General features: G+C 38.7%; 1 protein-coding gene across 3 annotated transcripts; it reads left to right on the forward strand.

Moving 5' to 3' along the window:
• Nucleotides 1-5,328: 5,328 nt before the first annotated feature.
• KITLG (KIT ligand) lies at nucleotides 5,329-93,410 on the forward strand. 3 transcript variants are annotated; one of them, XM_065888252.1, is made up of 10 exons: nucleotides 5,329-5,535; nucleotides 42,519-42,632; nucleotides 53,775-53,837; nucleotides 68,589-68,759; nucleotides 70,034-70,193; nucleotides 70,631-70,714; nucleotides 79,381-79,490; nucleotides 79,871-79,938; nucleotides 81,210-81,285; nucleotides 89,051-93,410. In XM_065888252.1, the coding sequence occupies exons 1-9, from the start codon at nucleotides 5,521-5,523 to the stop codon at nucleotides 81,247-81,249; spliced, it is 825 nt and encodes a 274-aa protein (XP_065744324.1). In that variant the 5' UTR covers nucleotides 5,329-5,520; the 3' UTR covers nucleotides 81,250-81,285; nucleotides 89,051-93,410. The 3 variants fall into 3 exon arrangements, with proteins under 3 accessions (XP_065744324.1, XP_065744326.1, XP_065744325.1); XM_065888254.1 differs by lacking the exon at nucleotides 70,631-70,714 and having other exon boundaries at nucleotides 5,459-5,535; nucleotides 89,051-89,091; XM_065888253.1 differs by lacking the exons at nucleotides 5,329-5,535; nucleotides 70,631-70,714; nucleotides 89,051-93,410 and adding an exon at nucleotides 38,793-38,807 and having other exon boundaries at nucleotides 81,210-81,249.
• Nucleotides 93,411-144,179: the final 50,769 nt, after the last annotated feature.

Below are 144,179 nucleotides of genomic sequence, written 5' to 3' on the forward strand. Positions count from 1 at the left end.
TATTTATTAACAACACTAAATTGAACATTCTGAGTTAATATTGTAAACATCTCTAGATTTCATAAAAGAGTTAAAAAATATCTCTGATTTGATATCATACAGGCTCAACTTTTTTTCAGGAATGTAATTATTTACTGTTGTTTTTAAATTGGACCTGTGATTAGTTTTTAAGCACAGTGTAAAGGGAAAAGAAGGCCAACTATCAATAATTTAAGTATTTACTATCCTTGGTGATATTTTCTAACCTTTATTCTATAATCAAGAAAAAACTAAACAAATGAGCTTGATGGTATTCCCTGAATATAAGAAATTTGGGGTTTTTCAAAGAATAGTCTGTGAACGGATATCTTTCATCATTTTTAAGGCTGGTCAAACCAGACACCAACAGGACAAAGGAAACTTCACATTTTTGTAGCTTGTGGCAACTCCATAGGAAGAAGGTAATCTTTCCAATTGACTTTAGCAGGAAAATACCTCAGTGGATTCTGATTAGCCCACCTCAGGTGATATACCCATACCTCACCAATCAGGGGATTGGCCAGACCTGGATCCTAAACCAACCCCTACAGTGAAGGGGGAAGGGGAGGCAAAGCCTTGTGAATGACAATCCCTTCTGAGAGACATGGGATCATCTTGCGTGATTTCTACAAAAGAAAGTGGGATGCTAGTAGCAGAGGAAGAAGAATAGGAGAGGTGTAGAGCAGATAAAAAATCCTAACCGTTGTCCACATGCCTGGATTAGATCATGCCTTTCTACCTACCAACCGAGGGATCTTGAATAAATTACTTAACCTTATTGGTCCTTAGTTTTCTTATTTATCAAACAGAAAAATTATCTCCCTTACATGATTGTTGTGAGAAATTGTTGATGTCGTACAAGCTCTGGGCCTTATCCGATTCCTGCCTCCTGCCTGGCATCAGTAAACTAATTGGAAGAGTATTTAAGAGATTCACTGTGTTCTGCTTACTGTACTAAACACTGAAGATAAACTAATGAGTGAGGACAGTCATAGTCAGTGACTTTAATCAAATAATCACACAAACAAATGTTTCATAAATGCTACGAAAGAGGGAATTCATACTTGAGTTTATAATAAGAGGGGAGTTGATCAAATCAGAGGTTAGGGAAAACCTGCCTGAGGAAGAGAATATAGGGAATATTGAGCTGAGATCTAAAGAATAAGAAAATATCTACTGGGTAAAGAGGAGATTTGAGCAAAGTGTTCTCTGCAGAAGCAGAAGGAAGAGTATAACCAAAGGCTCTGAAATGGGAGGGAACTCTGAGGAACAGAAAATGTTTCTTGCCTCTGGAGCAGGGAGCACGGCACAAATTGACTTTGGAGAGGCAGGAGGGGGCCAGACCTGGGAAGCCTTAAATTCTTTGCTTTTCTTTATTCCAAGAGCAATGGCAAGCCATCAGAGTTCTCAGCAGAGGAAGTTTTGTGATCAAAGAGTGATGTGTCTAACAGAGGCCAGCCAGAATGGGTGAACAAACAAGAGATGTTTCATACGCACAAGACTTACTAGATTTCCTTACTAAATTAAACCTATCTCTTAACATAAACAACAACAAATGTTAAAGCTCAAAAGAGAAAAATCTTTCCAATAATTAGATTAATCAAAAACAGCATGGTGGACCAACTAGCACTGAAAGTATGCAAGTAAAGACTAGATAATCATGGATAGACTTTCTTCCCAATGTATCAAATGTTGAACTCCCTGCACCCTATAACAGGAGCCTACTTTTCTACGAGAAAAAATTCCTGATGCTTCCTATCCATTTGGGGCCTAGCCCTACCTCTTGTTCACTTTTAAGTAGCTCCTGGTTTTCTTCTGCTAAGGGACTAAGAGGCTGGCCTTTGTCTCCTCTCAAAGGCCTACACCGAAGGAAGATCTTTGTCTTTCTGACCCACTTCTGACCTCCTGAGGAGCTTGCCCACAGTCTGTGATTTGCATGCTACCTCTTCTAACCTCTTTGGTATCTGCTTTCATATTCTCTTCATTTTGATTTCAAGTATCATGATTATACAGCATAACTGTAGTGCATCAGTATGGAGGAAACAACAGATACAGAGTTATGGATGAGAAAGTCAGTGATGATATTAGTGTAGCTAGAAAGCCATTGAGCTGTGGAGGTGGGAGGAGGAGAAAGAACTGAGAGGGAGAAGAAGGGAAGCAGGGAGGAAGGGAAGCGAAGAGAGCGAGTCACTCTAGGAGATTAGTATATGGAGTCCTGAGATGAATCATCCAGTTGATTGAAAAGAAATTGGGTTGACTTTCTGCTAGGTCTACTCCCCGGTTTCCTTAAACCTGTTCTAACCTATTAGGCCATTCCTTCTTATTGGTTTCATAAAATTAGTACAGTTAGATTGATGTTTGCCAAGCTTCAGTAATTCTACCAATGTCATGATTTTTGTCATTATACACCTTCCTTTACTACCAGTTATATTTATTTAATGTTATACATTAAACTGCTTTTAAATTGACCCTTCAAATTTCTTTTTTTCTAAGCAATAATCAACTTGGAATCATCTGTTTGATATATGTGTGTTATACATGTATATATTATATACATTTTAAAAATACACATTTTAATTTATACTCATTTGGTAAGATAAAGATGTTCATCAGTGCAGCACCTACAGTCACCTGGGGAGCCTTTGCAGTTATGCATGCCACACTGCTAAACCCCTGATTGGTGGCAAGGTCATAGAGCCTGCAACAGAGTCTGAAATAGAATCAACCTTTCTCAAACTCGTTTCCCTTTCCATTAGACCATAATGATACATTTCAGGAGTGTAACTCCTTTGTGCATAATATATATGCAACTCTTTGGAAGATTCTGGCAGACCAAAATTACTCCTAAAGGCTGGCTGTGTTAAGATTGGGATTGGCAGAGAGGAGTCATTAGTTAAATGATTTTCCTATACCGTCGCATTTGCTTCTGTTTACAGACTTCTTTTCACTTCTGCTTAAAATGGTTTGTAGCACTGTTTTGATTGAAAGTAAAAGTAATTATTTAATACTCTGAACTTTTGGTTTTTTCAAACATTTATTTTCGTAACCATGGAGGGGGAGGTAGTCTCCTAGTCAGAGCTCTGTAGCCACTTGGAGTGAAGCACTCGATGAAGGATGCATAGTGACATAACAAGCCCACATTTCCACTCCATGTTCTCCCTGAATTTGTTCGCTGTTGAGTGTGGTGGAGAGAATAATGCACCCCTGCCACGCCCAAAGATGTCAGTGTCCTAATCCCCAGAACCTGTCAATAGGCTATCCTTAATAGCAGAGGGGAATTAAGATTGCAGATGGCATTAATGATGCTAATCAGCTGATTTAGGGAGTATAGCCTGGATTATCCAGGTGGGCCCAAGGTAATCACAAGGCCCTTAGAAGTGGAAGGAGGCAGAAGGGCAGGGCAGAGTGGGTGATGTGAGGACTCAATTCACCATAACTGACTTTAAAGAGGAATGATCCAAAAAATCTGGATAGCTTCTAGAAGCCTGGAAAGGCAAGAAAAGGAACTCTCTAGAGCTTCTATAGGGAACACAGCCCTGCCAACACTTAGCCCAGGGAGATCCATTTTGGACTCCTCACCTCCAAACCGTTAAGATAATGAATTTGTGTTGTTTAAAGCAATTAAGTTTTGGTTATTTGTTACAGCAGTGATAGAAAATTAACACAGTGAGTTTCAAATTTTACCTAGTTTCTTGTTTCTCATGGTTATAGGTTTGGCATATTCATTTTAAAAAAAGGCACACTGAACTAATTAAGGCAAATTTGGAATCCTACTCTCTTATTAAAATACCTAATTCCTAAATTTACACATTATTCTTATTTCATAGACTATTGATGTTAATGTCTAGTAAATATTTTCTTTTAAAAAATTAATAAAATGCTTTTTAGTGTTCTCCAGTTATAAGAACAAATATAAAAGGGTTTTGGGGCCCGCCTGCGGCAATGAAGACACAGCACAGACTAAAAAAAAAGCGGGGGGTGGCAGGGGCGGGGTTTGGAGAGTTAATATTTGTTTTAAGTATTTTTTAAAAGCTCTATAGGGGACTTCCCTGGTGGCACAGTGGCTAAGAATCCGCCTGCCAATGCGGGGGACATGGGTTTGATCTCTGGTCCGGGAAGATCTCACATGGCTCGCTGAGCCTGCGCTCTAGAGCCCCCAAGGCACAACTGTTGAAGCCAGGCCTAGAGCCCATGCTGCGCAACAAGAGAAGCCACCTCAATGTGAAGCCCGAGCACCGCAACCAAGAGTAGCCCCCCGATCGGGCAACTAGAGAAAGCCCACACGCAGCAGCAAAGACTCAACAAAGAAACAAACAAAAAGCTGTATAGCCAGGGCTCTGGATTCAAATTAAGTTCAGTTATTTCCTAGCTGTGGTTTGGGAAAATTGACCTAAGACTGTTTCATCAACTATAAACTGGGAATAAAAATGACAGGGCCTATACAATAGATTTATGGAAAAGATTTGACGAGATAATCTCTGTAAAGTACTTAGCACGGCGCCTGGTATGTAATTAAGTGCATCATATAATGGTTTTATCTACTATTATTGTTGCATTATCTTTCTGACTCCAAAACCTTCTCCAGCAAAAAAGTACAGTTTTCAAAACTCTGGCTGGGTTGGTGATCTCCACGTTTAATAACCTATCGCTTCTCTTTCAATCTTAAATTTCTAAAGAAGCAGCAGTAAACCATTCTGGAAACAGCATCTCCCTTAGCAGTATTCAATCCTGAGTCAACTGTTATTTCAATGATTAAATATTCATTCACTAAAGTAATTGTTTAAAAAAAACAAGGGTAAGACAATGGCCTAACTATATAGATCCTAATTAAGCTTTAAAAACATTTCCATAAAGCAGGACGGGGCGAATTGTTTGCTAGGCCCCCAGTGACCTCTCCCACACCGCCTCTACTGAAAAGAGGGAGCTCCGGGCCCTCGCCAGCGCGCGAGGTATTTCTTCCGTCCCCCGGCGGTGCCAGGTGAGCCCCGGCGGATCTTAACGGGCCGAGCAGGGACTCTCGACTACCCGCGTGCAGCGCAAGCGGCGGCTGCATGGTGTCCAGCTTCACCCTCGGCGCCCCCGCGCCCTGGTGGCCTCCCGGCCGTGCGCACACGGGCCCCCCGGCGTGGGGACGCGCTTGGCTTGGTTTGTCCAACTCTGGTGTATTCGCGGGGCTCCGGCCGCCCTCCCGGGTCTCCCTCCCGTGCCCCAGCCCAGCCTTGCTTCCCCGGAGCTCCGGAAGGGAAGGAGGCGTGTCCGGAGTAGGCGGGAGGGATCTGTATAAAAGTGCTGGCGGCTCCCCTACCGGGGCTTCACTCGCCGCCTCTCGCCGGGACCGGGAGCGCTCCGCGAAGCACGGGCAGTGGAGAGGGCGCTGCGCTCGGGCTACCCAATGCGTGGACTATCTGCAGCCGCTGCTCATGCAATATGCTGGAGCTCCAGAACAGCTAAACGGAGTTGCCACACCGCTGCCTGGGCTGGATCACAGCGCTGCCTTTCCTTATGAAGAAGACACAAGTGAGTAGGGCGCGCCCGGGAGCTCGCTGGCTCTCCAAGAAAATCGCGCCTGGAGGCCGGTGCGTCCCGGCTCCAAGTGCCGGGGCGTTCGGGGCTGTGCCTGCCGGAAGAGCCTGGAGGGCGCTGGGGAGGCGGGCGTGGCGTGCAAGCCCCAGCCGCCCGACCCGGGTGAGCCTGGGAAAGGAGGAGTGGGAGTGATGAGAGGGAGCCCGTGTCAAGTTTGGAGCTGTAGCCCTTAAGTTGGGAGCTGTCAGTCGGGAGCCGCAGTTCCTGTAAGATGGAAGGATCTGTTCTTTGGCCGGAGAGTTTAAGTGATTACTGAAAGACATGTCTTTGCACCGCAGACATTTTCCCGTGGATTTCTGGGACATTACAACAGCTCCCCACGCGCCACGCTCGCTCTCGCACCCAGATTTTTGTGCAGCCCCTGGGTGGGTACCTGGCTCGTGCGGACGCGGGTGCAGCCGCTGGAACTTAGCCAACCCAGAGTTCCTTAGTGGCCGCGTTCCGCTGGGCGGAGAACCTGCCCGGCCAGCCCCGGGAAACTTGACTCCCGCGGCGTCTGCCCGGTTTGCGGCTCTAGGCAAGAGAGCTCTAAAGGGGGTAATACCTCCACATTGCACCCACTTTCTTCCATTACAGAAGAGAAAAAGTTGTTTGTGTGTGTGTTAATGGGCACCTCTGATGGTAGCTATTGAGGTAATTCCCAGTGCTGCAAAATTGTGCATTATATAGAAGAACAGTGGTGAAGCACCGTCCAGGGGTACAATTAGTTTAGTTTGTTTGTTTTCTTGCAGCAGATATCTGGATTTAGAAAGGGCCGCCACCGTACTCCCATGCACAGTTCTTTCTGCCGCTGCAGGTCTTACCTCTACTTACTTCTCCCCTTAGGAATTTTTCTGTTATCTGCCGCGGGTTGGGTAAGGCCGCCCTTTCACCCCCCAGAGGTGCTGTCGGAGATTGCAGTTCCTGAAGTGTGTCGAAGGGGTGGAATTGGTGGGGGAAAGGTTGGTACAGATCTTCAGTTTAGAATGTGCTGAAAATGCTTTATTTAATGACATACTTAGTGTCATATTTTAAATAGGTGTCTAGACCTGGGAAGGGTACATATTCAGAGGGGAGTAGGAAGACTCGAGCCCATTGCACCCGTGTGGAAAAGGGCAGGAGGGAGGGACGTGGCCTGGAAGAAATTTTTGTGTAGTCTCTAGGGCAGCTGCCCAAGACCTAGGAGAGGAGCGGAGCGCAAGTTCCTCTCCTGCAAGCAGGTTAGTTTATAGGCAAAGCACCTGGGATCACCACAGTGGGCTGTTGAAATGCAAATGTTAAAGACTGGCAACAGAAGAGAAGTTTTAATCTAATTACTTGATTCGTACATGCTTTCTGCTTTGTGGAATAATAAGCATGGGCGGACGGGGAACCAATTCTTTGTTATAGTAGCATCTGCTCACGTGAATGGTAGTGGTGAGATGTGGGTGTAGAAACCGCTACCTTCTAGTTCAGGAAAAGAGCCTAAACCTTCCTATTTAAACAAGATCACTGGAGACAGATCAGGTTAATGACCAACAATCCAAAGGGGGGCGATGTACTATCAAGTCACTTTGAGAGTCAGTAGGATTGATGATCCTTGCACCCTTGCTTTGCAAAACAAAAGTGAGCTCTGTAATCTCCTTTCTCACTTTGATTAAATGGCTGTGTAAATTGGATTACATGGGATAATTCCATTGAAAACTAGAAAGAGGTCAAACTAGCCTGAAACTCCTTGGTGTTAGTGACTCGGTACTGCTGACCAGAGACACTGCAGGCAGCTAAGTATTTTAGAAATGTGACCTGCTCAGGCCGAGTAAAAGTGCAAGCCCTTTGGGGGAACTTGCTGCTGTTAAAGGACTGAAGGCAAAGGAGGGCAGTGCCCTTGGTGAATGAAGGCATTCATTGCCTGGGATCTAATGACCTTCAAGGTTTCCTTTAAAGATACGTCTAGCAATTCCATATTCTTGCCACAGGAAAAGGGGACCCTGGAAATAGCATGAAATCAATGAAATAATCAGTGGAAATGGGGGAGGGTGCTTAGATCCTCATTCATATTGTTAAATTTTCTAATCCAAAAGTTACAAAGAAATTTCCTGTGCACCTCTATGGATGGAGAGTAGCATAAGGAAATCTGACATTAAGTCGTAAGATGGTTCTACTGAATCTAATGTTATACTTGCCAGGGAGGAATATCTATTAACATTCAATAGTTTAAATAATCATTTGTAAAGATGGCATCAATTCCAGAGTTCTGTTATAAAACAAACAGTTGTGTACCCTTCCATTACCCAGGATATAAAATGAGAATTTAATGATAATTTAAAAAAATACACTTGAATTGTGCATCTCTCCAAGAATCACAGGGACACCAGGCATTCTGGACTTTCAGTCAAGCTGAATAAATGTGGAAATTCACCAACGACCACTTGAGGTTTGATAAATGATTCTTTAATTTATTTAGCACGTGTGATGAACTTTTAGCATATGGGAAATAATTACATGGGCAGTGGTCTTGAGGAGCAATTTTAACAATAAGTTTAGTCACAAGTCTACAGAAATGAAAGCATTTTGTGTTTTTCAGATTTCTGAATGTATTTTATCCATATTGTGTGGTTTTACGTTTTCTGAAGGGAATCGTGTCTCTGGCTTAGAAAGAACATCTATTTCAATATATAATCTTTTTTTCAATGTAATACTCTGATAAACTGGTATATTAAATAACAATTGGACATTAATTTGCAAGACCAATTAGAAAAGTGCTGGGCTTCCCTGGTGGCGCAGTGGTTGAGAGTCCGCCTGCCGATGCAGGGGACACGGATTCGTGCCCGGTCCGTGGAGATCCCACATGCCGCGGGGCCGCTGGGCCCGTGAGCCATGGCCGCTGAGCCTGCGCGTCCGGAGTCTGTGCTCCGCAACGGGAGAGGCCGCAACAGTGAGAAGCCCGCATAAAAAAGAAAAGTGCTATCAGTTTAACAGGGCTGGCGCCATGTTTATTGATGTTGTACTTAGTTTTGAGATGGTCTGGTCTGTGAGAGTTTTCACGACTGCTGTCAGTTTTAGAAATATGAAGATAGGAAAAATTCATCTGGCAAACGGTGTAGAAAAGGCCATTTTAGGCACACATTAGTTCTCAGAAGAAGCAAATAGAATGTTTATTAGCTTTTGTTTTTCCAGAGAAAAGATCCCTCTTTTGTCTGTATGAAGTTTGTCATCTGGGTGATGATGCAAGTTTACAGAAAAATTTAACATTTATGAAAAGAGCATTTTAAAATTTTGTCCTTAAAATCACTTCATTTGGAATGTGTGCTTTGAACAATCCTAATTTTTGTAGCTTTTAATTGATAGATTCTGCCAAGACTTTAAAACTCAAGTGCTAAGTCGATTACATGCAACATAAAACAAGGAAAATAACCATATGGAAGTCTGAAGGCCCGGCCCGAGCCAAACCAATTAAAATCGCCAAATTTTATTTATATCTAACTGCTGATTTGGAGATCGCAAGTTATGAATCACATTTATGCTATAATGATAGGGTTATTGAAATCTTTCCATCACCATCAATAACATTAAAAAAAAAATTCTCCCCAAATAGCTAGTCTGAAACTGAGGTTTCTTGCATGCTCCGGCGAGCCCCACTGAGTGTGCCCTTCCCCAACCATGTCTAGGGAACACCTGAGATATAGTGGAGAGATCTTAGGTTCTAGCTTTTCAAGACTTTGATTCTAATTCCTGTCTTACCACTGGTAAGACAAATGACTTTAGGCACATGGTTTAACTTCTTGGGATTTCCATTTTGCAATCTGTACAATGATTATAAAATAAAAAGATCTGTAATGATTAAGTGATCTGTATTAATTAATTAAGGATTATAAAGATCTGTAAGGATTAAATGAGATTTTATATATGTCTGTATCCCAGCACAGTGGCTTACTGTAGTTACAGTCTGAATTTATTATCCCCGAGAAGAGAATTGCCTGCCGACTAACTTAAAAGCCAGAAAAAAACTAGCTTTTGCAGGTAAATGTTGCTTAACCATCAAAGCACAGAGACCAAATTTTCATAAATCTGGATCTCTGCCTTCAGCCTTATAAACTGATGCCTGTTTGTACTATCAAATTAGGAATGTATGAAAAGAAAGGTTATCGGTGGCAGGAGAGATGATAAATGCTTTAAAGTTTTTCTTTTTTTTTTTTTAGATGTTGGGGGTAGGATTTTATTAATTAATTTATTTTTGGCTGTGTTGGGTCCTCGTCTCTGTGCGAGGGCTTTCTCTAGTTGTGGCAAGCGGGGGCCACTCCTCATTGCGGTGCATGGGCCTCTCACTATGGCGGCTCCCTTGCTGCGGAGCACAGGCTCCAGACGCGCAGGCTCAGTAGCTGTGGCTCATGGGCCTAGCTGCTCCGCGGCATGTGGGATCCTCCCAGACCAGGGCTCGAACCCGTGTCCCCTGCATTAGCAGGCAGACTCCCAACCACTGTGCCACCAGGGAAGCCCTAAAGTTTTTCTTAAAAAGTGAAAATAAGAGTTAAAATTGAAAATAGGAATCGAAAATGGGAATATAATCACCATCTCTGATTCACTTTCATATTTCCATACTTTTGCTTTCTAAGTTCCTCTTGTCTGATTCCGAGGGTTTATTTTATTTCATTTTAGACTAAAGAGACTGGGTCAGTTTCCTGTCCTTGGTGTTCGTGAACTTGCTCTTCAGAGTGAGGACAAGCGTTCATGTCTGCGGGGTGTCTTTATTGTCTTTACCAGGCAACATGTGGTGACATTTTAATTTTTTTCATTATGCAAGTTTGGGAGATTTTTTTTTCTTTTCTCAGTTTCCTTAATGTTCCCTTTTGTAAATTAGGGTAAGGCATTTGGATATAAATCTCTCAGGAGTGATCTTTCATCTTTGTTTTCTAGTACATGAATCACAAGCACCTGCAGGAGACTCTCTTTGGTGTTCATCACCTGTGTAGTCAGAACAATTTATAAATCATTGAAGGGACACCAGGATGCTTTTATAATATATGCTGTTTTCAGGGTTATTTTATGTAGACTTTGTCTCATAGAAACCATTGACTATAGCCTTATTGATTTATAGATGCAGTGAGATGTTTTTGCCTTTTCACTTAATTATGGGCTTGATAAAAACTGTTTACAGGGGCTGGGAGTTGGAGAGAATTGTCATTATCCCATCTCTACCTATTTCCTTCTGTCCAGAAAAATGGAGGTGATAGGGGGTGATTTTCTTATAATTAGGCCTCATGGATCTTTTTCTAAAATTGCAGTGTGTGTCATCTAAAGGAAGACTGTTACGTAACTCTCTTTGTCTTTTGACTACATTTTACTATTTTTTTTCTAGGCTGCCACATTGACTTGGTTATTAGGGGATGGAGTTCATTTATTAGCGCAGATACTATGTTGTATGACTTCGGGAAGACATTTGAATCTCTCTGGACCTCAGTTTCCTCCACTGTAAAATGAGAGAGTAGGACTAGGTGATTTCTAAGTGCCTTCCAGTTCTAGACTTCTCTATGTCTAAGGTAGTAGTAAAATAGATGTTTGAACCAGATGGCATTTTAGCTTCCTTTGGTTCCGAGATTCATGTAGTCATTGCTTTGGTGTGAATAGAAATTTTAACCAAGCAGCCAATGGGGAGAAATGAAGGAGATTTCAACTTAGACTTTTCTACTTTTAGCCTTTTCACCTGCTACTTGATATTCCTCTATAACAAGAATGGTATTTGCACTTGCTATTTTGGCAATATCCATAGTTGAAGGGGATCTTTACTTTCTCTCTCCCGATCTTTAAATCCTCTAAGTGAAGAAGAATCATAAGGCAAAGTCGGACAGCCAGAGGATGTCATCTTACATAACTAATGAATGTCTGCCTCCCCGTATTTGCTCATTGTTTCTACCCCTGCGGTCTCCAATATCTGTGTGCGTGGAGAAGAAATGGAGAGAATTTGATCCTGTAGTGGAAAGAACTTTCGTGCAGGGAATCAGAGGTACGGACCCTGCGCTTGGTTCTGGCTCCAGGGCCAGTCATTGGATCTTCAAAGTCTTGGGCAAGTCACTGAGCCTCAGTAATATTGTGCCCTAGAGTTAATCCTGAGAAGAAGAGTGAAGGGGAGAGGTCTGCAGCTGGAGACACAGAGGCTGAAAAAGGAGGGAGCAGCCCTTCTGCCTCCGGGAAAGAGTTTCTGTGGATGGCACGTTGCCGAGTCTCAGTCTCTCCTTGCCCTGACTTTTTGCAGGTCTGGACCCCCTCCTCCAGGCAAGGGACCACGGATTCCGCAGAAAATAGAGCTGTGACAATGATGATAATGCTCTAAGCACCAGCAAAATCTAGTGAACTTCCTGCTAAAACCATGTTCAGAATTGAGGCAATGATCCAGACACTTAAAAAAAAAAAAGTAGCAGTAGCTATCTTTCATTTATCTGGATGAAGGAATTCAGCACTTGACTTCGCAGGTGTAGCTGTTGCCTTGGGGCTTGGAGGGCTGCTGATTAGAATGTGGTCTCTAAGGGGGCAGTTAGGGTGCCTTTTCTGTGTTCCTGGTGCACAGACAGCAGCTCAAAAATCTGACGGTGGCCTTGCAAAGAATGCCTTTGCTCTCTAGGGTGACCAAGCAAAAGGGCGCACAAGACGAGAGAGCGAGAGCAAAGCCATCGTCAGTGCTCACTGGAAAAAGTAAGCCGCAGCCTCCTTCACCTTTGCAGAAAGGGCATCCCCACTGTATAATGTACCCTGACCGCATACTGTGCCCCCACTGGAGACCAGGGAGGACAGAGCACAGCCTAAAGGGGGCCGTTGTTTGTCTTGCATACACATACTCTGTTGCCCTTTCGGGAGCAGAAGTTCATCTTTTGTTTAAAAGCCCTGTGGGTGCTTAGCACTTTTGCCTCTTTTTCCTCTTGACTTGAAATCTCTGAAGCCAAGGACCTTTCCATTTAAGTGCCTTTACTAAAGTCCAGGGCTGAATCACATCTTGTAACTGGCCTGTTTCTTCTAAATACCAGTGTTTGAGTGGTAGTAAACCAGGTTGCCTCTAAAAATTACAGCTTAATAGTGGTTGTCTATTGTGAGGAACCCCGTTGTGCTGAGTTTTCCACTGTTTACTTGGGGTCCCTTTCGCAAAGCCTTCCTAGACAGCTACCTTGTGAAAAAACAGATTCCTTGATTTCCAAGAAGAGTGTTGCAAAGAAAGTAGGTTGTGTTTATAAAGGCCTTGCACCCTTCCTGGTATGGGTTGTCCATATGGATGGCTGTTAAAATTTACATTCACTGACGAACTTTAGATGGGAGGAGGGAGGCAGGGTAGAGGTGCTTCATATAAAATGGTTTCTAATGTGATCTAGAAAACCCAAGGATTACAAAACAAACCCCGGCAGTCACACATCGTTATTTATGGTTCTGTGTTAAACCTACAGTTTAACACTTCTGAAATAGTCAACACATTAGGGATTTCCATTTTTGATGACCGACTAAAACCTCTGTGATTACTTTAGTTTGGATCTCTGGCGATTTTAGAAAGCTGCTATCTTCAGCTGGCCCTACCCAGAGATCTCTGATGTGTTCTGTTAGGTGGAGAACTAACACAGGTCATTCTACTGTTTGTTAGAAAGATAAATTATCACAGTAAAAGGAGCTGGGCTGGTGCTTTCTGCTTCCAGGTGGTGCACAGGGGTTGCTAAAATGCAGGGATAATAAAGTAGTTAGAAAACATTCATGAAGAATCAAAAGGACGACATTAGTATAATGTTTTTAGTGCTGGATGAAATTAATTCTGTGTAGAAAAGCATCAAACGACAAAATAGGGTTTATATAATCCTTCCATTGTTATGCAACAAATTGTAACAGTTTTGTTTTTTCTAATTCTTAACCCCTGCCCAGGAAAATACTTTAAAAGTTTAGGACACGTTTGTTTATAATGTACTATGGCCATAATGGTACTCTACATCTTAACAGTACTAGAAAATAGTGGACTATAAAAAATAGTTCCCCGTTTGAAATTTGGATCTTTCTTATTCTTAAACAATTCCATAGACTTTTATCGATTTGACCATTTATTGTTTGCATTTCTGTATAAATGTCACACATAAATGATTCAGCTTGAAGGAATGAAATTTACTACAGTCTATGTCAAGCATTTGACATTTCAATGTGTATCCATTTTAAATACTTTCATGATTGTTTTGTAAAATCAAATCACCCTGATAATAAGATCATGCCAAAATGGCATTTAGTAGAAAACAGTTCCAAGATGAATTCAAAGAACTTTTCTTCTGGGAGGTAGGTACTGTTTCTTTAAACCCCAATTCACAGATGAGGAAAAGGTCTTTAAATTGCCAACTCCAAGTGTTTTATGGTCATGATTCACACCCAAAGAGATTTAGGTGGCACTGCCACAGTGTATTAGTGCAGCCTATTCAGAACCTCAAAGATACACGTTCTGCTTATAGGAACATTAAATCAAAAACAAACACAATTCAGGTATTAAAAACAGTTGCCTGTAATTGGCAACAAAAATTTTGTGATTCCAGTTACCTAGCAGAGTGGCTCATACTAGAGGTTCAGTGAACACAGATGGAATGTTGTTGAATAAATAAATGCCTGATTTCAGGTTGTTAAGTGCCAACAACCTTTTTTAGAAGCCTTTTTCTTTTTTCTTTTTTTAACAGAAGGCAAATCTTAACTACTGTCCTGGCTCTGTTATACACAGATGTGTCTGGTTGATGATTAGAAAGGCTACTTTGTTCCCCATTTACAGTATTAATTTTCAGTGAATGTGCACTATTATTTACTAAGTGAAACTGGTGGGCACGTGAGAATACAGAAAACACTGGACTGAATCAAATGTAGTAGTGGTTCGGCCTCTTACTAGCAGTGTGCCCTTCAGTAAGTGTATCTCTCTGAAATTTTCCTTCCCAATCTTTAAAATGGGTGCAGAAATAACTTATCTATTCGTAGTACTGATGTTGTGATTAAGTGAGATAGGCTGTGTAAGGGCACAGGTCCTTGCTCTTAGTAAATAATCAGTTCCTTCTCTGCAAGAGGAGGGAATCATGGAAGCTTTCAGCAAATCCACATGCTGTAAGACAAATTCATTGTTCACAGTTCCTGCCTTTGGCTATAGGGCTTGCATGAATAAATGAATTAAAATAATAGAGCTTAATACCTTAACTGCTTTATTTATACACAATCTACCTTCTTTAACACTCACAAGCACTCTTAGCAAATTAAACAAAATTTTCCTCCAATTTTACCCCCTTTATCTTTCTCCCCTTTCTACGAAAGGCAACAATTATACAAAATAGGCCAAAAGACAAGCTGCTTAAGAAGAGAAAGGATAGGGGACTTCCCTGGCAGTCCAGTGGCTAAGACTCTGCACTTCCAATGCCTGGGGCATGGGTTTGATCCCTGGTCCGGGAACTAAGATCCCACATGCCACGGGGCACGGCCAAAAAAAAACAACAGAAAGAATGAAGTAATAAGACTAGTTAATAAGTTAATATCCATTGATTACTCACTATAGATGAGGCACCAGGCCACAAACTGCACAGGAATATCTCATTTGATTCTAGCAAAAAAAAAAAAGTTATGAAACAGGTATTATTATTGATCTCACTTTTTTAAACAAGGAAACTAAAGTTCAGAAAGGTTAAGAACACTTGCCCAAGATTAAAAGGGAAAAAAATTGCAAGTAAGTGGAAGAGCTTGGATTTGGAGCCAAGTCTGTTTAATTCTTTTTTTTTTCCGGGCCCCTCACTGTCGTGGCCTCTTCTGTTGCGGAAAACAGGCTCAGCGGCCATGGCTCACGTGCCCAGCCGCTCCACGGCACGTGGGATCCTCCCCGACCGGGGCACGAACCCGTGTCCCCTGCATCGGCAGGCGGACTCTCAACCACTGCGCCACCAGGGAAGCCCAAGCCTCTTTAATTCTAAAAACTAGATTCCATTGAACCACGTCAATGGAATGAACCCATATTTAAATATACATATACATACGATCTGTAAGACTCAGGCTTTTTAAAAAAAAATTTGCGTGTGAAGATGATGGTTTTTTAATCTTATAAGGGGAAGTTTGAGAGCAAGCGAAGCAGGGTTCCCGGGAGAGGGAGGGGTTGCTTCTGATGCAGCTTGTCAGGACCACGCAGGAGGGTAAACGGCTGTGAAGAGCAGCAGCACCCCGACAAGTCGGGGATCCAGGGTTTGGTCCCCAGCCTCTCCCACCTCAGTCTCCTTAGCCATCGAATGCCTGCGTCAGCTGACCTGTTGTGTGCGAGGTCCTTATAAACTGGAAAAATGCCATTTTAATTTATGGAATTAAGAATTACTGCCGAAAGCTTGGTGTCTTTCAAATAAAATGGTACTTTTCTTGGCAGAGGGGAGGTTTTTAAATATTTGAAAATTGTGTTGCAAAATAACTTCTTGGGGGATAAAAGATGCTCCAGGATTACTTTAATCAGTTTGCTCTATTTTCATGCTGTTTCCAAACACAATTTTAAGTGGTGGTGATCATTTTTAGAAAACTACTTAATAATGTCTTTATGCTTATGTCTGTTTGTTAAAGCTACCAGCCATTAAAGTTGTGACCTTTGCTTTGTAATTCCTTGTCAGTCCAACCGCATGAATAGTAAAAATTCATTTTCTGCATTGATGTTAGATTTTTTGAAACAATTGACTGTTGGAGCACCCTTAGGGGCAGCATCGCTATGTAATTTATCAGTTTAGTGGAAATGAAGTTGTTTAAAAGGTTGCTAAAAGGTCCTGGAATCATTCGAACTGAGGTGAAGGAAACAACAGAACAGAGGTGTGATGAACCAAATAGACTGCAGTTAGATGACCCACTTTGGTTGGCTAATCCTCTGAGCCTCGGTTTCCCTATCTGCCAGAGAGGGCAGGAGTACATTTCTCGAAGGTGGCTGTGAAGATTAAATGAAATAATCCACAAAAAGCCCTTAGTCCAGTGCCAGGCACATAGGAAATCCTAAATAAATATTCACTCTGATCTTCAGCATTAAACAAATGGTAAGCTTATCAACAGTGGTGACTCCTTTCTTAAGAAAGTGACTTTAATTACAAAGTCTCCATTGTCAGAATGAAAGGGAAAGTTCAAGCAATTTATCCAAATACCTCAGGCTTGGAATTCACTTTAGCCCTGAATAATTGTTTTCATTCTCTACTTTAACCAAAAACTGAAAAAGAGCTCAATGTGTATAATTATAATCGCAAGATAGTTTACCTAGAGCAAAGTTACTTCTTTCTATCCTGTGCCCAAGGTCACAGAGCTAATACGTGGTGGAGCTGACTTATGAACCAGGCGGTCTGGAACTAGAGCCTACATTCCTAAACGCTATGCTATGCTTGGAATTGGGGGGACAGAACATGAGTCCTTCCCATGAATTGGTGAGTGATCTATTTCTCCCTATCTGGGAGAAGTCATTTTCTGCATCAACAGAAATATAGCCACTTGTCAAGGGAGAAAGGAAAGAGCATGGCTTTTGTGTCAAAAGCACGAAGGTTTTACGTCTGGCTCTAGTTTGCCAAGGGATCTTAAGCAAATTATTTAACTTTGCTTAACCTTCTCTTAAACTGAATTTCCTCTTCTGTAAAATGGAATAATAATACTTTGTAGCTTTTTAACCTGGAAATAGGATGTTGCATACCTGCTTTGTGATTGTCACTCACAGAATTGTACTATTATAAAGAAAGTACTTATCAGACTTAACACGTTTTCCTGCTATACTATTAAGAACTAAGTTGTGTTTGTACAAATGTTTGACTCATTGGCCTCATGTAGACACTCAAAGGAGCATGGACTTTGGAGTTAGAATGAGGCTTAAGTCCTTAGCTCTGTTATTCACCAAGACCCACGTGCATGTTATTTACTTTCTTTCTCAATGTCCTCATATGTATAATGGGGTGGTAAGGATAATATTACATGGTTGGAAGAATACAAAGATTAAATGAGATAATATATGGCAATTGGCTGACCCAGAACTGATGTTCAGTAAGTAGTATCTCTAATCTTTAGGGACTGGATTATGCCAGCTAACAGATCAGTATGGATCAGTCTACTCTGTCCGTTTGCTCCACTTGTGTGATGGCTATAATTTATTTAAACCTGTTGTCATTGAAAAGCAGAGAGAGATTATGGGTGATTATGTGAAATTGGATTGTGTGACCTGAACTGAGATTAGTAAGGGTCTGGATCTGGGTCAGCATCCCCCTTTGTAACCAAGAATGCTGATACATGACTTGGCTATGTCACCAGTTATTGTGTGTGTTGTTCCATTCAGAGGCCTACGGTCATACTTATTATTCTAAGCCTTGAGTAATGAAAAATTCAAACTTTCTAAATACATGAAAGCTTTGAGTTTATTAATGTCTTCCAAAATGAGCCGCACACTACTTTATACAGTATGTATTAATAGCTTTGGAGACGCATAGATCTGGCGTCACCTCTTCAAATTGGATGACTTTGAATCATTCTTCTAACATTCTGATTTTCTCATTTCTAAAATGACATTTATAATAGTGTTTAACTTCTCACGTGGTTTTGAGGATTAAATGAGCCAGTACATGAGAAGGGTTATTTCATGCCGGGTACCCAGAAAACCTAGGTAAATGCTAGCTGCTTTCAAGAAAAATTCATTTTTGCATTCAAAGTAGGTTGTGGTTTTTTTTTTTTTTTTTTTGCTCTTGTTTTTGTTTTTTTTTTCTTTGCATGTGTTGAATTTAGTTAAGGGTGTAGGATCAACAGTTTGGGAATGTTTGCATTATGAATCCAGGTTTTTCTTGTGGGTGATGGTATTTAGAGTTTAAGGGCTTGATTGTCCAGGTTAATCTTCAAGTAAGTTTTGTATCAGTCAAGACAGATGCACGTTACTTTTATCTGTCCATTACTTCAGGTAAACAAGCATTCCATTTTTGTACAGAACATTAAACTGTTAAGTTCCTTTTGATGGACTTGTTCAAAGTACTTGTGAAAGACAGAAAACAGCTCCTGTTTTCTGACATTGTATAATCTGAACGCTCTTTCTAGAGGTTTCTTGACTGAATCTTTGACTATCACTACCTCAAAAATTAAGTTATCAACCCAGACAAGTGTGAAGTAACTTTGGGTTCAGTTTAGAGTAGGATCTAACACAACAATTTGAGCCAAGACTCAAGTGAAACCAAAAAGCAAAAATCTTTTAAACGTTGAAAAAGGAAAAAGTCTACATCCATTCTTTTAAGGCCCAAAGGAGAATGGGACAGAATGATTGGTTTTTATAAGTCACTTAAGAGGAGGGCTGGATTATAAAGGGACTTAGTTTTGCATATTTCCTTGAAATGTGTGTCCTGGCACTTGGTGGGGCAAGGCAGGAAAGTCAGAACAAGCACTTGCTGACTGTATAGGAGATCCACATCCTAAATTCAACTATGTGGTGTTGATATGGGGTTCATCCCTCCGAGGGCATCCATTTTGTTATCCAACAAAATGAAGAGTAAATTCTGTAATTTTAAAGATTCTCTCTAATGCACACAATCTTGATTATTAATGGAATGCTGACCATGTGACTACCCTGGTTAAAATCCTCCATTGACTTTACATTACCTGCAGGATAAAGTCCAAACCCTCAACACACTGTACAAGGTTCTCTGTGATTGGCTGTTGCTTATCTCTACTGCTCCCTGAGTGGTAAATTTCATGCTGGCGTCACTTAACGAAGTACAGTGAAATAGTGACATATTCCACAACTGCATTTGGTCTTGAAAGCCCTGGTAGCCCCTTTTCATCCTCCAGCTGGTCTAGCTGAGATGGTTCCTCCTCTTGGAAGTCCTCCCTGAAGTCTGTTTGCCCTTCCTCCCTGCCCTCACTTTCCTTGTGTTTAGTGAGCTTACCCCGTGCTTCTATAGCATTAAAAAAAAAATCATATAGGGCTTCCCTGGTGGTGCAGTGGTTGAGAGTCTGCCTGCCGATGCAGGGGACACGGGTTCGTGCCCCGGTCTGGGAAGATCCCACATGCCGCGGAGTGACTGGGCCCGTGAGCCATGGCCGCTGAGCCTGCGCGTCTGGAGCCTGTGCTCCACAACAAGAGAGGCCACAACAGTGAGAGGCCCGCGTACCACAAAAAAAAAAAAAAAAAAAAAAAAAAATCATATATTGAAAACAGTATAATGAAATTATATTCTTACTTACCTGTCTGCCTGGCTAAATTGCCTCATGCTGGTATCCCCAGCTAGTGGTACAATACCAAAATCTTAGTAAAGGTTTTTGGAACCAAACTATGAGTTAATGAATCACATGAGATATATCTTTGACTGAATCTTTGACTATAGCATTCTAAGCATGGATCTGAGTACTTATCGGTTTTATGCCTGCTGACCTCAACTGACACATGGGTTGGCACCAAGGAGGGTGATTCGGAAGGTAGGAGGAACATTACTATCACGCATTGATGTCATACATAGGAAACGCATATAACTGTACTCAGTACCACCTGGCACAAACATATGTTGTTCAAACATAATTCTGTTTGGAGAGAGAAGTGGGCCACTTGGGGTTGTAGAAGAGGGTAGAGACCATGGATTAATAAAAGAGGAAGGTGGGGGGCAAGTTGCTGGCCATTTTTAAGGAAATAACACAATAGGTTGAATAGCAGGTGCCAGATGGTGCTTGCTAATTCAAGATTACAGAGGGTATGAGAGCCAGAAAGGATTTTAGTCCATAATCAGCTGCTGATGAAGAAAATGCTGATTGTGACGCTTATCCCATGTGCCAGGTCCTGAGCTAAGTGTGTTACATACTTTCATCTCCCCTGATTCTCTCCACCTATGAGGGTGGTTATAGCCTTCCGTTTCCAGAAGAGGAATGTGGGCTTAGGAAGGTTGTGCAAGTCGCTCAGCATCTTACAACTAGTTAGTCTTAAACCCAGTCTGTTTGCTTAGTATTAGTATTGCTGACATCTTCTCTTTTTGCCTAGGTAAGATGTTTTTCTTGATACATAATAATGAATAAGACTGTTATAAATACAGTGAATGAATTCTTCTTCCCAGCTCACCCACATTCAAAAAGCTTCCTTTCATATTTTCTTTCCACAGTTTGTGTTGGTTAATGGTTAGCCAGTGCAATAGACAAGGAAAGGATGTTGTGTAGTTTTAGATTCTGATGTGTATAATCTCTAGCATGAAACTGATGAAATAAATATGAGACAATAGACAATATGAGAATTTTAGATGGTTCGTTTTAAATGATACTTGTGGATTTAAGACATGTAGTTAAGGAATTTAGCAAAAACGATGTTTCATTACTCAAGATCAAAGACATATTTAAGTGTGGAGGAAGAAAGTTGAGAAGGATTTAATAAGTGATGTTTTCAAATTTCATCTGTGATTAGAAGCCACCATCTTAGTGACCCAAGGCAATGATACAACTGCTTTACAATTCAGTGCTCTAAAGTTAACCGTTTTTAGATTTGTGTACTTTAAAAAATTCACAAAACTATTGGGTTGGCCAAAAAGTTCGTTTGGGTTTTTTCATAACATCTTACGGAAAAACCCCAATGAACTTTTTGGCCAACCCAATGTTTTGATGCCAAGTTTTCAAAAGTTCTGAAGTTGTTAAAGTTATGCAACCTTACAGCATGGCCTGTTTTACCTTTTCTCTTTTTCTGTTTCTTAAATCAGGTAAGCTGCTTGGTTTTGTGTGTAAACTGAAAGGTTATCATCTCTGAAAGCCGTAAAACTTTTTCTAGTTTTGGATAATAATCACATAACAAGGAGCAAAATCTACCTCCTGTCTCAATTTACAAACAAAATTTCCAAAAAGGACCATAAATGAGAAGAGGAGATGACACACAAAAATTAAACAATGAAGTGGATGTGCAAAATGGCTTGTGCAGATTTGGCACTTGAATCATACAGCAGCTGAAGCATATCTTTTAAATTTCATTTAGCTGGATACACGGCCCTGTCTTCATTTCCTGAGATTCCCATTCTCTCCTATATGGCGAGAGAATCTCTTTGCTTTCCAAGCAGTCTTCCTGTTTACATATATTCCTCCAGCCACTTTTGATTCCGCAGCAAAGCAGCTGCTTTGAAAAAAGCCCAAAGGATAATCTTGCAATGGATACTCACTCATCTTCTTTCCTGACCCAAGGAGAAAGTTCCTTTTTATTTTCCCCTAGCATTATTTAGAGTTAGGACTTGAGCAGGGTTTAAAGTACATTTTCCATATTCTTCTTTTGTTTTATTAAACAAGAAAGCTTAATTGATAATCTTCCCAGGTTGTCTTTGAGGAAGAATTTCATAACACAAAATAGTTGACATTTACTTTGAAGATTGTTAACTCAGAACCTTTTAAAAAATAGTAATAATAAACTGTGTGATGCCACTACTCACATCCTGATACATTGTAAAAAGTCGTCTTTTTTATTTCTGTCCTACATCTTCCTTTCTCTGCTGAATTTGGAGTCTCTTCCTACATAGTGATATTATGGAGATTGCTCAGCACAACTCCATGATGTCATGGTGAAAAATCGGAATAAAAGAGTTGCCACTTAATCATGCTTATTAGCATGAAAATGCAATAATAAAGCCTATTTTGGAGGGGGGTGGTGAGGGGGAGTGTCATTTGAGTCCACTCCTGAGTAGTCTGGCATGCAACTTTCTGTTTCTTGCAAACAAGTCTTGTCAGAGGGGAACAGTGATATTATGCCTGTGTTACTCTGAAGAAAAGGTAGTTGGTTTTATTCTTTAGTCAAACTAGGAATGGGTCTGGATGACGTAAAAAAAAAATAATTTAGTTCTGTGAGTGTGAGCTTTTTTTTTTTCTTTTGCCTTCTCTGGTAGGGATGACAGATAAGTCATCCAGTGCTTTGAGAAGAGGTAAGATTAGCATTTAAAAGCTTAACCTATGTCATCACTTCTGAACACGCCTGCTCCCAAGTGAAATCATATTCCTTGCATGTGTTTCCCAGTGCAGAATCACCATGAATAATTTCTTATACATGGCTGCTTTAGAAATTTTGATGGATTGCAGCTCATTGGGAGAGAGGAAGAAATTTATAGATGCATCTTATATTGAATTCTAAATAAAGTGCAGAATTGTAGACCTCTCAGAGACTTCCACTGAACTTACTGTGGGAAAGTGTCTGCATTCCAGGTCTGTGGGGTTTTTGTTTTGTTTTGTTTTGTTTTGCCCTCGTTGAGTCAGTAAAGGAAAGTAACTACACGTGATACTCATCTAGTTCCTTTAGAAAGGGAATCTGGGGATTTTACAGGCGGGTCTGCACTTTGGGTCATTATCACATTTTGGCCACATCTGCCAGTGAAGGCATTTTCCACTGGTTGTTCATTAAAAATAATTTAAAAACATGTAGTTTTTTTTAGCATTTACTACAATCAGAGCACTGTGCTAGAGGCTAAAGCTACAGCAGTGAACAAAACACATTATTCCTGCTCTTCATGGGGCTTACAGTCTATCCCTGGTTTTATATCCTAATTTTCCATTTTCATGGGGCTAGAGAAGTATTGAAAGGTGCAAAGAAAAAGTTTAAAAGTTCAAACTGAGAAGCATTTATCTAATGTCACATTTTGGATAATTAAGAGAATGTTGCAACATTACTCACCCTTGTTATCATTAAGGTTTAGCAGTTGTTGGACCCAAGAGTAGGAAGGAGGATAATCGTTTATGCCTAATGGATGAGCAAAACTCTTCTGTTTATCCTTCCTTCATTCATTCAACAAATATTTATGAAAGACTTGTCTGTACTCAGCACTGCTCTACCCACTTTGGATGAAAACAGTGAGGGACAGAAAGTACTTGCCTTATGGGACTCAAACTCGAGCAGGAGACAGGTAACAAGCACAACTGGTGGATAATGTTGCAATTCCATTGTGTGATAGGGCCACCATCTGCTAAGGAGTGAATCACACACTGTCCTGACTTCATTTGTGCCCCATTTCACATACCTGAATTTATTCTCTATTCAGACAGTTTAGAGAGTGCTACCACAATGGTCCGTACTATATGAAAGAGAATTTGATGGTAGGAGTATTTGAGCAATTCAAGGTGCTAAAGATAAGAATGATGAACAAGAATAGTGTAATTCTCGTCCTCAGCCCATTTGCACACTTGTCAGAAGGAACAGGTGATGAGAGTAAACGAATTGGGTTATCATCAGTTTCTTATTTCTGATGAAAAGTGCTTCGGTGGAAATAAAACTGATCTGAGAGTGCTGGATCTGCTTAAGGCAGATCACCTGAGAAGGCTTTTCCTAGAAGGTGATATCTGAACTGAAGCCTGAAGGATCAGAACGACTTGCCTCTTTCAGAGCCCAGGAGGGAGAAAGCTTGTAACTAAGTGCAAAGGGCTTAAGGCAGGAATACATTCCCGGTGTTTCAGGAACAGAAAGGAGGCCAGTGTAGCTGGAGTATGGTGTGGGAAGAGGGCATGGTGCGAATGAGCGTGGAGGTGGGCAAGTCTACGTTAAATAGGGCCTTGTATACCTTGAGCAGGGGTTTGTATGTTATCGTAAATGTAATGGAAAAGCATTCAGAGGCTGTAAGCAGGTGGTGATGTTTTGCATTCCCTGAAGACCACAGTCTTGTGAGTAGCAAGCATGGACGCAAAGAAGGCTATTTAGAGGGTCCTTGCAGTCTTCCAGGCAGGAGTAGGGAAGCTCGGCACAAGCTGTAGTGGTACAAGATGAGACGGAGGGAAGTGAATGTTTCAGGATTTATTTTGCTGGTAGAACTAATAGCACTTGACAGAGTGGATATGGAACTAGGGAAATGGGAAGGATCAAGGATGGTGCTCAGAGTTGTGGCTTGTACCACCAGGCTTCAATTTTGGGAATGACATTACTGGGGATGCTTGTTCTAGGTGTGGTTGAAAAGACAGCAGTGATAATAACCATCATGGACATTTATGAGGGTGAACTGGCTGTCAGATGCTATATACCAAGTGTCTATATAACTTTGTGCAAAGTTTGTGAAGTAAGTTCTATTATTAGGCCCATAATACAGGTGAGGAAGCTGAAGCACAGAAAGATGAATAACTTTCCAAAGGCCACAAGGTTAGTCAGTGGCAGAGTAGAGATTAAAGCTAGGGCAGCCTGATTCTAGAATCACCGCCTCCCAGCCCCCCATTCTATACCGTTCTCTGTGCTTGAGTAAACACACTTTGTTTTCTTAAGCCATCTTGGATTATTACTGAAGCTAAAGTTGACTTTTGAAACTCTACTATTCAGGTTAACATTCACCCATTGCCCAAACAATTCAGTCTCACTTTTGCTCCAGGTAGAGATGAGCCTGCCCGCTTTGGGAGAGCTGATCCCAAATCCAAGCCCAAGGGTCAGTTTCACAACCTCTTTTTATCACCTTGCTGTGCTGATCTTTAATCTATGGGGGAAGCAGAACATAAATGGGATTGTGACATCCACTGTTAGCATAGCTTTTAATTTAAAAGTCAACATTTAAAAAATTAGTAGTAGTGATAAAATAATAACTACAGGCCTACCTTGTTTTACAGCGCTTCACTTTATTGCGCTTCCCAGATATTACGGGGTTTTTTTGTTTGTTTTTTAACAAATTGAAGGTTTGTGGCAACCCTGCCTGGACCAAGTCTATCAGCGCCACTTTTCCAACAGCATTTGCTCACTTTGTGTCTCTGTATCACAAATTTTCACAGTATTTCAAACTTTTTCATTATTATAATATGGTGATTTGTGATCAGTGATGCTTGATGTGACTACTATGACTTGCTGAAGCTCAGATGATGGTCAGCATTTTTGCACACTTAATAGATGATGGCATAGTGTAAATACAACTTTTATACGCAATGGGAAACCAAAAAATTAGTGTGACTTGTTTGCTTTATTGCAATATTCTCTTTATTGCGGTGGTCTAGAACTGAACCCTCAATATCTCCAGGGTATACCAGTATAGCATTAACAGTCATGTCATGGTCTACTATAACATTGTCTTATTTATTAATCTTTTCAAAAATCCAAAGAAATGTTATCACCATGAGAAAACCGAGGCTCAGAGAGGTTGCATAATTTGTTGACGGTTGCAGCTTGTAAGTGACAGAATCAGGATTTGAATCTACATCTTACTTTGCTGATGTTCTTCTTTTCTAAACATCATCCCGTCTCTTTCATAAGCAATGAACCTGCAGTTGAAGTGTATTGTTATCAGAGAACCATGTCCTGAGCACATCAAAGGCAGACGCTTTGCTGGGCTTCAGGTGGTAGAATTACCAGAGGAACATGTTTTGGGCATGTCAAAGGTACATTATTGCTGGGCTTCAGGTGGTAGAATTGCATTAACATTCTCATGGATTGCCAATCAAAAACTGCCTTTTTAGGACTTCCCCAGTGGCGCAGTGGTTAAGAATCCACCAGCTAATGCGGGGGACATGGGTTTGAGCCCTGGTCCAGGGAGATCCCACAGGCCGCAGAGCAACTAAGCCCGTGCGCCACAACTACTGAGCCTGCCCTCTAGAGCCCACGAGCCACAACTACTGAAGCCCACGCACCTAGAGCCCACGCTCCGCAACAAGAGAAGCCACCCCAATGAGAAGCCCACGTACCACAATGAAGAGTAGCCCCTGCTCGCCTCAACTAGAGAAAGCCCACGTGCAGCAACAAAGACCCAATGCAGCCATAAATAAATAATTTTTTTAAACTGCCTTTTAAAGATAAAATTTAAATGATTGTTATTTTACAATTTGAATTTTGAAATACTAATGGAAAATTCCTAAGGAAAGTTTAGACTGACCTGTATGAGAAATAAATGCTCAGTAACTTGGATTTTTCTCTCCTAGTGCTTAGGGTTTAGTTGCAGATAATATAATCTACTCTAGCTAGTTTAAACATAAAGGGATATATTGAAGTTTATTTGATGGGTTATAAAACCACTGGAAGGGCTAGAAGAACAGGTTGAGATTTCAGAACACTCCCATCACCCAGAACACGGTTAAGTCCAAGGCCATCTGTAAAGCAGCTACATAACAGCAAGTGCTGTACAACCAGGACTGCTGCTGACGGCAGGGTCTTGCTGCCTCACTACCACCCAGCAAAATGCCTGCCCGGCGTCCATCCAGCTTCTCTTCTCCAGGACTTTCTTTCCATATCGAATCTTGCAGAGTTGTGCCTAACTGCTGAAACCTAAGTACCTGCAACTTTAGCTAACTGCAATGGAGTCCAAGATATGGAGATTTTAATTTTGCAGCCACTACAGTATAGAAGAATATGCTCAGAGAGCGGGAATGGGAATTGAGTCAACTCACAGTATCCTCTACACTCACTACTTAACTTTTCGTTTTCCAAGTTCCTCTAAATCAGGAGTATCTAATATGTAGCCCTTGAACCAAATGCAACCTCATTTACCTTTTCAGACATTTTTATTTTCTCTAATGATATAGCACCCATGAGCTAGTACAGCCTAAAATAGTATGTCTAAGACTTCAGAGAGTACCGAAGAATCTTGTTAAAAGTACACATTCCTGGGCTTCCCTGGTGGTGCAGTGGTTGAGAGTCCGCCTGCCGATGCAGGGGACACGGGTTCGTGCCCCGGTCCAGGAGGATCCCACAGGCCGCAGAGCAGCTGGGCCCGTGAGCCATGGCCGCTGAGCCTGCGCGTCCGGAGCCTGTGCTCCCCAATGGAAGAGGCCACAACAGTGAGAGGCCTGCGTACCGCAAAAAAACACAAAAGAAACACATTCCTGAGATGGACCTTCAGAATTTTGGATTCCACATGATGCCCAGGGATCTGCATTCTAAATAAGTACCCCTAGATGATTACACTTTGATCTAAACATAAGGCAGCAACTCCCCTTGTTTCAGTTGGAGCACCTTCCATGAAGGGGTACATTTCAGCAGTTTTTTCAATTCAACCAGAGGTACTTGGTATGTCCAGCACACATCGCATAGTCAGGGAAACTCATACAGTGACCTTTGCAAATCTGGCTTGTCATCTGATGTGATGGAGAAAATGATCAAGATTGTGAGTGTTCTTTGAGCTCAGGCCTTAGACACCCTCGTTTTGATGCTACTTGGAACAGTTCCAGCAGAGTATAAAGATTTAGTTTATTTGTAGTCCAAAAACCCAGGTGGGAAACAAACAAAAACTTTTGTGGGAGATTTCCTGAGCTGCTTCCTCAGATTGAGTCTTCTTAAAAATTAAAAGGGCCTGTGAGACCAAACTTGTCAGACTCCCAGTAGCTGATCTGACAAAACATCTGAGCACATTTAATTACAGCCATAGGGGAAAAAAACACAAGAAGTTCTAGGAATTTTAGGCATTCAGTCCGAATTCAGTGCATGGAATCAGATAGCAAGTGGAGCCCACACTCATTTTCCATCTCTCAGTTGTTTGGAGTTCAAAAGATTGTACAGATTTTGCAGAACTTTTGATTTACAGGGGATCACAATTTCAGAAATGAGTCACATAGTTGGAAGAATACAAATTGTGATTTAGGTTTTTGTAGCTGTTTTTGGAAAGCTACAACCCTTGGATTGCATGTCATCGCGGTTCAATTTTAAGAGCAACTAATTGACATAATAGTGAACAATGCCATCCCCAAAGAATCAGTGCCCACGAAGTGCTGAATTTGGGTATGTGGATTTCAGAACTGTCATTTTTTTCTTCTTGTGATATTCCTGTACTTGCCAATGTTGAGGGCCTGTCGCTCTTATTGTTTTTGAAAATAAACACTTATAGCAAAAAGAATTAGCAACAGATATGTAAATCTAGGTTCAATGGTGAACTCGCACCCACCAGTTTTCTAGACCAGTTTGGTTTGTTACATGTCGTCTTCCTCATAATATTGATTAGAATTAGTCATCAACTATCATCTCTGTAAAATACGTCCTTTCCCTCTGCATTTATAAAACTGCTGAAGACCTATATTTATGACTAGCTAATGACCTATGTATTACCATTGTTTCTGATGAAATCTATACTGCTGGCACAAATACTTATTCTCTCACGTAAGTCTCTATTAAAAATAATAAAACTTGTATACCTAGACCCTAGATTCTAGCCTGAGGTGGAAGTCCTTTGTAGGTATTTTCACACAGGGCCAAAGTCTCTGAGCTAACCTGGTTCTCCTTAACCACAGGTGAGTTCCCCCATGCACAGGCTATTTAAGGAGGAAGAAGGCTTGGTTTATCATTTTAGCCCCATTCTTTCAGAGATGTCTCTTCTTATCTACCAAGACTGAACTGAACTTTCTAGCCCTTCCAGACATTACCACTCTGTTGTAGTATGCCCTTGAAATTCCCTCACTCTCACTGACCCCTATGGTTCATCCTCCATGGTCTCACTCCATGGAAACTGTCCTCACCAAGGTCAGCTCCATTACGTCCTCTTCAACAACCAACAGGTTGACATCTTTTTAGTGCTTATTTTATTGATTATACTCTCCCTTTGGTACTTTATTTTCCTATTGGCCACAGTACCCCCAAATCAACTGATTTGCCTCTCATATATTTGGCTTCTCATCCTCTTGTCTCCTATGCAGATAATTCTTTCTTCTTCTTATATAATGGTATTCTCCAGGGTTTTGGGTGATAACTTCCAATCCCCAGCTGCCACTTCTGCTGCATATCCTGGCTTAGGGAATAGCACCACTTCTGCCTCAGTCACCCAAACTGGAGCATGGAAGTCATTTGTGATTCCCCCCCCCCGCCGATACCCTACACGCTTTCTGTCAGTCACCCAAGTTCTTCCTTTTTACTTCTACATCCTCTTAAACTTGTCTCTCTCCATTCCCACTGCCATTTGCTAGTTAAGGCCCTCCTCATGTGGCCTCTGGATAACTTCACTGACCTCCTAAGTGACCTCCTGCCCCCAGGCTTTTTGGCTGCCCCCCTCCACCCCATGTATCCTTCATTCTGATGACTGATAAACTTTTCAAAAATAAATCAGATCTTGATACTCCTCTACTTAAAGTCTGCTAGGAGCTCCCCAGTGCCTTTAAGATAAAATCCAAATCAATTAGCAAAATTGGGAGGACCTCTGCATATCTTTTTAGCCTCATCTATTGTTGCTTATTCCTTGAAACTAATTTTTCATTTTTGTCTCCTTCCCTCACTTCTGTGAGCACCAGCTTCTTTACTTTCTCTGTCAGGGGTCTTTGCCCCAGCTCCCGTTGACCTGGCTACCTTCCACTCACCTTTGGAAAAGATGTCTCCTTCCAGAAGCTATCTCTGAGCCCCTCCCTCAGTCTCCCTCCCCCACCCCAAAGTCAGGTTTAGCTGTCCCCCTGGGCCCTTCCCTTCTTAGATACTCTACCTGCTGTGTTCGCCAAGAGCTTGGGCTTCCTGAGGCCGTGACCATATCTTCTGTATCTTTACCTTCTGTAATTATCAGGTACTCCATATGTGTCTGTTGAATGAATAAATAGCATAAATAGCTCTTCTTAGAAGTCTGAAAGCACTCAATTTTGTTTTTACCAGAAAGAACAACTTATCACTTTTTTTGAGCTCTCCTCTCCCTCTAGCTATGCAATTTTTTTAAGCTACCGCAAGTATAACCTGATTTACATGCACTACTTGTTTATACAGCCTAGTCATAATTTGACATGGTTGTTTCAATTAGAAACTGATGCAGTTAAAGAGACCTATATGCTGTCCACAGCATAGGCATTGTAAATGAAACTTAACTGTTTATTAGATATAAATGAAGTCAGTTTTATTATCTGATTGGCCCAGTGTTTTTCTTTCTAGTCTTGATTTAAACTTGGTCCAGGCATACAGATGGCCAATGGGCACATGAAAAGATGCTCCACATCGCTAATCATTAGAGAAATGCAAATGAAAACTACTATGAGGTATCACCTCACACCAGTCAGAATGGCCATCATCAAAAAGTCAACAAATAATAAATGCTGGAGAGGGTGTGGAGAAAAGGGAACCCTCCTACACTCTTGGTGGGAATGTAAATTGGTACAGCCACTATGGAGAACAGTATGTAGGTTCCTTAAAAAACCAAAGATAGAGTTGCCATGTGATCCTGCAATCCCACTCCTCGGCATATATCCAGAGAAAACTGTAATTCAAAAAGATACATGCACCCCAATGTTCATTATAGATGTTCATTATAGCACTATTTACAAGAGCCCAGACAAGGAAACAACCTAAATGTCCATCAACAGATGAATGGATAAAGAAGATGTGATACATATACACAATGCAATGTCACTCAGCCATAAAAAAAATGAAATAATGCCATTTGCAGCAACATGGATGGACTTAAAGATTATCATACTAAGTGAAGTAAGTCAGACAGAGAAAGACAAATATCATATGAGATCACTGATACGTGGAATCTTAAAAAAAAAAAGTAACAAGGGAACTTATTTACAAAACAGAAATAGACTCACAGACATAGAAAACAAACTTATGGTTACCAAAGGGGAAAGGGAAGGAGGGATAAATTAGGAATTTGGGATTAACAGATGTACATTACTATATATAAAATAGATAAACTACAAGGACCTACTGTATAGCACAGGGAACTATATTGAATATCTTGTAATAACTTAAGAATGGACAAGAATATATATATTCAACTGAATTACTTTGCTGTACACCTAAAACACTGTAGATCAACTATACTTCAATAAAATTAAAAGAATAAACTTGGTCCAGGGATTTACTAGCAGAGTGGCCATAAACAAGTTACTTAATCTCATTGAATCATGTGTTACTCACCTACAAAATGGGATAAAAATAACCTACCTTGTTGATGGGAAGATCATACGAAATAATGTCTGCAAACTGCTATGTGTGGCCCTTAGTAGGAGTCAATATATGTGAGTCATTTCTCCCTTTAAGTAGCATTTAAATATAGAGTAAGGATGAACTGTCACAGGGTGATTCCCTCCGTCTCCCCATTTCTTCCTATAGATTGAATACCTTGAAATCCTTAAGTTCTCCTTTTACCTTAAAGCCATCGTCTGCCTTTTTCTATTAAGCAATTCACTTCTAGGATGTTCAGATTTTGTTATAAGAGCATACTTACCCATATTACCAAATATTCTACTTCACAAAAAGATCTGCATTGAGAGAGGCAGAAGAGTGAGTAACTTTACAGGATTTTAGTGGACCAACTTGGACTTCAGCTGGTTTGAGTTTCACTTAACTGGCCTGTTAATGTCTCCTTTCCTCATAGCGCTAAAAACATCCAATCTGCGGTTTCCTTTGACCCTTCGAAATTACCGGACAATCAGTAGAGAAGAATTTGAGTCAGTGTAGGTTGCTTAGGTGTTTCCTTCATAATGTTAAATGGTAAAATCTTGTTGAGCAATAAACAATCTTAAGGAAGAAGTCATATAGAATTAAACCGTTATTCACTGACCGACAGTCTGTTGTTGCTTTAGGTTAAGATTATTTGGGGAGGGTATGGTTCCTATGACCGCAGAAAATCTGAACTCAGGACTAATCCCTATACCTTTACCTTGGTAACTTGCTTTCCTGGCTCTGGGTGGCTGAGCCAGTTGGCTCTCTTCCAAAGCACATTTGGGCTGCAAGGGAACTGCCTGCTTGGCTAGCCGGCAGGCAAGATTGAAGAAGAGATGAATGTTGTTTCTGGCAGCAGCTGCTGTTCTGTTCGGGGCAGTCCTAATACTATTTTGTAGTTCTTTGCATAAAGAAAGCGAGCTACACAGATGCCCCACTTACCTTTTCGACTTTGAAAAGTCTGTAACGTGGATCCTGGCAATGAATATTTTAAAACCAATTCTCATGGTCATAGAAAAGTTTGGTTTTTTTTTCCCCAAGTTTAGAAGATTGGAATCTTCTGGTTTCCTGAACAGCATATGTTGCCCTGATGTTCTTGGGCTGCATGCATGTTAGTTTCTACTAAAGGAAAGGAGTCTGCAACCTGACTTCTGTGTAATAACACATGTTCAGATCAAGTAAATAGTTTGCTTTAGGGGGGCTTTGCAGTTCCTTTCTCTGGAATGTGGCATTTTATTGTACGGAAGGCTGTTACGCTCAGGAAGAATTGATGGATGGGTGAATATTCCACTGGGGTCTTTTGAGATTGGTTCTCAACAAAAATGACATTTAAGTAAGACCTTTGCCTTCAGAGTCTCCAGCCTTGTCTTCCTGTAAATTTTCCCTTTTAAAGTTCCTTTTCAGTACCATCTGCTACTGTTAAAACCTGCTCCCAGAAAGAGACCTGCTATATCTGTCATTCACAATTGTGTATTTTAGTCACTATTACTTCCCTCCACCACGACTGTTTCTACTGCATATTTTAGTTCTAACAGTGCATAAGGATTTCTCATTAGTTTTTTCATCATGTAAATAAATTGAAGGCAACTTTTAGCAAAGAAAGTGTTATTGGAATTTTATGTCTTGTGCAGAGTACATAGGGGACACTTCTGACGCATGCCTCTAAATTTAAAAAAATCTAGAACTGCCGACAATAAGATTAGTTTAATGTGACCGTGCAGTGAGAGGTTATCGTGAAATGAGAGGTTATCACACAACAAGCGTGACCTAGAGAGAAGAGTTGTACGATGCTAAAAACAAAGTAGCCAAAGAAAAATGTCATATGCAGAAGCAGAGAGTGTTACAGTAAAAACAGCAAGAGATGATTACCCAAATGGAAACAATACATTTTAGAGCAGAAGTCACAAACGCAGGGACATTTTGCTTCAGCTTTCTATCTAATAGGGTGTGTGTGTGCGCACCTGCCCACACGTTCAGGCACCCGAATACCCTTCTTGGAGTCTCCAGAAGTTAGAGAAAGAGGAAGAGAGAGAAAACTCCATTGGAAGTCAATTGTCTATTAACCGAAGCTACTCTCAACTCAGTTGAGAACTAAGAAATAAATTGAAAAATGCATCTGACCCCCAAATCAACATCAACATACCCGTGTACTAAAGGTCAGACTCTTTGTTCATGCAAGATTGATTATATAAAGTCCTTTCCCGGACTCTTGTTTGTATGGCTTTTAAGCACTTGTTTTCCTGATTTCCTAGACAATCCAAAACCTATAATCCACACAGCAAATCATTGCACAACACCTGTGGTTTGAAAAGATTCTCACCACCACTCCATGAACGGGTAAGGCAAAAACGATTCTCATTTTAGAGACTGATAAACAGATACTCAGAAGGATTCACTGGCTTGTTTGAGGTCACATGGTGGGGCTCAGAGGTTTTCTGGATCCATCTTCTATACCCTGCCATCACACTACCGGTTTTCGTAAGCGTGAACTTCTTTTCTTTTTTGCCCTTGGAAACCTTTGTTTGAACAAAATTTTACCCAGAAGCATGAAAAAATAGAACAGAAAAAAACTGAGCTACTTTGCTTAAAGTAGGCGTTGGGGGCCCAGAATACTGGCGGGGCAGTGTGTTTTCCTTACCAGGAACAGCTTGAACATCGCACACTGCTCCATTCATTCAGTAATTCACCCAGAAAGTAAGTTTATTGAGCTCTGATCTATTTTTCTATTGCTGTTGGAATAAATCACCAATTTAGTGACCTAAAACAATACAGATTTATGATATTATAGTTTTGGAGATTCAGAAGTCCAAAATGGGGCTTACTGGGCTAAAAGCAAGGTGTCGATGACACTGTGCCTTCCTGAAGGCTCTAAGGGAGACTGTTTCCTTGCTTATTTCAGCTTCTAGAAGGCACTTGCATTTCTTGGCTCCTGGGCCCTTTCCTCCATCTTCAGTGCCAGCAATGGCAAGTCAGGTCCTTATCGTGTCACATCTTTCTGACCCTTCTCCCATCACTGCATCTCTCTGACCAGAGCTGGAAACGCTCTCAGTTTGTAAGGACCTGTGTGATTAGATGGGACTCAGAGAATCCAGGATAATCTCTCTACGTCAAGGTCCTTCGCTTAATCACATCTGCAAAGTCCATTTTGCCATATAAGTCAATATAGTCACAAATTCCAAGAAAATTAACACGTGGCCGTCTTTTTGCTATTATTCTGCCTACTATAAGCACCACCCATGGGCCATGTGTTGTGTTTGCCTCCGGGACTACAGGAGGCTAGAGATGGGCATGTTAACAGTAAAAATATGTTGCAAATAATGACCTGACAGTATGGGAGAAATAGGTAAACTAAGAAACAAACCAACAAAAATGAAAATAAAATTGTAAAAACAGTCATTCAAACAAGTACAGTGATTTGGAGGTGGGCAGTCACAACTACATAACCAAAATGCTTTTTCCCCCCAGCTTTATTGAGGTGTGACTGACAAAATTGTATATGTTTAAGGTGCACAATGGGATGTTTTGATATATGGATACATTGTGAAATGATGACCACAGTCAAACTATCCTGTTACCCTTTATTCTGTGTGTGGTGAAAACACTTGAGATCTACTCTCTTAGGAAATTTCAAGTAAACAATATAGTATTATAAGCTGTAGTCAAAATGCTGTACATTAGGTCTTCAGAACTTACTCATCTTATAACTGAAAGTTTGTACCCTTTAATCAATATCTCCCCATTTTCCTCTACTCCCTAGCCTCTGGCACCCACCTTTCTGTTCTACTCTTTGTTACTATGAGTTCGACTTTTCTTTTTTTTGGATTCCACATATAAGTGAGATCATATGATATTTGTCTTTCTGTGTCTGGCTTATTTCATTTAGTCTTCCCTTTATTTGATGAAAATGAATCATCAAAGAGAAGCAAAGTTTAGTATTTCTAGCCACTGTTTAGGAAATCAGGGAAATGTGTGTACTATATATTAGAAAAATTTCTGCATAGAATAATATGGAAAAAATACTTTTCCATTTAAAGAAGTAAGCTCCTCATTTCGTCACTCTCCCAAGAATACTGATAGGGAGGTATTACTACTGCTGTGCAGAATTCTCAGTACATTTCTGCCTTGACTGCTCCTGCATCCTAACGTTTAGTTATGCCTGAGTGAATGATTGAATTTTATGAAAGGTGAATACTCATCAGTAGCAAAGTACTTGATCCTTGAACAACATGCATTTGAAACTGCATGGGTCCACTTATATGTGGATATTTTTCAATAGTAAATACTTGCAGTACTACATGGTCCCAGGTTGGTTGAATCCCCAGATGCTGAGGAACCAGGGATAGGGAAGGCTGACTATAAATTACACACGGATGACTCCTGCATTGCTCAAGGGTCAACTGTATATACTAAGTTAAAATATCAGTTTACTTAATAGCTTTAAAATAAAATGACTCATGAAATATAAGTTTCTCAGGGATATTTGTTTTTTATTTTTAATTTATTTTTAATTTATTTTATTGAAGTATAGTTGATTTACAATGTGTTAATTTCAGGTGTACAGCAAAGTGATTCAGTTATACATACATATATATATATATGTATATACATACACACATACACATTCTTTTTCATATTCTTTCCCATTATGGTTTATCACAGGATATTGAATATAATTCTCTGTGCTCTACAGTAGGACCTTGTTGTTTAACCATTCTATATATAGCAGTTTGCGTCTGCTAATCCCAAACTCCCACTCCATCCCACCCCCGCCTCCCTCCCCCTTGGCAACCACAAGTCTGTTCTCTATGTCTGTGAGTCTGTTTCTGTTTCATTGATAAGTTCATGTGTCATATTTTAGATACCAGATATAAGTGATATCATATTGTGTTTGTCTTTCTCTGTCTGACTTACTTCACTTAATATGGTAATCTCTACGTCTATCTGTGTTGCTGCAAATGGCATTATTCTATTTTATGGCTAAGTAGTATTCCATTGTATATATGTGTCACATCTTTATCCATTCATCTGTTGATGGACATTTAGGTTGTTTTCATGTCTTGGCTATTGTAAATAGTGCTGCAGTGAACATTGGGGTGCGTGTGTCTTTTTGAATTACAGTTTTCTCCTGATATATGTCCAAGGGTGGGATTGCAGGATCATATGGTAACTCTATCTTTAGTTTTTTGAGGAACCTCCGTACTGTTTTCCATAGTGACTGCACCAATTTACAGTCTCTCAGGGATATTTGAATGTATTAACACATTTAAGTTTAGTCCTAACCAAATAGACTCCAATAAATTGAGCAAAATCATCTGTACAGATGTTTGTGTATAACTGATCCAAAAAAAATGCTGCCCTGGTGAAATTATTTTGCAATTATTATAGAAGTCTGTATTAATATATATTTTTAAACTATCAAAGAACATATATAAAAATTATAAAGTTAAAAGTTCTGAAAAATGTACAATATTCAGCTTTAGCTTGGAATAGGGAACAAACTTATCTCCATATGCGTGATATTTGAAAAATTATTAAAGTCTTGGAGAGATGGCGTCAGAGTCCTCACCAGTGATGTAACAGCTTTCTTGGAGTGCTGTGACAGTATGAGGTGGTGAAGAGGACAGGATTTCGAATTGGACAGACCTGAGTTTTCGTCCTGATCTCACCACTTAGAAGTCACTGAATCTCTCTCTATCTCAGTTTCTTCATCTTCAGAGTTAGGATATATGAAACTTAAATTTTGTTTGTGGTAAGCTAGACAAAATGTTTGGTACATAGTAAATGTGCAGTAAGTGGAAGCTGTTATTCACTCTGTTGTTCAGAAAGCACAGCATTTGCATACACATTCAGACACCCTGCCTGATGGTACTGATGAACTACAGTAGGTACTCTATTTAAAGCCAGGCCCTCTGCTTGAGACAGGATCTCACCCCTTCCTGTCTTCTCAAGGACATCTGATGTCTCTCTGTTCTGACCCACAGTGCCAATTGCACCTCCTACTGGATCATCCCCATAGGCGTACAGACATCCTGGTATTTTTACCATCTTATAAAATAAGACTCTCGCCTCCCCCCAACCTAATTCCTCACCAACTCCCGTCTCACTTTGTTTTTACTTATTTCTTTGTTCATTTATTTATTTGCTCTCCTTTGAAGCACACCTCTTTAAAAGAGCTGTCTCTATGCACTGGTTTTAATCACTCACCTCTCATGCTCTATTAAATCCGCTCCTGCCTGGCCTTTCCCAAACTGCTTCAATAAAAAGGCTCTTGTTAATGTCACCAGTGACTATGCTGCTAAATCCAATGATCAGTTCTCAGTCCTCATCTTACTTGACCTCTTGCGAGTATTTGACGTAGTTTCATAGTTTAACCTTCTCCTTAAAGTACTTTTACTTTTTCTTTTTTTCTTTTTTTTTTAACTTGTGTTCTTCCTCCTCTCTGGCTCCTCTCTCGGGCTCCTTTGCGTGTTCTAAATCTTTTGCCAGACCTCTTAAGGTTAGAGCACCATAGGACCCAGTTCTTTGTTCTTTTTTCTGTTTGTACTCACTCCCTTGATGGTCTCATCTACTCTTTTGCTTAAAATTCCATTTATATATCAAAAGCTGTCATATTTATATATCCAGCCCAAACTTCCCTCCTCAATCCAGATTGAAATATCCTGACCTAGTTTCATCACTAGGATGTCTCAAAACACATCTCAAACTGAGCACACTTAAATCTTAACTCCAGATCTGCCCCCCAAACCTTCTCTACCCCTCAGCCTTCCCCATATCATTTGATGGCAACACCATCCTTCCAGTTGCTCAGACCAGAATCCTTGGAGTTGTCTTTGACTCTCTCTCAAAGCACTCTCCAACTGTCAGGAAATCCTATCGGCTCAATCTTCAGGAGGCATCCAGAATCTAACCACCTCTGGGCCATGCGCTGCTACGACCCTTTCTTGCTTGGATTATAGCAATAGCCCCAAATTGGTCACTCTGTTTCTACCTATTGTTAGCCTAAAGTCACAGCAATTAAAGTGATCTCTTTTTTTTTGGAAATAATTTATATTTTTAGAGCAGTTCATAGCAAAATTGAGAGGAAAGTACAGAGATTTCCCCAGTGTCCCCTGCCCCCCCCCCCACATGCATGGCCTCCTCCGTTATCAACATCCCCACCAGAGCGGTGCATTTGTTGCAACTGAGGAACCTACCCTGACACATCTTAATCACCCAGAGCCCATAGTCTACACTAGGGTTTACTCTTGGTGTTGAACATTCTGTGAGTTTAGACAAATGTATAATTACGTGTATTCAGAATTATAGTATCATATAGAGTACTTTCACTGCCCTAAAAATCCTCTGTGCTCTATTCATCCCTTCCCCTCCAACCCCTGGCAACCACTGATCTTTTTACTGTTTCCATAGTTTTGCCTATTATAGAATGTCATAGTAGTTGGAATCAAAACAGTGTATGGGGGCTTCCCTGGTGGCGCAGTGGTTGAGAGTAAGCCTGCCGATGCAGGGGACACAGGTTCGTGCCCTGGTCTGGGAAGATCCCGCATGCCGCGAAGCGGCTGGGCCCATGAGCCATGGCCGCCGAGCCTGCGCGTCCGGAGCCTGTGCTCCCGCAACGGGAGAGGCCACAACAGTGACAGGCCCGCGTACTGCAAAAACAAACAAACAAAACAAAAAAAAAAACAGTGTATAGCTTTTTCAGATTGGCTTCTTCAGTTAGTAATATGCATTTTTTCCCTCTATGTCTTTTTATGGCTTCATAGCTCATTTCTTTTTAGTGCTGAGTAAAAGTCCATTCCCCAGATATACCACAGTTTATTTAACTATTCACCTGCTGAAGGACATCCTGGTTGCTTCCAAATTTTGGCAATTTTGAATAAGCTGCTATAAAAATCAGTGTGCAGGTCTTTGTATAGACACACATTTCCGGCTCTTTGGGATAGAACCAAGGAGCATGATTGCTGGATCATATGGTAAGAATATGTTCCGTTTTGTAAGAAACTTCCAAACAGTGTCTTTAAAAAAAAGTTTTAAATATGTCGTATCTCTCCTATGCTCAAAATCCTGCAATGAATCCCTTTTCATTCACAGTAAAAGTCAAAAGTCCAGATGGGTATACAAGACCCTACATGATCTGGCCTCTCCATTCTCTCTGACATCGTCAACTTCACTGCCCCCCTGGTTTATTCTTGCTGTTCCTTAAAGCAGATTCCTTAAATCAATGAGTATGCATTTATTTTATAATAATGGGGAAAAAAGATGTACTTTCTAAGTTGTCAGGGTAGTGACATTCCAACTAAGTTCTTTTTCTTCTCCAAATGTTTGAAAATGATAATATATTACTTTTATAATAAAATATCTTGAAAGATTCAATTGAAAACAACAACAACACAAGATAGACCTTAGGGCCTTTGCACTAGCTTCTCTGTCTATAATACTCTCCCATAGACATCTGCTTGGATAACTCCCTTAGCTCCATCTCATCTTTGATAAAGCATTGCCTTCCCAATGAGGCCCCATCAGATATCAGCTCAGTGGTACACTTGGTGCTGCGTGAAGCCTCTGATGCCTCATGAGGTGACTGTCACCTTGAACCTAGGACCATGCTGCTAGTAGAGCAGAGTAGGCATTATAGTTCTGATCCCCTTTAGTGTGATCTAATTTTTCTTTTTTCACAGCACACCTTTGACCTATATAATCTGGTTATTTATTATGTTTATTGTTTATGGTCTGCTTTCCCTCACTAGAAGCTAAGTTTATGATGGCAGGAATTTTTGCTTTTTTTTTTTGTTGTTGTTAACTAATATATCCCCAGCATCTAGAACAGTGCCTGGCACACAGTAGCACTAGGTACTTAATAAATATTTGCTGAATGAATGAATGAGTGAACAAATGTTTGTGTAGTTTCTTCAGTGTCAGGCATAAGACATGGCAAAGAGAAGTCAACAGAATTTCTGCCCTTATATTTCTTTTCTTTCGTCTAGTCTTATTGAGATATAATTGACATATACACTGTATAAGTTTAAGGTGTACAGCATAATTATTTGACTTGCATACATCATTCAGTGACTACCATATTAAGATTACCATATTAAGAACATCTGCCATCTCATAGATACAAAATCTATATAAATCCAAAAGAAATAGAAATGTTTTTCCTTGTGATGAGAACTCTTAGGATATACTCTCTTAACTTTCTTACATAACGTACAGCAGTGTGAATTATATTGATCATGTTGTACATTACGTCCCTAATACTTATTTATCTTATGACTGGAAGTTTGTACCTTTTGACCACCTTCCTCCAGTTCCCCCTCCCCCACCCCATGCCTTTATATTTCTTAGAGCCTAGAATATGAATATGGTTATTAGTGAGATTGGCCATTTACAGAGGTCCTTAGGGAGGATTCCAAAATCATATCATGGAAGAGGATCTTGGAGAAATATATTTCAAGGGAGGGTTAGGTCTTAGCAATGACAGTATGAAAGAAAGCTTGAGTTTAAGCAATTAACATACATGAAGGGATATTAGAGGATATTTTATGTGTTGGGATAGTCCAAAAAGAAGAATCCCCCAAACAAATCATTTACACAATTCAGTCTTCATTTTGGTCCAAGGGAGATGATGCTATGAAGAGTGGGACCCCACCATGCTCAAAATTAAGCAGGATTACTGCTAAAATACATAGATTACAGTGGTAAAACAATAAAAGGGTTTTAGTTTTGTTTCAAAGCCACTATTATCTATGTGGGTAGCATTGTAGTCTTAGAAATTTTAGTAAATGATAATTATAATTTGGTCCAGTGTAATATCTATTTAGCTTTCAGATATTAATTGAAAATAATAATCCAGTTTCATATAATACATGGCTGGTTACATAATAAGTAGGAAAGATTTCTAGCCATGTGCAGATGGGCCTTTGTGTAATTTTAAGATGCCATAGATGAATGTTAACTCTTAAAAGAACTCTCATATTTTAAAATATCTTCACATCTCCATGTTTTGCTCATGCTGTTTATTTTTCCTGGAATACTTGTCCCTTCCCTGTCAACTCTTGCAAACTCTTCTTTTGTCCTCTAAAATCCAGCCAGAGTCACATTTTCTCTCTGGCTTTTCTTGGCATTGTCTTTCTGCCACGAGTTCTCTCCCTTAAGGTCAACTGATTAAGTTTTTCCTCCTCTGAATTCCCAAAGCATTTATCACTGGGGTGTGGGTGTCACTTACTTACCTGCATCTGCATTTCAAGGGTGTCTTATCACCTTTGTTTCTCTAGTGACTGGCTCAGTCCCTGTCTCATAATACAGGCTCAATAAACCGGTATCAAATTTGAAGCATTACACTCTTTTTTTTTTTTTTACCTTGGTCACTGATTCTTCCAGCAAATATTTATTAAGAGTTTTTTATATTCAAGGTTCTGCTATGTGTTGTAAAGATACTGAAGAAAAAAATAGATGCCCAGATTTTTAAAAACATAAAATATAGTGTAATAAGAAAAAATAAGCCATGCACAAAGGTAACTATTTTGCATATTTGGAAGAGTTATTTTCAAAGAGAGGTGTCTTGGGGGGCGTGTGAGTGTGGGTTCATGCTAGGATTCAAGAATGTCTTCCCATTGACTAGAAAATATTTTTCCTTATTAAATGGCTAAAAAGCTGTGATTCAAAACAATGATTCTTTTGATGTCTCACAAGTTAGGTTAAATTCTGTCCTATATCTAAATCTCTGTCTCTCCCCCTCACTTTAACTGGCTGTACTATTAGATTATCGGATTGAAGCACTGCTCAGGGTTTTGCTGCTACTTGCCAAACAGTCTACATTTAAAGTAGAGAAAGTTTCTTTTGGTGCCTTCAGGTATGAATTTTATGCATTCCCTAGTTTTTAGAAAACACCTTAAGTGATAAATCCTTCACATGTTGCTACAAGTTCATTCCTAATCGCCATTGGGGAATTGCCTGTAGAAAGCTTTTGACAAAAGTTAACAATACTGTCATTGAAATGAAAAATCCAAACCATATTTTAACAGAAACTTTTAAAAAATTTGGTCAGCAAAGTTTGAATGCTCAGCATCTAATTGCATCTAATTGTATTTAAGCCAGTAGCGTTAAAAAAAGAAAAAAAAGGTAGATTCCCTTTTCCACATTAAGGCAGAAGATGTTAATTGTTAATAGTTTTAGTGACTACGGATTTTCACGGATGATCACCAGCATTTTTTCTGTTTTCATTTAGACTTGGATTATCACTTGCATTTATCTTCAACTGCTCCTATTTAATCCTCTCGTCAAAACTCAAGGGATCTGCAGGAACCGTGTGACTGATGATGTGAAAGACGTTACAAAATTGGTAAGTAAGGAATGCTTTCAATTGCTGTGACTTTTTTTCTGGTACTTTTGGAAAAATATTTCCTTTTTCCTTGCCCCAAATTAGTATTTTTCGAAGACCAGGAGAGAAGTCACTGAGTTATTCTAAAGAGTTTGTAGAGAGCAGCTAGGGAGATATTTAAGGTCATGGAGCATCTTGTTGGTAAAGTTGGCCTGTTGCACCCCACGGAAGTGGTTTTGTTTCTTTGCTGGTCTTTTCATCTCCTTCACAGGCAGTGAAGGATACTGGCGAGTTCTCTGTGTGCTGATGTGCCAGCACTAGCTTGTTCCCCATTATCTCTTAAAAGTGTTTTATTTCCCTTCCACATGCCTTCCTACTCTTCTCTAACGAGCCTAACAAAAGATCTGAGATGGTCTTTCTCCCCTTTCCAACAGCTTGAAGACCCTGTCACATGCGGGTGGGTGTTTGCTCCCTCAGTAAACACAGTTGGAGTCATTTGTTGCCCAAATGTTGACCAGATTCATTTCCCACATCCATCACATTGGAACTCTTCCCTCAGGAAAAGCCGTTTTACACTGGTGCCCCTTGGTCACTGCCGGCTTCGTGCCATGCTTCTCTTAAGATGCAAACCACAGAGATGGAGAGCATGACACAGCATCTGAAATGCCTTCCTCCCAACTCTCACGATCTAGCGGTGATTGTACATGCTCACTTGAGCTACAGTGTGTGCTTTCAGGATGAACAAAGTTTGAGAAGCAGTTTTCTAAGTTCCTGGTTCAAAAGAGCCAAATGGCACTCAGTTATTTGAATATTGTCTAGGGAACAGACATGATGTGAGAATAGGAAAGAAATGAGGATTGTAGTATGTAGAAAGAAAGAAAAGTATATTTTTTGAGATATTTATCTTCCCTATTTTGATATGCATTTCTTGGTTTATATGTTTTATTTTGGGTTCATAGCCAAACTCCAAAACAGAAGTTTAATGTTACGATCTGAGTCTTGCTGGCTTAGTCTCAATGCAGAATTAAGAATACACACACACACACACACACACACCCCATGCAGATTTCTTTAGATACTTACAAAGTCCACGTTTAAAAAAATTCTCTGGTGCAGTGCCTGAAGGTATATCACCATGTTTTATTTGAGAAGATGGTGACCAAAGCAATGCAACATTTGCCTACTATATGCCCAGCTAGGTATAAGGATGGGGGTGGGGTGATGAAGAACTTTTCTAAAAACATGTATCGTGATCCTTTCCCTCAAGCTCCACGTTAGTTTGTGAACCAAGAAACTATATTAAAAAGAAAAGGTTTATATTCAAAATTTGGTATCAATAGAAGGCACTCATGAAATGTTTGTTCAATGAAGTAAGGATGTGTACCACTGCAGCATCATAATCACCTGTGGCACTTACGAAAACCTTAGGTGTCTGGGCCCCACTGATTCAGCAGGTCTGAAGGCATCTACATGTAAAGACATTCCTTAAAGGAGGTTTAAGAACCAGTGCTCTAGTGCTCAGTTTAGAGACCAAAGTATTGTGACCTTGATTTAATCTCATTTCTTATTATGAGTAGTTTTATCTATGTTGTATGGATTTATATAAATGTTAGATTAATACGAGTCTCCAAAATATGCTTAAAGTAGGCCACAACTGGGAAATTACAGCTCTCATGGGGCTGCTGGTAGAACCATGGAGCTAAGATGAGCAGGGGAGGTCTGAAGTGGTCCTAGGTGTCCAGTTTCAAATATGTGGGCAAGGAGTCATAGAGGGAAGGTGATGGTGTATCTGACCACACGCTGAGCATGTCCAGAATTAAAATGGTATTTAAGAAAAATTACTTATAGTCATTATTTTTTGCTGTGTGAGGAACACTACTTAATGAGCACCACTTCCTGTGAAATGTCAAACCGATATTTTCAAGTGGCATAAGTAGGTATTATAAGCACCTTCCAAGATTTTCCACGCTTGTCTTTGACCATCTGCTTATTTTCAGTCTGTTACCTATCAGTTGATACAGTGAAAAATGGCAGGAAGCATGGAGAAAGAAGTGCCTGGAAAGAGATACTTATTAACACTAAAATATAATTCCTTCCCCCAAGGGCAAATGTAAAAAATCATTAAACTGAAAAAAGTCTTTCTGTCACCCCTTGAGCACCTGACTCAGAGGGGAACTTTTTAATTTCAAGAGTTGATCTAAATGAAATTAGTGTGTTTACTTTGGATTATCGGGGGGGAAAAATCAAGTTAGTAACGAAAAAGGACTTAGAAGGTCACTTCTAACTGAATAAAGACCTACTTAATGCCCAGCCAATATTTCATAGAGTAGGACATTGAAAGATATAAAATAATCCCCGGTCTCAGAGTGTTTATAATCTAGTTTGGGAGCTAACCCATCTCTATGAATATATGAGTGCATATCACTCAGTCTGCAATAACCACACGTAAATGGATACCATTTGAAAGATTTTCTGGTATAGCGTGGGAACCAACCTATGCTAATTTATTGGTTCAAAGAATGGATTTTAGAATCTGGCACACCTGCTCTTTGACCTTAGTAAGTAACTACGTTTCTAAATCTCAGTTCTTACTTACCATTTTGTAGTATAGATTAAATAAGAGAATGTATATATAAATTTTTTACCACAGTTATTATCACATAACCTCTCTGTGCCTCAGTTTCCTCATCAGTGTAATAGATTAACAGTACAATTGACCTTTGAACAACACAGGGGTTAGCAGTGGAACATCCTTCTCACGGCTTGTAGTTGGCCCTCTGTGTACAAGCTTCCTCCCTAGCTGTGGTTCTGCATCCGCTGATTCAACCGACCATGGATCATATAGTACTGCCGTACTTAACTGTTAAAAAAAAAAAAAAAAAAAAAATGGGTATGAGTAGACCCATGTAGTTCAAACCCATGTTGTTCAAGAGTCAACTGTACTTAACCTCACAGAGTAACTTTAAAGATTAAATAAGTGAGTAGAACAGTGCTAGGAACATAGCAAGTGCCTGCTAAATACTGTCTGTCAGTAATGGTAGTAGTGGCATTTGTGGGGTCATAGGATACTGGAGTCGGAAGGGAATTTAGAAACAATCTAGACAAAGTACTTCCAAAATAGGAAAACTGAGACCCAAGAGTGGTGAAGCCCAGCTCCTGGTCCCATTACCTGTGCTGTATCTTCTAGGACAGTGGTTTTCAAACTGGCTTCAAGAGTCCACCTAGCCTCTCTGCTTTTATTATTTATGTGTCTGGGTTTCTAAATAAGACTTGGCTTGAAAAAACAATTGAGCTTATGAAAAAATGTTTGCAAGCCACTGCTTTAAATCAGCATTTGTGGGATATCATTTGAGAACCATCCAGTCACAATCTCTTAGGGTACATGTTAAAAGTATAGCTATCAGGGCCCTGCCTCAGAAATACGGAATCACAGCTTGTGGAGATGAGATGTAGGAACGTTAATGTTTCTGACTAATATGCCAGGTGATAGTTATTTGCATAGAAGTGGCAGGACCGCTTAGGCCATAATACTTACAATATTGGGTTGTTTCCATGTCTGAAAAGAAGCTGTGTTCCCATCCTTAGCCTAAAACTCATAATTTCACTAATTCAAGCAACAACATGAGTGACTTTTGAGTTTTATGGATATAGATAATCACAGCCTCTCTCTAGAGAACAGTGGGGCAAAAAAGCGTCTTCAAGTAGGTCAGGCTTACCGGGGTGTTTGAATACCAGCTCTGCTATTACCCAGCTGTGTGACCTTGGACAAAATAAGTCCCTAGACCTTTCTGGGATTCAACTTCTGGTTTTGAAAATGAGGAACTAGGACATGATCAATACTTAGTTCTTAATCTAGGATTCATAAACTTTGAAATTCTTGCAAATGGAACTCTAAATTATGCCTACGTGTGCCTTATGTGTGTTTCTAAGAAGAGCATGTATAACTTTCATCTGCTTCCCAGAGACGTCTGTGACACCCAAAAAGATAAGAACTACTAAATCCGATAACTTGGGAGACGCTTTTTAGCTCTGAGATTCTTTTATTCCATGGAGATACTTTTTTTAGCTTGTACCTTTTGGAAAGATTCAGTTATGCCTTGACAAAAGGAGGTTATATCGAACAAGAGGATCTGGTTTCTTTGCAGACATAACTTTGGTACATTTTATTTGAGAAAAAGAAAGTGGGTTGAGAGTACCTTTTTGCCTTGCTTTTCATAGTAATTTCTTCAGCTGAAATCATTCCTTTGCCCATTCTGCCAGTTCCTCCTTTGCTTTAGGTGGCACCTTGCACTGTGCCCACAAACATTAAGTTTGTTTGCTTGGGGGTGATTCTCATGTCACAGAAGCACACGATTTATGACTTTACTGTCATTTTCTTTTAAATTTCTTATTGGACACTTTTTACTGCCCCTGCAATCCCCATGGTTTTCATCTGAAATCCTTCTGGCATGTTTACTCAGCATAATAGTTCATCTATTTACAGAACATTTTGCTTTGTTTCCAAAAAATGTTGCAGGACTTGTTTTAAATGGCAAACTCAGACCTACCTAAAGAAAGGGTCAAGTATCTGGGAAAGGGATGAATGAAACTTTAAAAACTTGTATCTGTGGGATGGTTCAGCTGTAGCTTTTAATGATTGTTAAGTGTTAATATAAGGAGGAATCCAAATATTGAAATAGTTCAAATTAATTTTTCCTTTTGTTCTTCCTGCTGTTCCTTTCATTTGTGATATTTTTTTCCTTCATTTGGGGGAATTTAATTGAATATGACTTTGTTGCTTTTTTAAAAACCTTTTTATCTTTAACTATCTGTTGAGTAATTATTTGTCTTCCTCAAAATGTTTAAGGCAGGTTGCTGTCCCAGCCCCATCTTGTAAAGGTGAAATTACTCTGTCTTTTCAAGGTCAGTCTACAAATCAGTAGAGTAGAATTAAAAGTCAAGAATTCGTGGTTTTCCCGGTCTTGAAGTAGGCACTTATTTTAAGTAGATTATATTAATACATGACTCTTAGAGTTTAAAATAATGGAAGATTATAAAAATATACTTAGATAACAAATTTCACACTTTGAATGGACAGTTTTGAATGATGCGGAATTTTTATTCTTCAAGTACGATGTTCTTTGGATATGATTACCACTGCCTTAAAACGGAAGATTGGAGTCTGAGACTTCCCATTTCTAGGTGAACTCTGAACTTTATTAAGCATATCTTCTCTTTAAAAGCAGAGGTCTCACATAATTTTGTTTGACCCTTGCAGAACAATGGTTTGATAGCTGGAGAGTTTTTAAAGTTTATTTTGATTAGTTTGCAGTATTTAGCATTTAAATTTCTGCTCCTGTGGTCAGTAGAAAATTCTTTTCTCTGTTTTAAGCTAAATTTAGGACTTACAGTATGCAAAGAAACGACAGAAGCATATTAGAAATAATAGTCGTAAAAACTGACAAGTAGCAGGCTATGTTACCAAGCATGTCAATCTTATCATAAAGAAAAAATTGTTCTTCCATTATAAGATAAACCACTGAGGTACAAAATCTCCTGCTCCTTGACTTTTTAAAGTAATCATTATTGTGTGAGTATCCAGGTACCATGCAAAGCACTTTGTATGGATTTTCTCTTTTAGTCATCACAACCCTAGGAGGTAATTATTTTTACCAACAGCTTATTGATTAGGAAGCTGAGGCCTGGTGATGTTTAGTTACCTGACAATCCTCACCTGGAAATAGGGAGCTGAATAGAGGTTTGAACCCCTAACTGCCCATCTCTAGAGCATAAGAACCCAGTTCATAATTTATGATGTTTTAACCTAAGATGTCAATATCAACTGCAATTTAAGAATTGGCATTCCATCCTCTTGAATTTTATTTCCTAGGTAGTAGTCATCTTATCTTATGATTAGGAAGCAGTCGTATTATAGAAGTTCAATTAGTACTACTTAATTGGAATCCACATTATAAAGTGTGTCTATGAAATAAACCAAAAATGTTTTTAATCTCTTCTATCTGAAAGGAGAATGAGGGTCATCTAACTTCATTTAGATATTCTTCACTGAGAAAATATGACCCAGAAAAGTCTTTGAGTTGTCATGTTAATTTTTTCTAAATCACTAATTGAGTTGTTATTAAAGGAAAAAAAAGGGTAATTAACTTGGTTAGTTAGATTTTTAGTCAACATTAACAAGGAATGGCTTATAAGGAGAAATAAAAAGACAAAAAGCTGGGAGTTCCCTGGTGGTGCAGTGGTTAAGAACCCGCCTGCCAATGCAGGGGACACGGGTTTGAGACCTGGTCCAGGAAGATCCCACACGCCGCGGAGCAACTAAGCCCGTGCGCCACAACTACTGAGCCTGTGCTCTAGAGCCCATGAGCCACAACTACTGAAGCCCGCGTGCCTCGAGCCCATGCTCCACAGCAAGAGAAGCCACCGCAATGAGAAGCCCCCACACCGCAATGAAGAATAGCCCCTGCTCGCCGCAACTAGAGAAAGCACGCGTGGAGCAATGAAGACCCAATGCAGCCAAATAAATAAATTTTTTTTTTAAAGGCAAAAATCTTTGTCCTGTGTTATTTCTGAAGACTGAACAACCAGCATTACAGTAAGCTGCTGCAGGAGTGAACTGGGATATTTAAAATATAAGCGTAGAAGGTTAGGTTTTTTGCTCTACAGCAGTGATTCGTAAACTTCTCTGGGTCTCCCAGCACTCTGAAAACTGGACTCTTTCCTCCGAAAGGTTCACATATGTGCAACATTTTATGTAGTGTCAAGGGAATCATGAGTTATTACTGCTGCATTTTGATTCTTATCTAGAACTTGGGAGAAACAACTGAGACAAGCATCTCACTAAAGATGTCCAAGAAGCCACTGATTTCATGAGACTTAGAGACCTCAATGATATTTGAATCATGAAATCCAAAGATTTTAGATAAGTGATCTAGAGAGGGAGTTAAATGTTCTGACTTTGAGTTCTTTTTCTCCTGAGTCCAAATACCTGCAGCGTATGGTAGGCAGCCCGTGCCTGGTTGGCTTGCAAAGACTTTTTCTTGGCTGAGTTTCCAGCATTTCTACATGCCATTCTCGTATGCATTTTACCTCCTCATGTCACTGAGTATGGTCAGTCCTTAAGACATCCAAAGAAAGATAGCAAATGGGCCCATCTAGTAGTAGAGTGAGCCCATCACAAAGTGACTTGTTTTTGCAGTTTTATGCATTTAATGATCTGGCACAGTACTTACGTCCTCACACTCCACACCACAAAGTACATTGGACCTTTGGAATAATTGGACCTTTAGTAAATTTTCCACCAGTTAGGTTCTAGTTTATTTTATTTTTTGCCCTGAACATATTTTACGAGAATAGATTGGTTTTTTCAAAATCTGTAGCCTTGGTTATGTATCCATTTCACCCTACCAACAGTATGCTTCCCTGGAATCTAAACCACGTCTCTGCTTTTTCAGCATACAGTCTCTGTATAAATATTTAATACATATTCAGTACTTTTCTAATGGTGTTCTAAACTGCCCCCAGTCTCCATTCTCTCCTTGCTCCAATCCATCCCTCCAGACTCACCTTCCTAAATTGACGGTCATGTTCCCTTCCGGCTTAAACACCTGCAGTGTAGCACCACTGCTTAATTCCATGAGAAAGGTAAATCAGACTGAATTTTTCATAGTTATCTACTTCACCCTCTTCATCTTACAGACGAGGAGCAGAGGTTTCACTGGTCCCGCTGGAACTTGTTCCGCTGGAACTTGTTCCACTGGAACTGGTCGCGCTGAACCTCACTGCCTCCCTCTTGGCCTCCTTGGCCCGACATTTAGGTCCCTCACTAATAATGGCTTTCCCAGGGTATTTCTTACCTCCTACCTGCTAGAGCCTAAATGATCTGTCCCTGGTCTCCCATGTCTTTGTCTTTGCATATAACCCTATACCTAGAATGTCCCACTCCCTTGCAATTAATAATAAATACTCATACTCATTCACACACCATGCTCAAGCACTAAGTATTTTAAACAAGTTATATAATCCTTGTTTAGTCTTAATAAATCCACTAGCTCGATTCTATGATTCCCATTTTACACATGTGGAAATTGAGGCTAAAGAAGATTAAGTAGTTTGCCTAAGATCTCTGAGTTAGCATGTGGCAGGACATGGATCCAACCTGAGCAGTGTGTCCCCAGGACCTGTGCTGTGAGGCCTACGTCAAACTAACTGCCTCGAAGGAACAGCTTATCTTCCTAGTTCTAGGTCAAAGGCTCCCTCTACTCTTATCAAATTTCCACAGTGCTCAATATGCATAAGAGAAACCGAATTTATCACAAGGTTATCTGTGCCTTCTGAATGCTATTTAACATACTATAAATGCTTGGAAAGTAATATAAGAATTCATGAAGCAGCCGTAAAAATATACAACTTGACTTCCTAATTTCTCTTCCAAATGTAATTGGAAACAAACCAATGCAAGCCAAGAAAGTAATAATGCGGAGACTGATCTGTAGATAACTGTGCTGAGGCCAGCGCACAGCACCAAGATTTGTATCCTGACCTCCAGTAGGTACTCCTGATGACTGTGACCTTGGGATGCCAGTTAACCTGCTTTCTTCTGTGAAATAGGCTTAATAACACATATCTCTGGGGTCGTGATAGAGACTGTGTATGAAAACTTAGACTGTAAAGCGTTTTTCAAAAATAGTATTACTTTTCAGTTCTACCAGAAATTAAATATCAGTAAATCAGTTTAATGCAGAAATTATCATTATATACCCCCCAAGTGGTAAGGTGTGGAGATTTCAGTGTGCTGGTCAGAGAACTTCTTGTAAGGTTTCTTTGCACCAATTTTTACGTATAGAGTACTAATAAAATTGGCCAGCATATCGCTTACATTTTTTCTGCCCTTTCGGTACATACTCAGATCCTAAGTTATCTGAATACCAGTTCGGTCAATTCTATATTTATTTTCTGATAATGTTAGTTGTGCTTAAGGACGGCTAGATTGTCAAGCAGCTTGTGTTCAGCACACCTGCCACTTCTCGCCATGTTTCTCCATCTGGAATGACTTTCATTTACACGGTTGGTTCATAACAAAACAGAATGTTGCTGCTCGTTCTGATTCCAGCTTTTAGGTCAGCTATGTCTTCCACTGGGGCTTACATAAAATAACAAAGTCCGGTACGCGGGCCTCTCACTGTTGTGGCCCCTCCCGTTGAAGAGCACAGGCTCCGGATGCGCAGGCCCAGCGGCCACGGCCCCCGGGCCCAGCCGCTCGGCGGCATGTGGGATCCTCCCGGACCGGGGCACGAACCCGTGTCCCCTGCATCGGCAGGCGGACTCTCAACCACTGCGCCACCAGGGAAGCCCAGCACTTTACCGTTTTATTGGGGGTGGCATGAGGAGGGTTGATGGTGAGCCTCACAAGTGGAAAATATCTAGGACAAGTGTGCAGAGAGTAGATAGATGAAAATATGTAGTTGAGCTAAGAGGCAAGGGAGGCTCTGCTGTCAGAGGCCTGAGTTCTAGTCCAGACTTAACACGTAGTAATCGTGTGACCTTAGTCAAGTTTCTTGACCTCTTTGAGGCTTAAGTTCTTCATTCATTAAATAGAGATAGTATGTGAAAGGGATTCTGAGGCTTGGATGTGATCATGCAACATAAGCCCTTGATAAGCACAGTGCCAGCACATCATAAATATTTGGTAAGTGTTAGGCTGGAGGCTGAGAAGAGTGGGAGATGGTACCATTGGAAGTAGAATGGTAGCATGCACAGTGGGATCATCTACTTCCTTGGCTCCCCTCTGACTGCTTATGCCTTTAACTAGATTCTTTTCTCACCAAATTGTTCTGATTCCAGAAGCTATTGGCAAAGCCAAGAAGAAACCATACGGATTGTGTTCTGGGAGACTTGTCAGAGATGACCTAGTCTGGCAAACATGCACAACATCCCAGCTTACTATGGGGAACAGTAATGATTTTAGAGACAGGGTAAAGGGGAAAATGAGTCCACCAAGGCAAGGTAGACCCATTGAGGATATAATAAAGCAAAACCACTTTTCTTACATTGTACATTATTTTAAGACTCAATGGGCTAAGTCAGTTTATACATATTATAAACGGGCCATATGATACAGATGGAAATTTTATCTGTGCTAGAAGGGTGAGATGTAAGAGGTGGTACTATATGTAGAAAAGAAGACAAGTGAATCTAGAACTCTGTAAGTTACCAGGATGTGTGCCTTGGAAGTCAGTTGCCAGTATAGCTCTCAGTGAAGAATATGGATTGATTGGCACATTCACTCAGCTCATAAATTGACTCTCAGACATGGGTACTTTTATCTCCACTTTACAGATGAGAGAAACCAAAGTACAGTTTAGATTTGTTCCAAATTCCCTGGTTCTAAATCAGGTGCTTGTTCAACTTATGCCACAGTGACTGGTGGAAATGGGTTAGATAGTCTTTGAAAGCCTTTAAAAGAAGCTAGGTAAACACTTGAGGCAGCTCAAATGTTCAGCACCAGCTAAGTGGATTAAGTTATATCACAGAACTGAATCTTTCTAAATTAATTAAGTGATAAGGCATTTGCCACTCATAAGTATCATTGATCTTTTGAAATTTCGCAGACATTTTTTTCTAGGATCAACGTAGAACAGTAGTTCTCCAACTTAAGCGTACATCAGAGTCACCTGGAGGACTTGTTACATGAGATTCAGTAGGTCTGGTGTGGCCCGCGACTGCGTTTCTACAGATTCCCTGGTGATGTTGATATATCACTTGGTAGACCACTTACAAGAAAAGTGTACTGTGTTACTGATCCTTTGGAGGAACAAATAGGAATATAATCCTAGAGGGAAATTCCAAGACCACAGATGGAAAATGAAATTCAAATCATGTTTCCAAAACTCAGTAGATTATACTTAGCCACCCATAGCTGAATTTGGAGGAAAAAAGATTTGTATTATCACTTTATTTCTGGAGAGTGCCTTTGATTGCAAAGGGAAATCAAGAATGAAAAATCACTATATATGTAAATACTGAAATTCAGTAGTAACTAAAAGCATAATAGGTTTGTAGGTGTTTTTCTCCAAACCACTAAAAACAATATGACTGATATGTATGGATTTTCTTACAGCTATTTTTTTCCTTTTTTTTTTTTTTTTTTTTTTTTGGTCTCTGTAGGTGGCAAATCTTCCAAAAGACTATAAGATAACCCTCAAATATGTCCCCGGGATGGACGTTTTGGTATGTAAACTGTACATTTCTGGGTTTCATTTTGGTAGCTGACAAAAGAGATGGGATCATTCATATTGAGATAGGAAATTATCTGCCATTTAGGAGTTTGCTAATTGTCAGAATTTGAAGAAGGTATCTTTGGGATTTGACTTACATATTTTTTTTCCTCAGGCAACTGCTAAACTTTAGTTTTGGATGAGCATTTCAGCACATGTGTCTTACACCCGTACTCTCAAAGTAAATAAGATCACCTTCCTTAGAGCTAGCCACTGATTTCTCTCTTTCCTTCAGTCTTCCCCCAAAAAAGGCTTGAGTGTAAAATTATGTAAATTATTTTCATACCTGAAAAGGTCCTATATAAGTCTCCTATTTAATTTGAGAACACAAATGTTTTATCTCTGAATTTATTTGCAATGTGATTGATTCTTAAAACCTTACAATAAAAATATGTGGCTATGATTATAGGTACTCCTTTATTACTGTAAGCAATTTTGTTTTTCTCATTACATAGTATCAGTATTCATACATAAAGAAATATTTCGAGCATAGGGAATAATGTAATGCCTGTGTACTCATCACATAGCTTGTCAAATGGTACCATTGTGCAGTATTTGCTTCAAATGTATTTTTTAATATTGAATTATGATAAATATAACTAAAGCCCCATATATGCCCCTTTCCTATACCCATTAGTGCTCACTTTGTCTCTTAGGAATAAGTATTCTGAGCTGGAATTTTTCATTCCAATGCATGTTTTCAAGGCTTGACCTGAAGATACCACCCCCTTGGAGCTGTGTTGAGTGCAACAGCCCACAGTAGCCCTGCTCTAATACTTTGATTGCAAACTGTACATCCATTCATAAGATACCAATTTTTTGCATATTTTATGTTAATGCCATTATACTGCATGTATCACTTTGCAACTTGCTTATATTTTGCAACATGCCTTTGACGTATAACATGTTTCCATGTTGATTCATTTTAACTACTGTATTGTTCCTTTGAGTTAATTTAAAATCATTTGGGTTACTCTCTGCTCTGCAACTTGACATCTTTCCATAACTTAACAAAAATACTTATTACACATCGACTTTGTGCAAGTTGTCTTAAACTTTGAGTCCTTTCTGTGGACGAGTCCATCACAATTATTACCAGTTGAAGTATGTTAAGCACGCCACTCAGTGCTGTGTTTAAAACGTCTTTCAAAGACTATAAGGTTGTCATTTCAAGAGAATTCTCTTGAAAGGCGTATTTCTTTTCATTAGTTTATGCTAAAATATTTACTATCTACTACGTTCCTTAGAATTCCTTAGAACACGTACCTTCTTGTTGAACAAGTTGTCCTCTTTGTTGACCTAGCAAGTCTAGGTCAATGTCTGTCCTATTGAATTAGGAGAGTTCTCTGGAAATAATAATGTAACATTATAGCCGCCTGAAACTTAATTAATCATTTACTTACTCACTCAGCAAGTGTCCGTTTAGGAAACACTATGGAGCTAGCACTTTATGAGACACTTTAAGAAACAAATATACATCAATTAGCCTTATGTTCAAAAACTTTAATAATAATGGGCGGGGGGAGTAGCTGGCCTTTTCATAATGCTTTTCTATTCTCAAAATGATTTCATGTTTTTAATCTCCTTGGATGATCAGAAAAACCCTGCGAGGAAAGCAGGATAGCTACTGTGATTCCTATTTTACAAATGACGCCCTGAGCTTTACAACCCAGAAGCATTTTGCCCAAAGTTAAACAACTAGAAAGTGATAGAGCCTTAAAAAGAAACCCTAGGTCATCTGACTCTTAACCCTAAATGTGGGTATCTAAATAATTATAATAGCAAGGAAAAGTGTTCTAAGTGAAGCATCTAAGTAATAAAGATGCACCCTGCTCCTGACTATAGAAGCACTTAGGCCTGGGATTGCCAAGCTCTCTCAAAGAAATCATGCAACTCTTTGAAAAACAATGTTAAACTGAAAATAGCGAAATAGATTATTTTGTGCTGGTATAAATCATAGATTGTGCTAAATCATAGATTTCAGTATTGGTTATTGATAACAACAGCTAAACTTGTAAAAATAAAGCTGATTCATTGCCACCTATTTTTTTTCCTTGTTTCTGTAATTGAGAAAAGTCCGCTATTATTTGGTCTTGGCACACTGTCCTGGCACAACTGGAGAAACTCTGTTCTTGGCTACCGCCGTTGGCAAGAAAAACAAGCCCGTGCATAGGCCTTCGGGTAGAAATAGGGGGTCTTACGCTTTGTTTTACCTTCATTTAAAAATGTTAGTTTCTGCTAAGACCAGAGGAGTTTCCCAGTGGAGAGGCCCCTGATTATTTGTCAGTGGGAGCCAGTATGGGTACCAGAAAGATTCTCTGGGGCCAGAGCAGTAAAATTCTTCCAGAGGCACTAGGCAGAAGAAAGCAATAGGGTAGAATACACTTTATTTTTTGCTTTTGTTTTAAAAATAAGCTAAATACTCCTGAAAAGGGGAGGTTACTTTTCTAAGGGTCTTTTAAGAAAATTACCCAACAGGTTGTCTCTCACAAATAGCAGGGTGTGATCCACTGGTTGGTATTTAAATCTAACAATAATTACCAATTTTATTGTAAACTCTTTGAAACTATAATACTGTCAGACTGTTAGGATTTCCTTTAAGTTCCTAAACTAAAAAATCCTAAACGTTTCTGACCCTTTCCACTTACTAGTAATGTTATTATAGAAAGAACAAAAACTGAGTTGCTGAATTTGGGCCACACACCTGCTGTCATTCTGACCCCTCTAAAATGATATAAACTATGAGTTGCTTGTGGTATTTGAGTAAAAAAATTCATCCCTTTTTAGTTAAATTACATATTTATCAGTTTTCTTCTAACTTATTTGAAAATACTTTCAAATTTCCAGAAAAGTTGTAAGAATATTTAAAGAACACCCATATACCTTTTAATACAGATTCATCTATTTTTAACATTTTGCCTCATTTGCTTTACTAAATGCTTGCTTTCTGTGTGCACATGTGTTATTTTTCTAAACCCGTTGAGTAAGTTGTATACAAAATGGCTGTTTAACCCCTAAAATACTTCAGTGTGTGTTTCCTAAGGATCTTCTCTTACATAACCACAGTATGGTTGTCCGCTTCAATAAATTTAGCAGTAACTAAAATACTTCAATCTATTGGCTGTATTTCAATTTTGTCAATTTTTTTTTTGCATTTTTTTCCCTCTAGTACGAGATCTAATCTAGGATCATGATTTGCATTTTAATATCATCCATGATCGGCAGAATAATGGTTCCCCAAAGATGTCTCATGCTGTGACTATATTACCTTCCATGGCAAAAGGGTCTTTGCAGATGTAATTAAGGATTGGGGGATGGGGAGAGTATTCTGGAGTATCCAGGTGGGCCCAGTCTGATCACATGAATCCTTATGAGAGGGAGGCAGGAGTTTAGGGACCAGAGAGAAGATGTTACACTACTGGCTTTGAAGATGAAGGGGCCACAAGCCAAGGAATGCAGGAGATCTCTAAAAGCTAGAAAAGGCGAGGAAAGGGATTCTTCTGTAGAGCCACTAGAAGAAACACAGCCCCTGTGATCACCTTGATTTGAGCCTAGGAAGACCCATTTTGGACTTTGACCTCAAGAGCTATAAAATAATAAATTTGTGCTGTTTTAAGCCCACTAAGTTCATGGAAACTAATGCATCGTGTCTCTTTGATCTTACTTTAAGACTTCCCAGCCTTTCTTTGTCTTTATGACAATGAAATTTTTGAGTTATACAGCCTTCCCCTTTCGATAAAATATTTCTCTTTGAAACAATTGATGTTTTTTAATGATTATATTCAGAATAAGCATTCCAAGCCGTGATGCTACATTAAGTGATGACGTGTCCTCAGGTTATCACATCCAAAGGCACACAATGTCCATCTTCTCTTGCTGCGTGTTTTGATCTCCTGGTTCAGGTGTTCCACCATTTCTGTGTATTTACTCATTAACAACTAAGAAGCAATCTTTGGGGAGACACTTGAAGACCATGTACAGTTCTTCATCAAAATTTCTCTCGTGGATTTAGCATCTATTGATGATTTTTACCTGAACCAGTCTTTACTGTCTTGTCAGTTTTTAATCATTATTCTTTTAAAAACAAGGTTAAACAAATAAGCCATTGGCCATACATAATGTTATTCTAACAATATGCCTCCCAGCCATCTTCCCTCTGTAGCACCCTTCCTGCACAATTTTACTATCTCAACTGTCCCCACCTTCTTTTGCCTGGTTTGCTCCCTCTGGGATCTTCTCATCTCCCTCGCCATTCCAGGATTTATTAGGTGAGGTTTCAACTCTTCTTTAGAAGACAGGTGGTTCTCCTTTAAACAAAACAAATACACCTGATCATTTTACCCCTCCTCTTCATAAGCTTTGAATGGTTGTTCTTAGGAAAAGGAGCTCCTTAAACAAGGCCTCCAAGGTTCTCGTGATCTGGCACCTTTCCAAATTCTTGTTCGGTCCCTCAACCTCACATGTTCCTTGCTGCCACTGTTCCTTTCCTGCATGCCTTTCTCTGTACCTAGAGTGCTGGTCAATCCTTTCGTTTAGGTAACTCCTGAATCTTTCATTTTCTTTTTTTTTTTCCTTCTATGGTTTTCTTTTTTAATTGAAGTATAGTTGATTTACAACGTTGTGCCAATCTCTGCTGTACAGCAAAGTGACTCAGTTATACACATATAGACATTCTTTTTTTTCATATTCTTTTCCATTCCATGGTTTATCCCAGGAGACTGGATATAGTTCCCTGTGCTATACAGTAGGACATTATTGTTTATCCGTTCTAAATGTAATAGTTTGCATCTACCAACCCCAAATTCCTTCCCCCCCTCCCCCTTGGCAACCACAAGTCTGATCTCTATGTCTGTGAGTCTGTTTCTGTTTTCTAGATAGGTTCATTTGTGCCATATTTTAGATGCCACATATAAGGATATCATATGGTATTTGTCTTTCTCTTTCTGACTTAATCACTTAGTGTGATAATCTCTAGCTGTATCCATGTTGCTGCAAATGGCATTATTTCATTCCTTTTTCTGGCTGAGTAATATTCCATTGTATATATGTACCACTTCTTCTTCATCTATTCATCTGTCGATGGACATCTAGGTTGTTTCCATGTCTTGGCTATTGTAAATAGTGCTGCTCTAAACATAGGGGTGCATGTATCTTTTTGACTTGTAGTTTTGTCCGGGTATATGCCTAGGAGTGGGATTGCTGGATCTTATGGTAGCTCTATTTTTAGTTTTCTGAGGAACCTCCATGCTGTTCTCCCTAGAGGCTGCACCAACTTACACTCCCACCAAGAGTGTAAGAGGGTTCCCTTTTCTCCACACCCTCTCCAGCATTTATTTGTCTGACTCTTTCATTTTCAATTTCACTTCTTTAAGGAAGCCTTCCCTCTCCTTGAGGAAGCCATATCCTCCTATTAGAAACTCTTTTCATAGCACTCCTCAGAGAAGTAGTGCTTCCGTTTATTTGTGGAATTTAGTTGATAATCTTCTATTCACCTGTAAACTTCCTGAGGGCAGGCATTGTATAATTTTGCTCTTCTATCCTCAGTGTCCAACATAGGATAGGCACTTAAAAAATTATCTGCTGAAAGAAAATGAAGAAGGAAGGAAGGAGGAAAGTGCCCTAACATGTAATCACTTGTAATTTCCCTGAGGCACCAATTGAATAGAATCTAAAAGATTTTGATGATGAGGCGAATAACTGTAACTCATCACACATTATCTGCACCTCAACGTAGTACTGTTATCTTCTTTTAGATATGTGTGCGTTTTGTAAAAACTCTTAGGTCTAAGAGCTGTATCATGCAATTCTGAGGAATCATGGTTTCCGTGAGCCTTCTGTTACGCTACTTTTATTGAGTCATTTCCTTAATCAAGAACCTTCTCATTGTTCTCAGCAATTGAAGGCTGAAAGCCAAATTCCTGAATCTGACGTTCTTGACCTTCCCTAATCTTGCCCCACCAAAACCACTTCATCTTAATACCCGTTCTTCCCCAACACAGACTCGCCCCTCCAGCCAGATGCATCCCTGCCTCCTAGAATCACCTTGCTTATTCTCAATTCCAAGGCTGCCTAGTACTACTTCCCTTTGCTAGGAATGTTCTTTTCTCCCATCCTCTCATCCAAATTCTACCCACAGAATTACACAATACCCTGGGGCTAAAAGCATCTTAGTGGTCATCCGCCTCCAAGGTCAACTTAAGATCCCTCTTTCTCATAAGACCATTTCCTAGTGTTCCAGACCATGCTCTCTTCCCCATATCATTTGGCCACTAAAAATTGACATCACCCCTATTTTGTGCTTCTCCTTGGTGCTTGTGGGGGAGAAGTAGTCAGCAACACTGATGTGGTATCTGCTCTGTGGACCTTACCTTTTAGTTTATTATCTCTGAATTTCTATAGAATTTGTCCAGAAACAAATCATTTGGGGTACTTGATCATATATTGCTTACATAGCTGTTTAAAATCGTATGCGTTATGGACTTGTCTCAAAGTACTGTTGTGAGAAATAATTAAGATATGAAAAACCCAAGATATAGTATACGTACAATGATTGTCCTATGTCATCACAATTATTTTGTTGTTATATTTTCTCTTTTTGCTGTATTTATCTAAAGATTAGGGATCAAATCTTTTACTCCTTTGTATTTCCTTACCATTTAAGCAGGTAGTAGCTACTCAAAAACTACTTACCAGTAAACATTTAACTGTTGGCAAAAAATGCGTGATTTCCAAATCTTGAGGAGCCCATCTCATTTGTTTATATTCCTTTGGTTCTCACTAACAGTAATGAACTCAAGCTTTACCAACAAAACAAAACAAAACAAAAAAGTCCCATTATTTTAAGGAGACTGAAGAATAGCATTCCAGTCAAGGATAGGGATGCAGCCAGGCCTCATGAAGGGATGGGAGCCAGGATTGGAAAGCTACCAGGTTTTCCTTTCCCCTTCTCTGCAGCTCTGCCTCGTTCTGTTTTGCCTGTGCAGAATTTTTCTCTGTTCCAGTCACCTGGGGGGCATATTGCTGCCCCAGAGCTCCCACATTTACATATTGGTTTTGACCCTGCTCAGAGACTCGTTGTCAGTCCCTATCATTACTACCAGTTTTGGGGAGGGACTTTCTGATTGACCCATCTGGCTCAGGAGGGCACTATTGTTCACTATTTGTAAGTGTGGATCCTCAGAATCCACCCCTATGATTTGATGTGCTCCCTATAGAAATAGACGTCAGTCAAGTAGACACTGTACTTAACTACTTCTATCTCTCATATAATAGAGTACATATTTCAAAGGAGTAAGTGTAAAATGTTAGGTAAATGAATAAAATATAAGATTAAATACGATTTTTAAGTGGCTCTTTTGTATTCTCAAAGTACAGGGCCCATCTTAATAAATAAGTGATTATATTAAGATACTTTCAGAACATCTAGACCATTACTATCTGATAGAAGCCGCATATGTAATGTTAAATTGTCCGGTAGCTACATTTAAAAAAATAAAAAGGAACAGGAAAAATTAAGTATATTAAATTTTATTTAGTCCAACATATTCAAAGTGTTATCATTGTACCTTACAATCAATATAAAATTATCAGTGGGATAGTTTTCATTTTTTTATATTTATTCAGAATCCACTGTGTATTTCATACCTACAGTACACTCCAGTTAGACATTAATTTTCATCAGAAATATTTATTCATTTAGCTTTTTATAAAGTTTACAGTTGAAAATGCATATTCCCATACCTAAGCTTTTCCAAACATACTTAAAAGTTTTCCAGTCACCAAATCAAGTATTGATTTTTTAACTTTCAACAGACTGAATTAGTTAAGCAAAAGTAATATTTTAGTTCCTCAGTCACACTGGCCACATTTTGAGTGATAAGTAGCTTAAGGTGGCTAACGGACCCCCTATCAGCTAGCACAGATTAGACAGACCCCTGTATTTTATAGAGAAACTGAAGTTCTGAATCAGTGACTTGCCTAAAATCACGAAGTGTGTTAACCGAGTTAGAATTAGACACAGCCTCTAGTTCATCATTGCTGCCCTCACCTCCCCACGCTGATCCTTCCTCATGGTGCTATTTTGTGTCTGGTTCAGAGGCCATTTATAGGCCTGCCCCGGGAAACATCACATATTTATAGTGTTTGGACTGATTACCATCTTCATCAGATTGAGGTTTCTACATCACTTTAATTCAAACAAGAAAATGCAAAGTTAGATGTCTACAGTAAACACTGAAAACCCAAATTAATTGTTTAGACAGAAGACTAAAATAAATGACAAAACCCAGCTCATCTAAAAGGGAGTTAAGATTTTGGAGACTCTACAGTAGTAATGTGAGCGCACAATATTTTACAAAGTGTTATTGTAGGAATGTTTTAAATCTGCCTGCCCGTGGAATGTTTGAGAGTGGCAGGTAGTGTCAGCTTTCTAGGCCTAAGAGTAAAAACCAGAGAGAGTTCGCTAAAGGCGATTAGCATTTGCTCTTTGGTTGCAACGACTGCTGGGAGAAATTTGCTTTCCGTAGTATAGCTCTGGGTTCATTGAAATGAGACAGAGCCACTTCCAGTTCTTAAGAAATCTCTTAATTGAGGTTAAGGACCCGTGTGCCTCATCCAGGTGTGAGACCACATGAGTCATGGAGAACCCAGCAGAAGAAAATACTGCAGCTGTATGTGCTTTGACTGTATTCACTGATAAAAAGAACTAGACGAGTGCTTGGGAGTCTTGGTTTCTAATATTTAAGTTTGTTGTGTAATCTTGGCAAGCAACTTCACTGCTTTCGGCCTTGGTTTTCTCATTTATGAAATTGGTGGGAGTGGACCAGATGGTCTTCAGCATTTCTTCCAGATCTAAACCATTGTGATTCCAGTGGCATGGCTCTAGATTCTTTTGTCTGCCCAGCCAGGAGGTAAATGCTAGAAGCACAAGAGGGAGGAAGGGAATGTTTTGTACCCTGGGCATCCATACCTCTAATTCTCTAATTCTGGCAAGATTGAGGGTTGACACTCATTAAAGAAAACAAAACAAAAGCAATCAAACTGGGTGGTAATCCTCGTAATTAGATTGGTTGGATTAGAAGATGGGGTGAAGACTGACTGTGACTATTCCTCAGAAGCCTCGTAGCTTATGAGCCAGGCCTTTCCTCCCTCTGAGTCTCTAATGGATATTTTACCCCAGCTCCGTTGTGGAGAAATCCCTCACAGTGCAGACAACTACATGAGGCCCACTAAGGAAGCAGACACGTATCTAAGACAGCTACCAAATGGAAAAGTAGTGCCAAGTGCATCCATGAAGAAGTGTTAAGAGTATGTTTTGTCCACTTTCAGATTTTAATTCCAAAAGGCTTACGGTGACTGCTCTTAGAGACTCTCTCTTCATCTAAGACTGATGTGGAAGAGTGTGTCAAATGTTTTCTACTATTAAACTGGAACAGTTTCTTAAATGAAGCAGGGGATGGAGATGAGAAAGCAGGCCAGATTTAGCAAGTCCCCAGGATGTTTTTATTTCAGCCAGTGACTCAAATTTACCAGTTCTGGGTCCACAGAGGTATTATGTCATACATACATCTTATGAAATTCATATATCATCTATTTTAAATTTTCATTGTTGGTTTTTGGAAGCGGTCATATTCCTGGTTATGTTTAGAATGCTTTCAATTGTAGTAGTTTTTATATCTTTAATTGTTAAATCATTAATTTGCTGCTTATGGTATTTTAAAATCCCTTAGGAAGTTCACAGTTTTTACCCAGATCTTCTGTGGTGGCATGCTAGCAGGTCAAGGACAATGAGTCAATATCATTGATTCAGTTAGCATTCTAGAATGATACATGTTATATGTGTGTGTGTATATATATATATAATATATATATATATATATATATATTATATATATATATATATATATATATATACACACACACACATACAAAGATGAATAGAAAGCATGTGTTGCTCCAGTAGTCCTAAATAGAGCTGCTATAATTGACCCAGAAAATGTAAGACAGAGGCTACCAAGAAAGAAGGTAAGAAATTAAGAGTATGGAGTTAAGGAGTTTGGAGTTTTTCAAAGCAAAACTATATTTCTTTTTGTATGTATATGGATGAATAAAACATTAAATTATGTGTACTTCAGGAATTTGAAAGGTACTCCTTACATCACCTCTTTGACATCCTGGGTGACTTTATCAACTTTATTAATTCTTCACATTCTTCTAGTGAAATAAAGAACATTATGTATATCTTACATTCTTCTGATATATGTTGTGAGTTAATATTTATATAAAACTATTTGTTTAAAATGGTGTCTGAAAGATAAAGAGTGACAATAATGCCTGTTATTAAGGTAAAGGAAAAAAATTAAATTTGTGACCCTCAAACTTTTAATTATCTATTTCCTAATCATAATCTTGGAAGAGGTGAAAAACAGAGAGACTTCCTATCATCTCAGAAATGAAATATTTAGTTCACTGAGTTTTGTTCTCTCTGCGAATCATTGACTATATTTAATTAAAAAGAAAATGCGAATCTGCTTGATATTCTTGTCAAAACTGGTTTCCTTTCTTGCAGGCAGACGAGTTAAAACTGGCTAATATTTAATATTGTTTACCTCAATTTTATCTTTAATAAATCCAATAATCTTTAAAAGCTAAAATATAACTGTTTAAACAAATTTAGTGACAAGAAAGAACTTTGGATTAGTCTTTTCCAAGAATGAATAATGAATGATATACAGTTAAAGACGTTTAGAAATATATTTTTCAGCAGTGTAGTCCAGAAGTTTATATCAAATATCAATGAATTTTTCATAAAAATTGACTCAGTTTTTTTGAGTCAATTGGACATTGACTCAATGTCCTTCTAAAAGGGCAGATATTGGGCTAGGCAGGATTTAAGTAAGAAATTAGAGGTTTAGGGTTGAAAATGTTACTGGGAAAAGTTGATTGCTTGGACTGTTGATTAGGTATGTGAAAACAAGGGTGGGTGGCCATGGGGCAAGTAGTCATAGTTAAATAAGAACTTGAATATGGAATGTAAACATAGAGTTCATTTGAAAATAGAGACAAACAGAAGTGGCAGTAAGCACCCGGGAGTTCCCAGTTAAAAATAAGAAACATACAAACTCTTTTCTGCTTTAACCACAAAAAAGCAACAAAAAACAAAACCAAAAAGAAACAACAGCAACAAAAAAACCAACCTGTTCATTTAAGGCAAAGACCACAGAAACAAAAGGAGTACCTTAGTTCAGAACAAGGGAATTTGATTTTGGTTCCTACACATCAGAGGATCTGAGAGGACAGGCAAGCTTATTCACAAAGTGGAGCAAGGACAGAGTTTGAAAAGATTAATACATGAGATCTGCTTGCCATGGAAAAATTTGCACAATTTCAACAGAATGAACGAATTGGTGAAGGCTGTTCTACCGAATAAGTACTATTAAGGCAGTATTTACAGAATGTGCTCTTTCCTGTATCCTAGGAAATCTGCCCCTTGCTGATAGGGCTGACTATCTAAAGGGAATTATCACCATCTAAACAGGCGGAAACTTGGAGAGCAGTCAGCCCCAAAAGAAAGACTGACAGCTTGTAAAGAGACTTGTTAATGATGCAAATATGAACTTGCATATGCTTGAGATAAGCGTTAATTTTACAAAACAAAGAGTTCATTCTCAACATGTTTTGGAAACACAGTCTTTGAGAACTTGGCTGATGTGTCAAATGAAATGGCCTAATTGAACTAATTCCCATTTAGGGGTTTGTTTATTCTACTTATCGGCAGCCAGAGCCAACACTCCCTAAAAGTTTTGAATGGCGTTTAATGCTTCCAGAAATTGCAGCTTACCTATCTGTAGATAAGCCAGTTTCCCTTTCAGCTGAATCATATTAATTAAAACTGTTCCGTTAAATAAATGTCACATGGCCCTCTTGTATAATTTAGAATACATGAATTACTCGACCTTCCCCCACAGAGATATTCTGCTGGTAGGTAAAGAAATAAAGTTTAGTGGTTTTATTCGTTTTACATGGTATCAGTTCCTCTCTCTGATTACAACATTTTTATTACAATAGGAGTCATTTTAAATTATTTAGGATCTTAATAAGCCAAGACCATTTTATCTTTGCCAATAATTATCTTATTTTTCTCAGTATAACATTTTAACAGTTAAAAAAAAATCAGGACCTTTACTTTAAAGATCTTTATAAGAGAGAAGATAACGTTACAGTATACCAAGTATGTGAATTTATGACCAATGATTATATTTTAAGTGATGTCACATTAATTTAAAAAAATTATAATCCATTCTAACATACTAAGAAGTTTTTCCTAATAATCTAAACTTTTATTGATCCACAGCCATTTATAGCAGGGGTTGGCAAACTATACCCTATAGGCCAGATCCAGTCTGCTGCCTACTTTTATATGGACAGGCAGCTGAGTTTGTTTTTTACAGATAAACATTTACAGTCTACTTGATGATAGAGAATGCTTTTAACCCCAAGCAAAATGTTGACCCAAAATAAAGCATTCCATTCTTTTTACTGGTAGACCTGTATTACAAAAGAAATTAAACATTTTTTTAAGTTTATTTATTCATTTATTTAATTTTTGGCTGCACTGGGTCTTCGCTGCTGCATGCAAAAAGGGTTTTCTCTAGTTGCTGAGAGTGGGGGCTACTCTTTGTTGCAGTGCGCAGGCTTCTCATTGTGGTGGCTTCTCTTGTTGCGGAGCACGGGCTCTAGGCATGCAGGCTTCAGTAGTTATGGATCACAGGCTCTAGAGCTCAGGCTGAGTAGTTGTGGTGCACAGGCTTAGTTACTCCACGGCATGTGGGATCTTCCCGGACCAGGGCTCGAACCCATGTCCCCTGCATTGCCAGGCGAATTCTTAACCACTGCGCCACCAGGGAAGCCCTAAATTCAATTATTATGCAAAAAAATTATATTCAAGTATAATCATTACCTTTTAAACTTTGTAATAAAAAAAAATTGTGGAAATTTATTTTCTCTTGTATAAATGGACCTACACAATATCCTTGATTTTTGCCTCTTGGCATAGAAAGCCTAAAATATTTACCATCTAGCCCTTTCCAGAAAAACATGGACCCCTATGATGGAGTATTTTTTCTCATTCATTTTTATTTTTTAATTTATTTTTTATTTTTGGCTGCTTTGGGTCTTCGTTGCTGTGCGCGGGCTTTTTCTAGTTGCCGTGAGCGGTGGCTACTCTTCATTGTGTGGGCTTCTCATTGCGGTGGCTTCTCTTCTTGCAGAGCACAGGCTCTAGGCACATGGGCTTCAGTAGTTGTGGCACACAAGCTCAGTAGTTGTGGCTTGCGGGCTCTAGAGCACAGGCTCAGTAGTTGTGGCTCACGGGCTTAGTTGTTCTGCAGCCAGTGGGATCTTCCCGGACCAAGGCTCGAACCCGTGTCCCCTGCATTGGCAGGCGGATTCTTAACCACTGCGCCACCAGGTAAGCCCCTCTCATTCATTTTTTAATCATACCTACATCAGTTCAGCAAGTAGTTTCTGAGCAACTCCCATATGACAGACACTGTTCTAGGCCCCAGGAGAACACTGTAGGGAACAAGATTTTATAAAAATACTGCCTTCATGAAACTTACATTCAAATTATGTACCTCATCTCCTCAAAACTACCTTGTTTCCATTTTTTCCATTGTATAGAGAGGCAAAGTGAGGTTCAGAGAATTTATGTAGCTTGTCTGGAGTCTCTCAGCCAGAACTGAACCCAGTTATATCTGACTCCAAGGCTTGAGCTTCTAACCAGTGGGCAGGTCTGGCTTCATGGGCAGGGGGCTCCATGCTTGGTTTCATGCTCTGCTGTCGCCATCTTGAAACTCTTAATCATTTTTTTGAACATGTTTTTGAACAATAAATACATTTCCATTTTGCCATTGGCCACACAAATTATGTAGCTGGTCCTGCCACTAAGGCAAACGTGCTTCTCTCTCAGACCACGTTCTGCCAGGGCTACTTTTTATGTTTTAAACACGCACGGGGGGCTTCCCTGGTGGCTCAGTGGTTGAGAGTCCGCCTGCCGATGCACGGGACAGAGGATCGTGCCCTGGTCCAGGAAGATCCCACGTGCCGCGAAGCGGCTGGACGTGAGCCATGACCGCTGAGCCTGTGCGTCCGGAGCCTGTGCTCCGCAACGGGAGAGACCACAACAGTGAGAGGCCCGCGTACCGCAAAAAAAAAAAACACGCACGGGAATTCATCTATGAAGAAGCCTTGAAATCTATCAAGGCCTTTAGAAAAATAAGCTATATTAATCCACTGATTCATTTTCCAATTCACCAAAAGACTGGAAGTTCCTTGAAGACTAGGACTGTCTCCCTCAATAATTTTTTTGTAGTTTCCTCTGGGCCTAAAGTTCTTTTAAATTCCATTAGTATCTGAACCTTGTCAAGGGCTCTGTCTTGGCTCTTCTTGTCTTAATTTTACTTCCATGGAAGAACAAAATCTTTACCATCAACAGTTTCCTCTGATCTTTATGCATTTGTAAATTTTGAAAGAGATGTTAGGTATGACTTAAACAAAACATAAGAACTAACCTGTTCTGATATAAGGAAATCCTTTGTCCGGGAGTCCATGACTGAAACATTGATGGCTTTGAAGGGTAATCCACAGGTAATCCACCTGTACTTAAAATAGGTGCTTTATCTTCTTTTCTTTCAATTTCTTACAGCCTAGTCATTGTTGGATAAGCGAGATGGTGGAACAATTGTCAGTCAGCTTGACTGATCTTCTGGACAAGTTTTCAAATATTTCTGAAGGCTTGAGTAATTACTCTATCATAGACAAACTTGTGAAAATAGTCGATGACCTTGTGGAGTGCATGGAAGAACACTCATTTGAGGTAACTTTGTATTCATTGGGATTGCTTTTTATTACTCTTCTCTAAAACCTGTGCTGATTGGTCATGGCTGGGATGGGGGCATATTTGTGAGATTTCTAATTTATAAATTTTTAATTAAAAATTTTTTAAGATGAGCACATCTCTTAGAGTTAACATCTCTTTTTATGTCAATCATATCAGTACAAATAGTGTGCTAATGGCATTGATAAGAAGTAGAGGTCACAAAAAGTAGGGTATATTAGACGAGGTATCATGAAGGAAATAACATACGCATTGGGGCATGAAAGATGAGTTAGGTGGTCAGTAAATGGCAATGTCTGGAAGAGCATTCCAAATACCAGAGAATGTCCATTTACTAATCATAGAGTAGTACATAGTAAGTGCTACATAGGTGTTAACTCTTATTATTACCTGCTTTTATTTATAATCATGTTTTTATGAATTCCTAAAATAGAGCTTTGACTTGTTTGGAGGATTTTATAGAAAATCATACTCTTTTTATTCTTTTGAGACTTTCTTCTTTCACTCTGCGTTATGTTTATAAGATATATCCACATAAAGCTGTAGTTTTTTTCTTGATTTTTTTTTTTTTGTTTTTTACTGTTTATAGAGCATTCCATTGATTCAATACACCACTGTTTATTAAACCACTCTCCTGTTTATTGGTGTAAGGGTTTATAAACACTGCTAGGAATAACTTTCTTATATGCCTCTTGGTGCAGTTGTGCAAGAGCTTCCTCAGAGTATTTACCTAGAAGTGGAATTTCTGGGTCACAGGATGGGCGCACGTCCAACTTTACTGGATAATATCAAATGTGCCAACTTATGGCATTCCAGTGACTTATAAGAGACCCCTCTGCTCCATGTCCTTGCCAGTACTTATTATCGTCAGACTTTTAAATTATTGACTATTTGGAGCATGTATTAATGGAGGGGTATTTTTTTTTAATGAGGAGTAATAATTTTAATGAGCATCTCTAAAGAACAGTGTCTGTAATTTGTTGTTAGGATTATTTCATTGTTATGATGTTGTATTCACCTTTCTCACCCTCACCACCACCCTCTTCCTTTTATCCGGAGTTCAGCCCCAGACTGAACTGGATGGGATCATTTACCCTGCAGTACCAATTTGAATTATATGTGTTAAAACAGTTGTCTAAAAGTGTCCGTTTCACTTGAATCTTTCAAGGACACATTTATAGTCTATTACCTTGACATCAGTTAAATCTATAGACTATTTGAAAAATATAATCCTATTTTTTTTCTTCTTCTAGAATGTAAAAAAATCATCTAAGAGCCCAGAACCTAGGCTGTTTACTCCTGAAAAATTCTTTGGAATTTTTAATAAATCCATCGATGCCTTCAAGGACTTGAAGATGGTGGCTTCTAAAACTAGTGAATGTGTGATGTCTTCAACATCAAGTCCTGAAAAAGGTAAGACATATAAGCATTTCTAATACAAGTATAAAAAGCAAGTTTGAATCTTATACGTATAGGTAAGAATCTACCTTTGACTCAAATATATGTGTAGCTAGGGAAAGAGGTGTGTATGTCTAATATAAAAGCAAATATCAGTGGCATGAAAGAAACAAACAGTTGTAGATTTGTTGGTGTTCAAGCCAAAACAACACTTATTGTGCATGAGTAAACAATATATGAGATAGTCATATTTTTATCTGATATTTGCTAGTAATGTACAATTATATTATTCTTCACCTCCAGTCTTCTTAATGTCCCCTTCTCAAATCTGAATAATCTAGATTTGGGAAGCAGACCTGGAAAGTACTCTGATATTGCACTTCACCTTTTGAGGACTCTGTAATTTATGTAAATCACCATGCAACACTGACACATTATTGCTTTCTATTTAGATTCCAGAGTCAGTGTCACAAAACCATTTATGTTACCCCCTGTTGCAGCCAGTTCCCTTAGGAATGACAGCAGTAGCAGTAATAGTAAGTACATGTATCTGATTTAATGCATGCATGGCTCCAATTAGCATCTGTAGGAGTATTGCATGGGCTTTAGAGGAAATTTTTACAATCATTACTATTAACGCTGTTCTGTTGCTATTCTTCCTGTTATGATCTTCCTGAGAATTAAATATTAGGTTTGTACAATTGGATTTCCCTATAGCTAGAGATAATGTTTAATCGGGGCAATAAATTTTCTGCTAAGATTATTTTAAATAAGGCATAAAATTACTTTTAGATGTATGATTTATGAACTTCTTTCATTGTTGACTTAAAATATATTTCGCGTGGAATTTGCCTGACAAAAATGGACTTTTAAAATGGAAAATACAAGTGCTGGTTTTATAAAATTCCAAGGATATTATCTGTTTTGTTGTGTATATCACTATTTACTATTGTGTGTTTGGAAATTTGATGATTTTTGTTATTTTACTATAAAATTACATGTTAGGGGAGAATATTCTTTCTCTGAGATTTCTGTCCTCGGTGGTGAAGAAGAGCCCAGTTACCTGGAAGTCTAATGTCTTTTTTTCAAATGGAGGCAAAGGTCACTATAAAGGTCATTGGATGTACTAAGTATCCTGATCCTCTAGCCTCATGGCAACTGTAGGGGGAAAAAATTCATCCTTTGATCTTAGCTAAGAAAGTCATCCCTTAAGACTTAGTAATGGGGCACTCTCATATGTTCAAGGACATCAAAGACCTATCTGTAAAAAGGAGTAATCAATTTAATACAAATCCACAATAGCAATGCTACAATTCAGAAATTAAAAGAAAAAGCTCTAAAATCCAATTTGTTTTAGATTTTTTGCCAACAAAACCTGACCTGAATTGTGATGAGCCTATTTATAATATTTATCTTTCTAAAGGTGAATATCTATGCATTTCACTAGGAAATATGAATGTGTTTGATTATAGGGTACTACCCAGACCTCATTGAAAATATTATATAATATACAATATTTACAGGACCAAACCTTCTAAGATCTAAAATTCTGAATCACATAACACATTGGATCTGAAAAGTTTTGAAGAGACACTTTGTATGTTAGTCAGTTAAGGTCTTTCCTACTAACTATGAATTTTATTAATCTTTCCAAAGAAGAAATTTTGTCTTCTTAAATTCTGTTTGTATTTCATTGATTTCTAATCTTATCTTTATTATTTCCCTACTTCTACTTTGGGTTTAATTTGCTCAATTTGTTCTAACTTCTTAAGTTCTTAAGGTAGAAAAAGTAGATCATTGACTCTAAACCATTCTTCTTTTGTAATATAAGCACATATATAAATTTCATTAAAAGCAGCTTTAGCTATATTCTACACATTCTGATATGTTGTGTTTCCATTATCATACCTTTAAAATACTTCTTTTAATTCTCCTTGTGATTTCTTCTTTGATTCATGGGTAATATAAAAGTGGGTTGTCGTCTAAAAATATGTGTTTTTTCTAGATATCTTATTATTAACTCCACTATTGTCAGAGAACATACACTGTAATCTTTTGAAATTTATTGAGACATTTTATGAGTATTATTCAAGTTTTGGGTGTAGCATTCTCAGATTTAATCCAAGTAGTTGATAGTGTTGTTTAGATCTTCTATATCCTTATTAAGTTTTTTGTCTAATTTTTTATTACCTACTGAGAGTGGGACATTAAAAATCTTTCCTTTTGGTTGTGGATTTGGTTATTTCTCCTTTTGGTTCTGAGTTTTTTGCTTCGTCTGTTTTGCAGGTCTACTATTAGGTGCTTATACATTTATTATTGTTATGTCTTCCCTGATTAAGTGATCGTCCTATCTTACTGCAATATCCCATATTAACTCTGGTAGAGCTCTTGTCTTGAAGTGGATTTTGTCTGACATTAGTAGAGCCAGCCTTTCTTCTGCTTACTGTTTTCATGTATACCATTTTTCTTCCTTTCATTTTCAACATATTGTCTTTATTTTAAAAGTACGTCTCGTGTAGACAGGATACAGTTGGGCCTTGCTATTTTATCTAGTACTCTACTTTTAATTACAGTGTTTCATCTGTTTGTATTTAGTACAGTTATTGGTATGGTTGGATGTGGGTCTACCATTTTGTTATTGGCCCCATTTGTTTATTGATACTCTGCTCCTCCTTTACAGACCTCTTTTGTGTTTTTTGTTTTTTTTTTTTTAGTGTTCTATTTTAATTACTCTGTTGGCTTTTCAACAGCACCTCTTGACGTCATTTTGTGGTTGCTTTAGGAATTACCACATACACCTTCACCTGTAACATTCTACTTAGAGTTAATGTTGTAGCACATCCAGAAACAACATAAGAACCTTGAAGCAGGATAGTTCCACTTGCCCACAACCATCTTTTGTGCTGTGTTGACATATATCTACATAGGTTATAAGCCCCACAATGCAGTCTTAAAATTATTATTTTAAACCATCATATGTCTTTTAAAGAAAGTAAGAGAAGGGAAAAAGAATCTTTTATATTTACCCACATATTTATTATTTCTTGTTACTCCTCATTCCCTCTTGTAAATCCAAATTTCTGTCTAGTGTTAATTCCTTTCTGGCTGAAGAGCTTCCTTTAGCATTTCTTGTAGTGCAGATCTGTTGCCACCAAAACAATTTTTTTTTCTTTTAATTGAAAAATGTCTTTGTCTTCAGTATTGCAGGTACTTTTTACTAGACATGGAATTCTGGGTTAAAAGAATTTTTTTTCTGAGTCCTTTAAAGATGTCACTCCATTGTCTTTGTGCTTCTGTTGTTTCTGACAAAAAGGCAGGCAGCATTTGTATGATGTTTTCCCTTGTATGTACTGGATCATTTTTCCCCTCTGCCTTTCAAAATTTTCTTCTGTTTAGGAGTTTAAAAAAGATGCACCTTGGAGTGGTTTTCTTGTTGTTTGTCAAGCTTCTTGGATACGTAAGCTTATTTTCCTCAAATTTGGGGGAAATTTGGCCATAATTTTTCCAAACATTTTTTTCTTCATTCTCAGCTCCTTTTGAGAGGAATCACACACATGTAGAATCACACATGTACCAATCCCATATATGTTAGGCAATTTGATAATATCAGTCTCACAGATCATGGAGGTTTTGTTCAGTTTGTTTTTTTTTCCAACCTCTCTTCTCTCTAGTCTTCAAAGTGAATAATTTCAACCTATCTGTTTTCAAGTTCCCCGGCTTTTCTGACATCTCTAATCTAAATTTTTCTTCCAGTAAAGTTTCATTTTGCCATTAATTTTTTTTTATTAAGACTTTATTGTTTTAGAGCAGTTTAAGGTTCACAGCAAAATTGAGGTGAAGGTGCAGAGATTTTCTTACATACCCCCTACCACCACATACCCATAGCCTCCCCCATTATCAACATCCTCCACTAGAGTGGTCCAGTTGTTACAGTCGATGAATCTACATGGACACATCATAATCACCCACAGTCCATAGTTTACATAGGGTTCACTCTTGGTGGTATACAGTCTGCAGGTTTGATTCCAGTGTATCTTTTCATTTCTAAGTTTGTACTTTGTATTCTAGAATTTCCATTCGATTCTTTTTATATTTTACATTTTTCTGCTGAGATTTTTCATCTGCATATTCATTATAACAATATTTTGTTTTTTGGCCCTTGGATACAGTTGTAACAGCTGCTCTGAAGTTCTTGTCTCCTAATTTCAACATGTAGGTCATCCCAGCTTGGTTTCTATTAACTGATTTTTTTCTCCCTGATTATGGGTCACATTTCTCTTTAGATGGTTAGTAATTTTTGAACATATGTTGGATATTATGGATATTATGTTGTTGAATATCTGGATTTTGTAGCATTCCTTCAGAGACTTTTGAGTTTTTTACTGGTAGGCAGTTCAATTCCTAGCAGATCAGCTTTATTTTCCTTCCCAGTCATGTTTTTTAAGCTTTCTTAGAGGGAGGCGAGAGAGTAGCTTTATTTCTAAGGCATAGAGTTTCTGAGATGTTTCTTGAGTACCTGGAAAATCTCTCCATTCTTGCTTGTCAGAACTCCTTCGTCTCTGAATTGACTGCTAGGGTCTCTGTTAAAGTCATAGCTTCCCGGGCATTGTTTATTGCCAAGTTTTGTGAAGTCTTTCCCTGTGCCTGTACAGCTTATTAGTCAACCAATGACTTAAGGAGACTCCTCCAGAGACTTCTACCGCTCCTGTTCTGCACAGCTCCTTTCCCACAAATAACCCTGCCTCATAAACTCCAGCTAGGGCAGCAACCCTGAACTTCATTCTCTGATTCCCTACCTCAGTGAGACTACTAAGTCTGAAGGTGCCTCCCAGCCAGAAAATCAGGACAGTCGTGAGCCTTACCACATGTGTTTTTTCCTCTCTCGGGGATTACACTCTTGGGCTGCCTCTTGGCTGATGTCTGAAAATAGCTGCCTCGTATAATTTGTTTAGTATAATAATTATTTAAGTTGGGAAGGCTAATCTGCTATAATCATGGTTGGAAGAAAAAGTCTTTTCTACTTACTTGAAAAGACAAACTGAATATAAAACACCTATTTGGTCCTGTACCTCTGAGTTTATAGGTACTTTTTAAATTGCAACATGAATGACCAGTCTTCTTTTTTGTTTTCCTTTTTTTCTTCCTTTTTGTAAAAAATATGGGTCTTGCATAATCAGCTTTTGGCCAGGTGTTGTCACTCATGAATGAATATGGCACTTAGATACCCATGCACAAGACTAGCTCTTATGTAGTGTACATTCTCATAGGAGAAACAGACACAAATAAAAATAGTCATAGTATTTTATAATATATATTATTTATATTATAATATAATATGTATAATAGAAGTATGTAAAAGCTTTTAGTTGTAGCATAAAGGAGGTAAGACTTTTTCGGGAGTAGGGTCAAGGAAATTTGAAGAAAGCATGCTGGTTTTCAGGGATAAGACAGACCCCAAATGTGGCCAGGCTGGCCAGAGGACCAGTGCATATGAAGGAGGAATCCAGAGGTGTAATGCCCTCTCTGTAGCTTATAAGGGAAAATCATGGGATAATGTAAGAGTGTATAAGTTATCCAAAGGGAACTGTGTTTTCAAAGTTACAGTAATATCCTTAGTACCAAGCTAAAAGGATGTTTTTAAAATGATTGAGATTCTTACAGATAGTATATTTAAATAATAGGGAAGAAAATCCTTACTTTGGCATTAACTTACTCATCTTCCAGAGAGTCTTGAGTCAGACTGCCTGGGTTTATATCCCAGCTCTAGACCTTGGCTAGCTATGTGACCTTGGGCAACTGTCTTAATCTCTGGAATCCTCAATCAAATGGAGGTTGATAATCTCTCCTTCACAGGTTTTCTGTGAGTTTTTGTTTTTGTTTTTGTTTTTTTTGCGGCACGGGGGCCTATCACTGCTGTGGCCTCTCCCATTGCGGAGCATAGCCTCTGGACGTGCAGGCTCAGCGGCCACAGCTCACGGGCCCAGCCGCTCCGTGGCACGTGGGATCCTCCCGGACCAGGGTACGAACCCGTGTCCCCTGCATCGGCAGGCGGACTCCCAACCACTGCGCCACCAGGGAAGCCCTTCTGTGAGTTTTAAATGAGTTAGCACATGTATACTTGGAGCTGTGCTTGATGTATAGTACACGTTCATCATTAATTATTAGAACAATGAGATCTAGCACTGAGGCTGGGTCAGTGGTGAGCTTTGAAGTGCCAGCAAGCCTGCGGTGAGCTTTGAACCTGAATCAAGGGAGAATACTGAGTTGCATACTTTTTAAGGACCAAGGAGAGAGCCATGTTCATAGCCATGGTCCCCATAAGCAGGCTTACTCTACAAAGGAGTTCAGCAAAGTTGTTGCACAGTTTTTTGTGTTCTGCGTTTGTAGAGATGTCTGATGTTATTAGTCAAACCACACAAATCAGTTCCCACAAATTTTGAACTGTGGACAGCTTTCATAATAATGAGATACAATTAACATGAAAACAACCCAGGAATTTGGGGTTACTCAAATCCTGTCCAGATCAGCTCCACCACCCCATACACTTTCTGGGGTGATCTTTTCATAAAAGAAAAGCTTTGGCCCTAATACCCTTCATATGGGCCTTGAGGCACATAATTCAGATCTCATTGATCCCTGGCTGATAGCAGCAGTAGTAAGTATTTGGAGTCATGCCCTGGAGGCGTAAGCAAGGCTTTTCTGATAACATCAATTTTTCTCTCCCTGGAAGAGGAATGGCAGGATCACTGAAGAGAGCCCAAGGCCTGGCTGTGAAGCCATTTGCATTAACAAGAGAAGTAAGCAAAGTGAGGTGACACCTCTGTGGGAGGGAGGTTCAGTTCCTGTGGGTCTGACCCCCTCCCTTCTCTCTCCCGCCGGAGGACTGCTGCTGCGTGCTAGTCAGATTCCAGAACATTGTTCAGGGCCATAGTCCTAGGGGTGGAAGTTTAAAGTGGTTAAAAAGTCACAGTGCTCTGGTAGAGGGAGGTGAGCTTTCTTTAGCCTCTAAAGAAACACCTCCCTCAGGGGCTGTCCTCCTACCTGAGAAAGATTTTGAGTGGGGAGTCCCAGAACACCTCACTCTGTAGTAAGCTCCTTTTGCTTATTGCTGGTGGGTGTGGTCTTTCCTCTGGTCTGATCGATGCAGTTCAAGATTTGGCTTTTGGATAGAATAAGAAGAGCAGGGTTTTAGCTGCCTTGATTCTGGGGCATCTGGCTGCCCAAACATAGGTAATGGAGTTCTCCATAGCACCATCTTAGCTCATTAGTTTTCCATTGGAGCTGGGGACAAAATATGAATAGCTTTCTTTGTTCTCTCTGTATATGTCTATGTATGTCACCTGGCCAAATCATAATCACATGCCAGCAATCCCAATAGACAGTGTGGGCCATCGTGGGTTGGCCATCAAGGAGAATTCAAACATGTCACTGGAATATAAACACAAACAGCCAAATTATTTACAGATAACAATATAAGCATTTCTAAAACGGTCGGAATTGCGTGTTAACTCCAAATCCATTTCCTCATAGAAAACACCTTTATAAATGGTAGTAAAATCCCTGACAAGTACACATAATCTTATATAACCCTTAAAATAGCTATATTATTGGAATAACAGTATTACTTCAGTTATACCAAATCCCATTTTATAACTAAGGCTTAATTTGGTGATAGAATTCATGTTGAGCTTTAATTTAAGATGCCTAAAACATATTTCCCATGGGGTTATAGGATGTGAGGTGGGCCAAAAGAGCTGTCAGTCTAGTCTTAAGGAAGTGATTCATGGTTACGTGAATGGAAGATTCCACTTTACCCAATGTCCCTTAGTATAAGGGACACCCATGACTCACTACATCCCCCCCCGCCATTTCCTACCCCAGCACACACACACAGACTTACTGTTTTGAGAGCCTCTTTGGAAACATAAGAATCATAGAATTAATGAATTTCCTGTACCAGGTTTACCAATGGTAGGCAAATGGGCAATTTCTGTTCTCACTATAATAGATAACATTTGTTTCTTGCCTCTTCGGTTAAATCTATGAGTTTATTTTTCCATCTTAAATGCTGATACACATACAGTGGTTTGGTTCTTTTATATTATGTACTTTAGGTATTTTATATGTTAAATAGGTGACTATAGGCTGACACAGTACCCAAGTATCATTGCAAAATATCATAGCCCAAAACAGTCACTTTCCCTTGGATTGGTTTACATTTTGATCATACGATTGTTGAAAGTGTACAATTTCTAACTGTATTACATCTTCAAAAGAAAACTGAAAGTTTAACTCTTACAAGCTGACACATATGTGTCAATGTTTTCAAACAACTAAGCTGTTCCTTGTAAGGAGATAGACAGAAAAATCTGTCAAAATGTTAAGTTTTGTGTTGGGAACAAGAGACGCCTGGGGGAGATGTGTTGTTTAATTCCTGAATCATTCTGCTTCTCATGGAAGAGCAGAGCAGGGTGAAGGGAGGTGTCCCAAGTTAAACTCATGTGTGTGTCTTCTCTCTCACTAAATTACATATTTAGAGTCAGCTTAAGGAGACCCTGGTACTTCCAGCCATTCTTTCATGTTCAGTAGTCTAAGACTTTTGAACACAGAAAGTCTGAAAATTCAAACCTTTACGCCATGGTACAGTTCGGGGCCCTACCTGGCATCCAATAAATGTCAGCTGAGGATGTGATGAGGAGACACCATAATTCTAAACTTGAGGTCCCTAAAAGTACTCTAACCACAATGTACAGGTATTAACTTAATATTTGAGGCAGGCCGAACATAGCTTGATGCATGCATCCAGACCTTGACCCGGATTGCAAAATGTCTTCTTTAAAATTTCTCGGCAAGATGTGAAGTGTGAGAAAGTGAGCAGATATTAGAAGATAAAGGCATGGAAGATGGATTTGCTTGATGATATAAATCATTTGCAGGTATATGTCATCTGTGTTCCATATGGGTCTGCATTAACCAAGTCAAATAGCCCTCTGCCTGGGGGGTTTCTTTCTTTTTTCAACTTGTATCTTTTGGAGACTACATGGACTTGCATTGCAAGCAGGAAAATCAGCGTTTTAAGCATTTTAAACAGATAGGTCAAGAGTACATTTCGGAAACAGTTGGGAACAACCACAGGATAAGAGCAAAACAAAACCTCTGGCATGGAGATACTGTGTTCACCACTGTACTGTTTAAATTACAGGGAAGGCCTCAAATCCCATTGAAGACTCCAACCTACAATGGGCAGCCGTAGCATTGCCAGCATTCTTTTCTCTTATAATTGGGTTTGCTGTTGGAGCCTTATACTGGAAGGTAAGTGTTGCTATTCTTTTTTTCTTTCCCCTTGATCACAAAATTTCTGAACTTTATATATTTATTTGTTCATACTATATTACATCACTGATTAGCTAACAAACTGCCCTTTTCTAAGAAAGGATCCTACCAAGAAAACAATATTTTTAATTTGATTACTATTTAAATCTTTCAGTTTCTTTATTATTCTTTCATCTCCAACATCCTAAAAATGCTGAGTTGATAAAAACCATGCATTTTTCATAATTTCTTATTGCAAAAGTATTTTTAGATGCTGCATGCTGATGAAAACACAGAAGTGGAGACTGTTTGCCTCTTAAAGAGTACATGAGATATTGATATTTTTACAATATATGTATATATCACTGTTCTTTTCCCAGAAGAAACAACCAAATCTTACAAGGGCAGTTGAAAATATACAGATTAATGAAGAGGATAATGAGATAAGGTATTTTGTTTTACTAAATGTGTGCATAAGTAAGCTTGACCTTGCCACTTCACATACCGTGCATATGCTCGTAACCTCTTTAAGAAGTGTTTCACTCTCATGATGGCAGCTCCCAACTGATGTCTTCCAAGTTTTATCCACATTTCTGATCTCTCATTGTCTCTTCAGTCCTACATCTCCGTTTACTTGGGAAATACCTTCATATAGTTGTCTTCATAACCCTTCTTATGGTATCATCTCTGCTCTCTTTATTTCTATAAACAGCAGAATCTTGCTCACGTTCCTGGTCATGGAGCTCAGGAGGCACGTTTGCTTATTCTCCTCTTTTCCACACTATAGCCAAGACATGCTTAGCTCTTTCTTTGGCAATAGTCATTATCTTCATCATATCTTTATTATGTCTTGACTGAGTTGCTACCACAGAATATTTCTTTTCCTCGGCCTTTCTAAACTCCACCTTTGTCTCATTCTTCTGTAAACCCCATTTCTTTTTTTTTTTTTTTGCCGATACGTGGCCCTCTCACTGCCGTGGCCTCTCCCGTTGCGGAGCACAGGCTCCGGACACGCAGGCTTAGCGGCCATGGCTCACAGGCCCAGCCACCCCGCGGCATGTGGGATCTTCCCGGACCAGGGCACGAACCCGTGTTCCCTGCATCGGCAGGCAGACTCTCAACCACTGCGCCACCAGGGAAGCCCTAAACCCCATTCTTAATATCACTTCCTAGTCAAGATACTTTCAGTTATTTTTCTCTTGCATACTTCATATATTTGACCTCACTCTGGCTTTCAGAGCCCTTAATTTTTCTCAACCTACTCAGTATTTTATTCAAAGCCAAATACAAAAATTGTTTTGTGAGACCTTGCCACTTATGGTGGCTGACGCTGATCACTTCTTTACCCTATCCCATACTGCTCCAGGACCAATGCTTTGATTTTACATTCAGTTATAGTTTTCATTTGGCATGTTATTTTCTCTTATGCTGCATGTGTACATATTCACAAATTAAGTGCATATAAGCATTTTCCGTATGTGTATCTGCATATGCGTAGAGAATTTTTTAACTACTTGGGGAGACTATGTGGAAGCAGATGAAGTCTTCCCTCTTCCCTACAGTAATATCATGAAGGTAAGCTTCCCACTCAATTTTGCAATCTTTTGCTACTGTATTTACAGAAAAATAAAAACTGCCCTTTACAATGCCCAGATAGATCATGGTTACTTCAGAATCTCTGTCTAAATGCAAATAAGCATGTTTCTTATTCTTTTTCAGTATGTTGCAAGAAAAAGAGAGAGAGTTTCAAGAAGTGTAATTGTGGCTTGTATCAACACTGTTACTTCGTACATTGGTAAGTATTAAGAATTCAAGCTAAAAGATATAACAAGGACTATACAGCATCCTAGACTCCAAAATTTATTAAGTCTTCTATCAAGCTGGGGTCAGTAATGTTAGCTGAAGCTGTTATGTAATTAATTGAATTGTGCATTCTCAGGTTTTGAAAGGCAAGCAGTATTATTCCAGTTTAGTGGATTCGTCTTGTATGGGAGATATACAAAGCATTAACAGTTGAGCGTTTCCTAATTTTTTTCTTTTTTGGCTGCGCCACTGGGACTTGGGGGATCTTAGTCCCCCAAACAGGGGTTGAACCCGTGCCTTCAGTGAAAGCATGGTGTCCTAACCACTGGGCCACCAGGGAATTTCTGAGTGTTTCCTATTTTTGAGGCCAGAAAATAAATTAGACAAGGGGCAAAATAAAATATTTTGGACTAAATAGGACTAAAATAAAATATTATTAATAGAAGAAGAATAAATAAAATCAACTTCAATTAGGTGTGATTAACATGATAGGAAAAGTATCTCATTTTTTAAATGCTGAAACAAGCGAAAATCAAAAACATTGCCCTGCTATTTTAAGGAAAAGTAGAAAAGGTCAAAATCCCATACAGTAAAAAAAAAAAAAAAAAATCCCATACAGTAGGAGAGGGAAATTGTCAAGGTAAAGTGCCACCTGCCACATGACACAATACTTGTGCCTCATCACAGTCCAGAGCCCAGGACACACTGAATATAAACCGGGGACTGATAACCTGTTGTGATTGTGTGGGTCTGTGAAGGGCCTGGGGATGAAGGGAGACTAGGAAAACATGACCAGAGGGCGCTGATGTTTATACCTCCTCTCCCCTCTCCTGTCTACTTTCTCAACTCCCAAGCTGCAGACGCGGTGCAGGGAGCACCCTGAATGGCACTAACCTGATCCAACGTCATGCATGCTCTTCCCATTTGTACTTCTGCCAACTCACTGTTAATTCTGTTCTGCTCATGAACCCCCATTTATTACAGTGGTGTATAAGTGTTCTTTCATCTTCCTAAATCTTCAGTTCTTCCCCTGCACTCCCTCGTGGTTAGAGGATCATTTACTCGCCCGATTATTATAGACGTGGTCTCTGGTGAGCTTCACCTTTTCCTTACAGGTCACTGTCCTTCCAGCTTTCCCTTCTGTCCCAGATTCAGAGATTTCTCTCTAGATTGAACCTTCCCCAGGGAAACTGGGTCACAGAGCCTTTGTCTCCTCCAGTAACTCACTTTTATCAAACATCATTTTTCAACAACCCAAAATAACATCATATAATAATAGTAATTATGTCGCATATGCCTCTAACACTTTAACCCTGCTATTACACGGACTTCATTTTTGCCTTGAATCATGCCCTTGATCACCACGTCTGGAGCACGAATAGCACCCTCTCTTCTGCTCCCATCGTAGCTCTCCTCTAGCCTCATGTTTCCTGTCAAACACTGTAAAGGAATAAACCCTTCACTTGACCCTTTTTATTTTCGGGTGCAGTATTCCCCAAGCTGAAATCATTGTTATTCCAAGAAACATTTCTTTGACCTCCAATCCCAGTACAAACCTACTGTTTTTTCCCCATCTGCTGTTTCACTTCCCTTAAGCCAGACATCCACCAACTACACATTAAATGGTTAATTGAACCTTAAAGGCTCAAGTAATGTTCTCTGTGGTTTGCTTTTCGATGGCATCACTGGGATCCTGTTTTGGCACGTAGGTGATGTGGTGTTTAATTGTGGCATTTGTCCTGTGACATTTGGGAAATGGATTATGATGGAAAAGCCCAGGGCACTTGTCTAGGAGAAAGAAAGATGGCATTTTAAAGCAGCTGTAGTCAAGCAACTTACACATGCTGGTCAGGGAATATACAAGGACAGGAAGTGGGTCTGTCTGGTTCTTGCTATATCTCCTCACAAGTACCTCACTTGTTGCCTAAGCAACAATGTAGGTGCTCAATAAATGTCTGTTGAAGTGACTGAGTGAATAAATAAACCCTAAATGAAAATCTTACCAAGTGGTAAGGAAGATAGCTCTGCTGAAGTGGCCTTTTTTTTAAGGTTCTTTTTGTTTTGCGAGACGAATATGTTCTAGAGACCTGCTATACAACATAATGCTTAGAGTTAAAAAAACTACATTGTGTATTTAAAACTGTGTTCAGAGGGTAGATCTTGTGTTAAGTGTTCTTACTGCAATAAAATAAGATGTTTTGAAACAATCTTTTAAAAAGTGCAGTAAGGTTTATTTTTATCTTGTATGTGTATGTGTGTGTTTAATTTGCTGATTTTGGTCAGTAGGACAGCAAAGTATGTACAGCAAGGGGGAGTACAGTCATATGGGAAATAGCTAAATTATTTTTCTTAAAATCTGAAATGTTACTCATAGAATTAAACGAATGAAATTAGACAGGTTAAAGAAGCCCCAAATTGTTTAGAAATAAACTTATCACATATCATTGAGGAGCTGGTGTAAAATAGATGACCTTACTTCTCACCATCTCTGCAAAGCTCTCTCAAGGCTCAGCTCAGAACCACCACCTCCAAAAAGCTAACTTCCCAAATGAAAGTAATCTCTCTTTTATGGCCGTCTCATTATATTTTGTATTACATTTCATACAGTATTAATATGGTATTAGTTACCATTACTTACATAGACATTACTTACTCACAGCCACTTACATAGATGTTTTGTGTCCTCTTCTAAACCATAAGTTCTTAGAGGACAGGACTGGTTTCTGAATTTCATTTTGGAATCCCATTAAACTATATAGTTTACACTTTGCACATGCAAGTGATGAATGTATCTGTTGAATAAGTGAATGGAGAGATGGATGAATACCTCAGAGAACTGCAGTAACGTGAGAATAAAATTTATGGAGTAAAAACAAAAATAGACGTGTGTAGGTAGAAGTAAATAAGAATTCAAATACTGAGGGCAAGATAGATAAAAGGAAGAAAAGAGAAGCAGCTCATTATCATGAATCTGCAAACCCCGAAGTCAAAATATATATGTATCATTTGTAACCATTTATTGAGTACCCATCGTATAGAGAAAGCCTGTTCCTTGTACCAACAGAGGTTTGGTAAAACCTGCCAAGGAAATTTGAGTATAATTTGGGGAAAGGGATGTGGTGGAGGGAAAGGCTTGGGAGAACAGACTATGACATGGTAGGAGAGGAAATATGCCAAGAAATAAGAAGAACAGTAGTAAAAAGTACCAAGATAGAAATGAAATATGGAGTTGTAATTATATATTTTAAAAATTGGATATAATTTGGATTATAGTCATTTTCTTGCTTCACAAAAAAAGGGGAAAATATAAGGAATGACTCAGGTTTGTGGCAAGGATTTCTCCCTGAAATAGAAGTTTCATGAACTAAAACAAATTAAACCAGGACAAATATTGGAACACTAGAATAGAAAACATATGGAATAGTTCTCCAACCTATAATTGGAAAATGAAGAGGAGGATTTGATATTTTAAATACAAGGAAGGAATGTAGATAATGACCCAGAAACAAAAGAAGTTGCCTCTAAGAGAAAATATACAAAAGCGGTGTTTATTTGACATCAAACGTGAAATTATCTCTGCAAAAAGTTAAAAATGTATTTAGTCAACTAGCTAACGACAAGTATATGTATGTGGCATCCCAGAAGAATTTTTCATTTATTGGGTTGCGTGTAGCACAGTTTAAGAGAAAGAAATAGAGTAGATCATAGCACAATTTTACTCTTCATTCTAACCACAAATGTGACACCAACAAGCTCTAGTACGTGCATTGTTGGATGCAAAGCTTAATATAACCTAGTTCTGTCCTCAAATTGCTTATGGCCTACAAAAGGAGATAAGACATATGCATAATAACCTATTATTTTAAAACAGACTAAAGGAGATTTTGGTTAAAAAACAACAAAAGAAGCTGACAAAGAAATGCAATAAATAAGGAGTCAAAGGCAAAGCCACTGCATATGGTTGTAGAGGATGTGCCCTGAACATAGCTGTAGATAATGACTGGTACAGATGGCATCCCATTGAATTGTACCACCCATACACAATTGTCTTATTTAACAGGAGAGAGAAATCATTCGGAGAAAGGCTTTATTGTAAGGGTGATGGAGGTGGCATTTGTATGAAACTGGATCTTGGATGATTGCTAAAATTTTACTGGCAGTAGGGAAGGGGTAAATCCAGATACTGCAAATGGCGTAAGTTAAATCAGGGAGCTGAAAGTACAGACTGTGTTCAAGAGTTTGTACAGCTGGACTCCAGTAGAAGTACACATAAAGGGTTAAAATGCTGAGAAAGGATGGGCATCAGTTTGAAACAGGGTCTGAATTCCAAGTACAGGGGTTACACTTTATTGAGTAATATAAGGAGTTGTTGGAGGGTTTAGAAAAGACGTAATACAATCAAAGCAGAGGTTTAGGAAAGTAATCAGACGTTGGCATGGCCAGATGGATGGGAGTGGTGACCTGGAATCAAGGAGTCCACTTAGGAGGCCAATCTTCAAAACAGATGTGAGAGAATGACAACCTGAACTAGGGTCACAGCCATGGAAATAGGAAAGCATAGGCCATTTTGGAGTCACTGCAGTAAAAGAACAAGTCCTAGTTCCTGATGGGATGTGAGGCTTGACATCACAGGCAGTAATCAGGGATGATTTGGAGCCTATGGGACTAACCAGATGGCAGTGCCAACAGAAAAAAATGGGAGAAGGAGCCGTTAGTAATTATTAACCAGTGGCCAAATATGCTTCACTGGAAATTCAGAGTACAGTAAGGGCTGCAAATAATAGATTGGGGATTGGGAAGTCATCCACAAAGAATTCTAATTGAGACCTTGGGAGAAGGACTGTGTAATCACGGAGAAGGCCCAGTTTGGTTGACGGTAAATAGCATGAGTTTGTAGATACTGAGATGGCGGTGTTTAGGGACTTATCCCAGCATGGTAAGTGTAGAAAGTAATTTTTTTTTTAATTTATTTTATTTATTTATTTTTGGCTGTGTTGGGTCTTCGTTGTGGTGCACGGGCTTCTCACTGCAGTGGCTTCTCTTGTTGCAGAGCACAGGCTCTAGGCGTGCGGGCTTCAGTAGTTGTGGCACGCAGGCTCAGTAGTTGTGGCTTGTGGGCTCTAGAGCACAGGCTCAGTAGTTGTGGCACACGGGCTTAGTTGCTCCGTGGCCTGTGGGGTCTTCCCGGACTAGGGCTCGAACTCATGTTCCCTGCATTGGCAGGCAGATTCTTAACCCCTGGGCCACCAGGGAAATCCCTAGAAAGTAATTCTTACTATAATTAGGCTGGTGGAGAGATTCATAAAAGAAACACAACCTGGAAGTTTCCAGTAGATCTAAGACAGAAGAAAGTTGATCCTAGAATTGGAATAGGGATGAGGGCAAGTTATGCTGGGACATTTATTGCACAGGACTCAATAATGGTTGGTTACCAATGACCAGATCTTTGACTCTTTACCACATATTTCCTAAGAATTTTGAAGGTTTTGGTTTGGAGCTCCCTCTGTGTAGATACATTGTGATACAGAGGATTAGAAGGGATTAGACTTGGGTCTAATCTGCACCTTAACTAGCTGTATGTTCCTGGATGAGTCAGTTGTCTTTTAACCCCTGATTCTTCAAATGTAATGAGGGGATAATAATACTCACCCTATTTATTTCATGAGGTTGTTGCCAGAATCCATGGTATTATTATAAAAATGGTAGTTTCGTTCTATGGGAAACTATTTGTTGGTTTTTACGTTTGTTTTCTTTGCTAAATGATCCAAAGACATAATCAGAATAGATTTCCAATCTTGCTTCTCTACGCTTACGTTTAGAGTTTCAAGTTATTTGTAGCTTTTTCAAAAAAAATATATATGTTTTGCTTTTTTGTGATTTCCTTCTGCTTTTCTAACCAAGTTTTATTTTTAAAATATCTGCTAGGTAATTTGCATTTCTGAAATTTGCTCTTAATGCCTGTTAATTTTTCCTTCAGTATTTAATTCTGCTTTCCTAAATACAGGTTTTCTATTTTTTTAGAGTTCTCTGTTTGGTAAATTGTCATGTAATATGGTTTTTAGTATATTATTACATTTTATATATTTACATTTTCAATATATTACACTTAATGATTGCATACATTTCATATATTACATTAGAGTAATATACATTTAGCATATTACTGGAAAAAAACACTGTACTTCTTATCACTCATACTATAAAGTTTTATATATAGCCTATGTAATGATCGCAAACATTTTAAAACCAGTGATCTCTGGTTCTGGGATTGATAAATAAGGACAAAATAGGAAAAGAGTAGGGAAGAAACTAAATGCAAAATACACATTTATTTAGGGGTTGTGATTGAAAATAGCATGCAAATGCTGCCTATAATTTTTTTAAAAAAAGATAAGGAAGTACAAATACTTCACTTGAAAGTTGAAAAATCTGAAAGCTGAGTCCAAAGCTCAGTGGTTTAACACCAGCACTGAAAAGCTAAAACAGAGTCTGGCTTTCATGCTTCAGCAAGTACAGTAAGCTGTGCTGAGGCCAAATGAACTTCCCCAGAGGCTTTGTCAGGAATGTGGTGCCAGGATTTCTATCTTTCTTTTGGCTGACAGTACTGAAGGAGATCTTACTGCTGCTATTTCCTCAGTTGGGAGAAGTGATTGCTAGAACCTGGCTAGGCAGTCAGGATACTGGCACTGATCTGTGGCTAGGAGGCTGTCATTTGTGGATGGCCTCTGATCAGCCTCTCCACCTGTCCCAGATATCTCTTTCATGCCACTCCATCAATCTCCACTTCTCCACTCTGAACACCGCCATTGTTCTTCAGACCCTCTCCCCTCACCACCTGTTTACAACCTCTTGGAAGCCTTGTTAGAGAAATTCAAGGCTACACAGATTGATAACACTCTTATCAGAAATGGAGATAATCTGTGCTGTGCTTGGGGGTATGAAAGCCACAGGATATTCATTCATCCACTCTGTGTTCAAGAAATATTTATTGAGTACAAGTGGCCCCCTCCAGCGCTATGCAAACGTAGAGCATTCCAATGAAACCTGTCTTAAACCAAAATGGCTTAAGCAAAGAAGCAATCACCTTAGGATACATCTTGCTAATGGGACGCATAAAATAAATCGATGTAAAGCACAGATGCTCATAGACACAATTCAAAGTTATGGTGGCTTTATGCTGAGAGGCTAAGTGTAGTTCCGGGGAAGGAACTTGGCGGTGCCACTCTCACTGCTGGCGGTGCACACTGCCTCTGTAGGCTCACTGCAGAACAAACCCTGAATGCGACGGTCTCTTTTTACCTTTTTTCATAAAAGCAAAAATCCTCTTTGGATTTCTTTCGTTTGTCGAAAACAGGTACTAAAGTAGGTCTTTTGTAAAAGCAAAGTGGTATAAAGGGAACTTTGAAAAGCAGGGGACACCCGTATCTCTTTTGTACCAGGCACTGTTCTAGGTGTTGGAATACAGCAGTGAAAAAGATAAACAAAAGCTCTATGTTCCTCATGGGGCTTACATTCTAATGGGAAGAGACACTCAGTAAACAGTAAGATCATTTCAGATTATGTAAAATGTTACTAGAGAGATCAGCAAGTGACTGATCACTGCATCTAGGAAACATCTGTCAAGTTATTTTAGGCTGTGTAAGTGAAGCATGCATTGTAAATCTATTACTCATTCTGTAGTCATATGAATTCAGCTACTAAAAATGAAAAGAAGGTAGAAAGCAGATATGCTATAATCTCTCTTTTTTCTTCTCTAGGCGGGTAACAGTTCATGTTTGCTTCATAAATGAAGCAGCTTTAAACAAATTCCTATTCTGTCTGGAGTGACAGACCGCATCTTTATCTGTTCTTGCTACCCATGACTACGTGGATGATTCAGAAATTGGAACAAAGTGTTTTACTGTGAAACTGGCACTGAATTAATCATCTGTAAAGAAGAACTTGCACCGAGCAGGACTCTATTTTAAGGACCTGGGGGATTTGTGGTCTCAATTAGAACTTGCAGCTGATGGTGGGAGAGAAAGCACGTGTCCCAGACTGCACGTACCGTTTTGCATGCCTCCAGAAACGTCTAATTGTTGAAAAACCACATAGCTTTATTTTACAGTTACAACCTGCAGTTCATAGTTATCTTGGTCTCTGCAAGTAGATTTCAGCCTGGATAGTGGGGGTCATCATTTTTATCAAAGGGATCTAGAAAAAATTCAAAAAACAAAAACTCCATAGCATCAGCCACTGTTCATTTAGAAAGCAGTGGGAAAAGAGGGTGGGGGTAGGGGCAGGTCAGCCTTATAGCTGCTGATCAATGAATGATATGGGTCTGAGCTTGGTCTCTTTCTGACAGAGTGTGCTCAACCGTATCCCACTAGACAAATGGACATGGTTGTCTGACTTTAGTCATGCAGGGGAGCCAGTACTGAATTACACAACAGTGATGCCTTTGCAGAGGAGAGACTCCGAAAGAGTCATCACACGAAGAAGCTGTGGACACTGCCCAGCAGAACAGTCTGCCGAGGAGGGCATCTGGCACCCCTGGTGAAGTCAGCCTTTGCCCTTGACCACTATGGCGTGTACAAATTGTGCTTGCAAATTATATTACAAAATGTTTATATTCTAAAACTATCACAGAGTTATGTAAAGGGACTTAGGAGAAATCACTGAATGTATGGAGGCCGCATTTTCAATTTCTGCTGTGGGAGAGAGTAAATATAACTTATGATATTTAGTATCTATGGTTAGATAACCACACACATGCTAATATGGGTGTTGAAAACTAGGTGACTTGGCTTTTACAAGAATGCAGGGGATCAGGAAACTTTAGTTATTTATAGTATAATCACCATTATCTGTTTAAAGGATCCATTTATTTAAAATCAGGCACTCTGTATTCATTAAGGTTTATGAATTAAAAATAAAAAGAAAGCTTTATGTAGTTACGCATGTCAGTTTGCTATTAAAATATGCGACAGCGTTTTTGTCATATTGAGTGAACGTGGCAGGAATTCCCAAGATGGACATTGCATTTTTAAACCAGAACTTGTAAGACATTAAGTGAATTTCCCTTGCCAATGTTTTTTATTTCAAAGGAACATCTGACTAAGGTCAAAGAATGATTTCTTTTGGTTTATTTTGATGAAGACTCTTTTAATATATCACAAACGTACACATACAGGAATCCAAAGCTTTCCATTCTAACTTGATCCTTGTGATAACATCATTGCCATGTCTATCACCATCACATGACTGTTTTCAATGCAGTGATAGAGAAGGGCATGAAAAACTGCTATCTTTCCTTTGTTTTCAAAAGTCCAAGAATTTCTAGTAGAGCTGGATTTTACCTTATGTTCAAAGCTAATTCAAATACAACTCTAGTAAGTGGCCCTTGCGCTTTTTCATACCAAAGAGCTCAGATGATTTCTACGATCCCTCCTCTAAAGTGCTGTGGTTCCTCAAACACTAGTCATGTCTCTAAGATACAGCCCAGATGCTTTGGGAAGTTGCATTAATTTATTCAGTCCCTCAAATATCCCATGGTACAACCAATTATATATAATAAAACCAGAGATCAATTTAATGGCTGAAAGGACCTGTCTCGGTGTGTGATATTGATTGTTTTGAAGAAAATAGACATAGATTAACATGAGTATGTGTGTAGGTCATGTGTCGATTGAGAAGATTGATACTTCTCAATCTAATAGTTTGTTTCAGCAATGGTTTCAGTTTTTGTAAGTATGTAAAAATGCTGCTTAATGAGCTTTAGAGTACAATAGATGTACTTTTGTTCTCAAAGCTGGTAGCTGGGTTTTAACACACAAGGACATGGTCCTAATTGATGGGGTTAAATAAACAAATTCAGCAAGTTATGAAATCTGGCATGGTAGGCGAGGGGAGATGTATTCTGCCTAATCAAATGTATTGGTTCATTGAGAGTTGTGTGGATTACCAATTTTTAAAACACTAAAATTCAGTAAAATACACGAACAATAGAAAAATGTTGAACATTACTTTGGTTGGTAGTTGCTTGGGGATGAACTGTCATATCTACTTGGCGATTAAAAAATATATATACGTATATGTCTTTGCTTTATTTTATCCAATATGTGTTCTGAACATCCTTTATAAAGCATGGAAAACTTACAACTGACATCTTAAACTGTGAAATCACCTTTTAAATTGGTGCCATGTATCTGATAGTTCTCTTTTGTAATGTTTCAAAATTGTCTTTTAAAATGGTTTCAGAAGTCTGCAGATTCTAAATTATACTTTAGTGTAAAGTATAATTAAGCTTTGTACCTCTGTGGTAGAACCCAAATCTATAGAGAAACTGGCACTGATAAACGGTGCCTGCCCTGTGATATCAAAGCGTTGCTTGATTTTGTATTATAATCTGATGTGCTTACCACACAGCCACTTTCTGATGAGTCAGAAACAAGTTATTTTTTTTCAATACTTTAACAGAACAAGTACCCTATTCTCTTTGAAAAGGATTAACTATGTGAAAAATGACAATGTATGATAAAGTATGTTCAAAATGAAATATCTGCTTTGAGTAAGAATTAAAGTACTCTGGAGAAACTTCGTGGCATATTTTGGTATTCTAATTCAAATGAAGTTTTAAATTAATAGAAAACTCCACGCAGAATTCATGGATATTTCTTAATGTTTTTCTGAAGCTAGGTTCTGGTTTCAAAATGTAATTCCAGTATGGGGCTTTTAGCCATTCCCAACCTATTCTAATTTAACTAAGAAATATATTTTTCAAGAAGGCAGTTGGACATAGTGGGATGGATGTTAGGAAAAACTGTCAGGAGCTTCCACTCTGCCATTAACGGGTATTGGTAAATCACTGCCCTTCTTTGGCTCTCAATTTTTATTTATCTATACGGTGAAGTCAAGTCATACCATAGGTATGAGAGAAACCTATTGATATGTGACTGACAAAGATGATAAAATAGAGCTGAAACTATCGCATATAAAATATCCAACTCTGTTCTCTGTGAATAGCAATTTGAACATAAAAAGCTATGGCTGTTCTTGTTTGTAATGTAAATAGGGTCCATTCGTAAAAGTGAAAATCAGTCTCCTGTAGGGTGAGTCGGATAACCACTTACACAAGAGATGGCTTTTTCCGTTGCTTAAATAAACATTTTTGGATCACCTCTGAAGAATGAAAACCAAGAGTACATTTTACCCAGGAAAAGATGAGATGTGTGTAACATTTGGAAGTGTACCAAATCAAGCATTTAAATGCTCTCATTTTCTTAAAAGCTAAGAGCAGAAACTGTAAGATGCTCATAAAGTTTTTAAGTGCAAAAAGATACTTTCGAATCCATTTGGAGATGGGTAAACCATAAATTATATTTCAGGATTGGAAAGTGGGATAAGAATTTTAGAGAAAGCCAGCTTGTTTTTGAAACAGTATTATTCTGAAATTGGCATTACAATATAAACATTCAGATTGAAATTCCAACCAGTTCATTTGTGGTGTTTGATCACACAGTTTATGGTGTTGCTGGAAATGCCTTTGTAAAGATAAAATAATGGTACTTTCATTTCCTAACAAAATACTGTTTTAGAAATAATCCATATTAAAATGGATATTCTTGATCCTAAAATGTTTCCTAAGCATCGTACATGTATTTATAACCGCCGTCTCCAATTACATCTTATGTTGTTTTTTAAATAAAATTGTTTAAACTAAAAAACATAGTATTTTCAGTGAGCCATGACTCACTAAATAAAAATTTCCAATCAAAATACCCTATTCTCCTATATTCTAAGGATTAATGTGTGATTATAGTGTCCACTTGCCACTATTTTTTAAATCAATGGACTTAAAGTATTCAGACATTTAGATGGATGCACAGATATATTGCTAGTTCAGTCATAGATTGGAGTTTGCATATTGTAATGTAAATGTATGTCAACATTATTCTATAGTTTTATTATGACTGAAGTTAAATAAAAAAGGTTGTAAAATGTGATGTGTATGTACTGTATGTGTACTTTTTAAAATAGGTTTATGTCCTGACCCTTTTTTATACAGGTTTGAATTTGAAATTACATTATATATACACATACTTTATTGTTCTAAATAAAGAATTTTATGCACTCAAATTTGCCCTGTCATTATCTTAAAGTTATCACACATGTTCATAACATGGTTGAGCATTTAAGGTAAACTCAAAGTTTTCTATGGAAAACATCATTAATCTAGATTTTATTGTAATATGCACAAAAGGAGATAAATCATTTTATTCCAATAAATGTGTATTGGTTAAGTAATCAAGGAAGATAGGTAAAGTAATCAAAGAAGGTAAAATTGAATTAATACACTGTTGGATCTCAAGGGGTTTCTAACTTAGTTGGGGAGAAGACAGGAAAACCACTGTCAACTGCATAAAGCCACAGTGAAGTAATTACCTAAGTGCAAAACTGCGGTCTAGTTAATGTACTTGGGGCACACAGGAAGAAGAAATGGATAGACTAGGGATGATCATGGGGGAGTTGGTGTTTGGGCTAAGATTTACAAGGATGAGAAATTTTGATAAAGAAGGATAATTATGCCCAGCCTGAGCAGTGTTTTCCAAAGCAAGAAGTTTTAAAATTTCTCAGTTTATCCCATCAAGTCCAATCCTGAGCATACAGTGCGTAAAGGGATACACAGTGAGATGGGACCAGAGCCTTGAATGCCACAGGAGGGCAGATTCTTCTTAGGGGCCATGCGAAGCCATTGCGTGTTTCTGAGAAGAGGGATGGAATGGCAAGATCATACACCATTATGGCTTATGTGGTTTAGGCAATACGTAATCATCCTGCCTAACCCCTGGTTGGTATTGGACTCCTGAGACCACATCCTCTAGATTTATGACATCACACTTATTCACCCACCATTTCTTTTCAGTTTCTTTGCTGATTTTTCCTCCTCTGCTCACGGTTTATATTACAAACTTCCATCAATATAAGCCTAGACGATAATAGCCTTGTAACTGATCGCACTCCTCCACTATTTAGCCCTTTTTCAATCAGTTCCTCATGTTAGAGTGAATAATATGGAGACAAGTGATAATACTTTTCTCTGATTAAAACACTGAAATGGCTTCTCATTATTTTTCAGGACCAAACCCAAACTCAGCATGGTTTATAAGGCCCTCCTCGACACATCTCATAATTTTTTGGGGGGGGGGGGTGGGCAGGGGGTTGCTAATTGTTTGTTTTCCCCTTTAAGTTATAAACACATGAGGACTAGGACCGTGAAGACTTATATCATTGCATTCCCCAAATTTAATGCAATAATAAAGCGTGGAATTGAAACAAAATTGGATCTGAATAGATATTACCTATTGCAATGTTCAATAAGTTAAAAGTTATTTTCTAAAACTTTTTATCATGGACAATTTGAAATATATGCAAAAGTAGGGTAGTGTAATGAACTTCCATGTAACCATAACCTAGCTTCAATCTTACTTAAGTGCTGAATGATCTTATTTTATCTAAGTCACCTATTACACCCCTTACCCACCACCCCTTTCATATTATTTTTAGGCTAATACCTACAAATATTTGATCTGTAAATATTTATATGTGTATCTCTAAATTATAAATTTTAGAACATAATACCGTTGTCACACCTAAGAAAAATTAAAAATTATTCCTTAATATCAAAGACCCAATAAGTTCATATTTTATCTCACATCATCATGCATTGCAATATTGTACTATAGCAGAGTATAAAATAAAGGTAAAATTCTCCCTCCAACATTAAAGTTCTTTCCTCCACAGGAAAACAGGTATTTCTTGTTAACCCTCAGAAAAACTATGTGTACATACATATTTATGTAATACTATTCTCTAACCTTACTTTTCCCATTTATTAGAAGAATGTGTAACGCTCTGCATCAGCCCAGATAAACCTTTATCCACTACCATAGCCAGGAAATTATAGATGGACATTGAAATTGCACTATAATGTGTGCCTTTTGGAATTCCAGTCCATACTTAGCAAGATCCAATGTACTTTTAGAACTTTTCCTTCAAAATGAAAATGAGGCTCTCTTTTGAGGATATATCTGCCTCTTCAGCCCTCTCATTTGGTGGCTGTGTTTCCTCCATAACTGTCACTGGGTCTGGCAGTGGGTTCTCTGGTCCTCATTGCTGCTTCTGGGTCATGACTCCTTAATCCCTCCCAGATTTGAATCTCATGTTATCAGATTACATACCCACTGCTATTCACTGTTGCTTTCATGTACTAACTCTCAGGTTCTTCTCTCCTTCATTTCTTGATGGTATGAGCACCTACTTCACTGTCACTCATCTGTACTCCTGTCTTATTTCTTGGGATTTTGATACACATATAAATGATCCTTTCGGCTGCGGCTGCTGCTTCTTCCTTATCCCCCTCCTCCTCCTTTTCCTCCTTTGGAGACTTTTATGAATCCAGCTTTTCTATATTCTAATGAGTAAGGTTTATTTTAAGAACATCATTAGAGATCCTAGAGGGGAAGATGGCGGAAGAGTAAGACGTGGAGATCACCTTCCTCCCCACAGATAAACCAGAAATACATCTACACGTGGAACAACTCCTACAGAACACCTACTGAACACTGGCAGAAGACCTCAGACCTCCCAAAAGGCAAGAAACTCCCCCACGTACCTGGGTAGGGCAAAAGAAAAAAGAATAAACAGAGACAAAAGGATAGGGACGGGACCTGCACCAGTGGGAGGGAGCTCTGAAGGAGAAAAGGTTTCCACACACTAGGAAGGCCCTTCACTGGCAGAGACGGGGGTGGCGGAGGGGGAAAGCTTCGGAGCCACAGAGGAGAGGGCAGCAACAGGGGTGCGGAGGGCAAAGCGGAGAGATTCCCGCACAGAGGATCGGTGCCGACCAGCACTCACCAGCCCGAGAGGCTTGTCTGCTCACCCTATGGGGCGGATGGGGCTGGGAGATGAGGCTCCGGCTTCCGGAGCACAGGGAGAGGACTGGGGTTGGCAGCGTGAACACAGCCTGCAGGGGGTTAGTGCACCACGGCTAGCCGGGAGTCTGGGGAAAAGTCTGGACCTGCTGAAGAGGCAAGAGACTTTTTCTTCCCTCTTTGTTTCCTGGTGCGCGAGGAGAGGGGATTAAGAGCACTGCTTAAAGGAGCTTCAGAGACGGGCGTGAGCCGCGGCTAAAAGCGCGGACCCCAGAGACCCCAGAGACGGGTATGAGATGCTAAGGCTGCTGCTGCTGCCGCCAAGAAGCCTGTGTGCAAGCACAGGTCACTATCCACACCCCCATTCCTGTGCGGCCGCAACTGCCAGGGTCCCGGGATCCACGGACAACGTCCCCGGGAGAACGCACGGCGTGCCTCAGGCTAATGCAACGTCACGCCGGCGTCTGACGCCGCAGGCTCGCCCCGCACTCCATACCCCTCCCTCCTCCCGGCCTGAGTGCGCCAGAGCCCCCGATGCAGCTGCTCCTTTAACCCCGTCCTGTCTGAGCAAACAACAGATGCCCTCAGGCGACCTACACGCAGAGGCAGGGCCAAATCCAAAGCTGAGCCCCAGGAGCTGTGAGAGCAAAGAAGAGAAAGGGAAATCCCTCCCAGTTGCCTCAGAAGCAGCGGATTAAAGCTCCACAATCAACTTGATGTACGCTGCACCTGTGGAATATATGAATATACAACGAATCATCCCAAATTGAGGAGGTGGGCTGTGAGAACAAGATTTATGATTTCTTCCCCTTTTCCTCTTTTTGTGAGAGTGTATGTGTATGCTTCTGTGTGAGATTTTGTCAGTATAGCTTTGCTTTCACCATTTGTCCTAGGGTTCTATCCATCTGTTTTTCTTTTTTTTTTTTTTTCCGGTACGCGGGCCTCTCACTGTTGTGGCCCCTCCCGTTGCGGAACACAGGCTCCGGACACGCAGGCTCAGCGGCCATGGCTCACGGGCCCAGCCGCTCCGTGGCATGTGGGATCTTCCCGCACTGGGGCACGAACCCGTGTCCCCTGCATTGGCAGGCGGACTCTCAACCACTGCGCCACCAGGGATGCCCCCATCCGTTTTTTTGTTTTGTTTTTTTTAAAAAAATTTTTTTTTCTTAATTATGTTTTTATTTTAATAACTTTATTTTATTTTATCTTACTTTATTTTATCTTGTTCCTTTCCTTCCTTCCCTCCTTTCTTCCTCCCTCCCTCCCTCCCTCCTTTCTTTCTCTCTCTCTTTCTATCCTTTCTTTTCTTTTCTTTCTTTCTTTCTAGTTTTTCTCCCTTTTATTCTGAGCCATGTGGATGAAAGGCTCTTGGTGCTGCACCCAGGAGTCAGTGCTGTGCCTCTGAGTTTGGAGAGCCAACTTCAGGACACTGGTCCACAAGAGACCTCCCAGCTCCACGTAATATCAAATGGCAAAAATCTCCCAGAGATCTCCATCTCAACACCAGCACCCAGCTTCACTCAACGACCAGCAAGCTACAGTGCTGGACACCCTATGCCAAACAACTAGAAAGACAGGAACACAATCCCACCCATTAGCAGAGAGGCTGCCTAAAATAATAATAAGTCCACAGATACCCCTAAACACACCACCAGACGTGGACCTGCCCACCAGAAAGGCAAGATCCAGCCTCAGCCACCAGAACATGGGCACTAGTCCCCTCCACCAGGAAGCCTACACAACCCACTGAACCAACTTTAGCCACTGGGGACAGACACCAAAAACACGGGAACTATGAACCTGCAGCCTGCAAAAAGGAGACCCCAAACACAGTAAGATAAGCAAAATGAGAAGACAGAAAAACACACAGCAGATGAAGGAGCAAGATAAAAACCCACCAGACCTAACAAATGAAGAAGAAATAGGCAGTCTACCTGAAAAAGAATTCCGAATAATGATAGTAAAGATGATCCAAAATCTTGGAAATAGAATAGACAAAATGCAAGAAACATTTAACAAGGACCTAGAAGAAATGAAGATGAAACAAGCAATGATGAACAACACAATAAATCAAATTAAAAATACTCTAGATGGGATCAATAGCAGAATAACTGAGGCAGAAGAATGGATAAGTGACCTGGAAGATAAAATAGTGGAAATAACTACTGGAGAGCAGAATAAAGAAAAAAGAATGAAAAGAATTGAGGACAGTCTCAGAGACCTCTGGGACAACATTAAATGCACCAGCATTCGAATTATAGGGGTTCCAGAAGAAGAAGAGAAAAAGAAAGGGAATGAGAAAATATTTGAAGAGATTAAAGTTGAAAACTTCCCTAATATGGGAAAGGAAATAATCAAGTTCAGGAAGCACAGAAAGTCGCATACAGGATAAATCAAAGGAGAAATACGCCGAGACACATATTAATCAAACGGTCAAAAATTAAATACAAAGAAAACATATTAAAAGCAGCAAGGGAAAAACAACAAATAACACACAAGGGAATCCCCATAAGGTTAACAGCTGATCTTTCAGCAGAAACTCTGCAAGCCAGAAGGGAGTGGCAGGACATATTGAAAGTGATGAAGGAGAAAAACCTGCAACCAAGATTCCTCTACCAGCAAGGATCTCATTCAGATTTGATGGAGAAATTAAAACCTTTACAGACAAGCAAAAGCTGAGAGGGTTCAGCACCACCAAACCAGCTTTACAACAAATGCTAAAGGAACTTCTCTAGGCAAGAAACAGAAGAGAAGGAAAAAACCTACAATAACGAACCCAAAACAATTAAGAAAATGGGAATAAGAACATACATATTGATAATTACCTTAAATGTAAATGGACTAAGTGCTCCCACCAAAAGACACAGATTGGCTGAATGAATACAAAAACAAGACCCATATATATGCTGTCTACAAGAGACCCACTTCAGACCTAGAGACACATACAGACAGAAAGTGAGGGGATTGAAAAAGATATTCCATACAAATGGAAACCAAAAGAAAGCTGGAGTAGCAATTCTCATATCAGACAAAATAGACTTTAAAATAAAGACTATTAGAAGAGACAAAGAAGGACACTACATAATGATCAAGGGATCGATCCAAGAAGAGGATATAACAATTGTAAATATTTATGCACCCAACATAGGAGCACCTCAATACATAAGGCAAATACTAACAGCCATAAAAGGGGAAATCGACAGTAACACATTCATAGCAGAGGACTTTAACACCCCACTTTCACCAATGGACAGATCATCCAAAATGAAAAGAAATAAGGAAACACAAGCTTTAAATGATACATTAAACAAGATGGACTTAATGGCTATTTATAGGACATTCCATCCAAAAACGACAGAATACACATTTTTCTCAAGTGCTCATGGAACATTCTCCAGGATAGATCATATCTTGGGTCACAAATCAAGCCTTGGTAAATTTAAGAAAATTGAAATTGTATCAAGTATCTTTTCCGACAACAACACTATGAGACTAGATATTAATTACAGGAAAAGATCGGTAAAAAATACAAACACATGTAGGCTAAACAATACACTACTTAATAACAAAGTGTTCACTGAAGAAATCAAAGAGGAAATAAAAAAACACCTAGAAACAAATAACAATGGACACACGATGACCCAAAACCTATGGGATGCAGCAAAAGCAGTTCTAAGAGGGAAGTTTATAGCAATACAATCCTACCTTAAGAAACAGGAAACATCTCAAATAAACAACCTAACCTTGCACCTAAAGCAATTAGAGAAAGAACAAAAACACCCCAAAGTTAGCAGAAGGAAAGAAATCATGAAAATCAGATCAGAAATAAATGAAAAAGAAATGAAGGAAATGATAGCAAAGATCAATAAAAGTAAAAGCTGCTTCTTTGAGAAGATAAACAAAATAGATAAACCATTAGCCAGACTCATCAAGAAAAAAAGGGAGAAGACTCAAATCAATAGAATTAGAAATGAAAAATTTTGGTATCATGAGCGATTATTACAAGCAACTCTATGCCAATAAAATGGACAACCTGGAAGAAATGGGCAAATTCTTAGAAATGCACAACCTGCCAAGACTGAACCAGGAGGAAATAGGAAATATGAACAGACCAATCACAAGCACCAAAATGGAAACTGTGATTAAAAATCTTCCAACAAACAAAAGCCCAGGACCAGATGGCTTCACAGGTGAATTCTATCAAACATTTAGAAAGGAGCTAACACCTATCCTTCTCAAACTCTTCTAAAATATAGCAGAGGGAGGAACACTCCCAAACTCATTCTACGAGGCCACCATCACCTTGATATCAAAACCAGATAAGGATGTCACAAAGAAAGAAAACTACAGGCCAGTATCACTGATGAACATAGATGCAAAAATCCTCAAAAAAATAGTAGCAAACAGAATCCAACAGCACATTAAAAGGATCACACACCATGATCAAGTGGGGTTTATTCCAGGAATGCAAGGATCCTTCAATATATGCAAATCAATCAACGTGATACACCATATTAACAAATTGAAGGAGAAAAAACATATGATCATCTCAATAGATGCAGAGAAAGCTTTTGACAAAATTCAACACCCATCTATGATAAAAACCCTGCAGAAAGTAGGCATACAGGGAACTTTCCTCAACATAATAAAGGCCATATATGACAAACCCACAGCCAACATTGTTCTCAATGGTGAAAAACTGAAAGCATTTCCACTAAGATCGGGAACAAAACAAGGTTTCCCACTCTCACCACTCTTATTCAACATAGTTTTGGAAGTTTTAGCCACAGCAATCAGAGAAGAAAAGGAAATAAAAGGAATCCAAATCGGAAAAGAAGAAGTAAAGCTGTCACTGTTTGCAGATGACATGATACTCTACATAGAGAATCCTAAAGATGCTACCAGAAAACTACTACAGCTAATCAATGAATTTGGTAAAGTAGCAGGATACAAAATTAATGCACAGAAATCTCTGGCATTCCTATACACTAATGATGAAAAATCTGAAAGTGAAATCAAGGAAACACTCCCATTTACCACTGCAACTAAAAGAATAAAAAATCTAGGCATAAACCTACCTAAGGAGACAAAAGACCTGTATGCAGAAAATTATAAGACACTGATGAAAGAAATTAAAGATGATACAAATAGATGGAGAGATATACCATGTTCTTGGATGGGAAGAATCAACATTGTGAAAATGACTCTACTACCCAAAGCAATCTACAAATTCAATGCAATCCCTATCAAACTACCACTGGCAGTTTTCACAGAACCAGAACAAAAAAATTCACAATTTGTATGGAAACAAAAAAGACCCCGAATAGCCAAAGCAATCTTGAGAATGAAAAACGGAGCTGGAGGAATCAGGCTCCCTGACTTCTGCATATACTACAAAGCTACAGTAATCAAGACAGTATGGTACTGGCACAAAAACAGAAAGATAGATCAATGGAACAGGATAGAAAGCCCAGAGATAAACCCACACACATATGGTCACCTTATCTTTGATAAAGGAGGCAGGAATGTACAGTGGAGAAAGGACAGCCTCTTCAATAAGTGATGCTGGGAAAAACTGGACAGGTACATGTAAAAGTATGAGATTAGATCACTCCCTAATACCATACACAAAAATAAGCTCAAAACGGATTAAAGATCTAAATGTAAGGCCAGAAACTATCAAACTCTTAGAGGAAAACATAGGCAGAACACACTATGACATAAATCACAGCAAGATCCTTTTTGACCCACCTCCTAGAGAAATGGAAATAAAAACAAAAATAAACAAATGGGACCTAATGAAACTTCAAAGCTTTTGCACAGCAAAGGAAACCATAAACAAGGCCAAAAGACAACCCTCAGAATGGGAGAAAATACTTGCAGATGAAGCAACTGACAAAGGATTAATCTCCAAAATTTATAAGCAGCTCATGCAGCTCAATAACAAAAAAACAAACAATCCAATCCAAAAATGGGCAGAAGACCTAAATAGACATTTTCCCAAAGAAGATGTACAGACTGCCAACAAACACATGAAAGAATGCTCAACATCATTAATCATTAGAGAAATGCAAATCAAAACTACAATGAGATGTCATCTCACACCGGTCAGAATGGCCATCATCAAAAAATCTCAAAACAATAAATGCTGGAGAGGGTGTGGAGAAAAGGGAACACTCTTGTACTGCTGGTGGGAATGTGAATTGGTTCAGCCACTATGGAGAACAGTATGGAGGTTCCTTAAAAAACCACAAATAGAACTACCATATGACCCAACAATCTCACTACTGGGCATATACCCTGAGAAAACCATAATTCAAAAAGAGTCATGTACCAAAATGTTAATTGCAGCTCTATTTACAATAGCCTGGAGATGGAAACAACCTACGTGCCCATCATTGGATGAATGGATAAAGAAGATGTGGCACAGATATACAATGGAATATTACTCAGCCACAAAAAGAAATGAAATTGAGCTATTTGTAATGAGGTGGATGGACCTAGAGTCTGTCATACAGAGTGAAGTAAGTGAGAAAGAGAAAGACAAATACCGTATGCTAACACATATATATGGAATTTAAGGGAAAAAAATGTCATGAAGAACCTAGGGGTAAGACAGGAATAAAGACACAGACCTACTAGAGAATGGACTTGAGGAAATGGGGAAGGGGAAGGGTAAGCTGTGACAAAGCAAGAGAGTGGTATGGAAATATATACACTACCAAACGTAAAACAGATAGCTAGTGGGAAGCAGCCACATAGCACAGGGAGATCAGCTCGGTGCTTTGTGACCACCTAGAGGGGTGGGATAGGGAGGGTAGGAGGGAGGGAGACACAAGAGGGAAGAGATATGGGAACATATGTATAAGTGATTCACTTTGTTATAAAGCAAAAACTAACACACCATTGTAAAGCAACTATGCTCTAATAAAGATTAAAAAAAATAATAAAAAAAAGAAAGAAAATGATCCTTTCAACACCCTGTCCTTTCTGGTCCTTGAAATGTCTCTCTTAGTGAGCCAGTCCTCAACACCACCCTAGCCACTTAGTCTGATGCACCCTGTAGGCTTTGTCACTTCCAGTAACAGCAACTCATCCATATCTCAATTCCATGCATCCTATTTCTTGCCACCACTTTGTATCTTTCTAGTTTATTCCCTCATGGATTCAATTCCAACGATCCTTTGATCCACAAGGCCTGTCGATCTATTGATTCTACCATTATCCACTAACTGTCAACCTTTGATATCCCCTCTCCTCTCGTAATGCAGGTGAAAATTCATATCCAGCATTAGAATCATTGTCTTGCTTACAGCTTCTTCTCCCTTGACCCCCCCTCACTTCCCAATATTTGCTTGGTAAATGATGCCCCTGCTCAAATCCAGTTCTCCACCCACTCTTTGTCTATATTGTGTGGCTAAACATAGCTGCAGTACAGTATACCATCATGCCTACTGGTTTCTCTATAAATTCCTTCCCATGAACTTCAGGTGGGTCCTAATGCTGCTCAATAATTATATTTCCCTAGTCTATTTCCATTCTCATAGCTATTTCATATTATTTTCTCTCCCAAACCAGCCACCTCATTCCCCATTCTCACTGTTAGCAATCCCGATTGCTATTCACCTTGAAAAGTGAAAAAAATTAAAGGAACTTCCAAAGACTCCTAGCACCTGGAGGCTGATTTTCTGTGAATCTGGAGAAGCTTAAATGCTTGGTCCTCACTTACATAGATCTTTTATAAGTCATAGCAGGGGCCCTAGCAATATATTCACATAGAAATATATTTTTGTAAAATTTACAGTCATTCCATTTATCTTTTAGGTATTAGTAGATGTTCTGTGTGGCAAATGGCTTCCAGCAACTGTCCCATTGACCACTGTGCCAATTCACTAGGGTATCATGACCCAAAGGTGTGTCGTCAGAGGCTGTGTCATGATGCCCTGGCGAATGTGTCCTATGGACCTGGCCCCAGAAGTATGTGAGTGAAGGAGGAGAAACAAGGTTTAAAATGAATGGAACCAGAAGGCAGTTTTTGGAAAATTCTCACAATCATCACAGTCACCTGTAAATTGTAAATGAAAGAATCAGGATTTATTAATGCCTCACCAAAACAGTAGCTTTCCTTACCAGAAAATACTCAGTAAGGCAGAGTATACATTTATAAACAAACCATACTTTCTTTTTCTCTTAATGGTGAGGAAACACAATAGAATTTAACAAAATTGCCATGTTTATAGGACCAGAAAATCTGTATGTGAGGACATTGACAAATGCATAGCATTGTATATCCAACATTATATTATTATACAGAATTGTTTCATTGCCCTAAAAAATCCCTTGTGCTGGGCTTCCCTGGTGGCGCAGTGGTTGGGAGTCCACCTGCTGATGCAGGGGACACGGGTTCGTGCCCCGGTCCGGGAAGATCCCACCTGCCGCGGAGAGGCTGGGCCCGTGAGCCATGGCCGCTGAGCCTGCGCGTCCGGAGCCTGTGCTCCGCAACGGGAGAGGCCACAACAGTGAGAGGCCCGTATACCGCAAAAAAAAAAAAAAAAAATCCCTTGTGCTTTACATATTCAGTCTTCCTTCCCCTCCCCCTGTACCTCTGGAAACCACCGATTTTTAATTGTCTATATAGTTTTTACTTTTTCCAGAATGTCATATAATTGAAATCCTACAATATGTAGCTTTTTCAGACTGGCTTCTTTTAATTAGCAATATGCATTGAAGATTCATCTATGTCTTTCATGGCTTGATAGCTCATTTCTTTTTGTCACTGAATAATATTCCATTGTATGAATGTATTATAGTTTGTTTATCCATTCACCTATTAAGGACATCTTAGTTGTTTCCAGTTTTTGGTGATTATGAATAAAGCAGCTATAAACATTCAATTTTTTGTGGACATAACTTTTCAAATCAGTTGGGTAAATATTAAGGAGTGCAATTGCTGGACTGTATGGTAAGACTGTTTAGGTTTGTGAGAAAATGCAAACTGTCTTCTAAAGTGGCTGTACCATTTTGCATTCCCAGCAGCTGTGAGAGGTCCTTGCCAGCCATTGTTACTGTCAGTTTGTTTTTTTTTTTTTTTTTTTTTTTTTAGCTATCCTAATCGGTAGGTAATTGTATATTATTGTTGTTTTAATTTGCGGTTCCGACAAACGAGCATCTTTTCATATGCTTATTTGCCATCTGTATATCTTCTTTGGTGAGATGTCTGTTCAAATCTTTTGTCCATTTTAAAATTGGGTTATTTTTTAATTGTTGAATTTTAAGACTTCTTTGCATATTTTAGATGCAAGACCTCTGTCAAATATGTGTTGCTGCACATATTTTCTACCAGTCTGTGGCTTGTCTTATCATTCACTTAACAGTGTCTTTTACAGAGCAGCTGCAAGGATTTTTTTTAAAAGCACATGTAAGAACATAGAGTATGTATCCTATTCAATTCATTCCCTTAATCTCATCAGAGTAAAAGCAGTTTACAGAGTACCTAAAATTGCTGATTACTTTGGTATTTTGCAACTATTAATATTTTTTCTTTTCAGGGTCCTATTGTTGATAGAGTATTTTAAACACATGAAAACTTGGACCTTCTAATGTGTTTTTGTGTAACAAGATGTCCTCCCCAGTGTAAGGCTGTTGGGACATAATGACATTTTAAAGACTTCTAACATATATTTTTTAAAGATTCAAAACAAAAGGTCAAAACACATGAGAAGAAAAAAATTGATAAAATTCAGACACATCATTTAACTCCAACTTGGAAAGATATTTTGGAGTGGTTCATAAAAACAACTGAGAAATTATAAACTCCTGATTCAAACATGTAAAATAGATACAAAGGATCCCTTTCTGTCATTTCTGTATTTATTTATTAAAAATTGAAAAACTACTTAAATAGATGTGAAATGAATAAAGATGACTGAGGAAATAAATTTAAATTACTATGAGGTTAAGAAGCAAACTGTAGCAAAAAAAGTATCACATCAAAAGCAGTTAAAGAAAATATAAATATACTATTATTTATCTTAGAAATGGAAAGGTATTATGAATATAATTGTATCTTTGCTTATATTTAAAATATAGAATGTTAAATCATAAAACAAATTAAATAATTACCTGCGGGAGAAGGAGATAACTGCCTCCTCTGGAAGGAAAAAGCAAGAAGCTAAACTTCTCTGAATGTTTGTTTTGTACATTTGTCTTGAGAACAACGTTTGGGTCCTAATTCTCACAATCCAACTAGAAACAGTTTATGAAGCAATTCAGGACATTAAAACTCTTGCTGGATAATGAATTATATTAAAAGGTTTTTTTTTTTTTTTCTTAAGGAGTGATAATGGTACTATTGTTATATATTGGATTCTTCAGCTTCGGTTGCCATAACAAAATTCCATAGACTGTGTGGCTTAAGTGACAGAAGTTTATTTTCTCACATTTCTGGAGGCTGGAAGTCTGAGATCAGGGTGCCAGCATGGTTGGATTCTGGAGAAGGCTCTTTTTCTGGCTTGAAGACAGCTGCCATCTTGCTGTATGTTCACATAACCTCTTTGTGTGTGTGTGTGTGTGCGCGTGCAAGCGCATGGGGGGAAAGAAAGAGTGGGGACAAGCTCTCTGATGTCTCTTCTTCTCAGGGCAATAATCCCATCATGAATCCCCGCCCCCGTGGCCTCATCCAACCCTAAACACCTCCCAAAGGCCAGATCTTCAAATACCATCAGGTTGAAGGTTGGTGCTTCAACACATGAATTTGGGCAGGGACACAAACATTTAGTCCATAACATATATTAAAAAAAATACTCTTTATCTTTGAGAGATACATTCTGAAATACATAAAATTGAAATGTTATGAAAATTTCTTAGAATAATTCGGTGTTGCTGGAGATGGATGAGATGAGTATTTATTAATTAATGTTTATTGTTATTCCTGGATGATAAATACATGTGTTCATTTTTCTTTCATGTCTACTTTTTCTATTTTTGTGTATGTTTGAAATGTTCCATAATGAAAAAGTTAAAAATATAAAATTCATGAGATAATTTCATTTTGTGTCTTCATACATGTTCCTTTTAATTATGATCTCATTGCCTTACCTCCTCATGTACCTGATCATTTCTGACTTCTCACTAGACATTGTATACAACCAATTGTACATATAGCCTGAGTCCCAGAATAGCATTATTTTCATCCCAAGAACATTTTATTAGTGCCCAGAGGCAGCTAGGGGCACTAGCAACTCCAGATCACCTTAATCCAGTTTCTCAACTCAGCACTGTTGCCATTAACTGTATACTTTTGTGTTGTATTTTAGGATGTTTAGCAGCATCTGTGATCTCTACTCACTAAATGTCTCAGGTATGGCCAAATACCCCCTGAGGGGCAAAGTCAGCCCCCTCCCCACTGATTGCCTTAACTTAATGAGAAACTGAGATCTTCTGAAACTAAATTTGGATCCCTGGGAGGGTCCGTCTATTCCTATTCACTCCATCATCTTCAGGATCCCAACTCAATATCCGGGTTGGATATATATATTTTATATATATATATATATATATATATATATTATATGGATATATATATATATCCTAGGTCCTCTTTGAATTGTGATTTCTAATACTTGCCAAGCTGTTTTGTTGGAATTAACTTTTAAAGGATAGTTTCAAAGGGTAATATTCTATGCCTGGGATATATTATATATATATAATATATATATATAATATATATATATAATATATATTATATATTATATAATATATATTATTATATATTATATATATTATATATTATATATATTATATATATATAATATATATTATATATATAATATATATTATGAATTATATATTATGAATTATATAATAATTCATATAATTCATATTCATATAATGTAATGTAATTACATTCATATAATGTAATATTCATATAATGTAAAATGTAATATTCATATAATGTAATATTCATATAATGTAAAATATTTGTCATCTAAAATATTTTCAAGGGTGTCAGCATAACACTCCCTCTAAAAGCTTTCAGAACATAATGTAACCTGAAAGACTGCTGTTTAAAAATAATTCACTCTCTTTAGATATTTGATGGTGAAAACTACTGTAAAACAAATTATCTTCTTCTACTCTTTATGCACAATTGTTTTTAAATAGAAAATGGGGCACTGCTGTGCTTAACTACTTACTGGAAGGATTTCTTTTGTAGGAGAAAATGGGGCGGGGAAAGAAGGATTTGTAGCCTGTAATACTCTCAAGGACAGCTTTACATTTTAAACAATGATGTCATTAAATGATTCCCTTCAAAGGTACAAAGCTAAGTAGATACATGTATTAATTTAAAAAAACGAATATTGAAATAGATACAATAATGGTTCAAACTTTCTATATCTCAACTTTAACAGCTGTAGAGCTTATTAAAATATCAAAAGAGTCAAATGTGTTTTTTCACTAAACTATTCATTCCTTTTGGAATATAAGTACATTTAAAACTTATTTTAAAATGCAATGATGCTGTATTTCTCTCAGAGCAAAGTTCTTTAATGGCCCCTGTAACTTTCCTCCTTGACCTTTACTTGACCTTACCTCCTACCACTTTGCATTTGGCCCACTCTGCTCTAGCTATATTGAACTCCTCGGATGTTCCTAGCACATTCCCATCTTGGGGCTTTTGCACTGGCTGAGCCCTCGGCTTGGAACAGTCTCCCTTCAGGTATCGAATCCCAGTGGCTCACTCCCTCACCTCTTCTAGGCTTTGCCCAAATGTCTCAGCAAAGGCCAAACTATCAGCCCCATTTCAAATAGCAATCTTCACCCTTTCTACCGTCAGTGCTCAGGCCAATTATTGTGTTCTGAATTTTTTTCATCACCTTCCAACAAAGAGATTCACAAACTTTATCAGTTCATGGTGCCCTTAGTCTCTTAATAATTTTTTTTCACAGTCCCTCTAGCCAAAAGAAATAGCTAACAATTCCATTTATTAAATAGTTAAGTCCAAACAACTTAATAGCCATTTGAAAAAGTAATAGACATAAGTTAAAAGAATATTTATATTTTGTTCTTAATTAACTATTCTTACTTACTAATGTGATGTGTGTGCCTGTTGGGCCTTGAATGGCTTGTCAACGCTTGGAAACATAATGGACAACACCACCCTCATTTCCTGATGCACCTTGATTTTTGTTAAGTGTTAGTTTGCTATTGTAGCAACCACTGAAATGCTGGCTCTGAGAAGATGTGATGCCACTAAAAAAAATTTGGCATGAACTCATGAATTTTAAGCTGTAGTAATGTGTACCTTGTCTGATAGATGGTGCTGTGTTCCCCATGAAAATTTAGATAACCTCCATCGTCCCTGTCATTTTGCTGGATTACAGAGATGCTTTGGCATACAGTTTGGGAACCTTGGTGCTGACCTATTATATAATTATTTATTAGGTGTATTATTTACAGTCTTTTCCACTACCATTCCTCATGACAGAATGTGCTGAAGCACTAGAATTTGTGTCCATTTTGTTCTCTGATATATTTCAAGCACTGTGAATAGTCCTGGCATATGTAGGTTTTCAGTGCACGTTTGTAGCATAAATAATTATTGGTCATTTATGTTTGTCTATGAACTCTGTTTATATTTTTGCCAAATTTTCTTTCAGGTGTATCTTTTTATTGGTCTGTGAATATATTTTGTATATCTAGGAAATTAGCCTTCTGATTATATGTTCAGCAAATATTTTCCCAGTTTGTCTTTTTGCTTTTGACATTTTTATGATAATTCTTGCTTCATAGATACCTTAAATTTTTATGTAGTCAATTCTGCCATTTCCTTTTCTTTATAGCCTATAGGTAATATTTTATGTTTAAACAGATTTTGCCCATTACATGATCCCAAATAAAGAAAAAAAATTGTCCAATTTTTTTCTAATTTATTAGGGTTTGTTTTTCTATTATTATTATTATTTTCAACCACTATTTTACAAGAATTTATTAAACTCTAGGATAGAGATCCAGCTTGATCTTCATCCAAATGGCTAGCCAGCTGTCTCAACACTGCCTATTAAATAATTGATCTTTCCCCACTGCTTTGAAATAACAGCTTTGCCACACACTAAATCTCCCATGTGTATTTTGGCTCTATTTCTAGAACCGTCGATTCTGTTTTAGTTGTCAGTTTGTTCCTTCTCAGCACTAACCTCTTTGACTTACTATGATTTTGAAAATTGTTTTTAGTTTTGTGTCACAAACTAATAGAGTTTTAATTTGGGAGGCATAGAATATTACCCTTTGAAACTATCCTTTAAAAGTTAATTCCAACAAAACAGCTTGGCAAGTATTAGAAATCACAATTCAAAGAGGACCTAAACAAAAGTTCTCTAGGAGACTTCTTTTTTATCCATTCAACCATTTATCACAGCTCCGGATATATTGTGGGCACATAGAATTTCAATGAATCAAACACCTTCTAACACTGGAAACAGGGCAGCATGAATGAACTTCTTATACATGAAGTACAGTAAACATAAGTAATGACTGGATTTTTCTGTACACAACCAGCAACGTAGTTATCCTGTTATGAAAATTTTAACACAAGGACAGTGATCTCATGAATTCTATCTTGCTCTCAGTGAATACTCCAAAACCTCACAATATGCAGTTAGAAACACAAAGCAAAATATTAACAATCTCTTATTTTTAATAATATTTTTGAATGGACTTTGCTCATATCAATATACTTGATAAGAAACATCACTGCTAAAACATGAAACTAACAGCTAAAGAGCATAATTACCCTCTAAAGACTCAACAAAACCTTTAGGCATCTACTTGAATTCAAAAGAGATACTTATGCATATTTGCATATACATATGTAAAAAAGTAAGGCAGTTTTTGGTGATTTGACGTAAATAAACATTCAAAACGTCAAGACTGGCTAAAAAAGATTTCAACAATTTCAACCACCCAGCTCAAGTGCTCTCATGAGTAATTTTATTTCTTTTTTGCCTGTCACTCTACATAAGTCCATTAGAAGCAGACAAGACCTAAAAATACAGATTAGAGAGGGTTTTTTTCCTTCATACATATGGGAGACATGGGCTCCTGGTCAACGACGAATACAGAGACAATATCCCTCATTCTTAGCAATGTAACATGCTTTTCTGAGCTGGAGGAAAAATTTTCCTTGGAAACTGACCACAACAGTCCCTCTTCCTTGTAACTAGTAACAAACAGATTCAATGTATAATAGTACAAATGGACCAGTTAGGGTAAAGAACATAAGAACAGAAAGGCACTATGTACCGTTTTAATCAAATTTAAATAACTATATCCCAAGCACCCATTTTTTTTTAGCCCCCAATTTCAGAAGGTCTTTGTTTGTAACCACTTATTCCGTGACATAAGAGACTGTTTAACCAACTGCATTATGTATATTATTTTATCCCTAAGGTTATCATTGAAATGTCTGGGGCATTCATACCACTGAAAACATAATTCTGCTGGTACAGTCAGGTAGAAGCATTTCCAGCTTCTACAGAAAATGGACAAAGCTGGGATGTTTCCTGTGCCAATTAGCAGTTTCACTGAGCAAGAAGGAAGTGTGTCTAAAGATTCCTGAATGAGAACCCAGCAAGCTCAGTATCTGAATGAGAACAACCCAGCAAGCTTTCTTGGGCTTTTGGCACGCACAGAGGCCACAGTAAAGAGTTCCCAGGAAGGTCATCCAATTTCAATGAGCCAGAGGGATTATGTGGGAGGGAAGCGCTTGTGTGGCTTGTTCCCTTCAGCACAAGTCCAGGGAGGACCTTTGCCAATGCCCGGCACCATAGGGCTTATAAATATCTTCTAGCTGAACTTGTGAATACAGCTTTCAAATACCAGACAAATGACGGTGCAAAGGAATGTTTGGCGAAAATTATGAATTATCTGAAAATTCAGTGAAGCTGCAAATTTGTATTTGGAAGTCACACACACGCCTCAAATATATAATTTGATTTAGATTCAGGAGACAAGTTTATTTAACTATGGGATACTTATCTGATGATTTGTCTATGCTGCTGTTACTCAGCCATTCGGAAAATGACTACCTTTCCAATGTTTCACCAATACTTTCATTGTAATGGAGGCATACAGCGTTATAGTATAGTTAGTGTCATTTTAGATGTGAAAGTGACACACTTGATTAAGCTAGAATTCTGTCCCCCCTTAGATCTTAATTCATTTAATCCAGGGACAACCTATTCTTTATTTTAAAACTGTAACCTATATTTATTTACCTATGTGCAAGTTTAACTTTTTTTTTCTACACTCTACTGCCTTTCATCAATTTAGCGTTGCTTTTCTTTGAAATTAAGCTTACTGTAATCTTTTCAGATTGCACTTGGTAATATATTTTTCTTATGCCTGATGAAGAGAATAAAACTAATTCAACAAATATACGATTTCCCATTGTCTCTCAAACACTTGTAAGTCACAAGGATATTTAGATAAACAAGCTGCAGTTTTTTCAATCAAAGGGGGAAGAGATGCGGGAGATTAGTAAACAGCTAATAATCATATAGTGTGATAAATGTTTCCCAAAGTCTATTCTCAATCCAGCAACCAGAATGAGCCCTTAAAAAGAGAAGTCAGATCCTGCCCGTTCTCTGCTCAAGCTCTCTATTCAGAGCCAATAGTTTACAAATCCTATATGATCTGGCCCCCATTTTCAGTTTGGCCCACTCTCCTACCTCTCTCACTCCTGTTCTACTACACTGATATGCCTGCTTTTCAGTGGCACACTGACATCGAACATGTTACATACACTCTTGCCTTACTTTTCCCCCACACATCCACTTACTTTCTTATCTTTGTTCAAATTCCACCACTGTTTTCCTAATAAATTTGTTTATTTATTTATTTATTTTTGGCTGCTTTAGTTCTTTGTTGCTGTGCGAGGCTTTCTCTAGTTGTGGTGAGCAGGGGCTACTCTTTGTTGTGGTGCGTGGGCTTCTCATCCTAGTGGCTTCTCTTGTTGCAGAGCACGGGCTCTAGGTGTGCGGGCTTCAGTAGTTGTGGCACACGGGCTCAGTACTTGTGGCTCGAGAGCTCAGGCTCAGTAGTTGTGGTGCACGGGCTTAGTTGCTCCGCAGCATGTGGGATCTTCCCAGACCAGGACTCGAACCCGTGTCCCCTGCATTGGCAGGAGGATTCTTGACCACTGTGCCACCAGGGAAGCCCAAATTTCACCTCTTTAGTGAGATCTTCCCTGACCACCCTATTGCAGTCTCTCCCCAGCACCCTCTACCTCCTTTTCCAAGATTTATTTATCCATAATTGATCTCCAAAATACTTTAAAAATTTTTTTAAATAAATTTATTTATTTATTGCTTGTTTTTTATTTTTGGCTGTGTTGGGTCTTCGTTGCTGTGCGAGGGCTTTCTCTAGTTGAGGTGAGTGGGAGCTACTCTTCGTTGCGGTGTGCCGGTTTCTCATTGTTGTGGCATCTCTTGTTGCGGAGCACAGGCTCTAGGCACGTGGGCTTCAGTAGTTGTAGCACGTGGGCTCAGTAGTTGTGGCTTGTGGGTTCTTGAGCACAGGCTCCGTAGTTGTGGTGCACGGGCTTAGTTACTCCGTGGCATGTGGGATCTTCCCGGGCCAGGGCTTGAACCTGTGTCCCTTGCATTGGCAGGCAGATTCTTAACCACTGCACCACCAGGGAAGCCCCCAAAATACTTTTATCTCCATAATACTTTATATCCCTTTACATCTTACCATTTTGTTGGTGGTTAGTTTCTGTCTTGACCTCTAGAATATAGGCTCTATGAGGGCTGAGATTTTTGTCAACTTGCTAATTTCTATGTTTCCAGTGCCTATAAAAGAACCTGGTACATACAAAATGCTCAATAAATACATATGTTGAATAAATGAATGTCTATTTGAAGTAAGAACAAGGTACAATGGAACAGAGAATAAAAACCTAAATGATTGTTGCTCATGAGATAAAGAAAGCTTCCCAGAGGTTGTAACAATTTAGGTTGGCTTTAAAAGAAGAGTAGATATTAATATTTTCCAATTATAGAAATGGGGTGGGGGGGACATCATAATCATGGAGAACAGTGTATCAGGATGCTTTGAATAGCTAATAATAGAAAACCTGACTCAGAATGGACTAGTCAATGACAAAATGCATTGACTCATGTAACTGGAGGTCCTAAAGTCAGGAAGGCATCATGACTGGCTTCACCCAGGGGCTCTGGCTCTCTTTCTCTATGATACCTCATCTCAGGAGTGGCTTTGTCTTAGGCTGGCTTCCCTTATCAGAGCAAAGCAGCTATAATGGTTCCAAGATTCAAACCCTCACATTACAATACCTAAAGGAAAGGAGAAAACTCTCAGAACAGTAGGTACCCTTCTTTCTCAGATCCCAAGCTTATTTTTTTTTTAACATCTTTATTGGAGTACAATTGCTTTACGATGGTGTGTTAGTTTCTGCTTTATAACAAAGTGAATCAGTTATACATATACATATGTTCCCAATCTCTTCCCTCTTGCGTCTCCCTCCCTCCCACCCCTCTAGGTGGTCACAAAGTACCGAGCTGATCTCCCTGTGCTATGCAGCTGCTTCCCACTAGCTCTTTTACATTTGGTAGTGTATATATGTCCATGCCACTCTCTCACTTTGTTCCAGCTTACCCTTCCCCCTCCCCGTGTCCTCAAGCCCATTCTCTACGTCTGCATCTTTATTCCTGTCCTGCCCCTAGGTTCCTCGTGACGTCTTTTTTTTTTTAGATTCCATATATATGTATTCGCATACGGCATTTGATTTTCTCTTTCTGACTTACTTCACTCTGTATGACAGACTCTAGGTCCATCCACCTCACTACAAATAATTCAATTTCATTTCTTTTTCTGCCAAGCCTATTCTTCAATCAACTACTTTGGCTACGGATACGCCATAGACCAAGTGATTTACACCTGGTTTATATGAATCAATCACAAAGGTAAGTGGAAATGGATTCCCATGTTTGGATTAAATTAATCACAGCCACCCTTGGATCTGGAGGTGGAGTCATTTTCCCTCCAAGTCCATGATTACTATCCAATGGCTGAGAGGGTTGTTGGGAAAACCATCATAATATCCATAATAAATAGGTACGAACATAATATATTGGGATAACACTGTGTGTTCTTAGAAGAACGCTTAAAGAATAGAGGGATTTGAGGGACTTTCCTGGTGGTCCAGTGGTAAAGAATCTGCCTTACAGTGCAGGGGATGTGGGTTCGATCCCTGGTCAGGGAACTAAGATCCAACATGCCACAGAGCAACTAAGCCTGCACACCACAACTACTGAGCCCACACACCTCAACTAGAGAGTCTGCATGCCACGAACCGCAGAGTCCACACGCTCTGGAACCCACAACACATCTACAGAGCCCACGCACCCTGGAGCCTGCGCACCACAACTAGAGAAGAGAAAACCCACACGCCACAACTAGAGAGAAGGCCACACGCTGCAACGAAGAGCCCGTGCACTGCAATGAAAGATCCCGCATGCCTCAGCGAAGATCCTGCGTGCCACAGCTAAGACCTGACACAGCCAAAAATAAATACAATTAATAAAGTAAATAATAAATAAATCTAAGAAAAAAAAAAGAATGGACGGAGTTGATTCTAGAAAGGTTAAGTTGAGGTGAGATGAGTCAGGGCCCTGTAGAACTGGATATAAAGATGAGACTTTATCATGGAGCTGCTAAAAAGCCACTGAAGTTTTTTAAAGCAAGACAGTGTCATGAAGAGTGCTGTTTATTTCCTTGATATTTTAACTTCTTTAGAAAAATAATTCTGCAAGCAATATTAAAAACTAGATTGGAAAACTTTACAGAAAGAAAAGTCATCTAAGGTGCTATTGTAATAGTCCACCACAGGTTGAAGTGAGACAAAGGGAGAGAAACTTAATTGGAGAGATATTTTTCGCAAAATAACAATACAAATATAGATGATAAATAAGAGGAGAGAGAGCTGACTCTGAGGTCTATAATCTGGAGGACTGGTATGTATAATGGCTCTCAACAGAAAAAAAAAAAAAAAAAAGAGGACCCACGATTAGAAGGAGTATATTGGAGAGGAAAGTTATGAAGAAATTCTACACAAGATTGAATCAAGAATACTGTGGGAGAACTGGGAACAGTAGAACCAATTATTTCTGAGTGACAGAAAGTATAGTGGATTTTTGTTGTGTTTTGATTGCTTCACTAGCATTCATTTCCCCTTGTTCATAGCACCCTAATTCCCTTTGGGGGAAGTACTGCTTCTCTGTTGATTACAGTCTGATGGTGTAAGTGGAGGGCTTCCACTTAGCCAAGAAGTAACATCTGTAAACCAAGCCTAAGTCACTTGCATGCTCTCTTCCTGAAGGCTTAGTAATGGGCAGAGTGAAAAGAGACTAGAAACAACTGTATTCATCCCAGAGGTCAGGCTGGAATACCAAGCTGTTTTTGCTGTCAGAGAGACTGTTTTATAATTCCCTCTGTGGTTTCCTTGGTTCCTGTAACTTTCCAAGTCCCCATCTCCAGGCTTCTTTTTAATACTATGATCTCACAATATCTTTCTGATAAATTCATTTTTTCTTCAGGAGAGTCCATTTGTGTCACCCTAGTCAAAGAACATTAGCTGATACAGAAGGGAGAGAGAAAGATGCTGAAAGAATAATGTTAGAGTAAATAGCAAAATTGAGGATGTTCTTGTAAGCTGTACAAATTCTAGGTCACATAAAAACTAGACTATCATTTTTTGTGAATTAGGGGCTTGAGAAGAACCATAAAGGTTTTTTTTTTTCTTTCTTTTTTTTAACTGTTACTGAAAGGAATGTGTAAAGGGACTAAGAATGATTAAAAGGATTGCTTATCTTACTGAGGCTGAAAAACATAAAATTTTAATGGAGCCAAACCAACATAATTATGCAGTTTTATGTAACAGTATTTAGAAATCTTGGAATGGAATTAAAGAATGCAAATCAGTAGAGTGATCCAGATTTAGAGATTAATGGACTATATGCTCCAGTTAACAGTCAAGGGAGTAAGAGAATGAGTAGCTGATATACACTTGACATGATGAACCCTGGGATTCTGCCTGGGTAGGAAGCTATCTAGATCATATATATGGAAGTGGGTAAAATCAGTAACAGCTTCACCTATAAGGCTGTGGCAAGGATAGGATTCAGGATTAAACAATTTCAGGAAGGATATTTATCCAGATTGGCAGCACAGACCAAGGGAAAACCCAGTCTATGATCCAAGAGGGAAAATAATTATAATCCTAAATGCAGCAAGCCCAGAGAGTAATAAAATGCCATAAATGTCAAAATTAGTGATAAATTTGCTTATCTATGGGAGTATGGTGTGATCCAACAAACTTGGAGAATGTTTATAGCAGCAAGGCACAGAGGTATACCTGCTTGTTGAAAGTGCTTCTAATAAGCAGAAATGAAGCTTAGACCCTAATAAACTGAAAGATAATAATAAATAAATTGGGGAAAGGGAAGCTAATAATGAAAGCAAAAGTAAACTTACTAAAACTGAGGAAGTAGAAGAGGTGGAGGGTTCATCTGGAGAGAGAAATCTCAGGGTTCAAGATATTAGAGGTATAGACAGCCAAGTGAGTGCTTAGAGGTAAAGTTATTAAGGTAAAACAGATCAGGGCAATGGAACTACAGTATTAAATAAGTCATAAACATGGAAATTATTTATGATTGTTGGAAAGTTATTAGAAGGAAGTGTGAAAAAATGTTAGCATCCTTGGTGAAAACAGTTTCTGACAGGCTAGTCAATGATAAAGGGACAGATTGAGAGATGACAGTCAAGGGGGAAATGATGGAAACTGGAGAGAGTATAGACTACTACAAAAGAATTGTACTAGGAAGAACCCTGGTTTTGTAGTAACTGTGTCAATTCTCACTCTGACCTTCCTTTCCTTTCCTTGACCTTTGGCTCAGCCTTCTTGAAATGAAATGATGCCCCTGCTCATATGAGAGCCATATCATTATTGTGAGTACCAGGCCTCCCTTATACAGACATCTTCCTTCTACAGGTTCAGTTGCGTCATCAAAAGTTTCACCCACAGGCTTAGGAGACAGAGGGGAGAACGTTGAGTTCCCTGGCCTGCAAGATGGCGATCAAGGAGGTAGAAAAGACCCTATAATGGGTGCAGCAAAGGTGCTGGACATACCAGCTGCCTGAGGGGCACAAGGGTCTTGGGTGTGATGCCTGGAACAAGGATAAATAGCATCTTGAGAACATAATTCAGATTCTTCATAGGGGAAGCGTCTTTGTAAAACATAATTTTTAAGATGATTCATAGTAATAAAGAGCATGGACTTTGAAATCAGACAAATCTTGATTAAAATGTTGGCTCTGCCACTTAATTGTGTAAACTCGATCAACTTCCTTACCTCTCTGAGCCTGTTTCATCATCTTTAAAATAGCTAATAATACTTCCTCATGGATAAAGAAGATGTGGCACATATATACAATGGAATATTACTCAGCCATAAAAAGAAACGAAATTGAGTTATTTGTAGTGAGGTGGATGGACCTAGAGTCTGTCATACTGAGTGAAGTAAGTCAGAAAGAGAAAGACAAATACCGTATGCTAACACATATATATGGAATCTAAGGGAAAAAAAAAAAAAGGTCATGAAGAACCTAGGGGTAAGACAGGAATAAAGACACAGACCTACTAGAGAATGGACTTGAGGATATGGGTAGGGGGGAGGGTAAGCTGTAACAAAGTGAGAGAGTGGCATGGACATATATACACTACCAAACGTAAAATAGATAGCTAGTGGGAAGCACCTGCATGGCACAGGGAGATCAGCTCAGTGCTTTGTGACCACCTAGAGGGGTGGGAGGGAGGGAGACGCAAGAGGGAAGAGATATGGGAACATATGTATAACTGATTCACTTTGTTATAAAGCAGAAACTAGCACACCATTGTAAAGCAATTGTACTCCAATAAAGATGTTAAGAAAAAAAGAGTTGCTATAAAGCTACAGTAATAGAAGCAATGTGACATCAGTGAAGGAAAAGGCAAATAGATCAATGGAATAGAATAGGCAGCTCAGAAATAGACCCACATAAATAGAGTCATGAGATTTTTGACAAAGAAGCAAAGTCAATACAATGGATCAAAGGCACTTTTTGTAACAAACACTGCTGGAAAAACTGTACATCCACATGCAAAAACAATGAATCTAGACACAGATCTTAAACTTTTCACAAAAAATTAACTCAAAATTGATCACAGAGCTAAATTATAATGCAAAACTATAGGGAGGAGGAACCAAGATGGCGGAGTAGAAGGACATGCTCTCACTCCCTCTTGCGAGAACACCAGAATCACAACTAGCTGCTGGACAATCATTGACAGGAAGACACTGGAACTCACCAGAAAAGATACCCCACATCCAAAGACAAAGGAGAAGCCAAAATGAGACGGTAGGAGGGGTGCAATCACAGTAAAATCAAATCCCATAACTCGTGGGTGGGTGACTCACAGACTGGAGAACACTTATACCACAGAAGTCCACCCACTGGAGGGAAGGTTCTGAGTCCCACGTCAGGCTTCCCAAACTGGGGGTCCGGCAATGGGAGGAGGAATTCCTAGAGAATCCGATTTTGAAGGCTAGTGGGAATTGATTGCAAGACTTCAACAGGACTGGGGGATACAGAGACTCCACTCTTGGAGGGTACACACAAAGTAGTGTGCTCATCAGGACCCAGGGGAAGGAGCAGTGACCCCAGGGAAGACTGAACTAGACCTACCTGCTAGTGTTGGAGGGTCCCCTGCAGAGGCGGGGGTGGCACTGTCTCACCATGGGGACAAGAACACTGGCAGGAGAAGTTCTGGGAAGTACTCCTTGGCATGAGCCCTCCCAGAGTCTGTCATTAACCCCAGGAAAGAGCCCAGGTAGTCTCCAGTGTCGGGTTGCCTCAGGCCAAACAACCAACAGTGAGAGAACACAGCCCCACCCATCAACAGTCAAGTGGATAAAAGTTTTACTGAGCTCTGCACACCAGAACAACAGTCAGCTCCACCCACCACCAGTCCCTCCCATCAACCCTCTTAGATAGCCTCATCCACCAGAGGGCAGACAGCACAAGTAAGAAGAACAACAATCCTGCAGCCTGTGGAACAAAAACCACATTCACAGAAAGACAGACAATATGAAAAGGCAGAGGGCTATATACCAGATGAAGGAACAATATAAAACCCCAGAAACACAACTAAATGAAGTGGAGATAGGCAACCTTCCAGAAAAAGAATTCAGAATAATGATAGTGAAGATGATCCAGGACCTTGGAAAAACAATGGAGGCAAAGATCGAGAAGATGCAAGAAGTGTTTAACAAAGACCTAGAACAATTAAAGAACAAACAAACAGAGATGAACAATACAATAACTGAAATGAAAACTACACTAGAAGGAATCAATAGCAGAATAACTGAGGCAGAAGAATGGATCAATGACCTGAAAGACAGAATGGTGGAATTCACTGCTATGGAACAGAATAAAGAAAAAAGAATGAAAAGAAATGAAGACAGCCTAAGAGACGACTGGGACAACATTAAATGCAGCAACATTCGCGTTATAGGGGTCCCAGAAGGAGAAGAGAGACAGAAAGGACCTGAGAAAACATATGAAGAGATTATAGTCAAAAACTTCCCTGACATGGGAAAGGAAATAGCCACCCAAGTCCAGGAACCACAGCAAATCCCATACAGGATAAACCCAAGGAGAAACAAACTGAGAAACATAGTAATCAAATTGGCAAAAATTAAAGACAAAGAAAAATTATTGAAAGCAGCAAGGGAAAAATGACAAATAACATACAAGGGAGCTCCCATAAGGTTAACAGCTGATTTCTTAGCAGAAACTCTACAAGCCAGAGGGAGTGGGTGGCATGATATACTTAAAGTGATGAAAGGGAAGAACCTACAACCAAGATTACTCTACCAGGTAAGGATCTCGTTCAGATTACATGGAGAAATCAAAAGCTTTACAGACAAGCAAAAGCTAGGAGAATTCAGCACCACCAAACCAGCTCTACAACAAATGCTAAAGGAACTTCTCTAAGTGGGAAAAACAAGAGAAGAAAAGGACCTACAAAAACAAACCCAAAACAATTAAGAAGGGCTTCTCTGGTGGCCCAGTGGTTGAGAGTCCGCCTGCCGATGCAGGGGACGCAGGTTTGTGCCCCGGTCCGGGAAGATCCTACAGGCCACGGAGCGGCTAGGCCCGTGAGCCATGGCTGCTGAGCCTGTCCGTCCGGAGCCTGTGCTCCACAACGGGAGAGGCCACAACAGTGAGAGGCCCGCGTACCACAAAAAAAAAAAAAGAAAACAATTAAGAAAATGGTCATAGGAACATTCATCTCGATAATTACCTTAAACGTGAATGGACTAAATGCTCCAACCAAAAGACACAGGCTTGCTGAATGGACACAAAAATAAGACCCATGTATATGCTGTTTCTAATAGACCCATTTCAGACCTAGCGACACATGCAGACTGAGTGAGGGGTTGGAAAAAGATATTCCATGCAAATGGAAATCAAAAGAAAGATGGAGTAGCAACACTCACATCAGATAAAATAGACTTTAAAATAAAGCATGTTACAAGATACAAAGAAGGACACTACATAATGATCAAGGGATCAATTCAAGAAGATATAACAATTATAAATATATATGCACTCAACATAGGAGCACCTCAACACATAATGCAACTGCTAACAGCTTTAAAAGAGGAAATTGACAGTAACACAATGATAGTGGGGGACTTTAAAACCTCACTTACACCAATGGACAGATCATCCAAAATGAAATTAAATAAGGAAACAGAAGCTTTAAATGAAACAAGAGACCAGGTAGATTTAATTGATATTTATTGGACATTCCACCCAAAAACAGCAGATTACACTTCTTCTCAAGTGAGCACAGAACATTCTCCAGGATAGATCACATCTTGGGTAACAAATCAAGACTCAGTAAATTTAAGAAAATTGAAATCATATCAAGCATCTTTTCTGACCACAACTCTATGAGATTAGAAATGAATTACAGGGAAAAAAATGTAAAAAACCACAAACACATGGAGGCTAAACAATATATTACTAAATAACGAAGAGATCACTGAAGAAATCAATGAGGAAATCAAAAAATACCTGGAGACAAATGACAATGAAAACACGATGATCCAAAACCTATGGGATGCAGCAAAAGCAGTTCTAAGAGGGAAGTTTATAGCTATACAAGCCTACCTCAAGAAACAAGAAAAATCTCAAATATACAATCTAACCTTACACCTAAAGGAACTAAAGAAGAACAATCAAAACCAAAGTTAGCAGAAGGAAAGAAATCATAAAGATCAGAGCAGAAATAAATGAAATAGAAACAAAGAAAACAATCGCAAAGATCAATAAAACGAAAAGCTGGTTCTTTGAGAAGATAAATAAAACTGATAAAGCATTAGCCAGACTCATCAAGAAAAAGAGGGAGAGGACTCAAATCAATAAAATTAGAAATGAAAAAGGAGAAGTTACAACAGACACCACAGAAACACAAAGCATCCTAAGAGACTACTACAAGCAACTCTATGCCAATAAAGTGGACAACCTGGAAGAAATGGACAAATTCTTAGAAAGGGATAACCTCCCAAGACTGAACAAGGAAGAAACAGAAAATATGAACACACCAATCACAAGTAATGAAATTGGAACTGTGATTAAAAAATATTCTAACAAACAAAAGTCCAGGACCAGATGGCTTCACAGGTGAATTCTATCAAACATTTAGAGAAGAACTAACACCCATCCTTCTCAAACTCTTCCAAAAAATTGTAGAGGAAGAAACACTCCCAAACTCATTCTATGAGGCCACCATCACCCTGATACCAAAACCAGACAAAGATACTACAAAAAAAAATCCAAAATTACAGACCAATATCACTGATGATTACGGATGCAAAAATCCTCAACAAAATACTAGCAAACAGAATCCAACAACACATTAAAAGGATCATACACCACGATCAAGTGGGATTTATCCCGGGGATGCAAGGATTCTCAATATATGCGTATCAATCAATGTGATACACCATATTAACAAATTGAAGAATAAAAACCATATGATCATCTCAATAGGTACAGAAAAAGCTTTTGATAAAATTCAACACTCATTTATGATAGAAACTCTACAGAAAGTGGGCATAGAGGGAATCTAGCTCAATATAATAAAGGCCATATATGACAAACCCACAGCAAACATCATTCCCAATGGTGAAAAACTGAAAGCATTTCCTCTAAGATCAGGAAGAAGACAAGGATGCCCACTCTCACCACTATTATTCAACATAGTTTTGGAAGTCCTAGCCTCAGCAGAGAAGAAAAAGAAATAAAAGGAATGTAATTGGAAAAGAAGAAGTAAAACTGTCACTGTTTGCAGATGACATGATACTCTACATAGAGAATCCTAAAAATGCCACCAGAAAACTACTAGAGCTAATCAATGAATTTGCTAAAGTTGCAGGATACAAAATTAAGGCACAGAAATCTCCTGCATTCCTATACACTAATGATGAAAAATCTGAAAGGGAAATTATAGAAACACTCCCATTTACCACTGCAACAAAAAGAATAAAATACCTAGGAATAAACCTACCTAGGGAGACAAAAGACCTGTATGCAGGAAATATAAGACACTGATGAAAGAAATTAAAGATGATACAAATAGATGGAGAGATATACCATGTTCTTGGATTGGAAGAATCAATATTGTGAAAATGACTATACTACCCAAAGCAATCTACAGATTCAAAGCAACTCCTATCAAATTACCAACGGCATTTTTTACGGAACGGAACAAATCATCTTAAAATTTGTATGGAGACACAAAAGACCCCGAAGAGCCAAAGCAGTCTTGAGGGAAAAAAATGGAGCTGGAGGAATCAGACTCCCTGACTTCTGACTATACGACAAATCTACAGTAATCAAGACAACATGGTACTGGCACAAAAACAGAAACATAGATCAATGGAACAAGATAGAAAGCCTGGAGATAAACCCACGCACCTATGGTCAACTAATCTATGACAAAGGAGGCAAAGACATACAATGGAGAAAAGACAGCCTCTTTAATAAGTGGTGCTGGGAAAACTGGACAGCTACATGTAAAAGGATGAAATTAGAACACTCCCTAACACCATACACAAAAATAAACTCAAAATGGATTAGAGACCTAAATGTAAGACCAGACACTATAAAACTCTTAGAGGAAAACAGGAAGAACACTCTTTGACATAAATCACAGCAAGGTCTTTTTTGATCCACCTCCTAGAGAGATGGAAATAAAACCAAAAATAAACAAATGGGGCCTAATGAAACTAAAAGCTTTGGCACAGCAAAGGAAACCATAAACAAGATGAAAAGACAACTCTCAGATTGGGAGAAAATATTTGCAAACGAATCAACAAAGGATTAATCTCCAAAATATATAAACAGCTCATGCGGCTCAATATTAAAAAAACAAACAACCCAATCCAAAAATGGGCAGAAGACCTAAATAGACATTTCTCCAAAGAAGACATACAGATGGCCAAGAAGCACGTGAAAAGCGGCTCAACATCACTCATTATTAGAGAAATGCAAATCAAAACTACAATGAGCTATCACCTCACACCAGTTAGAATGGGCATCATCAGAAGATCTACAAACAACAAATGCTGGAGAGGGTGCGGAGAAAAGGGAACCCTCTTGCACTGTTGGTGGGAATCTAAATTGATACAGCCACTATGGAGAACAGTATGGACGTTCCTTGAAAAAGTAAAAATAGAATTACCATATTATCCAGCAATCCCACTACTGGGCATATACCCAGAAAAAAACATAATTCAAAAAGACACATGTGCCCCAATTTTCATTGCAGCACTATTTTCAATAGCCAGGTCATGGAAGCAACCTAAATGCCCATCAACAGATGAATGGATAAACAAGTGGTGGTACATATATACAATGGAATATTACTCAGCCGTAAAAAGGAACGAAATAGGGTCATCTGTAGAGACGTGGATGGATCGAGGGACTGTCATACAGAGTGAAGTAAGTCAGAAAAAGAAAAACAAGTATCGTATATTAACGCATTTAGGTGGAACCTAGAAAAATGGTACAGATGAACTGGTTTGCAGGGCAATAGTTGAGACACAGAAGTGGAGAACAAATGTATAGACACCAAGGGGGGAAAACTGCGGTGGGGTAGGGATGGTGGTGTGCTGAATTGGGCGACTGGGATTGACATGTATACAGTGATGTGTATAAAATTGATGACTAATAAGAACCTGCAGCATAAAAAAACAAACAAAAGAAACAACTAATACTAAACTTTCTTTGGGTTATTTGTATGGAAATATGTTAATATAAATGTTTCAGACATTACATGAATTTTCTAAAAATCTTATATGTTCTCATATAATGTTATAAGTCATATTTCTAATTATTACTTTAAAATGTATATCTCAGAAATAACTAAATTTCCTTGTGAATTGCATTATTATGAACTTTCATCAAATCTTTAACCATGGTCATTTTTAAGTCTTTTGTCATTTATAGACAGTTCTGGGTGTACTGTGATGCTTTTGCAAATATGTTCCTATAAAAGGGTTTCATCTTCAGGGAATTCATGGAAAAGACTCTGAGAAGTATAGGTTTCTGGTAACTGACTATACTGCTGAACTGAATAAATAAGCATTTTCAGAACTCTAATGGAAAACTGATGAATTCATAAAAGTGCTAACAAAAGATCAAGATGAAAAAAAGAATTAATTACATGGGAGTGAGTGAACTGATGAGGATGATTATAATTTTTGTGACCTTCTGTTTGAATAAAAAAAAATCCCACAAGGACTCAGAGTCAAAAGATATACAAATCAATTTTCACTGCAAAGTATAGGAGCTATTACAGTGGAGGATTACTGGACTGAATGTCAATATTATGACATAGTATGAGTGCGTTTCGTGTTTGGTAATTGCAATCATTGTTGCTTTTGTTGTGGCCATCCATTTCAATGCTTGGTGTCAGTTTATTTATCTCTTGTAAAAATAAAATACAGTGTGTGTGTGTGACAAAAAATGCAAAACTATAAAACTCCTAGAAGATAACATAGAAGAAAACCTAGATAATCTTGGGTATGGTAATATCTTTTAAATTTTAAATACAACACGAAAGGCACAATCCATGAAAGAAGTCATTAATAAGCTAGCCTTCAATAAAATTAAAAAGACAGTGTCAAAAGGATAAGAAGACAAGCCTTTCACTGGGAGAAAATATATGCAAAAGGCACACCCAAGATAGACAAAGAATTCTTGAAACTCAACAATAAGAAAACAAGTTGATTTAAAAATGGACATCTCGGGCTTCCCTGGTGGCGCAGTGGTTGAGAATCCGCCTGCTGATGCAGGGGACACGGGTTCGTGCCCCGGTCTGGGAGGATCCCACACGCCACGGAGCGGCTGGGCCTGTGAGCCATGGCCGCTGAGCCTGCGTGTCCAGAGCCTGTGCTCCGCAACGGGAGAGGCCACAACAGTGAGAGGCCCGTGTATCGGAAAAAAAAAAAAAGGACATCTCACTTAAGAAGATATATAGATGGCAAATAGGTAAATGAAAAGATGCTCCAATCATATGTCATCAGGGAAATGCAAGTTAAAACAATTAGATATCACTATACACTATTAGAATGACCAAAATCCAGAACACTGACAACACCAAATGCTGTTGAATATGGGGAGCAGCAGGAACTCTCATTCATTGCTGGTGGGAATGTGAAATAATAGAGCCAGTTTGGAAGACGGTTTGGCAGTTTCATATAAAACTTAACACACCTTTACCATACAATCAAGAAACTGTTCCCTTAGTATCTGCCTAAAGGAGTTGAAAACTTGTGTTCACACAAAAACCTTCACACTGATTTTCATAGCAGCTTATTCATAATGCTAAAAGATGTCCTTCAGTAGGCACATGGATAAATCAACTGTGATACATCCAGACAATGGAATAGTACTCAGCACTAAAAATAAATGAGCTATGAAGCTGTGAAAAGACATGGAGGAAAGATAGACGTCTATTAGTAAGTTAAAGAAGCCAATCTGAAAAGGCTACATACTATTATGATTCCAACTCTATGACATTCTGGAAAAGGCAAAACTATGGAAACAGTAAAAAGATCAGCAGTTGCCAGAGTTTGGAGGAGGGATGAATAGGCAGAGTGCAGAGGATTTTTATGGCAGTGAGAATACTTTGTATGATCTTATAATAGTGGGTACATGTTATTAAAAATTTGTCTAAACCTAGAGAATGTAAAACACCAAGAGTAAACCCTAATGTAAGCTATGGACTTGGCATAATAGTGGTGTATCAATATAGGTTCATCAATTGTAACAAATGCACCACTCTGGTGGGGGATGTTGATAATGAGGGATAATGCATGTGTGGGGGCAGGGAGTATGTGGGAAATCTCTGTACCTTCTGTTTAATATTGCTGTGCACCTAAAACTGCTCTTAAAAAAGTAAGGTCTATTAAAAATAAACAAACCAAAAGAGCAACTAAACTATTCAGGAAATAATTTTCTTGATTTAATAAGAAACTGTATCTTGGAGATCAGAATGACTCTCTTAGTTATAACACTATCACACTGACTAAAAGAGTCACTGCTTAAGTAAAGTTCACTGGAGAAGTCGAAAATAGTTGTACACTTTCTAGAGATCAATTTAAGTGACCTATTTCCAAATGCACATGTTCTTGATACATGACTTCCCCATTTCCGATCCTTATGATTGTAAAATACCTGGCACACCAGTACTCCTCAGAGAGTTCTTGATAACATACCGCACTACAAGGTTTTCCACTGCAAAGTTTTAGGAAGAATCTATTTAGCTGGATGAATATCACAACCTTTGGAAAATAAAATTGGTCCACTATCTCAATACTAGTTACAAAAGCATTATCATTACAAGAAAGAACTGGACTCAACAGTTCTCAAAACTACTACTAGCTAGCAGGTATTCAGCAGTTATCTTGTGCCCAGGCATATGCTGAGCATTTTATATATGTTTTATTTAAATATCCTAATAATTTAGGAGATACCTACTGTCATCATTACATTTTACAGATGAGGAATAGGGAAATTAAGTTCTTGTTTAAACTCATATAAATAGTAAGTGAATGTACTGGGTTGAAATAGTGTTCCCCCATAATTCATGTCCACTCAGAATTTCAGAATATGACCTTATTTAAAAATAGGATTTTTGCAGGTGTAATTTTAAGGTGGGCCCTAATTCCAATGACAAGTATCGATATAAGAAGGCCATGTGAAGAAATGGAGACACACAGGGAAAAAAGCCATATGAAAACAGAAGCAGGGATTGGAGTCATGCATCTCCAAGCCAAGGAACTTCAAGGATTGCAGAGAACACGTACTCCCTCAGAATATCCCAAAGGAACCAATTCAGCTGACAGTTTGATTTCTGATTTGGGGCCTCCAGAATTGTGAGAGAATAAATTTCTCGGTTTTAAGTCATGCAGTTTGTGGTAATCTGTGGTAGCAACCTGAGGAAAATAGTACAGTAAAGAACTATCTTGAATCCAGGTCTGATTTAAAGGGTAACCTTTCAGTCATTTTACTGTGATAATCTCAGAAGGTCTTATGCAAGTGCCTATCATATCACTAACCATGCTTTATGGCAATTATCTGTAACTAAGGGTAGAGAATATTCATTTTTACTCCAGGCTGATATACTGCACATTTAACCAAGTCATGAAAAAAATAAATAAATATCCATTGCTTTAAACAGAAAAATCCTTCCTCCCTTTCTAGTTCTCCCATTCCTTACACATAACAGGTAAATGCTTTGGTTAATATCAACAACAATGAAGAAAATAGTGGGTATAATTATGCTGTTACACATATTTCTATAGTTTATGAGTTTATTACTTCAAAGTTAATCCCTCATTTTTTTTTGGTTTTTTTCTTTGTTTTTAATTTTTATTGGAGTATAGTTGATTTAAAATATTGTAATCCCTCATTCTTTTTTAAAAATCATTTATGATACCTGTAATTTTCATTTTTAGATTTTTTTAATTCTCCACTTGGAACTGACTTTTTAAAAATTTTTATTGGAGTATAGTTGATTTACAATGTTGTGTTAGTTTCGGGTGTACAGCAAAGTGAATCAGTTATACATATACATATATCCACTCTTTTTTAGATCATTTTTCCATATAGGTCATTACAGAGTATTGACTGGAGTTCCCTGTGCTATACAGTAGGTCCTTATTAGTTACCTATTTTATATATAGTAGTATAGTAGTATATATGTTTCAATCCCAATCTCCCAATTTATCCCTCTCCCCCTTTTCCCTCCGGTAGCTATAATCCCTCATTCTTAAAGTCATGTTCTGATTGTGAATGATCTTATATTTGGTTTGTTCATTATATCATGCCTTGTTATAGGTAAGACTTAAAGCAATTACTTCATAACAATGCAATAAAATAAACTAAAAAAATAATTGCATGTGAAAATGGGACAAAGCACAGAATGAAAGAAAAGTTAACATAAAGGTAAGAGCAATGTTTGAACAGAAAACACATAGAATAGATTCTTGACCTTGTTAGAGATGGGCTACAAATTGGTCACTAAATTGGAACAGAAATGCTAGAATAAGAAGATACACTCAGAGTGTCCTCAATCTAAAACTTATCAGTTGCTCAGGAGGCCCTTAATAGGTTATTCCAGGCTGAAGACCAGGAAGGAGATTTCTCCCAGGCCTCCACATGAAGAAGGGAATTCTGTGCATTGGGTCTTAAGCTGTGCTGTCTTTTGGGGGAACAGGATTCCATCATCTCAAGGACACAGATTTCAGAGTCATACGAAACTGGGTTCAAACCTTGGCTCTACCACTTGCGAAATGTATAATCTTGGAGAAGTTCTTGAATTGGTTTCATTTTTCTTAAAGGATAATGAAAACTACCTCATGAGATTATGAGGCTTAGAAGAAGACGTAAGATATTTGGCAGAGAGGAGATGCTCCTTGCTAGTTCTCATCGCTTAATAATTATTATTTTTCACCATAGACCTCTAAGCAATCCTTTATTTGAAAATGTCTTATTGCCCCCTCTACTCTCACATCTAAACTGACGTTAATTTTTAACAACTCACAAACTATTGGGTTGTAATTCTATGTTTACATATTCATGTATGCACTGCTTTATATTTAGCAGTGTGGCATGTAGACACATTTAACTTAAAACTTTTTTAAATAAAAAAAGACTAAAACATAGTGATTTTCAAAAGTGTGAGCAATTCTGCTCACCATTCTGCTTAATAAACATAGGCCTCAGACTGAATTTGAGATGGGCGATTGAGCGCTGCTGTTTAATCCTCCGAATCTGCCTTGATTTCTATCTGTCCAAATGTGTGTCTCACAATGAGTGTGATTCTAGGATGTAAAGATAGACATATGTCAACAATCACGGCCCCCTAGTCAAAGCCAACTTTTCATTTAAGTGTTAATCTGAGAGATCATTCAAACTTCGGAGGAAATATTGGACTTACAGTGAGACAGTTGATTCCCAGCAGACTGTGAACTGAAACTTTGATTCTTTGTGACCAGATGTACAACACAGAAGCAGATTTTAAAACCTAGGCTGTACAGAAGGTAGCACTTCTGTACAGACAGAAAATAGATGCTCAATAATTATATGTTGAGAGAAAGAGAAAAGAAGAGAGAGAGAGGGAAGGAAGGATGGGAGACAAGTTTAGAGATAGAGTTTTAACAAAGACCTAGAAGAATTAAAGAACAAACAGAGATGAACAATACAATAACTGAAATGAAAACTATACTAGAAGGAATCAATAGCAGAATAACTGAGGCAGAAGAATGGATAAGTGACCTGGAAGACAGAATGGTGGAATTCACTGCAGCAGAACAAAATAAAGAAAAAAGAATGAAAAGAAATGAAGACAGCCTGAGAGACCTCTGGGACAACATTAAACACAACAACATTCGCATTATAGGGGCACCAGAAGGAGAAGAGAGAGAGAAATAACCAGAGAAAATATCTGAAGAAATTATAGTCGAAAACTTCCCTAACATGGGAAAGGAAATAGCCACCCAAGTCCAGGAAGAGCAGAGAGTCCCATACTGTATAAACCAAAGGAGAAACATGGTGAGAAACATGGTAATCAAATTGGCAAAAATTAAAGACAAAGAAAAATCTTTTAAAGCGGCAAGGGAAAAACGACAAATAACATACAAGGGAACTCCCAAAAGGTTAACAGCTGATTTCTCAGCAGAAACTCTACAAGCCAGAAGGGAGTGGCATGATACACTTAAAGTGATGAAAGGGAAGAACCTACAACCAAGATTACTCTACTAGGCAAGGATCTCATTTAGATTCCATGGAGAAATCAAAAGCTTTACAGACAAGCAAAAGCTAGGAGAATTCAGCACCACCAAACCAGCTCTACAACAAATGCTAAAGGAACTTCTCTAAGTGGGAAACACAAGAGAAGAAAAGAACCTACAAAAACAATCCCAAAACAATTCAGAAAATGGTCATAGGAACATGCATATCGATAATTACCTTAAACGTGAATGGATTAAATGCTCCAACCAAAAGACACAGGCCTGCCAAATGGATACAAAAACAAGACCCATCTATATTCTGTCTACAAGAGATACACTTCATACCTAGGGACACATTCAGACTGAAAGGGAGAAAAAGACATTCCATGCAAATGGAAATCAAAAGAAAGATGGAGTAGCAATACTCACATCAGATAAAATAGACTTTAAAATAAAGAATGTTACAAGAGACAAGGAAGGACACCACATAATGATCAGGGGATCAATCCAAGAAGAAGATATAACAATTAGAAACATATAGGCACTCAACATAGGAGCACCTCAATACATAATGCAACTGCTAACAGCTATAAAAGACAAAATCGAGTGTAACACAATAATAGTGGGGGACTTTAACACCTCACTTACGCGAATGAACAGATCATCCAAAATGAAAACAAATAAGGAAACAGAAGCTTTAAATGACACAACAGACCAGATAGATTTAATTGATATTTATAGGACATTCCATCCAAAATCAGCAGATTACACTTTCTTCTCAAGTGCACACAGAACATTCTCCAGGACAGATCACATCTTGGGTCACAAATAAAGCCTCAGTAAATTTAAGAAAATCGTGGAGTCTCTTTTTATGAGAGCACTTATCACATTCTTGAGGGCTCTGCCCTCATGATCTAATCACCTCCCTCTTGATGTAATCACCTGTGACTACAGAGATGCTTTTGTGACCACAATGCTATGAGATTAGAAATGAATTACAGGGAAAAAAATGTAAAAAACACAAACACATGGAGGCTAAACAATACGTTACTAAATAGCCAAGAGATCACTGAGGAAATCAAAAAACATCTAGAGAAAAATGACAATGAACACACAACAATCCAAAACCTATGAGATGCAGCAAAAGTGTTCTAAGAGGGAAGTTTATAGCTATACAAGCCTACCTCAAGAAACAAGAAAAATCTCAAATAAAGAATCTAACCTTACACCTAAAGGATCTAGAGAAAGAAGAACAAACAAAACCCAAAGTTAAAAGAAGGAAAGAAATCATCAAGATCAGAGCAGAAATAAATGAAATAGAAACAAAGAAAACAATCGCAAAGATCAATAAAACTAAAAGCTGGTTCTTTGAGAAGATAAATAAAACTGATAAAGCATTAGCCAGACTCATCAAGAAAAAGAGGGAGAGGACTCAAATCAATAAAACTAGAAATGAAAAAGGAGAAGTTACAACAGACACAGCAGAAATACAAAGCATCCTAAGAGACTACTACAAGCAACTCTATGCCAATAAAATGGACAACCTGGAAGAAATGGACAAGTTCTTAGAAAGGTATAACCTTCCAACACTGAACCAGGAAGAAACAGATAATATGCACAGATCAATCACAAGTAATGAAATTGTGATTAAAAATCTAACAAACAAAAGTCCAGGACCAGATGGCTTCACAGGTGAATTCTATCAAACATTTAGAGAAGAGCTAACACTCATCCTTCTCAAACTCTTCCAAAAAACAGCAGAGGAAGGAACACCCCCAAACTCATTCTATGAGGCCACCATTACCCTGATACCAAAACCAGACAAAGATACTACAAAAAAAAGAAAACTACAGATCAATATCACTGATTAATATAGATGCAAAAATCCTCAACAAAATACTAGCAAACAGAATCCAACAACACATTAAAAGGATCATACACCATGATCAAGTGGGATTTATCCCAGGGATGCAAGGATTCTTCAGTATATGCAAATCAATCAATGTGATACACCATATTAACAAATTGAAGAATAAAAACCATATGATCATCTCAATAGGTGCAGAAAAAGCTTTTGACAAAATTCAACACCATTTATGATAAAAACTCTACAGAAAGTGGGCATAGAGGGAACCAACCTCAAAATAATAAAGGCCATATATGACAAACCCACACCAAACATCATACTCAATGGAGAAAAACTGAAAGCATTTCCTCAAAGATCAGGAACAAGACAAGGATTTCCACTCTCACCACTATTATTCAACATAGTTTTGGAAGTCCTAGTCACGGCAATCAGAGAAGAAAAAGAAATAAAAGGAATCCAAATTGGAAAAGAAGAAGTAAAACTGTCACTGTTTGCAGATGACATGATACTATACATAGAGAATCCTAAAAATGCCACCAGAAAACTACTAGAGCTAATCAATGAATTTGCTAAAGTTACAGGATACAAAATTAATGCACAGAAGTTTCTTGCATTGCTATATACTAATGATGAAAAATCTGAAAGAGAAATTAAGGAAATACTCCCATTTACCATTGCAACCAAAAGAATAAAATACCTAGGAATAAACTTACCTAAGGAGGCAAAAGACCTGTATGCAGAAAACTATAAGACACTGATGAAAGAAATTAAAGATGATACCCACAGATGGAGAGATATACCATGGTCTTGGATTGGAAGAATCAATATTGTGAAAATGACTACACTGCACAGAGTAATCTACAGATTCTATGCAATCTGTATCAAACTACCAATGGCATTTTTTATGGAACTAGAACAAATCATCTTCAAATTTGTATGGAGACACAAAAGACCCCAAAGAGCCAAAGCGGTCTTGAGGGAAAAAATCGGTGCTGGAGGAATCAGACTCCCTGACTTCTGACTATACTACAAATCTACAGTAATCAAGATAATATGGTACTGGCACAAAAACAGAAACGTAGATCAATGGAAAAAGATAGAAAGCCCGGAGATAAACCCACGCACCTATGGTCAACTAATCTATGACAAAGGAGGCAAAGAGATACAATGGAGAAAAGACAGCCTCTTCAATAAGTGGTGCTGGGAAAACTGGACAGCTATATGTAAAAGAATGAAATTAGAACACTCCCTAACACCATACACAAAAATAAACTCAAAATGGATTAGAGACCTAAATGTAAGACCAGACACTATAAAACTCTTAGAGGAAAACATAGGAAGAACACTCTTTGACATAAATCACAGCAACGTCTTTTTTGATCTACCTCCTAGAATAATGGAAATAAAAACAAAAATAAACAAATGGGACCCAATGAAACTTAAAAGCTTTTGCACAGCAAAGGAAACCATAAACAAGACGCAAAGACAGCCCTCAGAATGGGAGAAAATATTTGCAAACGAATCAACAAAGGATTAATCTCCAAAATATATAAACAGCTCATGCAGCTCAATATTAAAAAAACAAACAACCCAATCCAAAAATGGGCAGAAGACCTAAATAGACATTTCTCCAAAGAAGACATACAGATGCCCAAGAAGCACATGAAAAAGCTACTCAACATCACTAATTATTAGAGAAATGCAAATCAAAACTACAATGAGCTATCACCTCACACCAGTTAGAATGGGCATCATCAGAAGATCTACAGACAACAAATGCTGGAGAGCGTGTGGAGAAAAAGGAACCCTCTTGCACTGTTGGTAGGAATGTAAATTGATACAGCCACTATGGAGAGCAGTATGGAGGTTCCTTAAAGAACTGAAATTAGAACTACCATATGACCCAGCAATCCCACTACTGGGCGTATACCCAGAGAAAACCATAATTCAAAAAGACATATGCACCCCAATGTTCATTGCAGCACTATTTACAACAGGCAGGTCATGAAAGCAACCTAAATGCCCATCGACAGACGAATGGATAAAGAGTGGTGGTACATATATACGATGGAATATTACTCAGCCATAAAAAGGAACGAAATTGGGTCATTTGTTGAGATATGGATGGATCTAGAGACTGTCATACAGAGTGAAGTAAGTCATAAAGAGAAAATCAAATATCGTATATTAACACATATATCTGGAACCTAGAAAAATGGTACAGATGAACTGGTTTGCAGGGCAGAAATTGAGACACAGATGTAGAGAACAAACGTATGGACACCAAGCGGGGAAAGCGGCGGGGTGGTGGTGGTGTGAAGAATTGGCCGATTGGGATTGACATGTATACAGTGATGTGTATAAAAGTGATGACAAATAAGAACCTGCAGTATAAAAAAATAAAATAAAATTCAAAAAAAAAAAAGAAAAACCAAACATTCACATCTATATTATTTCTCTGTCTGCTTATGATATCAGAACTCTTCAGCTCTGGTTCCCTCTTCTTAGCTGGAACATTAAACTTTCCAAGGAATTTCTGTAGCTTCCGGTCTCTTCTCAACAGGAATCAAGACAACTCACTACACATCACTTTTTGCAGATTGTTGGACTGCCTTAGCCTCACAGAGACACAGATGAAAGAACACTAGATTCAAGTCAGGATGTCTGAGATCTAATTCCACCCCCCCAAACTATTGTGCAATGTCTGACAGTATGCCTAGCCTTCTGTCTCTGGGCCTCAGTACTCTCATACATGCAAAGAGGGAGCATGACTAGACTATCTCTATTAGGTCATGTTGATGAATAGTTTTTGGATTTGTATTCTACTTATTCCAGCTTGCCCAGATACCATCTGCTTCACTCCTTAAGGACTTTAGATGGCATTTCATCTCTCTCCACAATTGAAAACTTTTCCTTCCTTCCAACATTGCAAGTTTTTAATCTCAAACTGAGATTAACTTAGTTTTTAGACCATCTTCAATAAAAAAGAATTCTATGTGTTCCTATTTTATATTCATATCTGAAAAATATGCTAATGACATACCAAAAAACCTCTCTGCACATCTCATAATATCTTGTGAGATAAGAAACAAATTAGAACCGTATTTTACCAGTGTACCTTGGGTTGATGTTCTTCAGAGGGATCTTATGATATATTGACACGGGTTTACCTCAGAGATACTGTGGATTCATTTCCATACCACTGCAATAAAGCAAATATTGCCATAAAGCGAATTACATAAATTTTTAGTTCCCCAGTGCATATAAAAGTTATATTTACATTATACTGTAGTGTGTTAAGTGTGTAATAGCATTATGTCTAAAGAAACAATGTACATCATTAATTTAAAAACACTTGATTGGTAAAAGATGCTCACCATCATCTGAGCCTTCAGCTAGTTGTCGATGTAGATGGCTACTGACCGATCAGGTGGTGGCTGCTGAAGGCTGGGATGACTGTGACAATTTCTTAAAATAAGACAACAGTGAAGTTTGCTGCATTGATCGACTCTTCCTTTCATGAATGATTTCTCTGTAGTATGCAATGCTGTTTGACAGCATTTTACCCACAGTAGAACTTTCAAAATTGAAGTCAATTGTCCTAAACCCTGCTGCTGCATTATCAACTAAGTTCTGTCATATTCTAAACCCTTTGTTGTCATTTCAATAATCTTCACAACATTTTTACCAGGAGTAGATTCTATCTCAAGAAACCAGGTTTCTTTTGTTCATCCATAAGAAGCAACTACTCATCTATTAAGATTTTATCATGAGATCGCAGCAATTCAGTCCCATCTTCAGACTTCACTTCTCATTCTAGTTCTCCTGCTATTTCCATCACATCTGTAGTTACTTCCTCCACGGAAGTCTTGAACCCCTCAAAGTTATTCATGAGGGTTGAAATCAACATCTTGCAAACTCCTGTTCATGTCGATAATGACATCTAGAATGGTGAATCCTTTCCAAAAGGTTTCAATTTACTTTGTTCAGATCTATCAGAGGAATCACTGTCTATGTATAATCTTATGAAATGCACTTCTTAAATAATAAGCCTTGAAAGTCAAAATTATTCCTTGATTGATGGGCTGCAGAATGGATATTGTGTTAGCAGCCGTGAAAACAACATAAATCTTGTTGTACATCTCCATCAGAGCTCTTGGGTGACTCAGTGCATTGTCAATGAGCAGTAATATTTTGAAAGGAATCTTTTTATCTGAGCAGTAGTTCCGAACAAGAAAACATGTTGTAAACAGATGTGCTGTCATGAAACTTTGTTGTTCCATTTACAGAGCACATGCAGATTCCCTACTGGGAAATTTGATCCCTGTTCTAGTTCTGGAAAGTGAATCATAAATGATCTGAATTAATTATAGTAATACCATTCCTTTCCTTCCTCCTCTGACCTGTAATAATTTATCTCTGGGCATTATATGACCCAGTTCTGACCAAGGTGAAGTAAAGAAGCTCCGATGGATAGAAGCTTCTGGGAAATTTTGCTCTATTAAAAAAATTAAAGGACAGACTTTGTTGGTAGACTCTTAAATCTGTTTGTGCTCCTTCTTTCATGCCTGTAGAGTAGATATCACACCTCAACATACTGTGACCATCTTGTGACTATGAGGCAATAAAGAATAGAAGCTAACATGGTCCTAGCTGACATCAGTGAACGGTCTCACCAGCCTTGGGCTGCCTACTTCTTGACTTCTTGTTATGTGAGACAAATGAATCTCTGTTTTATCCACTCTAGTTTTGCTTTATATTACTTGTAGCTGAATGCACTCCTCTATGATACAACTACCAACATGGACAGAAATACTTACCTAATCATGATAACAAGGTTGGATTTCTGAGAATCTCCATAGTTTTGAATGGCTAGATTAAGACATTTAAATGTCAAGACCCCACAAATTCAGTGCTTAAAAACATAGCACAGTTAATTGTAACTGCAAGAAGAAAGCAAGAATGTATGGTTTTGGTAAACTTCTGTAGGAAGGACAAGTCTTACTGGCTTACTAAGTTCAGGAATTTTTAATCAGGCTGAAAGAACATCTCTGACCCTCAGTTAATGAGTAAAAGTAAATGTTAGTCATTTTAATGATGTTGATGATGTTAAAAGGATAATGATATTAACTTTTATTAACTGTTTACTAAAAGCTAGGTATTTTGCCAAGCTCTTTACAACCGCTGTCTCAATCCTCATAAATCTATGAAGGACCACTATCCCCATTTTGTAGACAAAGGAACTGAAGTTGAAATGAGTTAAAGTGACCTGCCCAAATTCACATAGTGAGTTAAGTGGTGGAGCTCAAACCCAGACGATCTCACTCTAGTCTGTCCTATTTACCACTAAACGAATTCAACAGAGCTTATTCCTCCACTTTATTTCTAATTTTGCTAGTTGTGACAGTCTCAACTTATTTTTAAAAATGCAAGTACAATACAAAGAACTCTTTTTTCCTAAACATTTGAGAATAAGTTGCCAACATAACACCCTGATCCTCAGCCCCCAAATACTTTAATGTGTATAGCAGTTTGAATAGTGAGCACCACCCTCCCCAAACACACACACACAAAGATTTGTCCAAGTCCTAACAGCTGGTACCTGTGAACATGGCCCTATTTAGAAATAGGGTCTTTGCATATGTAATTAAATAAAGGATCTTGAGATGATATCATTCTGGATTTAGGGTGAGACCTAAACCCAATGACTAGGATCATTATAAGAAAAAGGAGGGGAGATTTGAGCTACTTAGATACAAAGGAGAGACACAGGGGAAATCCAAGTGAAGATGGAGGTAGAGATTGGAGTGATGCATCTCTGGGCCAAGGAACGCCAAGGATTGCCGGAGCCACCAGAATCTATGAAAGAGGCATGGAATGGATTCTCTCTCAGAACCTCCAGAAGGAACCAACCCTGCTGATATCTTGATTTCAGAATTGTGGCCCCCCAAACTGTGAAAGAATAAACTTATGTAGTTTTAAGCTACCCAATTTGTTGTAAGTTAATTCAGCAACTGTAGGAATCTAATACAGTGTGTAATTCCTACAAACAAAGGCACAGTTGCAGCACTATTTACAATAGCCAGGACAGGAAAGCAACCTAAATGTCCATCGAGAGATGAATGGATAAAGATGTGTCACATATATACAATGGAATATTATTCAGCCATAAAAAATGAAATTGAGTTATCTGTAGTGAGGTGGATGGACCTAGAGTCTGTCATACAGAGTGAGGTAAGCCAGAAAGAGAAAAACAAATATTGTATGCTAACACATATATATGGAATCTAAAAAACATGTTTCTGGGCTTCCCTGGTGGCGCAGTGGTTGAGAGTCCGCCTGCCGATGCAGGGGACACGGGTTCGTGCCCCGGTCCGGGAAGATTCCACATGCCACAGAGTGGCTGGGCCCGTGAGCCATGGCCGCTGAGCCTGCGCATCCGGAGCCTGTGCTCCGCAACGGGAGAGGCCACAACAGTGAGAGGCCCGCATACAGCGGAAAAAAAAAAAAATGGTTCTGATGAACCTAGGAGTAGGACAGGAATAAAGATGCAGATGTAGAGAATGGACTTGAGAACACGGTGACAGGGGAAGGGTAAGCTGGGACAAAGTGAGAGAGTAGCATTGACATATATACACTACCAAATGTAAAATAGATAGCTAGTGGGAAGCAGCTGCATAGCACAGGGAGATCAGCTTTGTGACCACCTAGAGGGGTGGGATAGGGAGGATGGGAGGGAGGCTCAAGAGGGAGGGGATATGGGGATATATGTATACATATAGCTGATTCACTTTGTTACACAGCAGAAACTAACACAACATTGTAAAGCAATTAAACTCCAATAAAGATATATATTTAAAAAAGGCATTGCTTTATGATAAATGGCCCTAAAACTTACCAAATTAAAACCAACTGAATATCCTATTCTTGAAAAATCATTCCTACATTGATATAAAATTTTAGATCTGTTTTACTTAAATTTAGTAGGTAACATCCTAATTTCATGGCTTGAGTTTGTAAATATGATTTTTTAAAGAAGCTACCTAAATGTGTTTTCAAAGCTTTGTTACTTGGCATGAAATCAACTAGAAGTCTAGAAACAAATACTGGTATTGTCTGCTCCTTGTATTTCTACATCAGTATCCCAATAAATGTCTTTCAGAAAAACAAACAAACAAAGGCACAGAATAACCATTAAAATCAGGGAATTAATCTTGATCCACCACTACTACCTAATACGTTCGGTTTCACCAATCGTCCTAACAAAATCCTTAAGAGCAGAGGATCCAATTCAGAGTCACACTTTCCATTTGTGTCATGTCTCATTTAAACTCCTAAGTCTGGAACAGTTCCTCAGCTTTTCCTTCACTTCCATTACCTTGACAATTTTAAAGAGTATAGATTACAGGTATTTTGTAGAATGACTCTCAATTTGAGTTTTTCCAGTATTTTCTTATGATTAGATTCAGGTACCGTGTCTTTGGCAGGAATACTGGAGAAGAGATGCTGTGCTCTTCTCATCGCATCCCATCAGGTGATACACAGTTCAGTTTGTACCATTACTAATCACGTTCTCTGATCACTTGGTTAGGGCTATGGCTGCCGTGGCTGCCAGAATTCTCCACTGCAGAATTACTCATTTTTCCTATGTCATTAATAAGCATTCTATAGAGAGTTACTTTGAGACTGTTATCCCTCATCACAAAATATGGACTCACAGTTTGCTATTTTATTCAAGATTCATAATGTTACTATTATTTTATATTCAAATTGTCCACCATTGGGCCAGTGTGAGACTCTTCAAATTGGTTTTCTTTCCTTTTAACATGTTCATGTCATTCTGCGGGCACTTTCTTTCTGGCACAGAAAGATGTCCTAGAACCATTTTGCTCTTTTCCCTGCCCCAGCCTTGAAATCAGTCATATACTGGAGGATGGTATTTAAAAATCAAGATCTGGCTACTAGGTGTCCTTGAGCATATGGAAGTATAGCTGCTACCTCACCCTCCCAACACTCACATACACTTTCACATTAATATCTATGTACTTCTTAACCTATATAGATTGAAAACTGTGGGTTCACAATTTCAATCAAGTAAGACAGAGCTCCTTCTAGTTTATTTCCTTTTCTGTACTTGGAATTCCCTTATCCAAAGGTGAGAAATGGGGCTCTCACTATCTTCATACTTTTACTGATTTACTCAACCCATGGGTAAGCAACTGATCTCTCACTGCTTTTGCCCCCATCTTCCCCACGTGGATATACTCTTTACCTTTTTCGGGCTCTGATTCACTGTACCAGACTCCCTCCTTGTACGGACACCCGACTCACCTGCCCGGTTCTGACACTCCTCATCAGGGAAGCTTCCTCACCCTTCCCTCCTCACATTGTTGGGCTCGGATGCTGTTCTAAAAGGACAAGGCCTCACTCTGCTTGGGTCCTGACAACCCAGGTCTGCTGATCCAGACTCAACACAGAGATCTTTATATTCCCAACCAAACAAACAAAACAAAGAAAGCTAGAGGGTTTTTTCTAAATGAGTGCTTTTCCAATCCTTTTTTAATAAACACTTTTAAGGATAAATTTAAGGATCTCAATTGCCCTCCAGTCTAGATTTCATATTTTAAAATTTACAATCATTTTTCCTTTTCCAAATATAAATTAAACTATATACTGAACATATGTTTTTCTAATCTTATAAGGCTCCTGGAGATTCAGACTTCTACTCCACCTTACATTCTCCTCAATCCCTAGTGCTACGTCTTCATCTGTTGAAAATCAAAGCTCTAATTACCAAATGGAAAATAGAATTACTTCCATTTTTCAGTAGCCATAGCTATATATTAATTGAAAGTTAATGAGTATGATTATTTAAGAACGAAAGTTAGGAATTCATGATAGAAATTGTTCAAACACAAGTGAATTCCCCAAAAAGGGCAAATATATATAATTTTAAATTAACGATGATTTTTCAGATCAACAAGTGTGATAATTACATGGCCCCTAGTTATACACGACTTACTGCCAAATGGTGCCTAGCCCTCACTTAATCCCTTATCCTTATCACCTAATTTACTCTTATTTGACTCGTCACTACAGCTATTACAAATCTTACTGCTTCAATTACACCATTGCCTATTTTTCTCTCATCTAAGGAACTGATCTCCTACTTCCTCATGAAAATAGAGACTGTCTGGCATTAACACTGTGGAAGGCAGAACAATGGCTCCCCAATGATGTCCACAGTCTTATCTCTGCCAGCGTGAGCATGTTACTTTGCACAGCAAAAGGGACTCTGCAGATCCAATCAAGGGTATGGACCTTGAGATGGAGAGATTATCCTGGATTCTCTGGATGGGCCCAAATCACTTGAGGCCTTAAAAGCAGAGAACCTTTCCTGGCTGCAGTCAGAGAGATGTGCCAATAGAAGATACTGGAGAGGGCTTCCCTGGTGGTGCAGTGGTTGAGAATCTGTCTGCTAATGCAGGGGACACAGGTTCGAACCCTGGTCCAGGAAGATCCCACATACCACGGAGTAACTAAGCCCGTGTGCCACAACTACTGAGCCTGCGCGTCTGGAGCCTGTGCTCCTCAACGAGAGGCCATGATAGTGAGAGGCCCGCGCACCGCGATGAAGAGTGGCCCCCACTTGCCGCAACTAGAGAAAGCCCTTGCACAGAAACGAAGACCCAACACAGCAAAAAAATAAAATAAAAATTAATTAATAAACTCCTACCCCCAACATCTTAAAAGAAATTAAAAAAAAAAAAAAAAAGAAGATACTGGAGAGATCTGAAGCATGAGAAGAACTTGCCCTGCCATTTCTGACTTTGACGATGCAGGAATAGGGCCACCAGCCAAGAAAAGAAGCATCCTCTAGAAGTTCCTAATGGCTCTCAGCTAAGAGCCAATAAGAAACCAAGTACTTCAGTCTTCTAATCACAGGAGACTGACTTCACTCCTAAAGCCCCCATAGGGGGACACAGCTTTGCTGACACCTTGATTTCAGATCTGTGAAACTGGAGCAGAAGAATCATATAAGCCCATCAGACTTCTGACCTACTGTAAGATAATAAATGTGTATTGCTTAAGCCATTAAATCTCTTACGGCATCATTAATACACAAATACACTCTATTGTCTACACTTTTGGTTTCATGCTTGACTGCTTCCCGGCAATATCCAAAGTGAGAAATATTATATTATTTGATGTTATTTGATATCTACTATTTTTGTAGTTAATACTCATTACAAAATTATTTCTCTAACCTTTTTTTTTTTTTTGCGGTATGCGGGCCTCTCACTGTTGTGGCCTCTCCCGTTGCGGAGCACAGGCTCCGGACGCGCAGGCTCAGCGGCCATGGCTCACGGGCCCAGCCGCTCGGCGGCAAGTGGAATCTTCCCGGACCGGGGCACAAACCCGTGTCCCCTGCATCGGCAGGCGGACTCTCAACCACTGTGCCACCAGGGAAGCCCTATTTCTCTAACCTTTAATGACACTTTTTCAGCCCTAATGTTCTGGTTGAATAGTTTACTTGAGTTTTAAAGCTCAGAGTCTCCTCCCTTCCTTCCTTCCCTCCCTTCCTCCCTCCCTTTCCAAGGAGGAAAGAAGAAGAAGGAGTTACATGGTGTTTTATTAGAGTGAAGGCTTTGTGAAAGTTTAGTAGTTTAAAATGGAA

The sequence above is a fragment of the Phocoena phocoena genome, chromosome 11 (assembly GCF_963924675.1).
Source record: "Phocoena phocoena chromosome 11, mPhoPho1.1, whole genome shotgun sequence".
NCBI lineage: Eukaryota > Metazoa > Chordata > Mammalia > Artiodactyla > Phocoenidae > Phocoena > Phocoena phocoena.

Coding starts and splice junctions, on each gene's coding strand:
- KITLG (XM_065888252.1), top strand. Junction 70,194..70,630: donor AACATCAAGTCCTGAAAAAG/GTAAGACATATA, acceptor CTTTCTATTTAG/ATTCCAGAGTCAGTGTCACA. Junction 79,939..81,209: donor GAAGAGGATAATGAGATAAG/GTATTTTGTTTT, acceptor ATTCTTTTTCAG/TATGTTGCAAGAAAAAGAGA.